The sequence below is a fragment of the Polyodon spathula genome, chromosome 12, assembly GCF_017654505.1.
Source record: "Polyodon spathula isolate WHYD16114869_AA chromosome 12, ASM1765450v1, whole genome shotgun sequence".
Lineage (NCBI taxonomy): Eukaryota > Metazoa > Chordata > Actinopteri > Acipenseriformes > Polyodontidae > Polyodon > Polyodon spathula.
This window is the reverse complement of record NC_054545.1, coordinates 5,491,453-5,613,348: the sequence shown is the minus strand read 5'-3', so window position 1 is coordinate 5,613,348 and position 121,896 is coordinate 5,491,453. Positions and strand designations below refer to the sequence as shown.

Below are 121,896 nucleotides of genomic sequence, written 5' to 3'. Positions count from 1 at the left end.
AGAAGCAAGGCAGAGAGAACACCAGACGAGCAGCAGGAGGGAGTTGCAGTAGTCTAGGCGGGAGAGTACCAGGGCCTGGACGAGGAGTTGTGTGGAGTAGTTGGTGAGGAAGGATCGGATTCTTCATGTGTTGTTCAGGAAGAATCGGCAGGTGTGTGCTAGAATGGAGATGTGCTGGAAGTAGGAGAGGCAGGGGTCCAGGGTTACTCTGAGGTTCTTGGCTGAGGAGGAGGGAGAGAGTGTGGTAGATTCCAGAAGAATGGAGATAGAGAGATCAGAGGAGGGGGAAGATGAGGAGGGGAAGAAAGGGAGGTCAGATTTAGAGAGGTTGAGTTTGAAGTGATGTGAGTGCATCCATGTATTAAGACTGCACATGGATTTAATACTCCTTGCGAAACAATTCTACTTCTTACCCGGCAAAGTTCCCTCTTAACCTCAAAGCTCAAGTGTTGGAGTTATAAAGATTCTGACTTTATCCATTCAGAAGATTGTGCCCTTATTGTATAGCCTAATTAATACTAGTCTATAATATTACTCAGTACCCCTATAACTTACTCATTGTTATTACAAATTTCTTAATTTTTGTAATTTAATACCCTGTGAATATAAAGCATCACTGAGTTATTTCATTTGAACTCCGAACACCATCATTGTACTTTTTGAACACAAACGGTAGATTGAAAATATGGATTATTTTTAGAAGGGAGAAACCCTACAACTCCCCCTCCCCACATCAATAATATAAATCTAAATCTTAATAGTGATATCAATAAGATTAATCAAGTGATATCAATAAGATTAATCAATTGATATCAATAAGATTAGTAAAGTGACATCAATAAGATTAATGCCAGAAAATATTCAATGGCTTTTCTTTTGTTCAAGTTCATTTTACTTCAGTCAAACCATACTACAATACAAACAGATTATATGTATATTCTAAACATTATTATTATTATTATTATTATTATTATTATTATTATTATTATTATTATTATTCAGAAATAGAAATCTTCTTTTTCTCCATGTGAACAGCCAAATAAAGGGTCATGAAGATTTTATAATGTTCCCCAAAGTGAGGTCTTTGGGCTTTCTATGGGGTTTTGATGTAGCTTTGTATTCCCATATGTATTGTTTTTGTTAAAAGTTTCCAAACCATGTGACTTCCAGTTGCAAGCCACTTACGAAGATCTTACCAGAAACCACATCAGACAGAGAAGAAAAGTGAGAAATTAAGTCACACTGCACTAGAACGAGAGAGAGAGAGAGAGAGGGAGAGAGGAGAGAGAGAGAGAGGGAGAGGGAGAGCACCGACACTCAAAACAAGTGAGCCAACGAGAAGTAGTAGAAGAGTTCGCACACACGCGCACACACTGAAGTAGTAGAAGAGTTCGCACACACGCACACACACTGAGACAATAAGCAGAAGCAGAGAGTCCTTGGGGTGAAAGAAAAGAGGTTGGCTATGGCACAGGGTTCTGACAGCAACGACACCAGCTTCACCAGATCTCCATCCCCTGGCAATAAGGAGGTAAAATACTTTTTTTTTTCTTCTCCTGTGTGTTTTGGAAATGCCTGCAGCTTTTACAAGATCTACTGACCTAATGGCAATAATAAATGGTAGTGCTGGTTGGACTGAATTCACTTTTAGGATGGTGAATCTAGTGCAATTATAATAGTTTGTATTCCCATTGTAAATATACTATATACTGCACTATTTACATCTTGATAAAAAGGAATTATATATATATATATATATATATATATATATATATATATATATATATATATATATATATATATATATATATAGTCATGGGCAGGAAACATTTTTTTTCTTGCAGAGCAGTTCAGTTGCATTGACGTGTTCAGCACAGTGGTTAATGTATGTTGGAGGGCAAGTTATTTACGCACACTACGAAAGGAAATCCTTTCAACAAGCATGGTGATTAGATGTGCAATTTTAGATTTTCTGATTAAAAGAATCTCCTAACATGAGAATGTATGCCTTTCTTTTGAAGTGCAGAATGAAATGCATTTTTTTAAAATACCGTCGTAGTGATAAATAATTTATGCTATCTTGATGATTGGGTTAATTGTACATTAACTCACCATCAGTCTACAGTCTGTTACAAACTGAGAAACAGCTTTCGTTTAACTGCACTCACACTGCAATGGAACTGCAGTTTGAGATCACAAACACCCCAACTCATGTTAAACCAGCCTGTCAGCTACATACTGTCAAGAAGATATTTTGTATAACAGAAATGCAGGAGCTGCAGCTAAGTCTAAAGTTTTTAACTATTCTATTATTTTTGGCTCATCCTGTTGTAAAGGAAATCGTTGAAGAGATGCTGCATTCGTATCATATTGATACCACTAAAACTTGCAGGGCTCAGAATAGGGTGTGGTGTGAGGAAATAAATACCTTAACTGGCAAGAGATTGTAACTGTTAATCATCCCAATGGAATGACATGTGCTGACAATGTGCATGTAGTTTGCACTGCAAAGACTCAAAGACCAGACCGGTACTCTCTTTCAGCCATTGCAATTTAATCAATGAAATGCTCTATCAATGCAAATACTTTATATATGTTGCATATTATTTGCAGTTGCTTTCAAGCTTTCTTATCTTTCACACTGACATGGAACTGCATGACTGGAGCTGCATCAATGTAATTTGTATTGCAGGGCTGGGTAAAGGGGTGCACAGCACAGTATCCACATCAATGCATTCAAAATTCTAAAAGGTATTGACAGTGTCGACCCAAGGGACTTTTTCAGCCTGAAAAAAGAAACAAGGACCAGGGGTCACAAATGGAGTTTAGAAAAAGGGGCATTCAGAACAGAAAATAGGAGACACTTTTTTACACAGAGAATTGTGAGGGTCTGGAATCAACTCCCCAGTAATGTTGTTGAAGCTGACACCCTGGGATCCTTCAAGAAGCTGCTTGATGAGATTTTGGGATCAATAAGCTACTAACAACCAAACGAGCAAGATGGGCCGAATGGCCTCCTCTCGTTTGTAAACTTTCTTATGTTCTTATGTTCTTAATGATTATTCCTTCTCCTCTAGTCTTCAAATAGATCTTATAGAAAGTCTTTCATACAGACCTTTGGCAGTAGCCTGTCTGGCTTTTTCATAGTAGCTAACGATACTCCATTAGTCATGAACTGCTTTTTAACAGTCATGCCAATCTGAAAAGACTTTTCCTTTGTTTTGATTCCTGCAATCCTACCCTAATTTACAATAGCAGATGTTTTGCTATTGCAAACTTGGATGTTGCACCGCTTTTTCTTTCGAAGAACTGCGGCTGTTTCATTGTCACTGCAGCTAGTTCGGTGTAACTGCAGCTAGCTCAGTGTAACTGCAGGCCACTGAACAGTAAGTGCTCGATGTAACAGCACAGCTTAATAGCACTGAAAAGTCAAGCTATGTGTAATGCGGTTCTTTATATGTATGCTAGTTTCATAGCTCATTTAAATGTAGTGCCCTTTCTGCCGTATTGTAAGGGTTTCCATGTGCATTTACAGAGGTGCTCAGAAGTATTGACACCCTTGATTTATTTAGCTAAATATTCAGCAATCAGTTTTAATATTCATGTCATGTTTTGACACTAGAATGGAAAAGAAAACAGGGTAATAGTACTGAAAGAGTTAAAAAAAGGTGGATGAACAGTAGCCAGGCTTCACTTATTGAAGAGTGGAAACTCGTGGCAAGCTATCCACCAGACACTTGTGCCAAAGCTTGCTCATGCTTTCCACCATTTAGAAGCTGTAACAAAGCCAATACTAACGAACGGTAATAAATACCGATGGGGGTGTCAGCACTAACTTCTGCTTTGTACTTGTGGTAAAAATATGCATTGTCATTGAAAGATCTTTCTTTCCTAATTGATTTGGTTACTTTTTAACACCATGATTGAGGGATAATCTGAACCCACAGGGTGTGAATACATCATAGTGTGTACAATGTATCATACTGCGTTCAATTCGATTGGCTTATCACTCCAAAAGTCTCATCTCCGGCCAAAAAACTGTTTATCGTAGAATACGTGTTTGTTTAACCCCACAGCTAAACCTCAGGCTGCTGGTTAGGTCTTGAAGTCCTTCCTGCCAGAGGCTGAAATACTAAGATAGAGTTAGTGCTAATGTTTCAGTTTGAGTCAGAATAAAGCATATTCCTACTGGAACAAGGAAGAACGTCGGCAGCCAGTTAGGATGCCTAATTATGCTGAAAGACCCTCCTCTTCAAATCAACAGGACTCCTCTGACGATGTGAAGAAGGTGTTAAGGAGAGAGAAGAACCGAATTGCAGCTCAGAAGAGCAGGATGAGGCAGACACAGAAAGCAGACACTTTGCACTTGGTAAGGAATGGGTGTACAGTGTGGCTAGCAGACGCCTTCACTTATCCGATGACCTCACTGTCTGACAGGTCACTGCAGGTCAATTCCATGATGCTTTGTACACAACAACCACCTAGTAAATTAGAAGAATTAGAAATGTGTTCTGTATGACAAAGCCAATTTTAATGTTCAGTTTAGCCCTTATAAAAGTTTACACTAGTAAAGTGTGATAAAGCATAGTAAAGTATAGCAGGGTATGGTAAACCATATTAAAAAACATGGCAAACCAGGGTAAACTGTGGCAAATGCATGGGAAAAGCATGGAAAAACTGCAAAAATACCATGCAAAAATACTGTGCAAAAATACAGTGCAAAAATACAGTGGTACACTTTTATAAGGGAGGGATTCGGGCAGCATGATACAACATGAAATAAAGTATTTTTTCCTACTGATACAAACTAATCATGAATTAGTCCTCCATTATTTAGAACGTAGAAACAAACGAGAGGAGGCAATTCAATGCTGGTCTGGTTGAATCAAGTCAGGTCTTAAAGGCTCCCAATGATTCCAAATCAACAACATGAACTGCCTTATTCTAATCTTTGTTTGTATGACTTACTGTAATGTGATGCCATTGGTTCAGTTTGCTCTTGTGAACTAGAAGCCAGGGTGTTGTTAATCTGAAGAAACATGAGACGGCCCCCTATTCTGAAGTCCACTGCTTCCACAATTAAGGAACCATGCAAATGCAAGAATCCAAGAGGATTAGGACTAGGAGTAGGGTGCTGACCCCTGGCTGGAAATAAGACTGGTTTATCAAGAGGGTTCAGCTCAACAGGGCTACATTTTGAAATACTAAAAATAAATGTTTCAACTGGAAGCCTATCTCAATAAAGATTTCTAGTTGAAATATTACACGCAGCTTCTCCTTTGGCTGGACAGCAGAGCTTTAAGAAGTAATTAATTTTAAGAGTAAGAGAATTTTTTCATATCTAACCTTGACAGACTTGAGTCATTGACTAATGGCAGAATGAGAAATCTCCAGAGGCTTATTTTTTTTAACACTTTGATAAAATAAAGCAGTAGGTGGCCTGAGACATTACGTGTATGGCTGTTCAGACAGCAACAGTGACGTTTTCCAAACTTGTTGAGTTTATTTGCTTCCTGACACACTTTGCACATAGGCAATCTCATACCTCACTAACCTGGGCTTCACCTTTCTGGGGAACTGAGATCAAGTGATAATGTCATCACCCGAAATGCTTGTTTAGATCGGTAAATGAAAGTGTCCATAACATTCAGTTTATTTGAAAATGTCAGGCCACCTTCAAGCCTGTTTGTTTTACAATCATGCTGCTCTGTGTGGAGGTGTTAATTGGAACAAGCCTACCTCCTGGGCTGTGTTGTAAATGGCTATTCCTGGGTAGGTAGCAGTGCTCATTACCTCAGTAGCTGGACCTATTTGCATTGCATCTATTTATACTTTATTCAAGGATTGTGTACTTCTACAATAACACGTTCTGTCTAGAATAGTGACCAAAATCATGCATGGTTTCAGTTCACTGTGGCTTTTCATTGTAACCTATTGTGGCTACTCATTGACTGGATGAACAGTCTAGCGTTACCGGTAGTGCTTTTAGTCATCTGTTTTCACAGGGAGGGAAATGAATTACACAGAAACAATCATGAAACCACTTTCTCTGAAGTGCGGGACAAATGCATTGACTGGTGTGCTGGGCAGGCTTCAGGCATTGCCGGTCAAAGAACACCGTCACCCAACGGGTACCAGTAAATGAAATCCTGAGACAGGGAGCAAAACATGAGATGCACACTGTTAATGCACAAAATGAATACAGTGTGTTCTTGATACTACTGCTGCAGACCCTGTAAGAAAAGTCCTGATAAAATTGTAATGCATTAATAAGAATTAATACCATTGCTTTTTGAGTTCATTATTGATTCTCAACACAAAAATTCATAGCACACTAAAAGCAATTATAGAAGCGTATATGTTCTCATAACTTTGATCACCGCTGAAGGTATAACATTGGAGTTAATAATAATTTCTTGAATAAGACATTTTAAAGGTTTTCCAACTATGTGTACAATAGTGCTGTGCCACAGAAGCAGGGGATAAGATATGACCTACAAAGTCTCTGCTAATTATTTTGTGCCCAGCCTTGTAAGCACTACTTTCCAGCATTTTGCATTAAAGGGATCCCTGAACCTAGAGCTGTAAAACACTTTGATACCCATTATCATATCTGCTGATAAGCTCTAATATGATCATATCTCTTTGCTCCCTGTTCAAATGCTCATGCTAAGGGGAAAACGCCCACTTCTGAAGAATTTTGTGTTTTATAAACCTTGAAGACCACAAAGCTTGGGGTCGTGGAATTGAAACTTGAAACAGGCCAATCGAATGAAATGCAGTGGGTGGAAAACATTCAACTTTTCTAAAATATATCACAGAATAGGTCACAATCTGTGATGTCCTTGATCCAAATCCCTTTAGCTGGTGATAGCATTGCAATAACAAAGAGAAAACGATCTAGGTGTGCTCTAGTACGGGTTGGTACAGCTGTTGGCACAGCAGAGCTGTTGGCTCCTAATTATTTTAGTAATGCTTCTCAACAAGGCAGTTCTAAAAGCCAGCACTAAGTGCAGGACAATTCACTCCTCCTGCTGGCTGGGTTTTCCCAAACCACCCAAATATGTAAATGTCTCAAAGACCATGATGCCATTTCCTTGTACCAAATGACTGAATGTGCTCTGGCTGTTAATCAGACCTTTTTTGACCAAAAGTACCGAACGTATCTTTAACCTTGAATTTAAAATACTGGTGTAAATGACTAATGATTCCCCCAAATATCTGTACCCCCAGGAGAACGAATATTGTTCCCACCAGCGAACAATTGTTCCCCTCTACATGCATGCTTGTTATTTACCCTAATTTTTTTTGTTAATTGCGCCTGTATAATGCTAGTGAATGTGAGCTGTGTTTGCAGGCTGTTCTCATGTATTATTGTAGGTGAGACTGGACCTGTCAGAGGGGACTGGATGGTACAAGTGTAGGGTTAGGGGTCGGGTTACTGTTCAGGTTAGGGTTAGGGGTAGGCTTATGCTTACGGTTAGGTTAGGTGATCTTAAAATTAAGGTTGTAGATGAAAATGCATGGCTACAGACTTGTATGCAAAGAAAGATTAGCTGGTTTCAAAAAAATAAGGGGGGTACAAATATTCGGACCAGCATTTGCATATTCTGAAATGAAAAAAACAAGTGAAGAATCAAACAAAATACACATCTCAGCAGAATGCCAGTACCTGTGTAAGCTGTGAGGTACGTTTCAGTTCAAGTTTAAGTTCAGACTTTCATTTCTTATATGTTGTCTTAACTTTGGAACATCCCTGAAAGAACAAAATAGTATCTGTACAAAGAGTTCAAATAGAATGAAAGCAAATAAATGACAGGGAAACTAAACTTCATCCATCTCTCATCACAACAGACTCCCCTTAATAGGCCTATATGCCTTTAACATCACTATAAACTAATGGAAACAACAGAAAAACAACAATGCAGTCTGAGCTTAGAAATGTCATTGATTATTAAATGTCATTGATTATTAAATGTGTTGTATGTCGTTTGTACATTGGTTTACTAAGCAATGCCCATTTGAAGTTACTCTACACCAGAGCTTTTAGATCTAAGAGCCAGCCACTGACCAGTAAAGCATATTTATTGTTCAGTATGTTCTGTGGTTTCAGTTTCAGCAGCAAGCTGGATAAACAGGAAGCAGCGAATCTGTTTTTTCCCGACCAGTGACACGTTTCCTGCCCCTTCTGTGGTTTTTCTGCTTATTTTTTCTTCAATGAAACGTTCTTAATTTGGAAGTGGGCAGATTATCATGTTCAGGTGTCATTTCTGGTAACAGGCAAGCGCAGTGAGCTCACATGTGTGACGTACAAGCTGCCTCGCGTGGGGCTTGCCCTGGGCCTTGTTTACAGTAAGTCAACGTGCGGTAAAACCTCCACATGGCATGTAAAAACCTTTTAGCTGTGTAAGCTTTCCCCCCGCACTTTAGAAAACCAATAACAGCATGCGCCCCATTGGTCTGGATTTGTAGTTTTGATAACAGTTCAGTCTACAGCTCTGGCATCACCCTATAGAATGAACTAATTTTGCTTTATAAAGTCCAATGAAACCTGCTGAATAATGTTACGTAAACATATTGAATTACATACAGTTTTCCATAACATCCACTGATCAGGTTTATTGTATTTGTTAGGTCTGCAAAGACCTGACTATGCATATAAACATATACATAACTTTTTATGTGTGCATATCTTACTTCTTTTACCTCTTATTTGAACCCTTTAAGGTACAATGATTCTATCTGATTCTACCTTTCTTATTTTTGCAATGAGGTGCATGAATCAAAGTTTAAGGTTCACTGCCAGGTAGGATCTGGTCATCCAAATGGTCAGTTTCTTTGTGATATTTGAGTCACTCTCAGATGTATTTTGAGAAGAAACTGCTTTAACAACCGTTAATATACAGGTACGGTAAAGAGTTGTGCATCACCTAGAATTTTAGGATTGAGACATAATTTAAAAAAATTAAAAAAAATATATGAACATAATTTAGATATTTTATTTAACATTGTGTAATCAAAGAAACTACAAAATGATATCGCAAAAGTCTACCAGAAGCCATAACAGTATTTCAGGTTACATTTTGAAATGTCACTTTTTTCAGTTTTTGTCAGTTTCTTGTAACTCATTCAGAATGACTCATTCTCGGTTCTCATTTGTATTCTTCAGGAGAGTGAGAATCTGGTGAAAGAAAACGCTGCTCTGCGAAAGGAGGTGAAGAGACTGACGGATGAGGCCAAGTACCTGACCAATGTGTTGAACAGCCATGAGCCTCTGTGTTCAGCACTGAGCTCCCAGGCATCTGAGATCGTCTACTCTCCACATGGCGCCTTCCACCAGCCCCACATCAACTCTCCACGCTTCCAGCACTGACCACGGGAGCACTCCACACTGCCACGCTGTCAAACTCAGGGAATAAGAGTCCAAGGGGTCATTTCCTGTGGAAAATAATATGGGACTTGCTAATTTAGAGTCACAATGACTCGCGTGTATTTGTTGTTTGTTTTGTAAAGCACACGAAGCAAAGATTAACTGAGCACTTCTAGAGCTTTTGACAAGATTGAGTAACTTGAACTGTGGAACAGAGGCATGGCTTCGAAGGAGAGGTCATTACGTTCTGTGTTCTTCTCAGTGGCACACAAAAAGATTGTAAGTGAGCTTTTGTTAAAGCTGATCACTGGTAGTTAAATTATAAAACGTGATGAGCAAGATTATGCTAAAATAACCCCCACCCCCCCCCATATATTTTCAATTATTGAATGGTATTTTTGCTTAGCTTGCACTGCCACCTCATGGCTGAATGCTGATATAGCAACTAGAGAAAATTAGTGTGTGGTAGAATTCTTATTGAATTCACAGTCTGGGTCATAAACACATTGTTATTGATTGTAAGATCCTTTTGTAAATACATTCATCGTACAAGAATGTTTTAAGAGAGAAAAAGATAGGGTGCCACTGCCTGCTGATATAACAGAAAGCGTATGCAATAACTTTGTAAGTAGGCATAAAGTTTCTTTTAAAAATTCCAGCTATATAGATGAACCTGAATGATGTTTAGTTGTGATACCTACCTCTCTTTCGGTGTTTGGTGTTGTGGATTTTGCCAATGCATGGTTACGAGGGGCACCCTAGCTTTTGGAATATATTGCATTTTTTCAATATTGCAGTTTTCTCAATTGCCCTCCCTACTTTTTAAACCTCATAAATCAAATGAATTGTGATTGATGGTTTCTTTAATTACTGTAGCAGCAAAATATGAAAACACATCTACTACAAGTTCAACTCAAATCTGAATGCACTGACAGAAACAGTGACATATCACTTGGATCACTGTAATACTGTGATTTGAACTGCGTTTGCATTTTGTATGTCGAAGGCTAATATGCTCTTGATGAAGGTTTAGATTTTGTTCTTATCACATGATATATATTGATGATTGTATCCAAGAGCTGTGTTAATGCTTTCTCCATATTACAGGATGTATTTTCAAAGCATTTAATTCTATTAAGTAACTCCTACTGGAAAAAAGAAAAGTAGGTTACTGTTACAAATTGAAAAACAAACTCCCACTTAGAACTTCAAATTTACCTTTGTTGTCTGGTTCCAGTTTTGTGAAATGAACCTCTTTTAAAAACAACAGGACTTAGTTAAAGAGTAAAAACTTTAAATATATGGCCTACCTTTCTTAACATTGTGAACTTCCGTTGGTAATCATAGAAATTATAAATGATACAAACAGTTTGGACTCAGTTTTAAACGGTGAAAGAAAATATTTATACTGTATAAACCTTTTTTTTCAGGTATCAGGCAGTGTTGTTCTTCTTTATAATGTGATTATATTTTGAATGTCAGACAAACATGAATGTATTTTTTATAGCATTTTTTAGACTGGTCAGGTCTACTTCTGTATCAACAGGGATTACAACTGTAAAGTAGCGTTTGAAAGTATTTTGGACATTGTAATTGCAGCTAAATCAAGTGTGTCAAAGTTTGTTGGTAATTGCAGCTTGTAGTTTTCAAAATAAAGCTTAAATGACAGAATGCAATGAGCGGATTCTTCTAAACACTGGGAAAGAGATGCAACATGTGTTACTGTTTTGTCACTGGTTACCCAGTACTCACTGAAGCAGAGCCATTTACCAGGGTTAGAAAGAGATGAACACTTCCGGTCCTGTGGAAATGTATCAGAAATGCTCTTTTAAGGGTTCATGTCATAGAAATAGTCATTTATTTCCCTTACTCAGTGATAGACTTGAAGCAAAATAACAAAACATGGGGATCGATGGTCACTTTGCCTTAAAAAAAAAAAGTATATATTTTTTTAATAGGTTATATTTGGTCTGTAAATGTGGTCACTAATGAAACAGATCAACCCAAACCTTAGTTAAACCTAATATTCTTTCAAGTTAAATTATATAAGTGTTACGTTTTCAAGTAACACATGCAAATTCCAGTGCATACAGTATGACCTAATCTTTCCTATGTTTGAAGTAATTTGATGTGACAGAACAAAGGAAAGAATTAGCTTTTGATGGGCCGCCCCCAAATAATGGTACAGCTACACCCACACACTAGGCCCCCCACCCCCATCCTGTTTGGTCCCAAAGTTCACATAAAGACATCTGATCAACTCTTATCAGTGTTCCCCACATCCCTCCCAATCTGCATGCAGTCCCTCACTGAAATGGGAGATATTCAGCTTAATGCAGTAGTAATAATATTTTATTGATCTTTTTATTATTATTATTATTATTGGAAGATTTCAAGAAAGTTTATTAATTAGGTTCACCACAGAACATATGTACAGAATATCTAAAGATAGATAAAAGGATGTAATGAAAATAAGAGGATTAGTAAATTTGTACAGAGCTTGCCGATATTATCATTATTCGATGAGCCAATATCATTGTTTGAATATTAAACAGTGCGCCAGTGTGAGAAAACAAGTATACGTAACGTGTCCGGTAATGGGCTGCACACAAACTCCTTCATTTCAACACCAAAAGGGATATTTGTGCCATGGACTTACACAAATGACACCTGGTTCTGGTCTGAAAAAAAAAAAAAAAAAAAAAAAAAAAACAATTACCCAGTGTAACAGTGCAATGTCCTACATTTACATTTACATACACAACAGTTTACCCACATAGCAACAGTGTCTCAATCACACAGAATGTGGAGGTCAAATAGCTTGAATTCAAAACAGCCAGTTTTAGAATGATTATCTGCAGCCCGCAGTGCAGGGCATAGAATACCAAAATCATATCCAGGGGTTACAGTTTTGTTCAATGGCTTTCATCGCCCCGATTTTAAAAATGGTTCCAGTGCCACTGTATGGAGGTCATTGTCAAACAGGTAGACTGTACAAGAATTGTGGAAAACCTTTGGCATTTGACCTCCAGGTTCAGGTCACAGAATACCAAGCCGATTATCTGTTATCAACGTTCACTCGATAGAAGTAGAACCAGGGATCCAATTTGGATAAAACATTGTAAAATTAAACAATTAGGCACAAACTTGGCTCCTATTGTATTTGATGTACACCTGTCCATTGCAAGTAGGTCAAAGTGGCCTCTGTCTTCGCTAGTGAACAAAAACCAAAACCACTGATCTGATAATGACCAGCTAATGACACATATTTGCCATATTTAACAAAATATAATCACTTTGTGAATACGGTTAATTACTGCAGATGTGTGAGATTTGCAACCACTAGAGGCCCTCATATAATAGGTAATAGCTTACCTGACAAGAATGAAACTAAAAATTGCAAGGAAAAGCAACGCCCATCATGAAGAGCTTTGGTGGTAAGTTCATTATTGTCAAATCTAACTTTTGTTTTTCCTTGATTCCTTTATATGTTCTACGTAAAATGCCAAATAATTATAGGATTATTATTATTATTATTATTATTATTATTATTATTATTATTATTATTATTATTGATATAACATTGATTCTATCTATGCAACACTTTCAGGCGTTATACTGTACTGTTAGGAAATGAGCAGTATAATTTTAATATAAGTGCGACAGAGACATGTAAATAAGTACTGTAGTTTTAAAGCCCGACTTTTTGAAATGTGTACTTTTATTAATTAAAAGGAACGTTTTGGATCCTGCCACTGCCTGTGATAGGGGTGTAAACTTCATTAGGATCATTGTCAGGCTGCAATATTTATGAATAATATTCTTTTGAAATGTTACTACATTATTTTTGTACACGTGTATTTTATAACGAGGTTAGCATCTTCGTGATTGTAATAAAATCTGTAGAACCGCAAAGGTCCGCTCTACCATGATTGTGGCAGGTAAGGTTATTTTTGTATTTGTCTGTGTGCGTTTTGTGTTTATTTAACATTATTAAACCGTTGTTTTTGATAAGCACGTGTACTTAGATGAATCTATGCCTAATATGCATTTGCTAAAAGCATCTAAATATTTTTACTTGTATTATTATATTTTGATTAAGACTTTTGCAACATGTGACTGCCACAGGGAATGACAGTAAAAATCTGCGCAGCTCAGAGAAAGTCAAATAAAAGCGCTCCTGCTTTGTTTAAAATTATGTTTTGTTTCTATAGATTCACTGGTATTTGCAGATGTCCGATGTGAAAAACTATGTCCTCGCTTTTCATATAAAATAATTCGCTATCGATCAATCGTGTGTAAAACAGGCTAAATTATTCCGCGGGTATTCAAGTAAATTGAGTTTGAAAAAATATTGAACTGACCATTAGCCTACTGTATTTTAGTTTTGTAATAAGTAGTATACGAATGCAATACTCTGCTACTATGCTGCGCCCAGCTGGATTCTTGGAAGGCGGAGTATAGTGTCGCACCACGTGGGTTAGATTGACTAAGTTTTGCCGGTGTTGCAATGCAATAGAAAACAGACGGGGAAGGGGTTGGAAGGGGAGACGAGAATATTTATGTTTTTGTACTTGAGAAAGCTTAAATACAGGACTAAAACTGAAACTTTTATTTATTTTTTTAATAAATCAAACTAGGTCGAGTTTAGGAGAAAGAGGGCCTTCCGAACGACGACTTTCACAAGTGGAAGTTCGTTTTGAAGAAGTTGACTAAAAAAAATAAATAAAAAAAAAAAATAAAAATAAAAATAATGATGTATTCGTTGATGGTTTATTAAAGTAAATTTGACGCAGGTAGCAAACAATTGAAAAAACATGCGAGCTAAGGGAGGGCATTCAAAGTTTTCTGTATAATCTTTAAAAAAAAAAAAAACTTACTGAGGACAAACCGAGTACTAGAAGCACGCGCTACGTGGTACCATATCATAATAACACAGACAGTATCCCGTGCCCTGGTAAGTACTTCAGCAAAGTGAAATAAAAGGAGTTTAACATTTTCAAGGGACACACGGTGCTGTGCTGGTACAGTGTAAACGCTTTGTCAAACCTAGTGTAGTAATGTGAATGTGTATGTATATAATGCAGTTCAAATAAAGACACCGTGGTTAAAGTTATACTCTTGCATCTTGGATCTCGGGTTATTACACCTAGCCTAAGCAATGCCCGAGAAGGTAACATATTTGGAAGGGCAGCTGACAGAAAATGAGGATGGTGACAGTCTGGAAGATGTGAAAATATCGAAGCCACTAAACGCAGAAACCGCACCAGAGACGCAGGAATTAGCAAATGGGAATGCTGAGGAGGAACCCACCACTCGGCTTTACAAGAGACGTTGGGCCATAGTCTTTCTCTTCAGCGCCTATTCAATGTGCAACTCATTTCAATGGATTCAATACGGGATCATTAATAACATATTCATGAAGTTTTACAGCGTAACCTCGTTTACCATAGATTGGATGTCCATGATCTATATGTGCACCTATATCCCCTTGATATTCCCAGTAACTTGGCTGTTGGATAAAAAGGGGCTGCGAGTCATAGCGCTGGTCGGGTCAGCTTTGAACTGTATAGGGGCATGGATCAAGACAGCCAGCGTCAGACCGGACCTCTTCGGGGTCACGTTCTTCGGGCAGTTTATGTGTTCGGTGGCCCAGGTATTCATCCTTGGAATGCCGTCTCGGATCGCATCAGTGTGGTTTGGGTCTGAAGAGGTGTCCACTGCGTGCTCCATCGCTGTCTTTGGGAACCAGGTATAGTATGCTATGCGTTTTCTTTTACCAAATGGTTAAATTTCCACGTTTAGATTGCGTGAATGTTTAAGGAGATTTTTTTTCACCCATTGTGTTAATTAATTTTTCTGTTGAAAACTCCTGCAAAAGTTGGTGCCATTGAAAAAAAAATGGGTACTTGATACTTTACAGAATATCAAACCGCAGCACATCATAAAATCAATTGAAGAGTTTTTATACAGCACTGGTAAATGGACTTCAGATTGTTGTAAAACACTAGCCCTGTAAAGAAGTCTGTTCCCGCCTTATCCAAAGTGGAGGGAGATTCAACTTTGTATTACAGAAGCATGTTTGGGATGCCACATTAATTAACATGGAAGAAAATAAGCCTCCCATTGCATAGCAGTTTGATCCAATCCTGATTTTGCAATGAGTTTATCAGACACACCTGATGTTTATTTATTTATTTATTTATTTATTTAACCTGCACACTTTGGCTAATCAAACACAAATTCAAACCCTGGTAAAAGCCTGTTTACAGACAATTGTGTGCTGTTGCAGGTGTGTGTCATTCTGAGCCTTGTGGAAATAGAAAAAAAAAAAAAAAAAAAGCATAATAATCCGGATGTCTTCTCCATTAAACCTTTTCTGTGGTTTCCAATGTGTTGTATGAGCTGAGCAAATATGACTCGCAGCTCCTCTTTTAATTAATTTAGTGCAACACCTTGGGACTGGATGACATAGTGCGCTTGCCACTTGATAACAGCTGCTTGCCCTTTGTCTGATCTAGACTGGCACCTGATTAGGTGGGAAACACAAATAAACACATGGAAGGATTTGGTGTCTTGATTAGGTATATTGTTAAATGTTTAACTGGTTCTATTTTATATGAATAGCTTATCTCTGGAGATATACACAAGGTTGGTAACACTGTAGAAGTGGACAATGTGATTTTTTTAATTTTCTTTCTGGAAGGAAATTTAGGTTAATTTACAAAGGTTTCGTAATTTGTGTTTGATATGGGGTTCGCATGTAAAAAGAGACCAGCTGGAAAAAGTGTCCAGGCTTAAAGAAGGCAAGTAATCGGTAGATTTAAATTTAAAACAGTTGACGGGCAATCTGATGAAAAGTCCTTTTCTAACCGATCAGACTGGACAGACCAATTTGTCAAAACTTTTACATCGTCTTGTCCTGCTTGAGTGTGTCCCCTGAACAGTCTGGTCTGCTTAATAAGCAAACCCACAAACCTGTAAACTGTACTGGGGTCACGCAGGGAGCACTGGACTGGCCTTCACACTCCAGTACAATCGGCTGGGGAACGTTCAGCTCGTTTGTGTTTCATCCCAACTGGACAGGCGCCCTGTGAGTGCAGGTGAGAGTCCTTACCTCCAGGATGAGGTGTTTAGGGTTTAGCGGGTATAGATTGGATGTATGATTTTCTAGCCTGAAGGTGATTTTGCCAGATGCCTTCATTTGAAACTTTTAAATTTTAGTATAAAATGATTTAATCTCTATAAAGATAATCTGACAGCTATCTGAAACACAACAACTCATTTAAGTTAGCATATCAAAAAGCAGCGGTTATCCACAGATAAAGTGAGCTGCAATTGTTTTCGTTAACCCCAGACATGCATGATCTGTAAGACAAGCAAACCCATGGTTGTGGAGAAGAAAACACAGAGAAGACTCTGTCAAGAACACAGAATTGATTTTTTCACTGTGATCTTAGTTTTGTCTTCAGCCTAATTTGCATGTGAAAATCCAGTTTCTCAAAAAGTTTTGGGACGAAGGGGTCCTAGTAAAGTGACTAATGAGTTTAGAACAGGACTGCCTGTCAGTGTTGAGCTGGTCGCTCTGTAGACTTGGTCATATGGGTGTCATTTTCTGTGTTTTATAATATCCCAGCCACTGTGTACTATACTGCTGGAGTTTAGACATAGTAGATGCATAGTGTTATTGCCTAGGTTAACAACACAGTAAAAAAAAAAAAAAAAATGGATGTAAAGAGCTTTTGAATTGTATTTCTAAAAGCTAAAACCATGCCTTTCATTTTCCTAGACTAAAACAAACTAAGAAATGACTTTGAATCCAGATACAGTATGATAAAACTCAAGGCCACAGCTGTTTGTGAAATGCATTCAGACGTGACTATTGGCAAAGCCTTGAGTACAGTCTAGTGGCAGTAGCAGCAGTCGCCCTGGCAGCGTGGTCTCTGGACCCCTTGTACCAATCCAGGCAGTGCCAGAGTTTGAGGGAACATACCAAACAGCTGTCTGTAACCTGAGGAAATGGAGTCATGTATATTTTTACAAAATCCCTCAACTGGTTTCTACAGCAAGACAATTTAAATGACTTAATTGACTCTGTGCTTCATGTAATAAAAGACAGCAAAGATCAGAACAGACGGGTTGGTTGGATTTAAGATATACCAATACATGGGATCTAAGATATGCTTGTTATATTTATAAGCAGGCTGCTGTTACCAAAATAATCCTGCAGTATGAACGACGATCTCAACTGGTGGCAGAGTCACCACTTCCTATGTTGGTGTGTTGCATTTGGCAAGTTGTGCTGGTGTGAAGAGCTGTGCATCACAGTTATGTTCACACAGAGGACGGGTATGGATCCTGCAGTTGTTTCCACTCATGGCTGGGTGCATGAATATACTGCACTGCTCAGAGGGTTGCAAGTTATTGCGATATTAGTTTTATCCACTCTGGAACATTTACTGTATAAACCTCCACCTATCAATGCCAGCAAGTGATTAACACACTTGGTAAAGTATAAATGACAGTTGTAGGTTTATGCTGAGTGTGAGGTATTGGCTTGCCTTTTCCTGTCTGTTCTTGAACTATTACGGACTTGTGGAAAATATGTATATTTGACAGTAGGGTTAAAGCAAGTTTTTGTTAAGTCTTGTAGGCGTGTGAAGAAAGTATAAAGCTGTTTTTCCCATCCGTAAGGCAATTGCGAAAAGTGTATTGTGTCAACTGCTATATTAAAAAAAAAAAAAAAAACAGGTTGTTATTCTGCATCATTTAAGAACAAGCCTATGTTTTGTATCTCCTTTTGAATACGGGAATGGCCTAACATGCAAAACAGGTTCATTTGCTAATATAAGTGTTCCTCTTGTTCCTCTCTGTGTTTCACCACAGCTGGGGATTGCTGTCGGGTTCCTCATTCCTCCTCTCCTTGTTCCCAATGTGGATGACTTTGATGAGCTTGCACGCCATGTCAGCATCATGTTCTACGGGACTGCCTCCATGGCAACTCTGCTTTTCATCCTTGTCATTTTTGGTAAGAGATTCATTTTATTTTTTTATAACTCAATGGGTTTTGGACATCACATGATGTAGGTTTCAGGGTAGACTCTTTGGTTGCCATATAGGGAGGGAGAAAGTGTTATTGGTAGACAAATACCCCTTTACCACTGACATATCTGAGCTGTGAGGGCCCCAGGTGGTTTTCCCCTGGCGTGATCCAAACCGCGGTTTAGTTTAAGAACATTTCTGCCAGAATTTCTGTTGATTTCACCCGTCATTGCATTCCATTTGTACTCGGTAATAAATTAAAAATACAACAATAACCTCTGGATCTGCCATTTTCAACTCAAATATACTCTTCATCTCTTCTTACTGCATAGGGTGACCAGATGTCCCAATATTGGGGGCTTTGCCCTGTGTCCTGATTGAGGTACTGCCGGGATGCCATTTGTCCTGATTTTTAGAGTAAACATTGAAAACCCAGGCGTGAAATGAATAAGCAAACCCACAAACCTGTAAACTGTACTGGGGGCATGCAGGGAGTACTGGGCTGGCCTTCACACTCCAGTACAATCGGCTGGGGAGCGTTCAGCTCGTTTGTGTTTCATCCCAACTGGTTGCACAGCTCGGACTCTGCAGTGTAAAGACAAGCAGGCTAAACAAACTCACTGTATTTGGTGCAACAAAGTTTTACTTGGTATCCATGATAACACAACACAAGGTACCCCACAGTCCCGTTCACCACAACACAAAAAAATGTTCACTCCTGGTGGGAGGGAAATGTCGCCTCCTGCTGGTGTTTTACCCAGGTGCTAGTGCCCCATTCTCTGGTAGGCTGGTCATGGCATTGTTCTCTGCTCTGTCCAATAGAGCTCCACTCCCAGTGTCCATACTCGCTCGCTCCCTGGAACCCTGGGTTAAAAAAAAAAAAAAAAAAAAGTTTGGTGTAAAGAACACAGCGCAGAGTTCCCCCCAGAGTTTGCTGTCTTCTATGAAGATCTGTGCTCACAAGATCCTGCAGTGATTATCAAAAATAAATCGCTAAATGTAAAGATGTGATTTATTTATTTCTCTTATGAATGAAATACAATATTACAATATAGTGTGGCAATGCTATCTCCTATAGGTGAATGCAAAGCGAAGCTGGAACGCATTGTTTTTTAATGTGTGTGTGTTTTTTTTTTTTTTTTTTTTTTTTTTTTTTAAGTAATAGTGTTTTTTGATGTGTGAGTTGCAGGGTTTTCATAATTTAATTTTTTTATACCCCTCCTATAGAGCAGGTACCTTAAGGCTGCTAATGCGTCATTTTTATTATCAATTTTAAATAGATATAAAGAAGTTTGAAGAAGCTGTCCAGCTTGACTCCTGTAGTTTGCCTCAGTCAGCATATGTGTTGCCTAGTTACTGATTCTCATTTTAAACATCTGCCAGTGGGGGTGTGTGTCTGGCATTCGCCCTTGCTGTTTTCTGGTTGTGAGAGAACAGAGGGTGGCATGTGCTCTGCTAGCTTTGACTTTGACAGAGCTAACGCAGGGCCATTGATCCCTACCACCGACACAACCCACGGTTACACGTACTGAAAATACACCAGTCTGTTTAGAGAGATCTCATTAACAGCCATAAAAACACAAAAACTCTGTGTTACCCTTTGTGTGAAAGGGATTTCTGAAGTGACATTGCCCCCCCTTAGAAATAAAAAAAAAAAAAAAACAGGGCTGTGTTGCGCGTGCTGCATAGAATAAAGCTTTTATCAATGAACCAGGGGAAAGGTCTTCATTTTTGGATAAAAGAAAATGTACGAAATGTGTTGCTTGTCAGGTTTGTCTTTGCACTGTCAAATCACCAAAGCAATTCAACATTATATTTGTTTGTTCTTAAATACATTTAAGTTCCAAGAGTAGGAGCTGCTTAAGCACCAATCACTCCAAGCTACGTAGCAATCATGAACTAATAAATTAAGATGTGTTTAGTAAGGTCAGCATAACCCTGTTGCAATATGATTTGGGGAACTTTTTTTTTTTTTTTTTTTTTCTCAACTTATTACAACACTTTTCTAATGCAAGACAAATTACTCAAGCCAAAGAGATAAGACGACGACCTGGTTTCCTTATATACATTGTAACTTATGATTAAGTGCTTTGAAAATCATGGATGAATCAGTACTGTACATAATGACTTGTTTTACCACATAATAATAAATCTGCAATCTTCTGACAGCTCACAACCCATTTCAATGTAGAATAGCAATGTTTTTCTGGGACAAAGGGCAATCAAGCTCTGTGTGTAGCTGTTGGAGACTGGACTGCTACAGTGCACAATAATGCCTTGTGAATGCACTGAAAAAGTTGTAATCTACACAACCTGTTCTCCCAACACACACTAAACAATTTCCAGCTGACTGTTGCAGCCAGAGACTGATTGTTTTGACAAATCAGTGTTTGACTGCGTGAAGCTCATTGGGAACTTTGACCCTGTGAGGAAATGAAACCCAATTTGTACTTTGTATTTCAAATGTCCAACTTTTATGTGCTAGGAGCTTGGGATTAGAGTGCCAACTTCATTACTGCTTCCAGCCCGTAAACAAAGGTTATCAGTGTGCTTCTGTGCTGTGATGCTGGACAGTATGACGACAGGGTGACTGTTTTATGATCGACTGAACTTTACTCTTGTGGTGCAAACTAAAAAAAAAAAGCCTTGCCCTAGTGTCAGCTAATGGTCTGTGTTCACAAAGCTTTCACTTGCTTGTTTTAAAGTATTTTTTTTTTAATATGCAGTACTCTCCCAGCTCATGCCACCTGTTTCTTATGCTGTGTGGGATTTGCATTTTACGGTCTGTGCGTTTGATGTGTTCACGCTGTGCAAACTGGTCTACAAAAGTTTGTTCTAACAGAGAGGAAAGGCTGGTAGGCCCAGCTTTGTGTTCAACTTTGTCTTAATCTATAATTTTTCCACATAGCTATTTTTTGTATATATGCTGTGGGCAATTGGTGCCCACCCACATTCAGTTTTAGTGGATTACTTTAGATTGCCCTGTTTGAAGTGCAGAAACTGGCAGTCGCAATTATGTTGTGCGGGATTGCCGTTCTCCGTGCAGAATGTGTATTATTATTACTGAATGTGTCTTATATAACATATAATGGTTACCACTGTGCCTATAAAGTTGTTATTTCACCTCTTCTAATGTAGCTTTCTCTTGGCGCTTCAAAGAAACGCATCTGCTGCTGTTGCTTGAAAGAAAACCCCAGTGTTTTTTTTGGAGGTATTTGTGTTATTGTTGTTATGGGTACAGATGGCCTGCACTTCCTGTCCAGGATGTCGTTCTTGCTGAAGTTTCTTTTGTAATTTTCTTCCCTGTCATTTCCTCAGTGTTCCAGGAGCAGCCCAGGCTCCCACCCAGCAAGGCAAAGGCAGCTATCCAGGCCATCTCCAGTGAGCAGTACTCCTACCTACAGTCCATCCTGAAGCTCGTCAGGAACCCCCCCTTCATCCTGCTCATCGTCACATACGGTATGCCAGCACAGCACCAGCACCCCTTTACCACCGGGGACACTGTTCATCTTCCAGGGACTGTGAACCATGTGACAGATAAATACAGGGATGGCAATACGACTCCTGTTGCATAGCAGTTTCACTCGTTCTAGGTTTTAATACATGCTCGATTGGCAACAGTGTAAGAAGCTCAGGTGAGGGTTGGATCAAACTGCTATTTGAATCCCTGAATTAGCTTGACACAGCATAACAATACTGGGATATTAATGGCTTACTGCATTTCTTAATGTTAAGGTAATATTTGTAAGTGCTACACAGTCCACGTGAATACATTTCGTACAATTCAGTCCTAGGTCAGTTATTCCAGTGTGGGTGTCCGGATTAGCACAAACATAATCCAAGCACTTAACCACTAACACTGATCCCTTTGTACAGAACATTCCACCAGTAAGATGCCATCTGAAGGTCACTAGTTTCCCCGAGGAATGTTTTGTATTTCATATGATTAATATTCCTTTAGGTCAAATCCTTTGGACTCTGGGGTCTGTCTGTCTGTCTACAGCAGGACTGGCATGTAATCAGTAAATATCCAGAATGTCCTGAATGTTTAATGATGTGGATTGGATAGATTCTCAGCCAGCTATACAAGGCTGGACTGGATCGCCATTCCGTTCAAGGAAGTTTGTCAAAAGAATAAATTGGCGTCTTTTAAGTGGAATGTTTAGCATCGTCAGGAAAGAAGTCACTGCAGAATGTTCTAGATTTAGACATTTAAAAAGCTTTGAATGAGCAGTCTGGTTAAATGGACAGCACTGATACTTGATATGTTCAATCACTATATGCTTGCTGCATTCCCCTGGTACCAGGGTGTGCTGTTGATCCGAGAAGTATGGCCCTCGACTTCCCCTCTATATACACACAGCACTTTCAAGTAACGAATTCTCTGTAACCAGACTTCTTTCTTTGCAGGTATCAATACGGGTTGCTTTTATGCTGTATCAACACTACTGAACAAGATGGTTATAGAGCACTACCCAGTACGTACAATGCCATAGATATTTTACACTTTCCAAAGGTTACATATAGCAACACAAACCACAGCTGCAGTGCTTTCTCTGCTCTGATTGGATAAATGGTTCCACACTTTAGAATCTTGGTTTGGACATTCTACTGCATAAGTTATTGAGAGTAAGATTAGTTAGGAGTATACTGTAGGTACACTGCAGCTGCCTGCAAGTCTGTCTTTACTGATGTACATATGTCACATGGGCATAAGGTGGCTGTACAGAAAGTCATGGTACATTTTTATGAGGCAGATGGCTTTAATTTTGTATTTAGGGCTGTGGCTGGACTTCCAATACATTTTAAGCCTGTATTGCTGAAGTTGTCTTGCAGGAAAACAAAAGATCGACCATAAAGAATGAAGATTAAATATGAGCATGAATAACATATACTTAATTTTCTTTTTGTATTACAGTTATTAAAAATAAGTTCACCAAAATGATAACAAACAATCTGGTCCCCTGAAGCCCTTCTTTATAACCCTAACAGTAGCAAAAGAGTTGCTGTTTATGTCATCACAAGTTGGGCTGAGAACATGGCCTGCTGTTGTAGTTGTCCTGTATGCAGCTCTTTTTGATTCTGCTCATTCTGTCTTAATGATCACCGCTGTGATTAGAGGTTTTAATAAACAGGAAGCTGGCGTCACTGCAGGAAATATCGCGTACAACTTTTATTGTATTGTATTTTAATTCAGGGCTTCCAGCTTTCAACTCGGGCGGGCTGGGGGGGGGTGTTGTATCTATTCTGTTTGTTAAATCATTAACGGAGGATAACAATCATTAAAATACAGCACTGCTAACAATATTTTTAGGTAGTATTTTCAGTGTAGCGTCTTGCTGCTATGAGTGTTTCTAAAGCTATTTGCTCGAAGGTGCTTCTTTCCTTGGGTAAAAAGAAGCTAGTGCACTAAAACCTGAATGTCGTAACCTGATTTTTGCATTATCAGGGTGAAGAGATCAATGCAGGGAGAATTGGTCTCACGATTGTCATTTCTGGAATGGTTGGCTCACTGATCTGTGGCATATGGCTTGATAAAACCAAAAGTTACAAGTAAGCCATTAATTTTTATTTTTAAATCTTATTTAGCAAATTTTGATCTTTTTTTCACGTTTTATTAAATATATAATTTTTCATAATAGTCTGTGACTGACAAACTACCAATAAATACTTTGGCAGGGATGGAAATAAGACTTGCATTGTATGCAGTTTGATCCATGCCTGGTTTTGGTTTGAGTTTAAGACACACCTGAGCTCCTTACCTGTACACTGTGGCTGATAGAGCCCCTAGTAAAACCTGGAATGGGTGAAACTGCTATGCAATAGGAGCTTTATTTCCAACCCTGAGCTTTGGGAATTTGATGGAGGGTTGTGCATCCTTGGACTAGGGTCGGAGTATGCCAGGAGAAGAAACTGGTTAATGCTGCTACCAAAAAGCAGTGGTATACTAAACACCTTTCATTACAGTTCACTACAGTGTGAGAACATTAACATTCAAGATACCCTAACGGCTAAATCTGCCTACATGTAATTATGATTCTCTACTTAGAAAACATTAGAATTTTTATTTCCAAGGGAAATGGATTAAAAGTTCTTGTGGAAGCCTCTGTTGGTTCCCAGAGAGCTGAGTGTCACAATGTATAGTCAAGTCTTCCAAATCGAGTCTGACAGGCTTTATCTAAATGTCCTTTCAGATAAATCCTGAGGATATGTAGCATGAAAACCTCATTCAGAAATGCAGTGTTCTCTGCACATAGGATTTAACTGCAGATTACAGAAAGTTTTATTTGGCCGTGTTTTGGAAATAAGTAGCGTGCAGTCAGCTTCAGGAGCAGAGGATTTTGTTTGTCATAATTAACTAGTTGTGAATTAGTTCCTTGTTATCAGATAATCTGGTTTCTCTTGAAACAACAAACAAGGATTACCACAGCAGTTATTATACAGAATGGTGGATTCATACAATGTTTGCATGATTTGCCCAGGATTGAAAACAATAAAGGATTTAGCTGTTAAATGGCATATAATATTGCAGCACTGTGTTATTGCTGTAGATTTTCTATACCAAGGTAGTGCTGTGACTCCAGGGACCGAGCCTGTAGTGTTTCATAATTCTCTTCAGGTGTTTCTATGTAAATGTTTACAGGTACTTGCATGCAGATTCTATTTACAGTCCCTAAAGGTAAATTCAGTTCCATGCTTTCTCTGTGTAATTTATTGATACTCCTGAACAGGGAAGCAGATTAGCTTTTTCAAATGACATTTTATAGGAGTCTGTCAAATACTTAACAGCCCTCAATATGTATAAATGTTTTTTAAACTGTTTGGAGCACTGCTAAAGCATTGGAAAAAAAAGAAAAACTTTAAAAATAGGTTTGACAGATTGTATACAAGCGACACATGATGTTTTGGAGCTGCCCTCCTCTAGAATTGGGTCAGACATTTACATTGAATAACAAAGGTATTTGTTTAAACCTGGCTGTCCCAGTTTCTGCACAAGAATCAACACCACAGAAATGTCAATACTCCGAGCCAAGCATTTCAATAATGATCCCGCATGCAAAAAAAGCTTTAGTGATTTTCACAGCTGGGGAATGACCACCTTGGTTTTATGATTTTAAGAGACCCAGTGAAGCTAGTTTTCCTCTATAACCCTTACTGTGTTGACAGTCCTGAAAAGGAAGCAAAGCTCCTTCATTGTTGCATTATCATCACTGTCTCACTGATGTTTGCATGAGATGATTTGGTGCCACTTTGAATTCATTCCACTGCTATCTTTCTGGGCCAATGCGTTTGCCCTACACAGATGCAAATATTATTTGCCAGTAATTGTGTTTTTCTTTTTAGCATCAGTTATTAAGATATGCCATGGCTTAGATTCTTAAAGTAGATGTCACAGACAGTGTTTAATGTATACTGTAGTTATGAGTAATGACCGACAGTTGGTTTTTGTTTTATTCCCATCAGAAAGACTACACTGGTCGTGTATATCATGTCCCTTGTTGGAATGGTAGTCTACGCGTTCACACTGAACCTGGGGTATCTATGGGTAGTGTTCATCACTGCTGGCTCGCTTGGGTAAGTTTGTACTGGGCTTCAGTAGATGAATTTGGATGCTTGGCTAGCCATTTTGATTGTCTTTAGGGCAATTTGCCTTTCCAATTTGATTACAAATGTAAGTCCTTCAGAAGGCAGACACAGGAGGAAGAGGTAAATAGTTGGAGTTGTAATAAGCGATAAGGCCTGCAGAGTCTTTTATTTTCTAATTTGGAATGTTTACCTCTGAGTTCACTGCACTTAAACAAACCATCACTGTTATACATCATTATTATAGAAAAAGACCTTCAAAGTGTTGCTTTTCACTTTTTCCCAGATACCTGAATAAATCTAGATATTTTTGCTTTTTACTTTGCTCTCTTCCAGCAAAAATGATTTCCAGCTTAAACTAGTTCCATTGGATACACTACAGAAATAAAAAAAAGCTGTAGTGAATCTTGACGTATCCCATGGCAACGTAGCAACCTGGTTGTCATGGTGTATAATTAGATTTTGTTACGCTGGCAGCTGTGGAAGGTTATTAAACTTAGCAGGTTAAAGCAGTCCGCAATAGCATAAGCTTTCCTGTTGAGCTCTAAACATTTAAAATGATGTTTTAACAAAAAACAAAAAACAGTAGGACCTATATAACAGTATACTGTCCAATTTAGGTTATAAGAAAACTTTCTGTGAATTTAGAGCTTCAAAAACTGGTTTAGTTAGTCATATATTGTGCCTGTGATATGTAATATATTTTATTTGAGGAGCCAGCTGGTTCTTTTGAATTGTAGCTGGTGCTCCCTCCCATGGAGATTATGAGTTGCTGCAGCATTGTGTCTGTAGGCATTCAAGCATGTGCCTTGTGTCTGGCTTGTGTTTTCCAGGTTCTTTATGACTGGGTACCTGCCCCTAGGCTTTGAGTTTGCTGTTGAGCTGACCTACCCTGAATCAGAAGGGACCTCCTCAGGGCTCCTCAATATGGCTGCCCAGGTAACGTACAGCTGAACAGCCCAAAACACCTACTCTGCTAGCAGAGCTTGGAGCACAAAAAACACAATGTCTAATACAAAATAACTCAATAATAAATTCTTATTGCGTAAAAACAGTCTGAATCCGTATCCCTCAGGCAGTGGACACTAAACCTGTACCTGCGCAGAACTCTAACATGAAGCATCTCCTTTTTTTATTATTTTGTTTTAAACAGGTGTTTGGGATCATTTTTACCATAAGTCAGGGGAAAATCATCGACAATTTTGGGACTTTACCTGGAAACATTTTCCTCAGTGTTTTTCTTTTACTGGGCACCATTATGACAGGTAATAATACCGTACATGCTGTTAAATTACAGGAAGTCCGAATACTGTACATCTCCATTGCTGAACAGATATTAACTTGCATTAGTGCCAGGTGTATGGAAATTGAAAAATTAATTGTTCTGAATTTGCTGGTATTCCCTATACTGTACTTCAAAATAATACTTTAGGACCTTTTCCCACCTAGTTCATTTGGGAGTGCAAATTTTAGAGTTTGTGCTCAAATCTATAAAAGCTCCGAAACATCTGCAGTCTGTACCAGTCCCTTCGACAGTCAAAACTGAGGGTGGTAGGTGGGACTGCAGTTTAATAGAAATGTGTTTGCTTTGGTAATAGCTCATTATATAATGCATTACAACAGCAACAGACAAACTGTGTTTCTTGCTGTGTCCCAAGGTAAATGTAGTGATCAGGTTGGAGACTGATCCTTTAAAACTCCTTTCAAATCCCAACCAAATAGTCTCTTAAACAGCTTTAAAATGTAGATTTCACTCCTGTTTTTTCACAGGCTTTATAAAAGCAGATCTTCGCAGACAAAAGGCCAACCAGTCAACTGAACCCACTGTAAGTAACTCCTAACCATTATGCTCTCCAGCTCATGCATGTTGCCTGCATTGGGGTATGCGATTGTATTTGGTTATATTGGCATGCAGTCTTTTCTGAAGGTTAAGTGCATGTTTAGTTACTGGGTCAAAGTTGCTGTAGTGAATCTGGAGTTTCTTCTGTAGCTGTTGGTTTTGATTCTCATGCTAAAGAAAACCCCTCTTGTTTGACCCCGGGACTGTGCTGAAGTGTTTGTTCTTGTCTGTCCACATGCTCTTGTCCTTCGCTTTTGTCTTTTCGAGTTCATCTTGTGAGCTTTAAGTTGGTTTGTCATGAACCTAATCCAGTACATGATGTTTGGGAAGGAAACTTGTCTAAAGTGGGTGTTTTTTTACAAGCCCTGTTTTGGTCAGGTGAGTTGTTGTGTTTTGTGTCCGTGTGATAAATGTAGAATCTCATGCAGATATTTGAGTTCAGAGCGGACAGAACACCACACTGCTTTGATTGTAACCCTGTCAATCGGCACTACCCCTGAAGACATTCTCACTAATGCTCTCGAATTAAAAAAATGACATTTCCAAGTCTAATAAGAATAATTTGAGCAAGTTACTGCAGAGCACAATCAATGCATTGCAGTGTACTAACATTCTGCTTTGGCAGATTGGCTACATGTAATTAAATTGTATATATTTTCTTGCACAACATTTGCTTTGCTTAAATTGCTCACCTTCCTAAGTTCACTTTCCATTAATTCCTGCGATCAATGCCTAAGTGACCCCTAGCTGTTGTTCCAGTCCCTAGGGAGTAACTGCTCCAGGGATTATGGGGGGCACTGCTGCAGCCACGCCAACCTTGAATAATTGATAAACAAACAATCGAAAAGCACATGAAGGTAGGATAACCCACCTGTAGCATGATCAGACACTATCCAACTTATAATTTCTTTCAACTATTTCTTCTTTGGCAGTCAGTTTTATTTAATCAGCAATCCTGATGGCTGGTCATTATAATCGAGTGGAGGAGGTGTCACTTTCTGGTATGCCCACTAATCAAATGCATGTCTAAAGTAGGATTTTTTTTCATTGGAAGCACCAAACTGTTGATCTGTCGTCTACCTTTTATCTTTAGTATTACTGAATTTCTTAAATGATTAACTATATAAAGGTGTGGATGATAAATTGTTCTGAATGATAGTTCTGTAATTTTTTTTTTGCAAATGAAAAATGACTGCACAAATACTTAGTTGGTGCCAAATTTATTTATTATTTATTTTTTGCATTGTTGTGTTAATTAAGATTTATGTTGTTAACTGTACCCACAGTCTTAGCCATGAATTAGAAAGTATTCCTGATTTCATCATCCAAAAGCATTATTGCTTGGTTATTGGGAGTGTGAAGATCCAGGGTAGTGACTTAAAAACCGACTTAAAAAGAACAACCCACTAAGTACCACCGATAACTTTTAGTAACCCACGTAGATATTTTGTGTTGGTGCGTGGTCATGTTTGGATGTGTGTTTCTCTGTGAGGATGATGTTGAAAGTTGCAACACGTGAAAAACATGGCATGCCAAAAAAAAAAAATTATTATTTTGAAAATGGCGGGGGGGGGGGGGGGGGGGGGGGGGGGAAAAACAACTTTGCTTGTCATAATATTTTAGGGGTTGGAAGAGTAAGTAAAACAAAAAAACAAAAACCCCGGCCGTTGTTTTTTACACTTCCCTTTCCGTCCGTTTTAGTCCCAACAGGCCACACCAAAGATATTCCAGATGCTCGATCCAAGCCTGAACACATTACTGGTGCTGACTGTGTAATATTATATTTATAATATATTTTAAAACATTGGTTCACACTCCTTAAGGGAAGTTTGAAGTGAAGTTATAGAGGAGATGCTCTGCCTTACCACTGGGGTTTGTAATAAACGCTACATGTATTTTGCTTGTAATACAGAGACCGGAAGGTGATTTGCAAGATTTGGCCTCTACTCCAGTGATCATAAAGGAAGAAAAGCTTTAGAGGGGGCATCTCATCCCGCACTACCCAGCCCTCCTCTAACTTACCTTACTGGTGTATTCACAGCTTAAGGAAACTGGGGATGAGCGTATGGGGTCACAAAGCCAGTATCTTTGTTAAATGTGTGTTGTCTTTGTTTACACGACCCTACGATTTCTATCAAGGAATTCAAAATAGTATTTGCAAACATGCTGTTATTCAGCATAAACAGTAGCTTTACTGTTATAAATGCTTCTGAAAAGGTGACTTAAAACATGTTTGATTCTTGTTAGTTGTTATTATTAATTTATTAGCAGCTGCCCTTATTCAGGCTGACTTACAATTGTTACAGTTTGAAATTATTTTTATATACAATCTAGGAGCAATCTAGGGAAAGTACCTTGCTCAAGGGTACAGCAGCAGTGTCCCCCACTTGGAATTTAACCAGCAGTCAAGAGTCCAGAGCCCTAACTGCAACTCCACACTGCAGCCCACTTACTGTAACATCTCCACCTGGTGGCTAAAACTTGTAATTTATGGGGGTGGGATGGTTCGTGTTTCATATGAAAATCTTGTCTGGATTTTTATTTTTTTACACTTTTGTACACAAAGAAAAAACGAATACTGTCCCTTTATACATTCCCAGATGTGCGTACTGTACATGAAGCCTTTCGGTAATGTTATTATTTTAATAATGTACAATTTATTTTTTATAATATTACTCTTTGGAAGTGGTTATAGTCACGAGTGCAGAAACCAAGGTATTGATGGCACTACAAAGCAACCTGCAAAGATGACTACTATTGCTTTTTGAAGGGGAAACGAGCTCCCCAATAACCCAGCTGTGACATTCATCTCCTTACAGTTAATATTGTGTTTAGAGTAATTCCTGTTTCATTTACTGTGCTCCATACCTCATACTGCTCTTTTAATAGCTACCTTCCTAACCATACATATATATAAAATTAAACTTTTTATGTTTAATTGGGAGTCTGTAAATGTACTAATATTTATGGATATGTACAGAACAGTACTAGAATAAACTGGCAGAGCCAACATTGAAAACAGTCTGTGTGTCCAGTTGTCTTATGTGTAATAAAATACAGTTCAGTGACTTTGGAAATGTCAAAGTTTCTTAAATTTAAACTGAACCTTGAATTTATAAAACCATCATTTGTTTAACTGTTAAGTTACATACAAAACAAATTTAAGTTTATTTTTATGGATTTATTTATTTTTTTTTTTTAAAAGGTTGTGATTCGTATACCAGTAAACAATAAATCAAACACACTGCTGGCTTCGTCACTGCAAATAATAGCGTACCGACTGTGTCCAACACGTTCATGTAGTAAGCCAGTAAACAATGTACATCACCAGATGGGAGTGGACATCTTCCAGTAATATGTAAGATTAAATAAAAGGTGCCATCTAGAAACTCTGCCGTGCCAGGAGGTGTCAGCAGTAAGATTTGCTTCGAGCATCAAAAGAAACATCACTATTGTAACACATTTATTTTCAAAATAAAACAAGGTATATAAAGGATGGACAGTGACGAAATGTTTTTGGTTTCTTTTTAATCACTTGGTCATTGACCCTTGACCATGACATGCTTGAGTGACTATGATCGGCACAAAAGTCCATGCTCTAAAACAAAGTTTGTCATTTTTTTGATCACATCTAGTGAATTTTATCCAAATATCAGTGACCCATTTCTTTTGATGCTCAAATATAAATGTTTCTTTTGATGCTCAGTGTATGTATGTATATATTATAGTAAGATGTGTGCAGTAATTACATTGTTTCCTGAACCTTCTCCTGTCCATCCCCCGCCGCCTCCCAGACATTCAGTTTCTTTTTTTCTGGTGGGCTCTCATCACTTCCTCTGGCACAGCCACACACTGAAAACCGATCATCATCGCAACAATAGAAACACCTGTCAACAGAAGAAAGTGGTAGCCAAATATACAGGAGGTGGAATTCCCATTCCTTCAAATGGGACATGCTGATATATCTTGAGAGTACACACAGGGCAGGTATGCTGTAACGTGGCCACTTAATAACTGCTGGGAAAGTATACTAAACAGGCAGAGGAGGCACCAGATAATGGGCAACTACATTCTGATACTAGCACCATATGAGATCAGGGGGTCTGTAAGTGCATTAACTGCTCAACAGTCCCATGCTGTTTGTCTAGAATACTTTTTGGGAGTACCAAGCAACTGAATAGGCACTCTGTATTACAACTTGCATGTTGTAGTGATTTTAAAGGTTATGGTGATTGTACAGAGTCCTGGTAAATTCCACCTATGTTCTACTTACTTGCTACAATTAGAGGGGCCATAACACCAATTGTCAGTGGAGCAGTTTTGTAAATAAATGCCTCGGACAGGAAATGACCAAGCGCCAGAACAAAGGTCCCCAGTGTGATATGATACAACCTGCAAGACATAAAGCAATGAATGGGGGTATTAGTTATGATTAATATTAATTCTGATTCCACTGGTTCAGCTTTAGCACTAAGCAATACCAATAATATTCTTGTTGAAACCAATTACCCCTGGACCTGAGGTAAAACGGTTAGCTGAAATAGTTGTGCTGATTTGAGTCTATAAATTATAAGCCAGTTTTTAGAAGTAAACACAAAGTAATCATACTGCTGGTTTTGCCCAAATACTGCATAAGTTTAATGAATAACATTGAAATACATAGAGTGCGTTCATACGTTTTGTTCTGTATGTCTATTGCACAGGCACATCGAATGACAGAGGAGAGCAGGGTCCAGATTCCAAAGGTTCGAGCTTGAAGACCATTTACTGTACACACACACACAAAAAAAGAAACAATGACAATAAGCATGTACACTCGGTGTAAAATCCACAACAGGCTTCCATTAGATTTTCTGGGGCTGAGAAAGTACTCACCAAAGTCTGGCCTTCCGGTGTATAGTTTCTCCGAGAGGAAGCTGTGATCCAGAAAACTCTGGACTGAATTTCCCACGGCAATCACGGACACAATTACGAGCCAGCTGCGGAGCACGTTAAGGAACCGACCCATTTCAACACACGTCTGCTACCTACAAACCACTACCATAGGGGGGGGGAATACACATACAAATCATTCGTTTATATATTTTTGAAAAAGATTCCTCGAATGGCAATGTAGTTTAGTTGTTTATACAATATGTATCATGTTTTGCATGACAAACTTACAACACAAAATATTTGGCTCCCATACACAGTGTATGTGTTCTCTGAAATGCTAGTATAGCATAACAAAGATACACTTGTAACCTCCTTTTGCTGCATGTGGTGGCAGGAGCGTTTGTATTCTGTGAGTTAGGTATTGCGTGTAGCTTTGCAGTGGTGATGAAGCTAGCTGTCACTACAAGTAAAACCTGTAAACAAACTCATATGGACTAGAAACAAACAGGGCTAATACTTTCTAATAGTAATTTGCAGGCAACGTTGTAGATTTGAATGCAGAAATTTCTGTGTGAAAATGTGCATGATTTTTTGGAGACATCCGCTATTTTTTAAGCAGCCCGCCGTTTTTGACAGTTCATTTGTCAATTGTTTCGTCCTTGTTAAATCAGCGCAGCCTACACAGATGTATTATCTCTGGATTTTGAAGAATAGTGGAATTCGCAATCGATACCCTCCGGTTCCACTTGCTAAAAAAAACATATTCTACTGAGAACCCCTGTGTTAGAGACGGGTCACATCACACGAAAAATGCTTATCTGAAATAAACCGCAAATGCATTAATGTGTTTAATTTAAAAAAAAAAAAAAAACAAATACAAAAAAAACACGAATATAGACACAACACCACAAATTACATGACTGAACTTGCAACACACCGTGGATCTTATAAAAACGCTGCTCAAAAATAAGTAAAATAATGCACGTCCTACCTCAACAACATACCATTATCAATAACACACAGCCTGGCCCAAGTAGATACTCACTGTCCCGCCCCTCCGGTATTAATTGGCTATTTGTAAAAACTTGTCAGAAATGCGATGAGTGCTTTGGCTGAAATTGTATTATAGAGCGAGTTTTGGTGTGATAGACACGTGTCATGGCTAATCATAGATGTCCAATGTAACACCACCTCATCGTTCGGTGTACAAACGTCATTGTGGTACCGCCTTACTTGAAGTATTCCACCAGTCATTGGGTTGCTGCTTTCTTTAAGAAGACGAATCATTTTGAAGATCGGGCAACACCCTCGTGTATGCGTTGCTATGCGACGCATTATGTACCATTCATAGCGGCTTACACTTGTATACCATTGTGCAATAGCCACGAGTTATAGTATTATTATTGTTATTTATTTATGTGACTGACGCTTTTATCCAAGTTAAAATAAAGCAGTTTATTTTGTGAAAGTTATTCTGGGTTCGTTTATTTGTTACAGATGTAAGTATTTCAATGTAAATATTTAATAACGTAAACATGAGGCTGTTGTACAACAATACACAAGTAGATTGTCAAACTACACGTATAACTAATGGAGGTTAACAGAATGTGGGTTTTACACAATTAAATCGCATATTCCCTACGCTTGACAAGTCAGATATGTAAATTAAACTCAAATGCATAGATTAAAAATACAAATAAAATAAACGTGTTTTTTTACTTTTTATTGTCATCATTAGGATAGATTTTTGAATTACAGGCAGAAGTTGTAAGCAGTAAAACTCGAAACGTCATGTTCGTAATAATAATAATAATAATACGGGTCTTCAGTAATCTGTAAAGCCTCTTATTCCACCCAAGTGATACAGGGAACCGATCTCCACATACGCAGCTACGCCAAATACTAGTAAGTACTGTATTTAAAGTTTGTTCCAGCGCGCAAGCGCAGGTCAAACAGAATGGCTTCTGTCTGTTATTTAACACACTTCAACGTCACGCATCCTTGCGTCACGCAGTCTTTTGCGGAAGCGCATGCTCTGTTTGTCTGTCGCCCGTTGGTTGTTGTAGTTACAGCTGACAGCAAAGCTGTCCCCGGGATTACGTTATTACATGATATAAATTCGGCGGAGACTCTTTTGTTTAAAGAATAAATAATGACGTGCGACAGGTAAGTAATAATCTCGGTTCTTCGTGTATCTTTTCTGTTATTGTTTGTTAAACTATTGTTTGTATACAACAGCAAAGTAAAAAAGGAACTAGAGTCTAAGGTGCATAGGGGCTAAACCCAGTACAGTGAATTTCTGAAATACTACGAACATGTGTAAGAACTCTCCTAAAACAAAGTTGACCTTAACTTTATCAGCGAAGCAAGTAAATCATTAAAAATAGCGAAACCAGTGTGTCACTTAAAAACTACATATTTCAAAGCACAGTTTGTTAAATGATAAGTACTGTATGTTTCAGTGACATGTCAAAGTCCTTCAAGTCGTTTATACTGTAATCCGTTTTGTGTTATAAAACTAGTCCGTGAAAGGGGTTAACAGTCCCAAATGTTGCTAAGTGATATAAAATACCAGATAAGATAAGCAGCTTGGCTTCACGATGTTGTTTGTTATGCTTGGGGGCCCTTACTACAGTAACACGGGTCTTTACCTGCAATACCAATGATATAAAATATACTGCATTGTGGTTTCAGTATAGGATCTCGAATGCACTGTATAATCTAAAAAGGTAGTAATGGTTTGTGTTTTGAATTCAACAATTGTAAATAAATACTTGTATAGGACTTATTTAGGTAGCAGAATATTTTATTAAATGTATAATGTAGAATAATTGTGTGAATAGTTTTGAGTGTAAAAACGTTCTTTGATGTTCAAACAAAACACTGACATCTAATAAAAGTAACTTGATGGGTTTAATTTTCATTTACTTTTGCAGTGTAAAACAATAACTTGTTAAAGTGACCTGCCCTGACCTGACCTGACCTGGTTAGATATGTCTACACTCAGAATGTGGAAAAGCTGACATAAAGCAGATTGCATCTCCAGACAGTGTGCTTGTTAACTGTAGAAAATGCCAGCAGTGAGACGTGATAAAGATAATTCAGGGTCTTCCTCTGAGGAAGAGGACCCAGAGTAAGTAAATCTGTGTATTGTGTGCACTGCCCATTACATGTGATTCCTGTTATGAATTACTGGCTTCACTCTTGTTGATTCAGTAAGAAAAGGGCTGCAGTTAAATAGCAGTTAAAATAATATTTTCTGGAAAGTTGATAATGTTGAAATTGTATACATTTCTTTTAGTATTACTGAAAATTCTACCATTGAGTGTGTTGTAGATATGTATATAAAATCATGCATTTCAAAATGAACATGGTCATTTTGGAAAGATTGAACCCTTTGTCAGATACAGTACTCCAGTAAAAAAAAAAAAAAGTAACTACACAGAATAATTCTCCTAAACATTTCTAGTGGAATAATTTCATAGGTTTCTCAGACCTCCATTAACACTAATCTTGGACTACCTTGCCTTAGGTAGCAGTGCAGAATGGGTTCTGTGAAACCAGTCATCTTGTGTCTCATACTTTACAGTACTGGGTCGTGCTAAAGGACGGCTTAATGGTCAGCTTTTTCTTAGACCCATATAAAAATAATGAGGGTTTAAAAAGTGAATCAATTTTCATGTTAGTACTTTGGAAGAATAGTTTTAAGATGGTGTATTTTGTGTTTTAAGGGATCACCCTTGTATAGCGTGGACTGGAATCAGCAAGAGAATCCCAGTGTTGCTTTTCCAAGCGGAAGCAATTGTAACTAAAGATGTCAGTGTCCGGTCCATCGGAGGTAAAAAAAAAATAAAATAAAAATGCTTTTAATAAACCGTGATGTTCTGTATGGAAACACACATAAGCTGGCTACATTTAATGTTTATGATTTATGTTATTTTCTTTTACAAATAAAAATGAAAAACAGATGTTAACATTCTGTCATAAAAAAAGGTAAACTCGCTTGTTGTAGTGGTAGGAATTTCTAATAAAAACTGTAATAAAGTAATAAATGTGAAAGGCAATTCTATTACATTAATTGACCTATTAATTTAAGGAGGGGTGAATTCTTATAAAAGCTGTGTTTTTATGAAACGTGCAATATTTGAAACACTGTCATTTTGTTTTCATTTTCTCAAGAGCGGTATCATTTGGCCTACAAGATTGTCCGAACTGAGAGCCGTTTGGTTCGCAGTATTTTAACAGTTCATGGGTTTCATGAGGTAATGTCTTTTTTTTTTTTTTTTTTTTTTCTCTTCCCAAAGATCATCAGTTGATGTGTGTTATTTCTGGTGGTATTTGTGGCTGTTGGTAATTTTGGTTAACTGTATTTAGGCATTCAGTATTGTTATTCTTAGATATGCATACATTCAAGAAAACACAACTGTCCTTTGACCCTTTGTTATTAATGATGTGTTTGTATATACAGGCATTTTGTTTTTATTTTGCCTGTATAATTCAGTAAAGAACTGTGGCTACAACCCCAAACACTGGTTTTTAAACTCTAACCTCTTTTTCTATAATGCACTTGCATGAGCAGTTATTAGTGGAAAAAGCCAGCTGGGAATAATCTATTCATCAGTTTTAGATAAAATCAAAGGAAAAAAAAAAAACGCACTCTCTATAGACTTGACTGTTTCTACAGGTGCATCCAAATAGTAATGATTTCAATCTGATGTGGACCGGATCTCATCTCAAGCCCTACCTTCTACGCAACCTTCAAGAGTTTCAGAAAGTCAACCATTTTCCCAGGTGATATGAAGTTTAATCAGGAACAACACTGTTGAAGAGAATAAACTCAATGTTGCCCCATCTGCTGTGCTCTTACACCATCTGTGCTAAATTTGACCAGCTATGGTATACCTATTTTAAGATCTATGGCTTATTAAATGCGATCCACAGGAATTAGTTAATGTGCTAAATTTAGGAATAATTAACTAAGACAATTCCGTGTGACCAATTGTGTACAACCATACATACAAATATGAAATGTAGTTCTTTATAAGAAATAATTACATTTTATTGTATTCCCTATAATAAAAACCTGGCACTCTGAGATGTACTTTAATACTATTAATTGTATTAGGATTTTTTTTTTGGCAGTGTGCATATTTTAGTTCATAACTGAAACCATCAGTGACATGTCAACTTGAATGATCAACACCTTGAAAGTAAGTGTCCTAAACTAAAGACACAGAACTAAAGTTTCTCTTGTAAAAATATGTTTTTATTTCTTTATTCCAGGTCGTATGAGCTGACAAGGAAGGACAGACTTTTTAAAAACATCCAGCGAATGCAGCAATTAAATGGATTTAAAAACTTCCACATTGTCCCACAAACCTTTGTGCTTCCCGTTGAGTATCAAGAGTTCTGCAGTAAGTACTTGCATTTTTTAATAGATTATTGTGTTCATTTGAGATGTGCACATGCAGTAAGTATGTTTTCACTGTTTTTTACATAATGAAAAACTAGATTAAATTTTCAGCAAGTTTTTCTCAACGACCCCTTGGTTTTAGAAGATAACATCCTATTAAAATAACCCCAGACCGCCGTTTATTGCATGTCCAATATAATAAATGCCGGTATTTATTTCTTTTAAAGGACTTTTTTTGCATTATCAATAACACTGGTAGTCAACTCTGGCCCTCGAGATGTAATCCAGTCCAGGTTTTTACTCCAAGCAGGTTCTAATGTAGTTAATTTAAGCTGTTAAGAGGCAAGTAACTAATTTAGGACCTGCTTGGAATAAAGACCAGGAGTGGAATAGATCTCGAGGTGCCACTGAGTACCACTGATCTATAGTGTTCTGTCCAGGGTTAAATACCTTTCCATAACTGAATGTTGATGTGCTGTGTTTTACTTTGTTTATTTTCAGGTGCATACTCAAAAGATAAGGGACCATGGATTATAAAGCCTGTAGCTTCTTCCAGAGGACGTGGGATTTACCTTGTCAGCAACGTAAGTTCTTTACGTGAGCAGAGCAATTTTTATGAAATTGTGCCTATAATGTGATATGCATTTAGATTAACTTTAACTTTAACCTTGGTGTTAACCCCCCACCCCACCTAAAGCGATTTTGGGCTGTATTACAGTTGTTACGTTAAGTAAATGAAAACGTGATTTATAATTGGAGTAAAGTTTCATGTCTTTTTACTCTAATCTAATATTTATTAGTTTTTTGTCATTTGGCCAGCAATATCTGTTGACAGAAAAAAAAAGCAATGTAAGTGTTTTATTTCCGACATATTCAAATAAAACTTAACATTGCTTATAGTTTACGTGAAGTAATAACAGTATAGCTCTAGCAAGCTCAACCAGTTAAGAATTACAATATATTATTAATTTATTATTATTATTATTATTTCTTTCTTTATTTATTAGCCAAACCAGATTCCCTTGGATGAGAATATTCTTGTATCGCGGTATATCAGCAACCCTTTATTAATTGATGGTAAGTTTTAAAAACAAAACAAGAACTATGGTATATCAAAATATTAATATATATAGGTATATTATATATATATGGTATATATTATATATATATGAGATATTAATATATATATATATATATATCTATATATATATATATAATAATTTGTTTGATACTACAAGATAGTTAAAAACAGGTTATTGATAATTAACAGTGACTAGAGAATAATTATAGATTAAATACTGTTGCTTGTTAAGTACCGTAATTTTACGACACAGTTGTTATATAGCTGATTGTTGTTCTCTTTGCTGTCTCTTGTTTAGATTTTAAGTTTGATGTGCGGTTGTATGTGCTGGTAACCTCTTATGACCCTCTCACCATTTACCTCTATGAAGAAGGACTGACACGGTGAGTTATTTCAGTTCTTTAATAGGTTTACTATATTTAGCAACAGGTTAAAATTTTAATGTAGTGTATTTGTAAAACACTAGATGGCAGCAAACCCATTTAAGTCTGGCTTGTTCAGTAAACTGGCTGGATTAACAAGCATCGATCCTTTCCCAGTAGACTGAGAAGCTTCTTTTTTTTTGTGTAGAAGGTAAGCAAAAGTAGGTTACTCATATAATTATATGAAGAAATAGAAAATAAAAAAACATCCCTTAAGTATGTCTATCAAATTTTTCATCTTTATATTTATATGAATATTAATCTGACATAGATGATTCTAAAATAAACAGTGGTGTAAATACTTAAATGTACATACTGTATGTAAAAAAACAAAAAAAAAAAAAAAGCAACTTAAATATAATACAATTATGTGCCATGTAACTTCTATTATCCAGGGTAAAAGTAATAAGTTAAATAGCACTTTCAAAACAAGACACTGAGGAAATATATTTATTATACAGCAGCACTAGTTATGATTTGTGTTTAGTGCAGTCATATAATTATGATGTGTAATGATTCAGTTTTAATTTGTTACATTTCCAAAACAATCATGAAAATCTGATCATGTTTCTAAGGAACAAAAAAGTCTTTATAATATTCATATTTATAATATTCATGGAGTATCAGCTGTGAGTGATAACTGCTGGCTGTGCTCTGTTTTCCTCCCTTTATCTTTAACATTCCTGTGGATTTGAAGGTATTCAGGTAATCCGTCCATGCCAAGGAGTTCTCATTACTTTGCACACTCTGTCCACTCCTGAGAAATACACAGCAAGTGAAAGATTAACCAGTGTTCAATCATGTTTCTTCTTCCAGTACATAGCTTTTGAATTGCTACAGAAATTCCCTTTGACCCAACAAGTTTGACCTATTTCCATAGCATCCTTCTTTTTAGTTTTTAATTTTAACTTTTAATTTTTTTTTTTTTATTTTTAAAAGAATGACACAGTTTGTTGTTCAGTTGTCTAGATAAAGTGTAATTTCGGTCAAGTTTGATTAAAGGGTGTGCAATAACAAATAAAAACATTTCTGGTAGACATTTTACAAAGCTGCTGCCGCAGCACTGTCAAAGAATTTGACATCATATTTGCTGGGTTGTATAAAAGGCTATATCTCTATCTTTTGTACTTCATGTTTACATTTTGATTAGAGGGAGAATTTCTATTTATACTAGGTAAATAGCATGAACAGATTGTATCTGGCTGATCAACACATTTCACTCCCTGTATTTTAATCTGTAACTGTGTTACATTTGCAATCACCTCACATATAGCTGAACATTCTGTTCATGGTGCTTTTCTTTTAATCTACAGGTTTGCCACAGTTAAATATGATCGAGCTACAAAGAACATTAAGAACCAGTTTATGCATCTGACTAACTACAGTGTCAACAAAAAGAGCAGTGACTATGTCAGGTACTGAGAATGCATTGCAAGGAACACTTTTTTCATCTGTGGTCACTAATCTAGTTGCTGCACACTTGATTTTCTTTTACTTGATAACCCCAGTAAAAAAAAGAAAAAAAAAAGAGAAATGAGTGTTTGTATTTCTGAAGCTAGAGACTAATCAGATGCCTCAAACAGTATCATTTTGGTTTACTATACTTTCTGTTGTATTTATTTCTGTTTTATTTTATTAGCTGCGATGATCCGGAAGTGGAGGACTATGGGAACAAATGGAGCATGAGTGCTATGCTGAGGTACCTGAAGCAAGAAGGGAAGGACACAACATGTGAGTTCTCGTGTATAACAAAGTCAAACTACTATGCACTGCACTAAGAGACATTTTAGGACTGTACACATGTGTAGTGAGGTACAGTGAAAACATGCTCGGCATTAGAGAAAAAACAGTATGCTGTCATTCAGTAGTTAATTAGGAATAAACAGCTGAGACCCTAAATTAGTAAAGAAAGTGAATTGTTCTGTCCTATATCCACTATATGCACATGTAGAAATTTAAGTTTGACATATACCCCACAGATTCCAAAACTCTCCATAGCTTGAGCTTCCCTCCAGAACCAGTTTCATTCCAATTAAATAAGTGCTTCTCTAGATAAATACAAAAATTGTAAGTGTGACATTCAGACAACCTCCAATACCCTCTAATTGTCTTGCACTTAAAAACTTGTGCTAATTAAACATTTCATCAGAATTGGACAAGGGATTATAGGACTGCATTGGTTATTACAACAGTATTGCCAACACATACTAGAAGAGCTGTCTTTTGAATGTGGTGCAATAAAAAAAAAGCATTTCAGTGATTATATTGTACATACCTTTTAAGGCTAATAGTGGTACTGTCATTTTTTGTTTCAGCTCTAATGGCCAAGGTGGAAGATCTCGTGATCAAGACAGTAATTGGTGCTGAACTTCAGATTGCTACGTCCTGTAAAATGTTCATGCCTCACAAGGGGAACTGCTTTGGTAAGGACCTAAATAATTTGAATAACATTTTTGCTTTTAATCTGTGATCTGTGAACCCTTGATGAATAAATCCTGAGTTTATTGCATGTAATGCACCATTGTATTTATTTTAGTTCCTGCCCAGGACTATCAGAAGCCAGTGCAGGAGGTCAGAGGTGTTGTTTAAAATAAGTGCTGCTGGTCTTTACTAATTTCCATTAGAAAACCACTATTGCTGGCACTATAGGGACTTGGCAAGGCATGAAGACTGAGCTGTCTTGAGGGTGGTCCTTAGAAAGAAGTACAGTTACAGCTTTCAAGTAAGATTCAAAGCTGTTCGTACTAGGCATCCAAATACATGATTAGGCTGAATTCACTCTTAACTCTACCAGCCTATTTTTATTATGGGTAAACTTATCTCTGGTTATTTGTGGTATCTTAAGAACTGCCAGCATGAAGATTTTAAGCAACTGTTAAGACATTGCTTTTGTAATGAAGTACTCGCCACGGCAAAATATCTTAACAGGTGTTCCAGTGGTTTTTGACTGTGCTACTAAATTAGCAACCCTCTGAGGTGTGGTCTATGCTCTATATTCACTGCAGCTGCTGCTATTTCAACTGCTAATGTCTCATAAGCCATGTGAAATGCTACTGCATTTTGTCAGTGTTGTGGAAACTGGCTTAATAGTTAGTACACAGTTTCTGTTATATCAAGGTCAATTTGGACCATGAGCATCGTACAAAAAAAGCCCTTTTCTGTGGCAGTATTTTTATAAAAAGGCTGTAATCTCACTGTCAAAATTTCAAAGGTCATATTTGCAGGGTTATATGAATGGGTTGTTGACCATGAGTTAGTGTCTAAACATTTGATACCAGCTGTGCTCTATGGATACGATTGCCAGTATTGTACAGTAAACATCTGCCTTATTACCATTCTTTTTTTTTTTTTTTCACCAATGATACCAAATTCACAATTTTGTTTTGCAAATACCCCATTTCTGTTTCACTTTGGTCGCTATAAAGCAAACCTATATTAGGCCTTTTCTGTTATGGGCTTGATTTGAGCTTTAATGTGCAAGTAATGTAAAAGTATAATTCCAATTAACTGTAAAATAACCAAAAAAAAAAAAAAAAAAAAAAAACAGGAGCTCATTTTGTATATTTGTCTTTGACAGCAGTCCTAATTTTATTTTGTACCTCAACATATAAGAATGTTTGTCAAAAGACTGATATCTTTGTGTCAATGTTAAAAGCATGGCTGAAAGGCTATGCTCATAGCCTAGGGCTAACTGTGAAACAGCTCTGTAGAGCAGGGTTTTGAGCTTATACACCAGTTTATGCTGCCTGTTTAAATAGCAGAGATTGATGACCCTTCAACACATATGCTGTTTGAATATAAATGCACACAGTAGTAACGGCAGTTGTTTACACTGGAACAATGAGTGCAAGCCAAAGGATTGAACACAAAATAAACTAAGAGTAATGGCTACAACCAGATGTAAGGATGCCCAGCAACACAGTAGATCATCCAAAGAATCACACATGTGATCAAACAAGCAAGAGTCAATCGACTAAAGTTCAGTCACGGTTGGTCTTTTTGTGTGATTGTTTCCAGTGCTGGTGTGTAGGCAGTAAATTACTGTCCTGAGCAGGAACTAAAGCTCTGTTTAAAAGCTCTAACAGAAGACTTTGAATAGCAGAATGCATGTGAAAGGCCCGAGTCAGCACTGCTTTCATTTTGTACAAGTAATCATGTACTGTGGGTAAATTAAGGAATTAACATTGAGCATAATGCAGTTCTTACAAACTGATGTTAAAGTTTCTACTACTGTATGCCTTGTTTTGTAAGACAATACAGCAAAGTCAATTTCTGTAGATAAATGGTTACCACAGAAATGTCACCGTGTATTGTCAAAATGATGACGTCAGATTTCACCATATACATTGTGCATAGAATGAAGTTAGAGAAAAATTGGTTGTTTTATATTGAAAGTTTGTCTGCCATCGGTTTCCTTTAGCTTGTTCATGTAGCTGTGCTGATTTGAAATACATTTTAAGAATGACAAGTTGGTGTTACAAGCTGTTATTATTCAGACTTCCACCCCCCAAGACCCTATCAAGACATCCTGCCCCCAAACCATATTCATTTCTAAATACCCCTGTGTGTCAGGAGGTATTTAGGAGCTAACTGTAAAAACTTGATTGTTGGGAGTTCTGGCTTTTCTCCAAGACTGTCTGGCTGGTACCAGTGCGTGCGTTATCCTCATTTTCAAATAAAATTACCATTCCAAGTGGATTCCTCTTTTCTGTTGTATCCTGCCAAATTCTGGTTCCTGTCTTTTTTTTTTTTTTAAGGCGTGTATATTTTGCTTTTATTTTCTATGCCTGAGTTAATGAAGAGTTCCAAAAGATTACCTAAAGTACTTTATAGTTTCTATATCTATTTTATGGGTAAATTACATTTTGAGTGTATTTTTTGTTTTGTTGTGAAGGTACAGTATGTCGCATTCATTCTCCTGGCGAACCAAGGATTTCACCAGATGACTGCAACATTTAGCTAGCTGATTTAAATGACCGTAACATTTGTAGTTTTTAGGCTTTGTTTAAATGGTTGGCCAGACAGACAATGAAAGTAACTTAAGTTTTGGAAGAGCCTAAGCATACACATTCTTTTTTCTTGCTGGCACTTCTACTATCCTTTAGTCGGGCAGTCTTTTAGCATTTTATTTTTGTCAGACATTTCAGTTTTCATTTACAATGTACATTCCATCAGTTATTTTTTTCTTTAGGTCCTTTTCCTTCTGATATTACCTTGATTGTAATCCTAAATTAATTTGGAAGTGTTCGGTTTTAAGAGGTGGGGGTTAAATTGAGCTTTACAAACACCCAGGCAGACGAAGATAGAAAGTAATTGTTTGTCATGTCTTAAAAATGTGGTGGAGTACTGGGAATGTAATATAATCCAAAAGTTGTGTCATCATGGGCAATATGATGGAAAATAAATTTGAAATAAACAAATTAAACTTGAAAATGAAAATTATGGATGATTGCAAAAAAAAAAAGCTTAAAGGCCAGACTTTTTGTCTCTGTCAACTAAGGAAATTGTATATTATTTTCCTCTGTTTCTGATTCATATGTTAAAGGGCGTTGTGAATATTTGTGGTTACATTAACAATGTTATTAATTAAGTTGTTTAGCCACAGAACTAATCTGACCATTAACGTAATGCCAGGGTTTGTGTAAATTGTGTATCAACCGTGTCTGTGGGTAATAAAGCATAAATATAGAGCTTTTGAAGTCCTGTCATCTATGTGGAGACTGTGATCATTAAAAAACAAAAAATGTTTTACTGTATACACATAAAAATGATGCCACACATTTGTGTTTTACTAGTATAATCTATTTTGGGGAATTAACTTAACTGCAGATGGAAAGTGTTTACTTTTTGCCTAGCAACTTCTGTTTTGACTTTTGTTTACTAACCCTAGAGATCCATAATCGCCCCCCAATGTAGTTCAGTATCCAAGAAGTGCATAAAGGTGTTACCTAATGTAGTTCAGTATCCAAGAAGTGCATACAGGTGTTACAGTTATTTAACAGGATGGGCAGATAAACCTCTTTGAAATGATCTGCCCTCAACTTTTGCTAAAACCGTGCTAGCCAATGGGTACCATACAGAATCTGTACAATGCACACCCCAACATCCCATAACAAATGTATCCTTTTAAGACATATTTAAAGATTTCTGTGTCTTTGTAAAGAAAGATGATCTCGGAGTAATTCCCTTCTGCCATGATTGAAATTTTCCAATGCCAGTTTTCCTGTAGAAAACTTGAAGATGGTGATGGTAATAACATTTTATAGTGCTTTTCAAACACAAAAGCATCTCTATTTGCTTACGTCGACTTCTTTGTATTATTGAGAGCACCTCAGCGTATTTTCTTTTCTCCACTAGATGGCACAGGTGCTTCAGTTTCAAGTTGTCTACTTTTGGAACCATTACAGTTCTGCATTACAGCATGATGGGATGGTTCTATGTTCTTCACTGATATAATGGTAGTACATTATGTGAATTTCTTCCATGTTCATGAGTATTTTGGGGGCTGTTTAAGAGGCAGTGAAGAAAATATTCAACGTAGTTTACTTTTTCAACAAGGAAATGAGGTTTTGGTTGTTTGAGTGGTTGTCCACCAGTTTACCTAGTTTGTTGGTCGTGATAGATTTGTGGTTTCAAAGGCATGTGTGAAGGTCATGACTAGTTTTGCCAACAAGTTGTTTTATAAGGGTGCTGAGTTTGTGTAATTTTAACTGGTCCACAGGAGGGATTATCATTCAGCTGTCGTGTAGAATATCTTGGGAACAGTAGCAATCTGTTTCACTTCTGGCTTGGTCCTCTCTTTTGAGGGTTATATCTTTCGCTTTTATGTTCTATATCTTCATGCCAATGAAGTGTTCAGAACGTTTATCTAAAGTTTTTATTTTGTTTTACAGTTTCTACATATATCCTAAGATTGCATTTTGCTGAATTAGCCTTTTGATTATTATTATTTTTTTTTTTTGAGTTGTTTAGTTTTCCACATCCCTCTAAGCTACAACTTGCACAGGGTTGATATTTATCAACATAGATTGAATCTAATAAAGCTGAGAAGAAAGCTGCTGTGAGCATGAGGCAAGCCCCCATGGCGACAGGCCTGTTTTAATGATAGGGAGGAGAACGAATGAGAGTCACTGTGTTTGTACACAGGGAACTTCAGGCTTTCAGTAAAAGAGGTTTATTGTTTAATCTCCTACCAAGCTTGGCTTTGGGGTGGAATATGCAGGGGCACTTAGGCGCCAAGCCTTTTCTTATTAGGAAAAAAAAAACTCCCCAAAACTTTTAAGCTGCAGTTCTTGTAGTGAAAGACTATGTGAACTGTTCTGTATGTAGGAAACATGCTTATTTATTTTTTTCAATAAGTGTATGCTTTGTAAGTTGTAGTGATTTATCCATGTAATGTGTAATTGGCTGTTGTGCAAGTACTGGTAGTTTTAAAACATAAATATATAAATCAATATATTGTCAGGTTTTGCCTTTCTGATTGGTTGGCTTGCAAAAAGCACATTTATTGCTCAATTGTAGGATATGTTTGGGTAAAATCCAATTCTATAGAGGATGCATCATGAACATTCAGAGTACTGTAGTTATTCCACGAATGAGGATCGCGGAATTCACTTGTGAGTGAAATAACCAGAGGATGCTGTGAGCGTTCATGGAGCATTCTGATTATAAGTACACCATTTGAAAATAAAGTATGTTTAAACCTATATTTTGATACTTTACCTACATCAAGCGCCGCATCTGCTTGGCAACACAGCATAAATTTGGAACCGAGCGATTCATCCGGCCATTTTGTCGTTGGATTTCAATGAATGCAGATTGATTCGAAAATGAGATTCGGCAAGAGAAATATTCCCTCAGGACCACAGAATATGTTGTGTACACAACGATTCTCGGTTGATTTACTGCATGTGGGTATCTAACCATAGATTAGATTAAAAAAATATTCCAGTGAAATGTAATTAGTAAAAGATAAACAGTTTATTCTTCTTTAGTTCTCTTAAACAATCGAAATGTGCTTTGAATAACTTGCATAGTAGAAGCCATAATAGAACTGGTTTAGTAAAAACGAATGCGTCATTGTAACAAGATCTTTCAACTCATAAAATACAACAATACATTTATCAGGAGGGCATTGCCCTGCCACCTATTTACATGCAGGGCTGCAACTGCCATGTATTACTTTTTCTTCATTTTAAATTCTAAATTGCAAACTGATTTTCTCAGCATAAATTTGCAGTACATGCTAGTCAACTCACTGGAATGTTACAACAGATTTGCAGGATCCGACCTTGAAAGTGAACAATGCAGGGAGTTCTGTTAAGGTATAATTGCTTATTTGTATTGTTTGTTTAACCTATAGAATTATATGGGTTTGATGTCCTTATTGACTCCAATCTCAAACCTTGGCTCTTGGAGGTGAACCTCTCCCCATCCTTGGCATGGTAAGTGCTCAATATGTGTACCATTTATAAAATAAATTGTTACCTAATCTTTGTATCTAAAAAGTAATAATAATAATATTGTGTGTGTGTGTGAATTTTTCACAGTGATGCTCCCCTAGATCTGAAGATAAAAGCCAGTGTGATTTCAGACATGTTTACTTTAGTGGGTGAGTTTTCAATTATTTAAAATCTATAACATGAACATTACTGATCTGTTAAACAAAGCAATGGTAGACTGCAGTGCTGAAACAAGATTCAGACCCATTACAGGAATTTTAGCAAGAGTTTCCAAGAGAGGAAGAAAATAATTTCTGAAATAAAGCCATGGATATAAGAAGTAGACCAAGATGTGTTTTTTTTTTTAATTTATTTTAATTCTGTTAGTACTAATATTATTAGTCTGCCACATGGTCGGAAATGGGGTCACACCTCATGAAAGTGAGCATTTGTGGAGCTCCTCATACACACCCTATCTACCCTGCCCCTTTCTCCATCACATGGGCTATGTATCAGCAGCTACACATTGAGGAAACGCCTACCCAGAATTTGGTCCATTTGAGCTGAAATGACCCAGATATAAGAACTGAATCTTTATCCCTCTGTTGTGTTTGTGTTCATCTCTCCTATTTACGTTTGTTTATTTCTGCTTGTATTTGTACTTGGTTCTGTACTTCGAGTGAAGTGACACAAACATTATATATATATATATATATATATATATATATATATATATATATATATATATATATATATATATATATATATATATATATATATATATATATATATATATATATCCTTCAATGGGGGGGATAGCCATAGGATTAAATGAACAATATTTATTGTTTGATATTATCACACATTACTGTAGGGTTCATTCGTTCTGTACTTGTTGCTGCTAAAATGTTTCTTTTTGGGGCAGATGTTGACATAAAAAAAAAATAAAAAAATCTCCTTATTGGAATCTGACAGGTTATTGTTAAAATAATATAATAATTAAAAGAAATATTTCACTAACTAAACAGACCCTGAAGCCTAGCATTTCATAAATTATTACTGCAATTAAGGAACCTAAGCGGCCATTTTTGCTTCAGTCAAATTGCTTTGAACATAACATCTATTTAATCTGTGTTATTAAATTTGCTTGACATCTGTATTTTGTCTTGTTGAATGAACACCATCAGCAAAAAAAAGGTATATGCTTCAAATGTGTCTTTATCATTTAGATTTTAGTATGTTTTTAATTGTTTGGTCAAACCTTTCTGCTTTAAGAAAGTGCTTAGATCCACAATGTTACATAACCCTAGTCTTGAGTCCCCTGGTGATGTCTTCATTCTGGATTTGTAAAAGGCTGAAAAACTGTTTTTTTGACACTGAGCATTGCAAATCCTATATTATTTCAAACCACTGCAGATAAACTACAAACAAAGTGAGTGAGGGCTAACTTCATAATCTTTTGGGAGGGATTTATTTTGGTTCTACTGATTTTTGGTTCTAGTGTTGTAATTTTCACATCAGGTGAGCAATAGCAAAGAACAGTTTGAGTTTCATGGTTTAAAGGAGGAATTTCTAGGGTTGGGACAATATTGAAAATCTCTGAAATAACTGCAAGAAAAACTGCTATAAAAAAAAAACTGCTATAATTGCAATTATCGTGGTGATTTCTCATTAAGTTTCCATTGGTTATACAAATATAAAATCCAGTAGTCCCTCGCTAGACCGAGGACATGCTACCTGGGAAATCAACCAAGTCTTGCAAAAGCCTCACAAACACTGGGTCATCGTTAGGGTGGAAGAGGCGGCTGTTCAAATACACTCCAAGACGTACAATTCAATATTACTAAAACAGAGGGAATACTTGGAATTACTTGTGGAATAATTAAACGAAAAATAGTATAATTGTACATTTCCGATAACTCCATAATTATTTTTATAATGCACATTTTTTATCGTGACTTCTATTCAATACGATATTACTGAGTTACCATAAATCGTCCCAACACTATTTATTTAAACTTCAAAAATAACACTAAGTAAAGTATTTGCTAGTAAGAAATGTACGTGGTACACTTAAGTGCCCTTAAGCCAACTATGGGGTTTTATTTTTGTCAGAACAGAAAATGTGGTTACATTTTTGAAGTAGAGCAAATAAAAAACGTAATCTGTCCCTCCTGGATTCTTATTTCACCACAGGAGTAGCACAAGGTACTTTCAGTTAAACAAAACAAAAACACAATAATAAGTGAGGACCAGTTCTAATTATATTAATATAGAAAGTTTCTTGAACTCCAAAGATGTGATGCAAAGTATTACACATGGTCTTGCCTCTGAAAAAAGTTGCTGTTGTACAGCTGTCGAAATAATTGCGTAAAACTGAAGGATATTGACATTTTATCATTAACACATTAGAGCCTTGGCCCTTTTATATGTACCTTCTTCAATCCAGAGGATTTCGCTTGTAGCAGGTTACACATTATTTATTTTTAAATAGGGCGTTTCCCTTTCATCAAACTTTGCTAGCAAAAAAAAAAAGAAACCTCTCTGAGCTGAAGCCACTAATTGACTATTCTGCTGCCTGGTGGTTTGCACTGTGGAGACAGTGGCAATTGTTTTGCTTTAAAACTCGTGCAGCACTTATTACAAATTGTCTCTTGAGGCTAGTATAAAAAAAGACTGCAATGGGGTAATAACATTAAAAAAACCAAAGGCATAAATAACTTTTTCAAGACAGCTCAAATAATAAAATTGTCAGCAGATGCTTTAAATTTTACTGAATCACTTTACCCAGCCCCAGACACAAGCATGATACCAAGTTCATAAGCAAATTGACTAGATGGCAGTAGATTATCTTGGTTTTGGTTTTCAACTGAAATCTAGATTATTGAGAATCCTACCCTAAAAGTAAAGAATCACCTGCCTGCTACTACAATATCAAATCTAATGGGTTGATCTCTTTTACTTTTGAGGATTCTATTTGCATGTGCTGCAGAAAGCACTGCTACTGATTTTGGTTTTTTCCATCTTTCTTGCTTTCAGCAGTTACATTAGAGGAACACTACAACGCTTTTCATACTGTGCATATGGGTTGAATTCACATCCAAGAGGTCACTAAAACTGAACCGTACATTTTTGGTTATCTTTAAGGATGCATTAGTGTCACTGGATAGAAAATGAGCAGTGACATGTAAAACATACTTAATCTATTATTCACAAACAAATGATAGCATTTGCTGCAAATCTCAGTTCTATAAATAGTGGCAGTATTGTGTTATTAATTTGTGTTTTTATGTGTAGCTGTCATTCAGATGTAATGCATATTTGTAGTAGGTTTTTTTTTTTTTGCACAAATAATGTGCACCAGAAAGCTGTCCAAGGTGAGGATTGATGTGGTAGAAGAACAGTAACTGGTTTAGGTTATTGCATTACTTGGATTTATATGTGTAGCTATTATATTTAGTAATTTCTAGGACTATAAAAAAAGAAGACTGTTTTTCAAGCCAGTTGGATGTAATGGTCTACTCAGATATAGGAGGTTTTTGGTTCACAAGACTTCAGATAACCACATACGAACAATTTCCACTTCCTCTACATTTGTTTTTGGTAAAAAAAAAAAAAAAATATAGCACTGTTTAAAATAATTAATTAATAAATAATAATAATTTTAACTACAATGTTGTATTTTTACCATCAGGCTTTGTTTGTCAAGACCCATTGCAAAGACAGAGCAGACAAGGAAAAATTCACTTTGATCCGAGTTCAAGATATCAAGCCTTGAAAGCCCAGGTAAGCAGAGCAACCAGGACGTGCTTCTAAGGCTCCATTTCCCACTGAGGGAAAGTTGCCCATGTAATACATTTACTATGGAGGGGGCAGTTTTGTCTGTGATTTGCCAATATAAAAAATATAGGACCTAGTCTTTAATAATATTTTTTTAAGGGTTATAATTTACATTTAGTATCTCTTTCTGTTGAGTTATCTTATTAATTACATGTAAATAAATGAATAGTTTTAATAAAATATTGAAAAACCAGACCCGAAAGGGTTAAAAAGCAAACCAGCACATTACATGATGCATCGTATTTTATGCTCATAATAACACATGGCGGTTTACGGTTACCAATACTCTGTATCAAAAGCACTCCTTTCTTATTGAATTAGAACTGGAAACTCTTCATGAGTTCACAGGCATTTCTTTGTAATTTTATATAGTTCATGGATCTGGTGTATTTACTTGGACTTTGTTTCATCAATGTCAATTCAGCAATAGATGTCAGCTGTTTCTTGGCCCTACATTAGATGTATCCTTGGCTTAGAGGATTATGTTCAACATGTACTGCTATTAGATCTATAATGCAAGCCATCTTTTTTTCAGCAAAAAAACACACCATTTCTTTGTCAAGATTTATTGGATGGACATTTTGCAGCAACAAGATGTGCTGATATTCTTAGACAGACAAAAATATGTATGCAAAATGACAGTAGCATTCCTTTCATGTCAAAAATGATTAATGAACTACAAAATAAGTTAATTTAAACCTGTTCAGGTTAAATATCCTTCAAAGTGCATGGTGCTGCTTAAAGGGTTTGTATAACATGAACTCTGAATTAGCAATATTAACAGATTTCCAATATGTACCAGCATTTACAGTTGATATGTCCAGATTTGTGTTTTTAAAGAAGAGTTTAATTCTTTATACATATTGAAAATTATATTGCTAATTCAGAGTATGGGACATTTTAAAATAAGTAATATAATCGTATAAAAATATTTTATTAAGCAACTACAATATTGTTTTACATTTTGATTGTTGATAGTGTCATTAATGCAGATTTATATATAGTTGGATGGTTTGAGTCTTTATAGCTGAGCCAGGCTTATGGAAAATGGTACTCACTGAAAACAGCTACTAATGCAGTTATATTCAGTGACATCATCTTGCCAGCAATGTTCTCTCTGAAATATTATTTAATTATTTTTGAATGACTAATGTTTTCACTGGGCACATTACTTGATGGGGCCACAGCAAAGGATTTTCTTTGGGTTTATTGCATTATTGCATAAACTCAACAGTCCTGATCCTTTTAAAAACTACACACACACACACACACACACATATTATATATATATATATATATATATATATATATATATATATATATATATATATATATATATATATATATATATATATATATATAAATAACCACTCGTTTGTTTCTTTAAGTTTAACGTCTTTTTGATGGCATTCACTATATAGCTAATAATGTAACTATCTACTGTTCCTTTCTATTTAAACCTTCAGGAATCATGGTATCTAGTCTATTTATCCATTTATTATCTTCTAGTCTTCTATGGTGTACATTAAATAATTTACATTTTTTCTAAAACCACAAACTTTAAGTGATCTATGGTGTGTGTTCTTTATAAAGTACTGAAGTGTTGATTCATTCATTTTTTTATTTCTTATATTTTATAGGTAGTTCTGTATTCTTTTATATAATGATGTACCTGTCTTTCCTACATATTTTATAACATTTTTTGCAAAATACACCATATACAAGGTTGCTATTCTTGCATGACGGATTTAAGACTGAATATTTATTTTCTTTATTTGTGATTTCACTGTTCTCTTTTCCAATATGTTTGCACACTTTGTGTGTTTTTACAGGTTTCAGTGTCTCTTAATATATCTATGATCCATTTATGTTTACTGTGGACTACCTATACAGTGTGTGTGTGTGTGTGTGTGTGTGTGTGTGTGTATAATATAATAGCTTATATATATAGTGGTATATATATATATATATATATATATATTATATATACATATATATATACCATCAATGTGTCATTCCACACACTGTAGTATGATGTTTAAATGTTCTGTGTAGTTTGAGATCTTGTCTTTATACAGTTTATTTGCATATCTTGTCTTTATACAGTTTATTTGCATATCTTGTCTTTATACAGTTTATTTGCATACTTTTTGTTGTAGCAACAGTTATCTGCACAGCCTAGTACTGCAAATACTAAACTGGTTAAAATTTATGATTTAAAAAAACATCATAACCACTTTTTTTTTTTCTTTCTTACTGCTGGTCAATGTTGATGTGTGTTGATTGCTACCAATCATTTAATCATGGGTAAGGAATTACTATAGATTTTTCAGTTCATTCGGAATGATTTGCAGAAATGAATCGGTGATTTGCAGCTCAGTTGGTTGATGCACATGCCATTCTGGTCTCTAGTCTATAATGTCACAAATGCCACCAAATGACTGGGCAATATTGGCACCTTTGCAGGTAGTCTCAGAAGTCAAGGATTGGATATGTAGAATGAAGTACTCCCATATTTATATAGTAGTTTGTATTCTGTGTTAAAGAATGAACTTCTGCCTTTATAGCTGCCAACGCAGCACATTTTTTTTGGGGGGGGGGAGGCACAATTTCTCAAAGAAAAACAAATAAGTGATAATTCATTCACTGATTTAATTATTGCTAAATTGGTGCATAGAAAGCCTGCTTTATTGGCCTGAATGCAAAGAGCAGTGAACGCCTATGTGGTGATATATTCTGTTTGTGCGATGTACCATTTAGAACTAAAGTGCTTTTGCTTAACTACTGTAAATGGGTGCAAGTCTGTGGGTCTCTATTTCCAGATAATGTATTTTGTACTACAAAACATTTCACTTCAGAAGGATAATAGTAACTTTCCATGTTAAAAGAACATGTGTGTTTTGCAGCGTCAGCGCCCTATGTCAGCCAATGATGCAGATAACAATGAGCCGAAGGAGAAACTGACTGGAAAACAAGGGGGAAGCACTCTTGGACTGACTACAGAGGAGGTAAACACACTTCATGGCAATGCTGTGCCTGTTTTAAATATATAACTAATGAAATCAAGAAACTTCTCTTTTTACTCTGTTCCCTTTCAAGTGTGGAATGTAACTATTAACGAATGGTTATTTACCTCCTAAAGACCCCAATCCTGAAAAATTTATACCAAAGCTGCTCCTTGAGTCTGTGACACAGTCCTGGCCTGTCCCCAGGGCACAAAATGACTGCGCTCGCAGATCTCAATGCCATTTTTACTTTTAAGACTGACCTGATCGGAGAGCCTTGTTCAGAGAAGTACATTGCTGCTTATATATATTTATTTCTCATTTATTGTTTTTTTACACAAATTATATTTAAACTAATCTCTGTAATAGCTAATTTCGCATATTGTGTGCACTACCGCCTGTTGCTTGATACGTCCCGCTGCAGCCTTTTATCTCGCATGAAGCCAGCAGCTCAAGTCGCTTCTTCCCAGGTATCCAGCGGCATAAGTCGGATGACTTTGTGTTCTCCCTCCATGCTGGAGCTTATTTTATTTCTTGTTTTTTGCTTTTTAGCACTATAAGAGATGTTTTATATAGATACTACTCGCAAGCCTATCTGCAACGTGGTGCTAAGATCAGCTGCTGGAGGTAGCAAAAACAAGCAATTTGCAGGTTACACCCCCTCCAGTTGGAGGGAGGGTTCTACTCCAGGTGCTTCCTAGTGCCCAGGCAGGACGGTGGCCTCAGACCTATCCTCGACCTCGAGACTCAAAGGCATCAGAGTACTCAATTTTCTGAATGACTGGCTAATTTGTGCCCAGTCTTCAGCACAGGCAGCGGCTCACAAAGAACGGGCCACCTTCAACGGTTGGGTCTTACAGTGAATCATTCGAAGAGCCAGTTCACACCTTCCCGGACAGTCTCCTAACTAGGAGTGTTCTTGGACTCTGGGTCCATGCTGGTCACTCTATAAGAAGGCAGTATCCTTTACAGGCCTGGTTCAACAGCAGGGTTTTTCAACCCATGTTGAACCGCGATCGCCTATCGACCGTGTCCCATCACTGTCTAATGGCTTTCTCTACAGTATTCCAGTTTTAATACTTCAAAGGGTTCTGTCGGCACATACAATCTTAATATCAATAACAAATTGATGTAAAAATATTTTTAATTATGCTAGATAAACTCTTATTTATTAAAAAAGTGACTTTTGAGGTTGCAGTGTCATACATGTACTGTTTTACTTTTGAGGTTGTAAATCTCATACATTATAGAAATCGTAGTACTTGCATGAAAGCACTGCCTGTTTTGTTACCTACATACACAATTACTTAAATAATGTACTTTTTTGACAGAAGATAAACTATACTTTTGTTTTCTTATATTTTGGTACTTGCTCAGCTCAAGGTTCTACAACGTGTAAAGGAGGAACATGAGAGGCGAGGGGGGTTTATCCGAATATTCCCAACAGCAGAAACCTGGGAGCTCTATGGGTAAGAGTAATTGTGTTTTTCATTAGGATACATGCAGAAATCTGGTGTGATAAGGTTAATTTACATTTGCACAATTTATTAAGTTTTTACACAGAGAAAAAAAAACTAAAAATATACATCTTAGGTGCCAGTAGAAGTAAGTTTAGTTTTATTTTGTTTCTTTCTAGTTTTATAACATTAATAGTCCTTTTACTTGTGCAAACAAACATCACGCCCTGTACAGTATGTGTCAAATGACTGTGAGTGAAAGTGATCTGAAGAACAGCACAATAAAAAAAAAAAAAAAAATAAACCAGTCACACGCAGTTAAAACTTCATTAGCTTTGTTACAAACAAGTTGCTGCTTCATAGCTTCCTTGTTTACAGTGCCTTTAACGTTGCTGCTCTCAGGATATATTTGAAAGTTTTGTTTGTGGTTATTATTTATTACTCAGTAGTGTGTGTTAAGAAACCGTTACTTGTAAACTATGCTGTGTGCTGCTGCTGCTGCCTTCACAAATGAGGTGGCGTAGCACAATTGGCATCGGACACACTGGAAATGTGCAGCAAATAATTTTTATTGGTAAAGCTGGGATGCCTGGAAAAGGAAAAAGTCAATGCAATATGATCACACAGCATAAGAAACATTATTAGCACACAGTGTAGGTTGAAATTTCCCAGGCTTAAAGACCCAACTATCTCTTTTACTGTTTTTGAGTTTTGAGTTTTTTATTTTTTAAAGTTGCATTGCATAGGTGCATTTCTGTTTTCTTTTTAAAGAGGTTATCTGGAGTATAAAACATCAATGAACTACATGTTGGCCACAAGACTGTTTCCAGAAAAGTGAGTATCCTAAATATCTGATGTGATTTTGTTCCTACCTTATTAACTTGCTTTGCAGAGCGAATGAATTAGTATACAACTATCGGCTTCCTATAACCACTTATTCTCAGTTTTCATTTTGATTTGCCCCAGATCTGCAAGACCAGCAGCTTCAACAAAGACACGGTAAGTTTACGTGTCTACAGTATTATAGGTAATGGTGATAGTGTTTATATTTTGCCTTGTGTCCAAAAGCATGTTTTGAAAACGTTTATACTGCCAGTTTGCTCTATCTGGTAGCACAGCTGGAATACAGTGTGTAGTAGTGCGTCCAAGATGGTTTTAAAACACTATTCACGTTCACTAGAGAAGCATGCTGCAAATAAGAAAAGCCACACTTCCCTGCAGGTAGTGACATGAATCCTATATTCTATTTTTTTACTCATCCACAGTTTTGTTTAGTGCTACAAAAAAATTAATAATGTGGCAGACCTACTGAAGATGCAGTGTATGCAAACTGTATCAAACAATTACACTTTAATTTAGGAATGCTTTGAATAGACAAGCTGCGCTGGGAATGAGTTTGTTTCATGTGGAAACTGAACAGCATGTGGTACAGTATGAACGGAAACTCATGTCACTGGAGGCACGTAAGAGGAGACGACATCGCATTGCATTCAGGTCAAGACTTGGAAAAAAATCAGGTAGGACTATAAAATGGATTTAACCTTTAGATAAAAGCATCAACATCCAAGTCTTGCATGACGTGGAACAAATCTAGATTAATTTCCAAACTCTTGCTGCTTTATTTTTCTTTCCTTTTGAAAGTGGTGTTTTTAGTTTTTTACAGTTCTGTTTTAAATAAATAAATAGAAAATAAAATGTGTAACCTTTAATTACACTTCAAATGTCTTAATTTACTGCAGCATATTATGTTGATGGCTGTTTTTACTGAACTTTATCAGCTCTTATCTTGGGATTGTAAAAGTCTGTGAAACTAGTCATTAAAGTATTCATTTTGTATACTTTCTGTTGCATATCATTACATTTCCTTACTAGACACCACGTTTGTCTGCTTTTGTTACCTTAATTCCTTTATAGGAAGTACTAAAGGGACCAGAGTCCCTAAACAGAAGAGTACTGAGAGCGAGGAAGAGAGGAGCTCTGACGAGGAGGAGGAGGATGAAGAGGAGGATGAAGAGGAGGAGGAGGAGGAGGAGGTGGTGGTGGAGGTGGAAACAGAGGGTACAAAGCAACAACTCAAAGACCATAAAGAAAAACGGGCAGAACCACCTGCATCTAATAACTTGGCTTCCAAGGAGATCACTCCAATAAATGCTGAGCAAAAAACTAAAGGCACGACATTGAAACATGAACATCCAAGCAAGACAAAAGTGAACCTCCTTCAGATTCTTCAGCAAGGGCAGAATCTCAGGTCATTATAAAACATTGTTATTTACAAAGAGTCTTTTATACTTGAGCAATAAGATTTAAAGAATGTTTTGCATTGCAACACTAATTTGAAGTTTGTGAACATGTCTGGGTTTGTAGAAATTCCATTCAACATACAAGTAATTGTGGCACCCGATCAATTACTGTACAGTATATCCTTGTCTGTCTTTTGACAGCATTTTTAGAGAGTTGTGTACTGGCAACAGCTATTAATGTTAAGCCAAGAAAACAATGCATTTTTATACACTATTGAACTTGACATTGTATAAAGCATCGTTTATTTTCATTTATTTATTTTTTTGTAGATAGATAAATGTTTTAATATTTTATACTCATAATGGTGTGGGTTGAAATCCTTTTTAATATGTTGTCTAGAGAACAGTTGCTAGGATGAATGTAATAGTGTTATTCACACATTTATTTCCTTCTGCAGTAAGGTGCAAGCTCGTATGGCATTTTCGTCATACCTCTACCGAGTTCAGAAACGACTTATTACAGAATGCAGTGCGCAGGGTGACAGTTCAGCCATGGCAGAAAGAGAAGATGAACAAATGGTAAATGTGTAACTTGCAGCATTTCAGATACACTAGCAGTAAAGAATTCACTGCAGTAAAACAAATCTACCTTTTAACTTTAGAATTTGATGCCTTTTGATTTTAATATAATTTCCTTATTTGTTGTAGCATATACTTTCCTACCATAGGTGATGATTGTTATTTTTTGCAATACTTTTTCTTTCCTAGGAGTTGGTAATTCGTTTTCTTAAGCGAGCAGCCAGTAATCTCCAGCAGGCTCTGCAAATGGTCTTGCCAAGCCGACTGCTCCCCCTCTCTGATAGACGACGCATCCTCTCTCACCAGCTTGGAGAATTTATCCACTGCTACAACAAGGTAAACCATATATGCTGCACTGCTCTCCACTGAACAAACCACACTTAATCTTGTAAATACAAATGAACTCTGATGAAACTACATCCGTGGGCTGCTGTCATGTTACTGTTTATCTCCAGCCATTTGCTAATTTTATTATACTTATTTGATAGATTATTTTCTTAAGGGTTAAACAGTTGATGTTTTTTATATTTAAAATAAGTAGGATTATAGTAAATAATGCAGAAATTCAACAATGGCAAAAAAAAAAAAAATGTTAGAAATAACTTTTATTTTATTAAATATATATATATATATATATATATATATATATATATATATATATATATGTTTTTTTTTTATGTTCAGGAAACTGAGCAGATGGTGAAGAAAATAGAAAAACTAAAGGAGAATGAACAATGTGTGAACCCTGACCTATTCCAGGACTTTGTCACTGAAGCCAGGTCAGGAATAAAATCCCATTTACTTTAATAATAAGACAATTACAAATATGATATACAGGAACTCTTTACATAGTAACAAGGCATTAACCCACCGCAAGAGTCTAAAAATGGGAAAACACAATTCTCATATTGCAAGCTGTTTTCATAACTTGTGCGACTGATTTGCACTATGCCAAATGAACATTGTTTTTCTATACTTTTTTTTTTTATTGTTTTATGAATAAAATGATTATTTTTTTTCCATTTTAGTGAGAGTGATCTAGAAGAAGTTTTAACTTACTACACACACAAAAACAAATCTGCTAGTGTTTTCTTGGGGTCGAGATGCAAAAGTGCCAAACCTGGCACCAGTGAAGGCTCTGGAGAGCAAGCTAATGAACAGAGCCAGAAGGGTGGGTACCTTCCAGTAAACGGTCTTTTATATGTCATTTAGTGTACCTTGATACTTAGAAGGAAACTTTTAACTATATATACTTCTAGTTTAGCAGCAACTAAAACGTTGGATGTTGAATAATAGCTATGAAGACTGTTTACAACGGCATTAGAAAGGCATTGTATTACTGACTGGCTGCTGAAGAAACTCTTAGGTCTATTCTGATGGAAATCGGCCAGGGCATTCAGGGTAGGTAACCCTGTTGGACTGCGTCTTTATTTGAAGTGCACCCCCACACTCTAGGATGTGGATAGATGGAATTGTTCCAGGATACTCCCAGTCAGCATTCAAACAAAGAGACCTCTTGGCTTAAAGACAAGTGCACTACCCCTGAGCCAACAACATCTGTTACTGTTACTGATACTATTAAACTGAGTAACCTTAAGTTGTTTTTACATTTCGTTTTGAATGGGAACTATAGCGTTCAAGTACAGAAAGGTCAAAACAGTTTTTAAGACTCTGTATTTTGGCTTGTTCGACAGCGACGTATGCTTGTGTACCTATTGACTTTTGAGGTTTTACATATTTGTTGTGTAATAAAAACAATAACTTTCTTTAACAGCTGTAACAGTGTCAAAGGAGGTGGAATCAAGTGCCTCAGAATCTTCTGCACCTATTCCTGCCTGTAATTCCTCACAGCAGAAGAGCTCTGCCTTGCATCATTGCATATCAGAGGCCTTAGACTGCAGCCAGATTCGTATCCAGCCTCCTCCTCCTTCTCCTCCTCCTCCTCCTCCATCAGTGCCTCTGTCTACCCAGGCTATACACGCGGCACCAGCAGCATTCCTCAGCTCCAACCCTTCTCAGCTGTCCTCCAGAACTTCGTCAGCCACTGTTATATCCCACCATGGCACAAGCAAGGAGGTTCTATCTCGCTGCAGGTCGAGCAGTTACTGTACTCAAGAGAAAGTTTCTTCTTTACCAAGCGCAATGCAGATTTACAGCCAAAAACTCTCCCGGTCAACTTCGGCTAGGCATGGTAGGCATGGTGTGCTGGTGAATATTTACAAATATGGTAATGTTTCAATATTAAACAACTCCCCTTTACTTCTATACGCTTAACATTTTAAAGGTAACAGGAGAACGCTTTAAACATAGTTCAACAATACTTCTCAACATCTTTTTGCCAGCAAAATTTGTGTTAAAAAAACAAAACGGCTATTAAGTTATTGTTAAAGGTGACATGTCTGTATCTTTCTTGCTGTCAGTTTCTTTACAGAGCAGCCCCGGAAAGTCTCAACCTGTCTCCACTGGGGTGTATAAGGATGGACATAACCTTTCCTCCCAGTGTGACACCAACCAAGAAGCCATTGCAACAGCGCTTCAGAGACTGGCAGAGAAACAGGCTGCCAGGCAGTACTCTGCATCCAGTCACATCAGTCTCCTGACACAGCATGTGAGTAGATTTAGAAACTATGTAGCATCTAGCACATTTTTCAATTCAATATATAATTTTTTGTAATTTTATAACTAAACTTCAAAACGGGCTTCTGTCATTGGTTAGCAAATGTTTGTTTATTTTTATTTTTTTCTTTGTGGTGGAAAACTCTTCACTTAGAAAGGAAATCGACAATATTTATTAATTTGATTGCTTGTTTATTTTAAAAAAGAATGCTGGTCTTTGGAAAGGGGGCGTTATTCAAACACAAGGCATCTACTTGGGCTTGTGTCCTTGACATAAACAGTATAGATTCACATCTCCATTTTTGATGAGTAATAAATCATTCTGTATCATTCAATGTAATTCTTATAGAACTAGGGCGCACTCATGTTGTTCCTAGTTGTTGTTTTTTTTTATATTTATTTGCTTTGCAGGTAGAGAATTACACTTGTACTTGTACCCATGTCTGAATGCGATTGGAAAATGGGTGGTGAGCCCCTCTTATCCAGTCATTGATTTATTAATGACAAGCTCTAAAGCCTTTTTTAGAAGGTGGATGGGGAAGCAGATGGCCTATGTTGGTAAATTCAGCATTTTAGCATTTCCATTGTGCTGCTGTGACTAGCTAATTTAAAGTACTTACCTGAATGTATTTGAACAGCTTTTTATATGGAGGGGGCGCTGCATCTTTAAAAGGTGAAGCACTGTGTGAGGTCTCATTATCAGATTCGCTGTAGAAGCGTTCTTTGTGTTGATATTTAACAGGCAGTAAGATGTTTGTGGTAATTGATGCATATAAATGGAAGAATGCAGTGAATTGGCACAGAATCCAAATGACTGTGGGAGATTCTATCTGTAAGAATCCCTCCAGTTATCCAAGTCCTGAGTTTAGTTAAGGAGATGTTACTCGACCACACAATATTAAATAACAAAATTATGAATTCTTCATAAAAATTAGTTTTGGTGGGTTGGTAGTTACAAATATGTGGAATTTTGTATTTAAATAGAGAGTTGTACAAGTATTTATTTGTTTATTTATTTATTGATTTATTTTTATAAGCCCATCTCTACTTGTATTTTAGATCCACACAAATGGGTACACTACTTGGAATGTGTTTATATTCCTTTAGTTTGGTCTTGAATTAGCAGTAGCACACTGGTCCTTAACTAGCACAATTATTGTTACTAGGTAAAAAAAAATCTCACTGAAGGAGTTTACAAAAAAGGTGAATTATTTATTCTTGATCAAGCAGCCGTAATAGTGTGTGTATGCATGTATGTGTTCAATTTTTTTCTCAATTTCTTAAAACAAGCACAGTTCATCCAGTCTAATCTTTTTATGATAGCTATTTCCCTGTACTTGCTCGAGGAATGTAGACGTGCTTGTCGTCAGAGTAAAAACAGAGTGATATTTGTACTGTTCAGCATTATTACTTGGATACGTGCATGGATACTTTTTATGTACAGATTTATTTTGCTACGCCATGAAATTGAATAACAGATGCCATTTCAAGGTTTTGGTCACCTTATTATGTAAAAAAAAAAAAAAAAAAAAAAAAAAAATGTAATCATTACAAAAATGTCATTCTGTTGTATTACCATGGTTTTAGATGGATGTGTGAAACATTGCTCTAGTTTCTAAGAGGACACTGACATGGGTCTACAGAAAATAACAACTTTAATTAAAAAAAAAGATATATATATTTTTTTTAATTAAAGTTGTTTTTTTCTCTAGATAGATATAATATATAAAATATTTTTATTTTAAATGAAGTTGTTGTTGTTAAGCATGACTCCCCTATACAGGCTGCTTTTTTTTTTTTTTTTTTAATTGTTCCTATTAAATTCCAGTCAAATGTCACCTGCTAGGGTACTTTTTAACGTAACCTTCTTAGCATAGTCATATTTGATTTATTTTCTTGTTACTGCATCTCTCATTAAAGTACCAAACAGATGATGCAATGCAACACTGCTAATTGCCCTCTTCTTTTTATAAGCAAATCAAGCAGAATAACGGTCTTGAATGGAAAGACCACCTGTGTACTGTACACAAATGCAGTCTAGTCCCCACGGTGTTCTTACACACGCTTGACTGAAAGTTGGTTTTGATTGCTACCACACAAGTTGCCATATAGAAGAGGAAAATCACTCTTAATTTGGTCTGGACAGCAAAAAAAAAATTAAAAGAAAATTAACTGAATCACATTTTTTCTTTGAAATAACTAATTCAACAATTACATCAAACACAGCAACATAAATCAGGATGTAAAACTAATAAACTAAGTGGAAAAACAATCGCCTTGATAAAGTCAACATTTGTCTAATTAGTCTTTTACCTCATATATGAAACAACCACCAGGGCATGAATTTGATTAGTTTTTTATATATTTTTTTCACAGTTGAGCAATCTAAACCTGGCAAATGGAGCTGTAAACCGAGGATTTAGTCCTGCATATCGGCCAATTGGTGTAGCAACTGGGCCTCTAAGAGCCGTACATTCAGATGCTGGATTGGCCAATGGTCTAAGGTAAGGAAAATCTTTTGTAAATGTGTAATGCTTTGGCTTGGTTTGTCATAAAACCTTGTTAGAAAAATATAGCTATAAATTGCTCAGCAGAAAGAATAACTCGCTTCCGAGAGAAGGACATCTTTTTGGCTACTGAATTCCAAAGAATGTACTTCTATTTTACTGTACACTTATGGTATAATGGTTATCGGTACACAGAGAATCCTTGTATCATTTGTGTACTTGGCTCTGACTGGTGCTGTATTATCAACACCGGAATGTTAAAAATGAATTCCTATTACCACTCCTTTTAGTGGAAATCCGTATATCTCAGGTTTATAAAGAGCAATACCATGATAAAAAGCCTTGGAGTATGGCCAATGTAGTCATTACTTAGTATAAATAAATCCAAACTGGCTCATACAGCTTAATCATGTTATCTAAATTAGCTTATTTTAATTATTTATTCATGTGTATTTCAGTTACACTCACCATTAGGTCAGCTTAATTCAATCATATGTTTATATTGTAGTAAAGGTCTTTGACATGCTTAAATGCCCTTGCTCCACCCAGAATAAACCTGATTTCACCCCATAACCACAGACAAAAACAACTTCTATAATTGAACATTTTGTCAAAAAAAAAAAAAAAAAAAAAGAGGAAGTTTAGTCTTGAGCTGTATTAAATTTTAAATTGTAAGCAAGTATTAGATGTTAACATATGTTCCATCTCCCTGAGAGTTGGTGAACGGTCAAAGTATATTAACCCTATATTGCCCCACTACAAATAGTTGGCAAAAAGCTCTTGAGGAGAACGGTGCAAGTATTAAAAGAGAACTACAAGTTTTCATTTAAGATTATGTAGTTCAGCAACCATAAAAATGAAGATTACCTGCTTCTGTAGTGTGCTTTTACATGGATTTAGTCCACTCCAAGTTGGGACCAGTATTTATTTGCTTCGATGATACATTTATGTCTGCTTCCAAATATTTGCTGATACATGGTATCCATGGTGGTTTGGTGCAACTTTGGAATAACTTTGTATAATGACACCAACACCAGTCAAAACTGGCAGTGCAGCGCCACAGTAAAGAAGCATTCAAAATCTTGAATTAATAATAGCCTAAAACATGAATTCCACAGTATTGTGACAGTAAACGATTTCCTTCTGTTCTCTGGGAACAGGATGACGAAGGCACTGTGCAAGCCTCCAAGGGCTGCCAATCGCACCTCCTAGTTCCTTGTTCAATTCCCTGCCCAGCTGCACCAGCATTCTCCAGTCTGCCTTCCACCACCTTCCACAGAGATGCTCAAAACCTGTCTTAAAGTTGCTCTGCCAGGAAATTGCTGTTTAAAAAACAAAATTATATAATAGAAGAAAAACACTTGTTATATATATATATATATTTGTTCTTTTTGTTTAAAACTTCCTTTCCTTTTTTCCCCCTTGCGTATAGGATGGTATTTTCCTTGCAAGTGCGCCGTTAAGTGGTGCAAATTCATTCTAAGCGATGTTAACTGCCAAAGCAAACAGCCATTCTTCACCAAAAAGAGACTGGAATCTGTAGAATGTTAGACTGTTATATTGAATTGAGAAGAGCAGTATAAGTGTAATACCTGAATGTGCAAAGGGTAACATAAAACAAATAGATGCTGTCCTTTTGGGTGTGGTGTGTCTGTTAAATTAATGGTATGAGCATGTATACCTAATGTACTGGCATTTTCCCTGTAGGACTTGGGAACTTGGCCATTATTACAGTGAACAAAAACACATTATACTCAACCTTTATAAAAAAAAGAGGTCTCTGTTAGTTGACTGTATCCGGCGTAAAACTATTATTTTACTTCCAGACCCATAATATCTAACAATTACAGTAACTGGATTGTTGTAGTGCCATTATGATGGTGTAATGTTCTGTAAAAAAAAAACAAAAAAAAAACAAACAAAAAAACACAAAATGTCACTTTTCCACATCCAGCCATGAAGCTTTTGTAAAACTCACCCTTGAATCACACCATTTTAATTTGGTTGGTTGTGTCTGTTGAGAGAAAAAATGCTCTCCTGATAACTATCCCACAGCAATCACACTTTCAATGAAGACTGGTTTTATTGGACATTTCCTTTTGGTTTCATACCCAAAGACCATAAACTAACAGTTTAGTGGAACACATGTGGAAACAGCTGCATTGCCAGATGGTGTCATAATGTCACACACACCAAAACCTATAGAAGTGTAGATAGATCTACTTTAAACAGGCCTAACTTGTAACTGGACATTTTTTCTAACAATAAGATTGGTAGTAAACTTACTGCTAAGCTACATTAAGGAGAGATGCTGTTTGTGATAATACATATAGTACTAGTCATAACAATTATGGCTATCTTGTGTGGATAAAGGATTTTAGATTTTCAAGTGTATAATTGTCTAAGCTTGGAACTGTATATGGAACCATATAAAGTGTAGCAATTGTTGTAAAATATACTTAGGATCCACATTGTAGGTTCTTTGCTTAGCAAACAGACACATGTATAAAATTCCTCAGCTTTCCTTTTATGACAATTGTTAACGGCTGATTGACATGCCTCAGTATCATCCGTCTAAAGAGAAATTATGATTAAATTCATTATATATTTATAAATCTGGTGATTTTTATTATGATAATTTCCCTCAGATGTATTGATAACCATAACGTTATGATTGCAAAACACTGGTGGAGTGTTAACTGTGTGTGGGAGCTCTCTATTTTTACAGAGACATATGAGTGACAATGTCTCAGACAGTTTGGCCCAGATCTTGGATTCTGTGTTTTTCCAGTCCAGCCCTTCCTTATGTATGGAACTGTCAGGGAATTCCTGGAATGTCTGGCTTTTTTCTCTTTTTAAAATGTTTTTATTTCCAGAAAAAGATTTTTACTAGAGAAGTTAATTTTTTAATAAATATTCCAGCATGAAAAATGGGGAAACTTTATAGACAATGAAGTTCATTATCATTAAAATGAAAGAAACAGATCTGTGTGACTCACTTGGACCTCATGGTTGCTTCCTGAAAGATGTGCCATGCTGTAAACTTTGTAACCTTCTTGCTCCACTCAGTTTAACATTGTTACAGAAAGCTGTATAATGGTAAAAGGAGAAAGCTAGCTAGTTACAAGTATGGGTTTGAGAGAAACAATGCTGAATGGCTTCCCGGTGAACCATAAAGGAAACAAGTTTTATTTCTTGTGGTATAAATAGGATGGTAGATTCCAGTCTATAATGCACAATATTGATCTTGCTTGTTCCATCATCACCAGAATACCACTACTGTCTGCTCTGCATGTCGTACATGATGCACCTTATTCGATTGTAAGTAATTGCCTGGGTAATGTACTTATGAACAAACAGTGGTAAGGATTCCACTACTAGAGGCTTTGTCTAATAGGGAAGGAACATGTTAAACAGGAGAAGATTTAATAAAATAAAAAAAAAATGAAGAAATACCAATATAGAATGCTGAGCAAAATACACACTTCTGCAACTCTCTAGGAATATTTCTGCAACTTTGCAACCAAGTGCTTGGTCTGCCATGTACTTGCCAAGAGAAGTGAAGCAAGCAATATTCATTGTATTGGTTATGCAGAATCTTTACCAATCTTGCACATCTTCATGTACGAAAGTAGGTTTAAAAAAAAAAAAAAAAAAAAAGCACGAAAAAGAAACATGGTATACTTTATTCAATGATGTAGAAGGTGCTACTACTTAAATTTTAAAATTTGATACTGTTTCTTTAATATACAATTCCCTGAGTCCCTGCACTGGGGCTGAGGTGTGCCTGCCAAACATACTGAAACTGTTAAGTGTACCGGCTCTTTAAGAAAACCACAGGGGTGTAGCATGATGGGTTTCAAAGAGAAATGATCCCTTTTGAAGTTCTGTTTTCAGTATCTGCCAGGTATGCTGCCTCAGCGGTTTGGAAACTGTTTCTACACTCAGCTTTTCATATAATCCGCAGAGAGCAGAGGGGAATTAATAAAAACAGACAATATTGAATAAAATCTTAGCACAGCAAGAGATTTGCAGAGACGCCCTTCAGAGTGACAAACACAGCTTGCAAAACAACGGATTTGATCCTCACATTTTAATAACCAAAACGCAAACTGGGGGTGGGGGGGTGGGATTGAATTCGAAGGCCATTCCACAGTGCCTTTAGATCTTTTCACATTACTAAGAAGGCGATAAATATCTGCCAGTGTTAACATGGGCCATCTACTTGGTGAACACAATCATGTGATGCGTGTGAAGGTCTCTTGCCATTGGTAAATTGGTAGCCAAATGTTAAATGAAGTCACTTGTTGTGGGCACTGAACAGGTTAAGACCTAAGTTTAATTATATAACATTGTGAATCTCCAATTACTAGTGTGTGTGTATAGTCCACTGTATTAAGAGTAGTGAGCTCCTCCAATAAGAATGAATTCTTGTTGAGAACTTTCCCATGTGCGGTCAAACTAGAATGGAAAAAAGCAAGGAAAGGAATTTTTTTTGTTTGATGTCCTCCTTTTAATAAAAAGGTTTTTATTCACCTTAATCTGAACCAGATGTGGTCCTTTGCACCAGGCGTTCCCTGAAGTTTAAACTGAAGCAATTCCAGTCCCATGATAATGCAGATGTGTTACTGCGTGGACAGAGACACTGCGGTGACAGCAGTTCCAGTTCCGATTTGGGTTAACCTCTTCCTTCCCAGGTCTGGTTAATCACGCATACTTGAAATGAGCAGCTAAAATTCTGCCTTTTCTCTATTCAGCAAATTTCCACTGGCTCACTACTGGCATGCAATAACAGCCAAGTACTTTAGATTTTTATTGACAATATAGTACATTCTACGTTTGATACACTTGTCTGTGTCGTCACTGGGAACAAAAATAAATAGGTGGTGGAAAAAATGTGAAGTCTTTCCATATTGAATTTGCTGTGAGCTGCAGAAAAAACACAGTAGCTGAGTGTTCATGCCATTTTATATTACTGCTTTTCAGCTGCCTCCTTCTTTAAAATACTATAATCTTTCTCCAACACAGGAAAGTGCAGGGGAACGCAATATACAAAGTGTCCCAGAAGTCAGACATCAAAGACAACATCATATAGTGTATTATGCAGTATGTTTACACCGTGTTCAATATGACAGCCCTCGTCATGCCTGCATACATTCACATCAGAATGATCTGAGTTCGTTGCTCTTTGCGTAGACATTTTAACTTACAGTAACAAAGCTTTAACTCGTGAGTTAGTAAAAAGTTTTTTTTTTTTTTTAATCAGTATCTGTTTTATGAATACAGTTTGATATTCATGATACTGTTCTAGACAGATGTTGGCTTCTTTTTAGGATTTTTAAAAAATATGCCACTTCATTTTATTTAGAAAAAAACTGATTTTGAAAACAACATTCTTTAAACGAGTAAAAGCTTTTTTTATTTGTATTCATTCATTTAATCATTTTAGTAACTTCTTGAGATATTTTATATATACATATTTGTATATTTTACCTAGACAAGTTTATAGCATTAAATAGAAGGATTAATCTACTTGTCTCACTCATATAAATCATATATTATACCTCATATTGCCTACCTGGGAGGTGGTTGGTATTTTAGTTTGGTATTTCAGTCATAATGCCCCCAGGGTGGTAAGGAAAGAAAATCCAACAAGAGCTTTATAAACAAATTCTAGAAAGAAAGCATAGTCTAAGCATTGAAACTACATCCATCATTAGACATAAAGGCTTTGGTAAATATTTTATTTCAGATATCTACCACGATAATGTCTTCTTTTTGTTTCATAATAATAGAAATTGATCAGCTTGCTCTGCTGGTAATTTGTTCCTTACTGGTGGCGCCCCTAACCACAGGTTTGAAGCGTGACAAAATACATTTATCAATAACCTGAACAGTGTTTGCTTTTCAAACAACATATCAAAGGTTTGGCAGGTATCATTTTGGCTGCAGATTCATATTGTCTATTTATAAATGTAAAATTCCCTATGCAGAATCTGAAGTCCAAACTTCTGGGCAGACCAAATTGTGATAACTGAAGTTTAAAAAAAGAAAAAAAATTGTTTCTGAAGACTTTAAATGTAAAAAAATAAAAAGGCAGGGTGCTGTTTGAAACTGGAAAACTGGACTGTTACTAGGGCTGCCTTAAGGACTAGAATCCCTACATTAAAGAAATCTGCATGAAAATGACTGCTAAACCTTCAAGGAAGACCTCTCTGGTCAAGTGGTCCCATATTTTGCGGTATCGGTTATCTCTCTCACATGCAGAGAATTTGAAGGCAGAAAGTGCTGGGTTCAGGATTTCTTAAAGAAGACTTGAAAATCCATCTGTCCATAATTTGTGCAAAGTGTGAAGTGTTGGGTCAGCCTGTGGGGTGCTGGCAACTGTCGCATTGATTATTAATTGAGGTGTTAACAACTCCTACCATATGGTGCCTAGCTATATGAGACTGTATACTAATTATACAGTGAGCTCCAAAAGTATTTGGACAGTGACACATTTTTTGTTGTTTTGGCTCTGTATTCCAGCACTTTGCATTTGAAATGATACAATGACTATTTTGTCATTGTACGTTTTGTACATAGTCCCCCCATTTTAGGGTACCAAAAGTATTTGGACAGATTAACATTATGTACAATAAAGTAGTCATGTTTAGTACTTGGTCGCATATGCTTTGCATGCAGTGATTTCCTGAAGTCTGCGACCCATAGACATCAGCAGATGCTGGGTATCTTCCCTGGTGATGCTCTGCCAGGCCTATACTGCTGACATCTTCAGTTCCTGCTTGTCAGGTGCTTTTTGCCTTGTTTTGTATTCAGCATGTGAAATGCATCCTCAATTGGATTCAGATAAGGTAATTGACTTGGCCAGTCAAGAATTTTCCACTTTTTGCCCTGAAAAGCTCCTTGGTTGCTATGGCAGTGTGTTTGGGGTCATTGTCCTGCTGTATGATGAAGCGCCATTCAAAGAGTTTGGAGGCATTTGGTTGTATCTGAGCAGATAAGATGTTTCTTTACACTTCAGAATTCATCCTGCTGCTGCCGTCAGCAGTGCCATCATCAATGAAGACGAATGTGCCTGTTCCAGTTCAGCCATACATGCCCAAGCCATAACACTACCTCTACCATGTTTCATAGATGAAGTGGTATACTTTGGATCATGGGCAGTTCCTTTTTTTTGCCACACTTTCCACTTTCCATCACTCTGCTACAGGTTAGTCTTTGTCTCATCTGTCCATAAGACTTTGTTCCAAAACTCTACAGGCTCTTTTAGGTACTTTTTATCAAACTGTAACCTGGCCATTCTGTTCTTGAGGCTTGCTAGTGGTTTGCATCTTGTGGTGTACCCTCTGAAGTTCTGCTGGTGTACTCTTCTGCGTATGGTAGTCTTTGACACATCTATGCCTACCTCCTGGAGAGTGTCCCTGATCTGTTGGACTGTTAGGGGTTTTTTCTTTACCATTGAAAGTATTCTTCGGTCATCCACTATAGTGGTCTTCCTTGGTCTATCAGGTTGTTTGCCATTGAGCTCACCAGTGCTTGCTTTCTTCTTTATCATGTACCAAGCAGTTGATTTTTGGCATGCCTAATATTTTGTCTATGGCTCTTATTGATTTATTCTGATTTTTCTGCCTCATGATGGCCAGCTTTACTTGCATTGACACTTCTTTGGTCCTCATGTTGTCAGACACCAGCAACAGACTCCAAAGGCAAATGCAAAGCTTAGAGTCAAGACTAGACATTGATAGGTCTGTTGTGCATGCATCAACGATGCAAACAAACACACCTGCCTAATAAGAAATAGCTGTGAAGCCAATTGTCCAAATACTTTTGGTACCCTAAAATGGGGGGACTGTGCAAAATGTGCTGTAATTTCTAAACGGCTAATTAGATATGTATGAAAATACCCTCAAATTAAAGCCGACAGTCTGCACTTTAACCCCAAACAACAAAATATGTGTCACTGTCCAAATACTTCTGGAGTTCAATGTATATACAAAAAAAAAACTTAACAGAAGATAATTGAGCAATGTGCAGTAGAACAAAATAAGTGTGCACTATAGGTACAAATTTTTATATTTCTCTTTCAACTTCCATATACATTCTCTAGATGAAACAAATAAATCTATTGTTTGAGAGCTTAGGGAAGTCAAACATTATTTGAGAGACTGGGGACAACAAAATTGTGTAATTTGAGGATACTGGTGACGTTGCAATAGAATTAAATGCAGTTTTTTGTTCCATTACATTTATGTACAATTCCAGAGCACCCAGGCAGGATTTACATAATTACAAAACAACACTTATGCCTCCAGATCTTTGTGTTATATACTGTAGTAGAGTCAGAAATCTGGCAGTGCAATCTAAACACATTCTCACCGTTATTGCAGCCGCGGTGTGTGTGTGCGATTCAAGGTGACATTGTCTACTTGTGCCTTTTTTCCTAATCTATCTATCTATCTATCTCTCTCTCTCTCTCTCTCTCTCTCTCTCTCTCTCTCTCTCTCTCTCTCTCTCTCCTGTAAATAGATTTGTGTATTTCCTTTCATCTTTAATGTGATGTATTTGGAGAATAGACTTTGTCATAACAGATGATATTTTAGTGTTTATTTTATTCGTTGTACTTGTGAAACTGCATACAAGAATGACTGAAATGTATTCTGTGGTGTAGTTAAGAAAGCAATGCGCTTAATTTTTTCTTAAGACTGATTCTAATATTAGCTTTTTTATATTTATTTTGACAGTTTAGATGGTGGGCTTATGCCAGAATAAACCAACTTCATAAGCTAGAATTTTGGGAGAATCAATATTATTGGGGTTTGGTGTATTGTTTTTTTTTACATCACTTGGCATAATCCAATATTTAGCCTATAAGACAAAAAACAGTCTCCTTTTTACATCAATAAGGCAAAAGCAATACTGCTGTAAAACATGTAGTCATTTTAAATGTTCTATTCATAAGAACCACAAACATTTTAAGAGATCCTTTTTTATTTTTTTTATTTTTCCATTCTGGTAAGTTTTAATATAATATATATAAATATATAATATATAATATATGTATCTAATATACTAATATAATATATATATATATATATATATATATATATATATATATATATATATATATATATATATATATATATTCCCCTCACTGACCCCCTCATTTATATTTTAAAAGGGCCCTAAAAGTAGATGCATGGGAAGGAGAAGCGGAAAACGCATATAACATGGTCACTGGAGTGACACCGCAGCACAGGTACCAACCCACTTCTGGGAGTTACCAGCTTCAGTTCGCCATACAGCAGCTTCAGCAACAGAAACTGCAGTCGAGGCAACTGCTGGACCAAAGCAAGACAAGGCACAGGGTAATGAAATCTCTACACACTGTCATTACTTTCAAGAATGTAAAAGCGCCCAGGTGAAAAATTGAATTTTCAAAGGCCAACGTTGCACAGATCATGAATAGTAAATTATTGTTTACTGCACAGGAAGTGTTTAATTCTGTTACTGCTTACTTATTAGATTTTCAGATGCAGTGTTGCGAAGTGTTGTACAGAGTTTTACTTGGATTTGTCAGTTAGATTTAAAATCCAATATAATGTTTATTTGGTTACAAGAACAGTATATTACTGTGCTACTTTTTGTGCTTACAGTGCTACTATTCTACTTGGTTTACACTAGGGTATATATCAGGTTTAAAATTAATAAAGACTGGATTGGTTATTTTTTTAAGTGCACTTGTTATGACATCAGTATTTCAGCTGAGCTTTGCTCTGATTTAATGTTAGTGAGGTGATGTTGTTTTTGGCTCAGGACTGAATGATTACGCAGTAGTTTCTGTGAAAGTGATCCCTTGTTAAACCCCCCCCACCCCAAACTCCAACAGAGTTCAGCGGTTCAGAAAGAACTTAAAATCAGTAGGGTATTCCAACTCATATATTCAGCCATTTGGAACCAGGGTAATGCTCAAGTAGCACAAATACATTCATTTCAAAGAAAGAAAAAACATTGCTAATACGCTGCTCTTAATATGGTTAAAAAGTGCATCCTTTGTATTGACAGCCACATATGCATCATTAAAGTAGAGCCATAACCTTGTATGCAGGTTGTCAAAAATGATTTAAGCAATTCAGAGAAGAATATTATTGAAATTAATTAATTCACTTTTCCTAGTCGAAAAGCAAATGTCAAACGCAAAGGCTTTCTTGCATGGCTTTGATGTCCATGGCTGGACATCAAATTTGTATAAACAACTGATGTGGAAAACTAAACTGTTAAACTCCAGAATTCTTATTCAGAGGCATACAGTGTTCTCTACATCAGGAGATAATGAACCCAGCTGCCTTCGTTGTCATGAATAAAAACCTGACAGCTTACCTCATAAGAGGCTATATTCATAAACTTGTGGATATACCCTTTGCAGTCATCTGTAAATATGGAGCTAATGTATAACTTGCAAGATTAATATTTCCATGCATTATCAATCAAATAATTAACTCTGATAGTTGCAATTAAGTGGTATATGAAAATATTTTAGATGCACAATAATTACAAGCTCACTCCATTTAATGTTTGACACTGGCCTCATGCATAGTTTTGTGAATTCAGTAATAATGAACCAGAGGGTCATTCTGTGCAGTGAAATTAGTGGTTTCCTCAGAGGATTTGAAAACAGGGATCTTATCCTGATGATTTTCTGCCAAATGCGCAGCTGGCTTCTCGATAGCAGAGTAAACTGGCTTGCACTAACCTCAATGGAGCATGTGTCATCTTCAGCCCCACCTCTTATAGTCAGGATTTGCCTTGTAAAAAACAAAGTTTGACTCCGTGGGGTCAATTAAGAGGCCGATTCCTGAATTTATTATTTATTAAGTCATTGAGAAAAATGGATGCAAACAAAATATGCTTCTGCTAGAACGAACAGCTGTTTACAGATGCTTAATAGAAAAGAACTAGCAGGAATTTTGGTTATTTGCTATGGAAGCCAAGCTAAGTGGTAGAAGTTTAATAGTTGCACAGAGATTTGGGTTGCTTGTTATCACGTGGTGTCTAAGGAAGGAGGGGGAGGGGTGGGCTAACAAATCTGATTATTTTGTAGAAAATTATATTAAGTTCAATTACATTGACACCAATGCTTTTATCCTAAGTAACTAGATTTTAATCCTGCAATGCTGTTTAATTACCTAATTTTACTGACATTTATGACAATTATTAACTAAACTTCTGCCTAGATCCTGTTAGCAAATGTGCTGTTAGGAACACTTTCCTCTTTCTTCAGTTTCCTCTCCTGGTGCTCTGGTCCGTGTTCCATTTAACAGGTTCAGACTGCGAGGCTCCTTCACAAGAGCTGGCGTCTGGCCACCTGGCAGGGAAAGAAAGGTGCCCTTCCTGGCCCTGTTAAACTACTATAGAACTACAACCTTCTGACTAAAAAATCTAGCATTTCATTTATCAGCACTGTAAATTGTTTCAAAATATTTCTTGCCACGCTGCTGTGCTTTTGAAAGTTGTTCTGGGAAATAATAAATTGAGTAAAAAAAATTGTTCCAAAATAAAATCTTTCATCAAGGCAAGTGGGTGCTTCCATTAGATTTATCTTTTCTTCTCTCTTGCTTATTTCAAGAGCCTTTGCCTTTTCGAGGACTTTTCTACAGCAGCTTTGCGCTACATTTAAAGAGGTTATCCAGAGTTTACATGACTGTATAAAATCTCTGAAGTCAAGACGAGTCAGCCAATCCACTCAGTAACAGATTAGATTTTTGAAAGACCGAGGATATATTTTGAATGTACAATAACAGGCAAATTGCAAAACTATTTTAACTTCCTGACCTTATAAACCAATACAGAAATCTAATCAAGTAGAGCATAAAACCAACTTGTTTGTAAAGAAACCAAGAACAAAATGAATGTACAATAATTTAAATACTGGTGCATTAGGTCACATTTTTTCATTAATTACTCTAATGGGGTAAACCACTAACACTTATGAATTCTGTATTGAATTCACTTGTTTTAGTTAACTAGGACATACAATATTTGGGATTGTTTGACTTGACCAGTACACATTAACACCAGTTTGTTAAAACCTTCGGATGATTGTGATGTGCTGCCCCCAGTACAAGTAACCTGTCTAAATGTATAACAGATGTGGCCCACAGAATACATTACCTGCCCAAAGAATAACACCTGGAGCAATCATACAATGACTGAAAATGGTGTATTTTTTCATAACTGTTTTTTTTTTTTTTACACAGGCCATCCTTGCAGAGCAGCCTCCATCGACTATCCCTCCTGTCCCATGGTCAGGACCAGTCAGCTCTTCCAGCCAGCGACCTGTGACCAACAGGACTAGTCCCCAGCTTTCAACTAATCCTCTGAGACCCAAGGCATTCCAGAACACCAGCCTCCTCACACCAAAACCACCCCCAACCAGCAACAGACAAGGTGTAACGAGAAAAGTAGCAACGCAGCGTATAAACAAGTACGTATTAATACTTTTGGTCCTAATCTCAGCATCTTACTGGAGGTCTCCCTGAACTGACAGTCAGCTGTGGGTCCAGTGACATTTTTTTGGTGTATATTAACATGTATAAGGAAATGAAGTGGGCCCGTCTATATTTGAGACCTTTTACAAGCAGAATGAAAACAACTTCAGCATGAGTAGGTGAATACACACATACACACACACACACACACATAGCATGAAAGATACAGATATACAGAAGGCCATACTCGCAATGCTCCTGCAATAATGAGTTTGTAAGGCAAGTGAAGAGTTAAGTAGGTAGTTAGGTGAAGTGTATGCTGTTCTCTGTGTTATTCTGGCAGAGTGCATGTTTGCCCTCCCCATGTGGAATTCCAGGCCCACTCACAGACTCAACTGTCCTGCATTTTTGTGGTTAGTGCTGTGTGACAGGGGAGAGTGTGGGAAAAACGGAAACCTTAAGACAAAAAATGCACTGACAGAAATAAGAAGGCCAAGATTTCTTCAGAAATAAAGAAATACTGTCCAAGGGACACAATAGAGCCACATTGTGAAAGTAGTTTCTGTGAAACGTTTTAAACATCCTTCTGGGAATAATTTCCTTCAGACTTTACATCAAACCTGGGTGGCATTCTTTATTTCTTCTCTACACTTTAATTTGTTCCTATTATGCAGTGCTTCTCTGGAGTATTAATTTAAGACTATAATAAAAGCTGTTTACAATAACAATTGCATTCTTCAAACAGCACTACTTAAGAAGCTTCCCCTTTTGAAACAAAAAATACAATTTAAATTTGAGTGCTGTAAAACATAAGCGGTATGGGGTATTTCTTTAATAGTTGGCTTTGACTGAATCTAAGACTTATAAAAGGATTTCCAAATCCAGGTAAAGCACGTAAAAATAAAGAAAAACTCAATCGTTTGGAGCTATTGGCAAAGTGAAAGGCTCTGAATTAGACGTTGGGCTCAATGATCTCATTCCTCTCTTAATCAAGCCAGAGATGTGGTAGTCTTTATAGGGCCAGCTTGACTGGACCTGCCAATGCATCATAAAACATTGTTGCCTGTTGTAAGAGATTGCACTCTGCTGCCAGCAATGGCAGTATCTAAAACCTTTTGTATTTTATTTAGTCGTTATGAGCTAAGAGATTGACCAGTGAAAATACTTTAGGTTGGATGTCTGTTTTGCTTTCCAGTTCTGAAGCATACATAGAAAATTAAAAACTGATTTGTTCTTGTAGCAGCTGGAGTTTGTCCGAATTAGAACAGAGAAATGGTTTAGATAGTCTTGTCTCGCTTAATATTTTATGAATGAAGTTATGTCTGTAGGAATCTGGCATTGTTATTTGAATAATGATTAAAGACCTCTGATGAAGACAGTTTGACAATGAAGACACTGTTTTTCAGCTTTTTCTCTTTAATTACTTTTATGTACGGGAACCAAATAAAATATAAAAAAGATATATAAACTTCAGCCATTGTTTGTAGTCGATAAATGGAAAGTGCTGTGTTTTCTCTGCTATAAGTAATGATTAGGGTAAAATGCTTTCTCATATCATTTTCAGATAATGTATGTCGATGGAGTCTTAATCACTTCTGGTAAATGGTGCACACAGTGGTTTGAAAAAAAAAAAAAAAAATTTCCAAGAATGTAATTTTAAACCAAACCTCAGAGATGAGTTCAGTGCTGATCTATGAGCTGTTTGAATAGTGATCCCTTTTAATGTGAGGTTAGAGTGAAAGAACCTATGTTGTGTTTTTTTTTTTTTTTTTGCTTCTATAAAGCATGCCAAGCTGAATTGCTGAACCACAGAAGTCTTGGCAGGGGTTGAATTTTTGTTGAGGGCTGAGGTGACCCATTTTAAAGTTTTCTTAGCTGACTGATTCTTTTTATAAATGTGTAACATTAAATAAGATCTTGCAAGCTTCAGGCTTGACTTTCTTGATAATGAGGAGTGTGAACCCTTCATGGAACCCTCCAATAGATATAAATAACAGTCTTCATAAATCGGAGAGAGGTGTAATAAATTAACTGGGCTGCAAGTACATCAGTAGGTAGTTAGCTCTAATTATTTTATGCAGCAGTATTTAAAATATAATACTTGTGGAATTGTTTATTGTGGAATTGTTTATTCTTATTTAAAACGTAGTGTAGTGGTGGAATGTTATAGAGACATAGCTGAAAGGAACTAGAAGAGATCTTGATGTAATAATGAACTATACAGTAGCTCAGTGGGAGGAATGCCTGCGAGAGAAAATGCACAGTGCCACAATGACCCACACACTCGCTCTGTCCTGCTGCCTGCTCAGAGCATTGAAAGCGCTGAGTAAACATTTACTGGGAGAACTCTGCTTTCCACATCCTGAAAATAGCACCACGAGACCCCCAGGACCCTCCCTGACTGCAGGCCCTCAGAGGTGGTTCGAACATGGCTCTGCCACACACGCCGTTTCAAAGGCTTTCAGAGCTGGTATGTTGGCGAGCACAATCACAACTTTATTTGAAAAGCTACAAAAAAAAAAAAAAAAAAAAAAAATCCTCCTTTTGGCAAATGTACTGTCTGCCAATTTAAAATCCTACTTAAAAGTTGTGTCCGACATTAAAGTGGCTATACCCACAGCCTTTGTGTATAGGGTTATAAAAACATAGTGATAATTAATTAATTTATCTTAAGATTTTTAATGTGTTTTGACTTTCAGAGTGATTTCTTCAGAGGGCCTAACAAACAGCAATGCAAGCAATGCACACAACATGCTCTATGAGCAGGTCTCAGGAAACTCGGGTAAGTTTGTTATAATGAAATTACGAGCCCTATTCACAAAGCTTGATTCTTTGGGTGGAGTACATGCAGGGATCTTTCTACATACACAGGTAACTGTTCTTGATTGCCCTACTGTATAAAACAGTAAAATATGATCCAGACACATTTCCTCCACTGACTGTGCACATTACACACTTTTGTTGTAGGTTTTATCTTGCTAAATAGTCCTGTCTAAAAGCAGATTGTGTCAATGTGTCCAGTGAGGTTCAGTGAGTGAATGGTATTTTGTTGTGGAGTTGTTTTGCTATTTAAGCTCTACTACCAAATGCTGATTATATATATATATATATATATATATATATATATATATATATATATATATATATATATATATATATATATATATATACACACACACACACACACACACACACACACACACACACACACACACACACACACACACACAGTATATTTAAAATTTGAAGATGAATGTTCTGGCTCTTGTAGAATATTGTTCCCAAAACTATTTCCATTTTGGTTTTGAAATAAAACAAGGCTAGAAGAACTTTTGATGGTACTGCTTTAACGTTGATATTAAGCAGTTTATCTGCTAGTCTGATCAGGGAATCAGTACAGCAGTTTGCCTTTCCAGCGTTCTGTACATTTAGAAGTCATAGCATCTATCATCTTGGTATCTCAGAAAGAGTTATTTCTTTTAATTGTTAAACACATTTTTAAAAAAGTGAAAAATCCTTTGTCAAAAATACAAAAAAAGCGAAAAGATTTTTTTTAGAATGGGTTGTACACTTGTTTTGATTTTATTTGTGCTTTACAAAACATGAAAGTGCCTTTTTTTATAGGTGAAAATAATAAGCATATAACCGACTTAAAAAAAAAAAATAAAAATACATTCTAGCACCTTATAAAGAAAGAATGTATCCAATGAAAACTTCTCACCAAAATGTTCCCTATGGTTTTGCTTAATTGAACTGCTTCAAAGTTAAATCGATTTCTGATTAAATACTGACAATAGCTGTCAAAGTGATTACATTTTCCAAAGACAATCCCAGTTACTTACTGATTTTTGTGTCTGTATTCTTTTTGTTTTAAGTAGTTCCATAATAATTCTTCTTTGGCTAGTTTGTATTTAGCAGTGTAAGCCTCAGAAGTAGGGAAAGTAGCAGTGCTGCCTACAATTTGTAGAAGTGTTTTGGCTGGTTTAAGCTTAGTGATGCAGTTGAAGGGTTCTGCAGCTGCAGCACCGCTGTGGTTGGTGTTTATTGGTTCTGTTTTTAAAGACTGCACAGCTTCTGAACAGATTAAATCGCACATTTTGTGCTTCCCTTTTGTACCCATATCAGTGTATTCAGGCTCTTTTGATTGCTTTTGACAGGGAGTCGTAGCAGATCCATACAGACAGCATTCTTTCTGATCAATTGTCAGGAGGCATTCTCTTCCACACAGTAGCTGGCTCTCAGCTGTCATTAAAATCTGTGAGGTGTGAGGGGCTGTCAGCTTTTATAAAAATAGTTTTAACACTTTGTGCACAAAACCTAGCGCAAAAGCATTTCTGGAAAATCTCACTAAATTCCAAAGAACATAGCACTGAGTAGCTATATTGCAAGCTGTTAAAACAAAACTATATTGTACTTGAATAGTTTTCTTCAAACATAACATGCAAGGCAACAGCTTTGTGCTTATCCCCTGGATAAACTGTATAAAGTAGTAGTATTTTTGTTGTTATTATTATTATTATTATTATTATTATTATTATTATATTATTATTATTAGCTACATGCAGTGCTACAATGCACTAGCTATGATACCTGCTTTAAATTTAAGCTGTGGTGCCCATCTCCGCTTTATTTCATTTTGTATGTTAAATAAGGAGCAGTGTTAACTTATCGACAAATCGATAAGAAAGATTTATGTGCTGTGTGCCACAATACAACACCAGCAGGTCGAATTTGCGACATATAAAATTATTTATTCATTTATAAAAAAAATAAATAAAATGAAACCATATTTTATGTTTTATTGTAAAGGTTATGTATTTTAATCACACGCAGATCAATGTCATGTAAAGCATCTAGAGATGAACGATCAACATAAGAATTAAATACTAATAATAAACACACAAATATATTTTATTTCTTACTCTGTTTGACACGATATGATAGTCTCATCTGATTTGTCATTAAAAAATAATCACAAGTATGTTAGTACTTTTAAACAGCTAATAAAATTGTAGAATACATAATAGCTTTTCAGAATACTTATGTCAGTAAAGGTAAACAAATCAGACACACCAGCTATATCTAGTTTCCTGGAAATTGACTCCGAGATGTTCTGCCTCATTGCCGTGTCATTTTTCTGTCCTTTATTGTAGAGCTTCGGGTATTTTGATACTACAAGAATTATTTTTTCTTCAGCCGTTGTTTACTAAAGGCATGCAAGGAAAGCTGTTCCTCATTGGTCAGTGCTTTAGCTGGCGTGCGACAAAATTGCAAAGTTAGACACCAATCCTACTTTTCCCACATCGCTTCTGTGTCAGTTCAGTGTCACCCGTCACATCTCAGGCAGTGTGAACGTATTTTTTAAATTTTTTTTTATCGTGGTGCGGTGTGTGGTACGACACATTCGTGGGTCTTATTGTGTCTGGTGTGTGGAAACCTTTAGTCGCTGGACTTTCACTTATGCAGACACTTCCTCATAGACAGACATTCAGCATCCTAGAATATGAAGGCACTGTTTTATGTAATTGATCTAAATGATGGGGTATCTTTATGTTGTTGCTGATTTAAATCTTCACAAGGAATGTGTGCGAGTCTTTTAAACTGTGGTGGTATTTATGTCCACCTCTGTTCAGATCAATTGAATAGACCCTATGGTCTTACAAAACGACAGTGTGTTTTTGTTTGAAATTTAGAATCATGGTAGGTGGACTTGCACTTTCTATACTTTAACCCACCTATTTGACCCAACTCTAGTTTCCAATTAGCTTAAATGCTATTTTTCTTTTCATTTTCTGTATAATATTTTGACTTTTCCTAAGTTGGGGTCGTGAACTTATACACAGAAAACAGAACCTTTGAGATGTTTATTTTTTTTTTAGAACAGGTCATGTGTACAAATAAGATGTTTCAGGTCACTGTGACCCGTGGCATTTATCTATGTAGATCTGTGTGCAGAAATAAAACAAATTTCTTTGATTTCTTCTTCTTCTTCTTCTTGTATTTGTTTTATTATTTCTGGAAATGGCTGCACTTGTCTGGAGATATTTATAAACAAAAAAACAAACAATATATATCTACAAGGCAGAGCCTACTTTTCTCTGTCAGTATTGCAACAGCATCTCACTGATAAAGACATTCCAAAATGAGGGGCTCCCAGGTTGGCAGTCAAATAAGTTTTATCACAGCTCCTGGACTAAAAGAGCATAAAAGTGTAAAACCTTTGCAAATAAAAACATTGAATCAATCTAAGGCTGTTTTAAATTAGTTTCAAATTGCATCGGGTCAATATGACACAAAACATAACAGATGTACCTAAAATCTGAACATAATAGGAGGGTTAAAATGAAACAAAGCACAGCCAAATTTTTTCTTCCGTTAGTCTAATTTCCACATTGGCAATCCATGCTGCAATAGATCTATTCCCAAACCAAGACCCTCATTTTTCAAAGCACTCCCAAATTCTTTTCTAGCTTTCCTATCTCGTCACGTTTTCCTTTTATTGTTCTAAGACATGGAATTAAAGCAATTTAGTTGAGTGAAATGAAGGAAAGGACTATTGTTCTTTTTTTTTATTTTATTCTTTTGTTGAAGTAGCCAAAAGCTTCCAGAAGTCATGTCATCAGATTGGAAGTCAGGGAGATGTTTTCATTTTCCAGCTCTGTCAGCCCTCACACTGTAAAGAGCACCAAAATAAACAGTGTCTGCAGAGAGGGAATGAAAGAGAATACTGTTTCAGAGCGCAAACACTGCAGCCCAATCTGCACTCAGAATTCCTTCTCTATTGGATTCTTGGAACTGAGCCAAGGAGACATGCAGTTGGGGGGGGGGGCAGGACTGCTGACCAGCTGTTCATTTCTGCTAATACCTGCTTGATTTTATAAATACAAATTATTAGTTCATAAACCATGCACTAGCTCTTCTACAAAAGGCTGATTTTGTAGAATTGTGCTTTTAAAGAAAATAATTAAATAAGAGTTAATTAAAGAATGGAAGAAATGCTTTGAAAATGCTGCCAATATTCCTTCTCGACTTGTTCTTACGTCGTAGTGGTGGGGAGGGTTACTTTATATATATAACTTAACTAACATTCACAAATAACAAAACTGTAGATGGATAACGTGCATCTCTTTTTTTTCCCAGGTGAAATAGGAAACTGCTGATGTTTCAGAGCTTCACATAAACAACTTTTGAAAGTTAATTCAGGGGCTCCTACTCACACCTGCATTGTTATTTTAAAATTCTGAATCATTAGCGGTTTTATTTCACTGTGAAAAAAGTGGTGCAAGCCTTTGTGTTGAAGCAGCATCTTTGTAAATCTGTCCCAAAATGTGAAAATCAGTGTACCATTTGAAATAAATACAAAAGTCAAATATAAAGTTGTTTTAATAATACTAAGTCTACTTTTTCATTGAAACTGTGTGTGTGACAGTTTTAAATGTTAAATGACCATTAAAAAAAACATTTTTTTATGGTTGAAGACTATATGAGCAATCACTTCTTAACATAAGCATAACATAACAGTACAATTTACAGTATATGCCACCTGTTCATACTTTTTAAAACTGATACAATACATAATCTTAAGCTGTGTTTTATAAGTACATTTTTTTCCATAAGTTTTTTTAGTAGATCTGTCAGCACTAATACTGCAAGACTCCATATGCTTTAGTAAAAGGGTTCCAAGTAATGTTTAGTTTTAGTAATGTTTATAGTATTAGATTTGCAGGCAAGTCAAAAAGCCAACAAACTGAAATATTTAATTAATTTACAGTGTGAATTGATGTCTTGAGACTATCTGGCTTCAGCTTTGCTTTAGTGAAATCAGTTTTTGGCGTCAGTTCAGTGCGTTGCAAACTAGGAAAACATGAAATACTTTGATTTGGATGTTAACATCATGGTTCCTGTATCACTGTGCTTTTTTGGTTTGATCTCCTAGGGGAAAAAAAAAATGAAATCGAATGTTTATATTCAAATAATACATTTGTCATTTTTCAGTAAAATGAACACTCAAATATATGTGAAATCAATAAATGTTTGTCTGGAAGTAAAAGTTAAGTGAAGTATTAAGGTCATGGTTCCTGGTCATTTTGAACTCTTAAAGAGTTAGAAATCCTCCTAACTTCAGTGCATGCACCATACCTTTGGGAAAGTTCTTCACTTCATTTGCTGCTGTTTTTCCTGCAAGCATTTTATACATGTTATGTCTCTTTTTTTTTTTTTTTTTTTTTTTTTTTTTTAATAGGTCTGTCTGTTTATAACAGTATGATTCAGAATCCGTCACCGAAGAACAGGTGAAGGATCTATCCATGTGCTTGCCCTGTCCCAACACATCATATTTGTAGAAAGACTGAAGGACATAAATCCTGTGACATCCAACAAGGACTATACGTATCTCTAATCAGTTAGAAACCGTCAAACTCTGTAATGAGATGGATCAGAGCGATATCATATGTGGTGCTGGAACCATTGACTGGGCATGTTATGCAGTAATCAACAAAGGGAGGAAATTGATTTACTTTTACTAATGATGCATTATGAACCAGGCCAAGCTGAGATCATAAACTGTCACAAGGGAGTAAAATAATCAGCACAATAGTATCATTTATATATATATATATATATATATATATATATATATATATATATATATATATATATATATATATATATATATATATATATATACATATATTATATATATCCAGTTCAGGATTTTTGTAATTAAACAATTTCAATTTCTTTGTGATCAAACAGTGACGTGAACCTTTGTTTTCCCCACAGTTGAAATGTACTGTGCCTGTCCAAAACTATCCAGGCACTCCTGCTGTTAATGGTTCCTTGGCAGCCACCATTCCAGAAATGCATTTTAGGGTAAAAGAAATAACTAACATCCAACCCATTCATTTAGGGTAACATTTTTTCAGTTTTCTGAGTTAGTCTCATATATCATATCATATCATTACACCGTTTAACAAATATATATATATATTTTTGTTCCTGGGTAGTAAGTGTTATTTCCTAATTGCTTATGCCTCAAAAGTATAGAAAATAGCTATTATTCCCCACAAACTTTGCTTTTGTGACCAGGACAGTGATATTTCAAAATATCACTATTTCCAATGGGAAAATGGGCAAATGTGTGTCTTTTCGTTGACATAAAGTCAGAAAAAAACAACATATGAATCAAAATTAACATGTATTTATACTAAAGTAATACAAAAATGACTACAAAAGATTTAGAAGTGAGTAGTTTTTCGAGATTTACGATTATACTGTAAATGCAGTACAGTATACTTTTGTATAAATACATGTTAATTTGGATTCATATGTTGTTTTTTTCTGACTTTATGTGAACGAAAAGACACACATTTGCCCGTTTTCCCATTGGAAATAGTGATATTTTGAAATATCACTGTCCTGGTCACAAAAGCAAAGTTTGTGGGGAATAATAGCCATTTTCTATACTTTTGAGGCATAAGCAATTAGGAAATAACACTTACTACCCAGGAACAAAAATTGTGTTACATAGTGTTATCATATATTGAAGTTGACCAAACCTTTAATTTTGAAAAACCTTCAAATATACAACTTGAGTATTTTGTTTTTGCTATGATCAAGATGCTTTTAGAAGATTTATTATTTTGTTTGTTAATCTAAAATAAAATACAAATTTGTATTTGTTTTTTGTTTTTGTAAAGAATGAACAGACATTTGTAAATGGACCTCTTCTGTAGTATTCACGTTAACCATGTAATGTTATGTAATGAATGTAAATGTGTGTATTTTTAGCAGACTTTTTTATTTTTCACAATAAAAAAAAAATCAAAAGTTATTAAAACTATTTTAAATGCATTACATCACAGCTCTTTTTATACTATATAAAGTAAACTTATAAAACACCCAAAATATAGACACAGAAGTCCTGAAATGGGTACTGTAAAACTAGAATTGACCTTTAACTTGAACCAGTTTTTCACCTCTGATCATATTGTAGCAGTACTAATGAAAAAATAGGTTTCATTTGTAAATTTTTGGTGAAAAAAAACAAAAAAAACATCAACTACTTCAAACTACATGCAAACAAATCCAAGTGTATCCAAGACCTTTTTTTTTAATATAACAAGTGTTTTAAAGAGTAGTATTTAAAAAAAAAAAAATAGACAGTTAGATTTAGTGATGATTTTAGTGAAATATTCACTAAGTGGCATACATTGTTTGTACAACTGCAAATATAGTTCTTCTGTTGATGAACAAAGGTAAAGGTAATCAGAATAACAGTCCTATTTTGCCATAGCTTTTTTTCCAGCAATTGAGTTTTTTTTTTTTTTTTTTTTTTAAATACTATTTTAAATCCATAAAGTTTAACAGCTAAGGGTTCACATATGTGCACAGCGCTAATTTCCAGCATGGAGATCCTTTGGTACCAATTTTGGTACTCATTAGGTTTTAAGTTGTAACCCCACCCCCCTCCCCTCACCAATAGGTAGCTTCACACACAAAACTTGCTGTCATTTTTTTCTTCGATTTTGGAATCTGCTTTCTAGAACTTCCAATCCAGTAAGCATTTTCATTGTCTTGCTTTTTATTGGTTGTTACTTTGTCAAGTCGGCATACCGGCAGCTCTCCACATAATGGATTCTACACAACTGATCTTAATTAGGAACATCACAGCCTTTGTTTTTGTTTTTTTGTTTTTTTTGGGACATAAGCTTAATTTGCTTGTGTATCAGTTGTAAGAGTCACTTTAGAATGCTGAAAAAACTTTAAATTGTCACTTTCAGGAGTCCACGAATTGTAAGTCTTTATCCTTTAACAAAGGTTAATATTAAACGTCCTTATTTGAGCTGTCAAGGCATGGTAAATCAGCTTCATGTCCTTGACAGTAGCCAGCCATTTTGTTCTTTCAGAAGTATTCTCTGCCATGTTAGGGGATCCTTCGGATGACAGAACTCTCAGTTCGACAGTCCTGCTGAATGGCACTTATTTGTGATCACTGATGGTCGGTTTCATCTGCATTTGCAGGATTTTACAATCATGTTGGAGAGTTGCTCCACTTTGGGAGTCCGTCCTACATAATAGAGGATAGTCAGGGGTTCGAGGTCCTGAGGAACACAGCAGGGGGAAGCTGATGCTTCAGGATTGAAAGTGTTGTAGAGGCCCAGCACCTGTGTGAACAGAAAGAACCATGAACACAGAAAACAGATGCATAGGTTTCATATAATTATTTATCAGTGACCACTTCCCTTGAAGACTTAAACTACTACTATTTTGGGGATACCTGAAACAATCTACAATCTCTAGTTATACAGTTTGGTTATTATTTGGCGCCTTCAACAAAAATCAATATGAATCAACACCTCGTCATGTCTTGGGATAACGTACCAACACAATGGGTATGACCGTGAACATTATTTAAAAAACACTGGAAATCCAAACAGGACTTTAATGTTGATTGCTAGCGTTCTATTATGTAGCTGTGTAGCTTCAGCCCCAGAAGTAACGGTTTATCTTCCAAGAAGGGGTCACCTGCTATATAAAAAACACTCTGCCTGGTTGAAAACACTCTGTTTTGAAGGAGGTCTCTCACCGTGCTGTGTGTGGTGTCAGCACTCCTGAGGTATGGGCAGGGACCGGAGCAGAAATTAGCATAGTAGCCTTTGGGTTCGTGGATCCATTTCCAGTCCAGGTCATGTCGGAAATCAATGTAGAGTGGACGCACACAGCAGTTTTCTTCGTAATTCCTGCAAAGTTTAAACAAACAAATTTAAAAAATGTTAATAAACCAATATGTGGGAAAACCTGAAGTGAAGTGAGGGAGGAATTGGCAATGTCTTTCCATTTACACAGAACAGTTCTACAAGATTGTTTTCCACCCGGCAGTATTTGATAACATCCTGTTCAGAGCGCTGGCTGAGTCCTCTCTATCCGGGTCTCATACTCTGAGAAACGACAGCTAGAGAATGGAGAGGCCTGCACTTACGTGAAGCAGTAGTTGGTGTCGAGAGCCCGTTTGCGGCGGTGACTGCTAGATTGGGTGTCCAGGCGGTGAGGGGGCAGCATCATGAGGATGAGGTGAGGGTACAGCTGGTCCTTCTGTTTCTTCAGCTTCCCCAAATCCAAGCGGGTCTGCTCCTCGTATTCACCCTCCATGCCTGGGGATAGAAAACATCAGATCAAATTAATTCAGCTTCCCAGACAAGCACACAAACTTTTGGGAAGTTATAGAAAAAAGAAAAATAAACTGGCACGGGTTCAGAAGGTCTAAATGGAGCTTTTTTTTTTTTTTTTTTTGGTCACATAATCTGCAGTTAAACTCATGATACAAAAAGCAGCCGTGGTCACCTGAGAGAATAGAGGGCGCCTCCCTTTTACTCTCTTCCAAGTGTCTACAAGACCAGAGCCACTTTAGCACATTCCTTCTGGGTAACTTGCCAACCATTCACAAATGTTCCCTTTGGTAACCGCAGAGACCACCTTTAAGTAAGACACCATTCGAATACCCCTTTCTGATATAGTATGTATACTATAGTAATATGGTGTCTCATTGTCAACTAGTAATCCAGTGACCTGCATTTACAAACTTACAGTAGCAGTTCAGTCATTACCTAAGGAGTCTTGGATGGTAGTGTATTCAAATGACCTAAGATTTTGCCAACCAATCACAAGCCAGAACCTGAAGACATTTGTGCAAGCGCCTCCCCTGTATCATATAGTGGATAGTACAGCTGTTCAAATATTGATTAGGTATTTTAATGGAACCCGCCAGGCTCCTAATATGATGCAAACAATTATAGTAACGCCTCACCTTTGAATTTGACCTCAAGCACCTCGTTGATGTTTTCAATGATGTCCCCGTTGGGGTTGAATGTGTGACAGGGGCAGTGCACGCTGATCTCCAGGCCCAGATTGGTCTCTGATGAAACATGAAGTGAAATCAACAGCAAAGCCCACTGAAGCTGCCCCCCTTTCAGAGCTCCCAGTGAGGAGTATGCTTTACATTCATCCAACAACACCCCGCATTTCATCCAGATATTGTGCTGTCACACCAGCCTGGAGCGCTGGGGCCCTGGGTACACTCTGCCCTTGTTATCAGTTTCAGAATCACTTGTAATCAGGAGGTGCAGACAGTACCCAAAGCATTCAGGTTGTTTTGTGAACTTTAGCATTGGCTTATACTCATAATTATACACATAATGTTCTACTCAGTTCATTCTCTTTAAACCAACCAATGAAACCAGTACAGAACTAGTGAAGGGACTAACCTCTATACATTAGCCATTCCCTTACAGTGTCAGTTACATCAAATGATATCCACTCATGCAAGCCCTTTGTCAGGATGTTTTTCCCCCCAATGTAGCGCTGCTTTGCGATGTGGTCATCCGGCCTTAGAATCTGTGAAATGGAAAAGAAGCAGTTAGACAAAACATTTCAAATACATTCCACTAGTTTACCTGTGACTACCACAGGCCTTATTGACCCCTAAATAAGCAATACATTGACCATGCATTTTAGCAATGTTGTACTTCATTTTTAAAGATATAACCCTCTTAGCCAAGCTACTAGAAATAGTACCCTGCTTTTTGTAAAGAATTAAGTGGCTCCCACCTGTTTGTTTTCAAAAGCTTCTTAAATACTGAAAACCTACTATAGACTGTACTCACTATACTTGTGCTGTGGTCTAATAATGTTTTTTAATACAGCATATGAAATATGAATTACGCTGTTACCCATACCTCTAGCTCGGGCTTGCTGTGTTCATTCTATTGCCACAGCCACTCTTAAAGCTGATGTTATTCTCATTTGCCAATGAGACATGGTAAACTGGAGGGAGTTCTTTACATATCCCCTCAATGGTAACACAAAGCATTGCAACACACAATACTACACAACTTGCTGTCAGTCATACTGCAGATAATGTATCTGCTGTGACCTCAACTCACTACAAGATTCTGAACCCCTGACACTTATTTTATTAAATCACAATTTGAGCATTTTAGCTTCCTGCAGTGTTATATTTTGGCCTGGCAGCTCTCACTGAAAATGGTATGCAGTTGAGAAGCTGTCGTCTCTAAAGCAGGAAATGATGGAACTTGATCACGCTCACTCCTCCCTCGGGGGCATCTGGTGGAAAGTAAGGGAAAATATCCCCAGAAGACAGGTGCAGATGCTTCCTAGCTAATATTTCCTTCGCTAATACTTTTTCTTGTACCCCATTCCCATTATATAACTATGCATGGATATGATGTAGTATTAAAATAATGCACTTTATCCTTTCTAAATGCCCTTCATAGAAAATGCTTGTCTGGTCCACAGCTCTTTCCTGTTGCATTGTATTTGAAACTTGGCTAGGCAACCTGGCTTTAAAATTGCTTCTATGGGAAAAACTTAATAACTCCAAACTGAGATTTCAAGATCCACCATGAATAATACATGTATAAGTATTTGTTAGAACCACAGGAAGCAAAGACCCAGAGGAGCTGCATCTCAACACAAGGGGGGCCGGTAGCACTGCTGCTCATGCTAATAATTGTAAAGTCTTGCTTAGCACTTCTTTAAATGTCTTTTGTGAAAAAGACACTGAAACTGTACCTTTACACACCTGGTAGAGTTCAATCCGTTGCTCACTGCGCTTGGCGCTAGAGTTCGGCACCCTGAGCGCCCGGAATTCTGCCCGGAACAGGTTAGTGGAGTTCTTCTCCATGGAGGAGACGTTAAAGCGAAACACCTTTGAGGTAATCCCTTTGGGACAGTAAGGGAGGTCATCTGGAAAACAAGGAATATTTTCCGTGAGTTCTCAAACAGAAACACGGAAATCATCTGCCATGCCTAAGTCACAAACCTCTTTGCCAGAATGCTGTTGTGTCAATCCGACGGGAAATTGCATTTTAAACTTGGTTCTAATTACTTATTGGAAATGCTGACTCTGGATTGCCTGAATGCACAGCATCTGTAAACTGCACTCTAACTGGAATCTGAAATATATATCTACAGCACACAGTAACAAGGTTTGAGGGTAAGTGTGGTTATAGTGGGTATGCAAGATTCTGCTGTTATCTGTGAAATAAACAGCAAGAAAACAGTAAACTGGTTTTTGAATCTCAACTACTGCTGCTAAAGAAAAGCTGCTTGAATTTCCAGCAGCGTTTGGTGCTGAACAAAAGCACGGAAGCTGTTTTGATCAACATGGGTCTGCCAATCAGAGCCTCTCCTGGACAATGTGATGCAATACAATGTAATCCAATTACAAAAATGTGCAAACTATTGCTGCTAATATCCCCATAGTTTTTTAAATTTTTTTATTGCCGAACATTAACATATAATGTGCCTGTGCAGAGGCGGGGGGATTGCATCCAAATCCCACAGCACCCTCCCAACCAGACATTAGCTGATTGTTCCAATGTTTCTTCTTATTTTTAAGTGACCTTTTCTGGTTGTGTTCTTGGCTCAGATATATAAGCCATGCACTTTCCAGTGGTCTGAAAAAGAGGAAGATAGCCCCTGCTTGGAGAGCTGATTTGAAATTCTAATCAAGGTTTTCATTTCCTTTTGGATGACCTCATTTTTCCTATTGCGGTGGTTTTAGGTGGATTTCACATTATAGTTTATTTTTGCCAAAGGGTCTGAAGGTAATTTGTTCCATGGAAGTGAGTGCTATAGATCACTGGAATAATTGCAGTGAAATGGGGGTGGGGGATTTATTGTCCTCTTTAGAAAAACTAGAAAAAGACAGGTTGAAAACAAACAAACATGTCAACATTTTAATGTAGGCTGTAATAAATCATTGGGAGAGCAGCTTCCTGGCTGTAATCACACATCGGGGTTATGATGACCCCACAAATCATTCTTATAATGCTTAAGCTCTTAGGGTTTATTTATGGAACAAATCAGCAAGGGCCAAATACTTTTCTAGCAGTAGCTAATTTATTAACACTGCCAGGCATCACGACTCACTATGCTCGTGCTACAGAACAGAACTGTTCCCTGCTTTTATTAGTCTATGTTTTCTAAAACCCCCTAAAAAAGTCCAGCAAAACTCTCACTTTGACTCCATGAAACTTGGAAGCAAGCAGGGCAGGATGGCAATGATTACATTGTCTGTTTGCTTCCAACTGAAGTGATTGAAAGAACATGTATTTTGGGCACTAATAACAAACATCAGAGTGACAATAAGGGATTGGGTATGCAGGGTAGCAGAGCTCCACTGTCCCCACCCAGGGTAAGCTTTGCAGAAAACTGGCAGAATAAACTGGTCCAAGCTCATCAAAGACCAGCACCAGGAAGACTAAATTGCCCTATTGCACAGCTAATTAGGTATAAAGTTAACATCCGTTTTATGAATGTTGAGAGCCATACTATTTTTGTATTTTATGTGTTACCTTTGAATAGCCAGTCTTGCATGCAAGATGCCAATTTTCAAATTTGAAAGCAATTAAGCTGGTGATGACATAAGTCCAGCAGGCATTTAAAAAGACTTGAAAAAACAAAGCCCTTCTCCTTTGCTTTTCCCTAAGCACACTGCATGCGTCTCGGAGCCAAGAGGCCTGGGCTCCAACACCAATGGAGTTCATCATTCACAAGTAAATGCCTGGCTCCCTCTGAACCAGACGCTGTAAGGCTTGTTCTCCTCAGCTTACAGTTCTGCAATAGCCAGCAGAGAAGAGATGAAGGCTTTTCAAAATACGTTACGTAACACCAGGGCAAAAAAAACAAAGAGTGAAACACATAAAGAGTACTTCAATCAAGAGTACCAGCTTCACATGTGAAGTGCTCGTACTTCACTGGGTTTACACTTCTTTTCTATGATCTGTTAGTTTTATTTTCTGTCCCTGCGACAATACAGTGACAGAGGTTAGGCGATGCAGTGGTTAATGCACTAGCCTGCGCTCCAGTGCACCTCTAGAGGCCTGAGTTTGCATCTGGCTTTAGCTCATGTGAAAGGAGTAGTGGTTTCAATTTTGTCCTCACATAAAACCACCACGCAATTTGGTAAAACTGTCAGTCTGTTCTTGGGAGATAACCAAGACTGGATAGCAGGGGTGGTCCCTCGGGTCAAAAGCACTGCTGTGATAGACTTTGTGAGAAAACACCCATACGGTCCAACTCATACCGTGACAAAAGCTAACTGTAGTAACAGACTTCTATTCCACAGGAAGCTTTCTGCTTGATGCATGGCACACATTGCTCTGTGCATTCCAGGTCAATTGCATTTTGACAGTAGACTATGTTCAGGGCCAAAAAGGCAATTTGAAAGTCTTCAGCATTTTGAGAATACATCATCTAGTCTTATTTGTGGTAGTGTGTGTATGGAAAACACATTAGTTAAGTGGAAGTTAGTGTTAAGTGGAATGAACTTCAATCAGAAGTTGATCGTCAGAAGTTAATGAGCCACACCCAACTGCAATACACTATGACCTTTAATGTGAAAATGTGTTTACATTTTTAAATGCCATGATGATACAGCAACAGTAGATGCTATAGCTTGTTTCATCCATCAGCTTTAATGGCTTCGTTTGAGAGGTACTGCACCTTGCTACAAATGAAATATTCATTAAAAAACAAGTTAAATCTTTTAGACAAGATTCAGGATTTAAGATTTTCTTTAATATTAGAAGATACCGTATCAAGTATGCTTGTAAAATGTGAAATGTTTTTCCCACTGCTAGAAAATAATTTAAAACACCTGATATCAGGATGTCAGGTTCCCAAACCAAACCCAGCACACACTCACCAGTCAAGTCCGCAGTATGACTCCTGCAGTCTGATGGCTGCTGTGCGGCACACTTTATGCAAGGTCAAGAAAACTTGACAATTCTCTAAACCATTAATGCTTCAGGGCACATGCAATGTTTTAATGCTTCCCAAAAATGAAGAGTTTTAAGTCCCATGACCGGGGTGGCTACTCAGTTGGTCTATAATGGCCACACCATCACTGTACCAGTTCTGTGAGACCACCCACTTACACACTGGCAAGGCGACAGTTGGTTTGAAAGAATGTATTTGTGACAGGGCACAAGCCCTGCTGCTGGAAATAGTATGTGTGTGTGGAAATGTAAGGTTGGCAGGGATGGGGTTAAAGCTATCCCTGCCAGCAGTCACAGGTGTGGCCATTCCCCACTTAGGTAATTGGTGCTAATTGGGGAGTGGCCACATGTATAAAAGGAACCATAAAGCCCTTGTTTGTTGGAGGAGTTTGTGATTGTTTTGCAAGTTTTATAGTGAAGGAGAATGCAGAGCTGGTGTAGTTCAGTTTAGTTTGACTTTTTGTTCACAGGACAGGAATTAGAGACTCAGAGACAGAAGCTGCAGTTTAAAATGGAAAGCGCACATTTATTTAAAGAAACAAATATACACAAAACACATGAACAAAATAAACTGGCACTAGGGCCAAAACAAAGATTCAAACAAAACAAAACTATACAGGCTGGACTTTGGCCTTCACTACAGCAAACTCCTCCAACAAAGGATTTATGTATCCTTTTCGTACTTGTTGCCCCTCCCCAATTAACACCAATTACATAGTGATTGCTGGCAGAGACCGATTTAACCCCATCCCTGCCAACCCCCACAAATAAAGCCATTACATAAAGCCAGCTCTGTTCTGAAAGTGTACGGCCTCGACAGTACTCCCTACAGCAGGGCGTTTCCCTCGGAGGTCGTCCATCTGGCACTGATCTCACCCAACTGATAACATCAGAGTCCAGGGGGTACAACTCCCCTTTATTGAAGTTTACCTTGGTAATGTTTGGACAGTAAATTAGCAGCTTACCAAATTACCATTGTTTTGCCATGCTTATACCATGCATTTACTGTGCTTTACCAATTCGTTTTGAATGTTAAAACCCCTAAGATGTAAAAACTTTACCCACTTTGACAGTTAGGCACTGGGCGTTACCATTTATTTTCATCACCTAGATGCAATGATCCTGTAATATTATAACACACATAAGCAACAAGCAATAGTAATGGCACACCTTTTTTTTCTTTTCGGGATAGAAATTGTGCCACATGCCACAGTGCACTGCCAGGAACATCAGAAATCTGCACATCAGGAATCTTTCCCACAAACATGTTAGCACACTGCTGCTTATACCTGTCAAACTATAGTTTTTTCTTCATAATATCTGATGATACATTTAGCGCTGGCTGACTGACGGACAGCAATGATATATGAAGTGTACTACCTGAACAGCTGAGCCGCAGCAGCCTGAGTTCCCCCTCCCCAGTGTACTGTCAATGAACCCCCCCCCCCCAACACAGCCTGCAGGGCCACCCTCTTCCCCAAGACTAACCCAGAAGCTTCCGTTTAGGTTCTTTCAATTCTGTGAGGATTTCACACTGACTGAAGAGCCCTGTAAGAAAGACAATTGACATGCACTAAAAGTGTAGTGTGCCATCAAGACCAGAGGTCAGCTGCATCTACACTGGCTTGCTGATACAGTTTGCAGCTCTTGAAATGCAGAGTCAGAATTTATGGAAAACCGTCTTCATTTGGTTGGATGGTCGTCCACCCCATTGACTAGTGACAGTGTGGCACTTAATAATGAAATGTTTACTTCAAGCCAGGCCTATAATGTATGCTAAAATAGGTACATTATACTTAAAACTATGTTTGAGTAAATTTTATTTTTCAATAGCTTTCTCAGAAGTATTTCAAGTTTGTGTGTTTCGGTGCAGCTGATAAAGTCTCGTCTGATAGGGTGCAAGCGGTATTCTGATATAGCACGCATTCCTTACAATGCAGAAACACAGTCAGTGAAGTGTTCACAAGTCCCGATACAAGCATTACAATGAAACCACTACTTCAAAGAAACGAACACGATGTGACTTTTTAAAATGATGTTTAGAACACGTATTACATAGTAGAATCCATTTTAAACTGCACTTTTAATATAAGTGCAAAATTCCACTTGAATATAAAGAATTGTAATACTAATAATGCAATTTTACCAAGACTTCCTAATATGGGGAATTGTATTACTGCACTGTACTGTAATTATATTGCCACTGTACAGCAGTATAATACTTTAGCAGCTTGTTGACATTGACAGTATTCACCTAATGAGAATATACAATATAAATAAATTACTTAAAAATAAATAAATAAAACTCAATTAATAAATAAGCCTTACTGTTTTCCGGGAGCCCCTGAATCATGTTGAACTTGTAGATCTCTTTCGCATAGTACTCCGTTTCTGTGTTGTCCTGAGCACAGCTCTGCTGCCTGTCCCTGGACAGCTCTTCTAGCAGTTCCTTTGTGCTGTTATAGAGAGCCAAGACCTGGAACGGGACCTGAGACGGACCCCCAGTATGCGGAGTGCTGGTGAGCCTCAGTTTACTCAATATTTGACCCCGGATGGCCTCGACCCGTTTCTTCTTAATGTTGTCTATGTCCACCGTGGTGCAAGTGGAGACTGACAAACTAACGGTCACAAAATCCAAAAACAGAAAAAACAAAAGTGCCTTGCCCAAATACATTTTTTCTTTATGATTGACGATAATAATAATAATAATAATAATAATAATAATAATAATAATAATAATAATAATAATAAACGAGAAGAGCTGGATCCTGTAGATGCCGAAGAGAGTCGAGATTCTAAACTGCCTCTGAAAAAGTGTATAAAGTAGTTATTAAAAAACAAAACAAAAAAAAAAAAAAACAGCAACCAAAACTCTTCGAAAGTTTGGAGTTTGTTTTTCTTTTCTTATTTGCAATCAGGTGTGCTAATAAGCTATATGTCTTGTCGACCTCATTTTTACAAAGGGCGATTTATATATACAATAATTCAGATCTTTATTCCAGCAATACTTAAATCACAATTCATTAGGCAGTCTTTCGGAGATTGTGATCCATTACCTCTCAAACTTCCCTTTCGTATATGTTTCCTTCACTTCTTTTAATATAAAGAAAGGCATCTTTATTTTCCTGTTATTTTTCTTTTGTTTGCGCAATATTTTTCCAGCTTTTCCAGCTTCCCTACGTGTCTGGCTCCAGCTCTGAAAAGTTCGCATCTATGCCTGCCTGATTTCTTTCACCCTGCCTCTCAGTCTTCTGTTTCTGTGTACGCTCCGAGTCCCCTGACTTCAAGCCTCTGCTGAAATTTTATACTCACTTTTTTCATGACGTTGCTGGAGGAGGGACTGTAAATTCTGACCCTTTATAAAACATAATTTCATCTTTTAAACAGGCAACAACTTACTGGTACTACCGTACAAGTGGAAACTGTGCAAACTTTAAATTACCAGTCTGACACATTACAGCCTAAACAAATGAAGTACACACAAGTTGTGTTGCTGTGACGTTATTGAAATATAACAACATATATCCATATATGTAACTTGTATAACACAAATGTGGATTATTATTGCAATATTCTTAATATATGGATAGAAATCAATGTATATTTTAAGTCAATTGTTTTAGATCTATCGCTAAAAACAGTTTATTTCATCAGACACTAATTCACAAACACTTGCTTATTTTTCATCAGTATGAGAAGTTACTGGTTTCATATGCATCGCAAAATCGGAATAAACGAGACGCACATGTTTTGACATTACTAGCAAATCACTAGAAATGCCATAAATAGTCGTTTTCGATTCGAAATGCAAGTGAAACGCGCCCTCTGGTGGCCGAACATAATAAGCCTTATTTTCTAAGACATAAACCAGAACTGACAGAGCCGATTTAATGTTGTTTTCTTTAATTACTGCCATGTTCTTCGGTTTGCAAACCGCGTCAACGTGGAATTGACCTACATTGAAAAAAACTTTCAGGTAGATCTATTCACGCACACACATATTAAACAAACTATTAACACTTTACTGCTATATAGCATTTAACTAGATTAAAGAACTCTTAAACAATAACACTACTCGTTTCTTTTTGGCCTGAACATAGTCTACTGCAAGGTTGTTTTTTTTGTTTTGTTTTGTTTTTTTTTTTTTTTTACTAGTCTATACTATTAAAGGGCGTGATGTACAGTCAGCATGGCTGATGTTGTATATAAGAGAACATCTAGTATGTCAGAATTGACTGACCTGGATTCTACAACGGACTCACCAGCATAAACTGTATTGAATTTTAAGGTTGTGTCAGAATACTACACTGAATTGAACTGAACATCGCTATATAAGGCAAGGGTCCAAGTCGCCTAAATGCTCGTTTGCTGTCTCTGTCCTGGAAAACAATACTAGGATCTGGAATGGCTGGCACATCACCAACTATCATTGACTAACAAAAATAAACCACACGTTCTTACTGCACATGCCAGAGAGCTGACTTCAGCACAGTATGGTGCTTGAAGTTCCATGATGCAACACAGCATTGACATCAATTCTGCACGTTGGCGCTCATCTATTATCATCAGTAACCTGATTCTTTATTTTCATATGGATAGGAGTTTGTGAATGCAGGACTGGTACACTAGGACTTTTCATGCACCAAAGTTATTATTATTATTATTATTATTATTATTATTATTATTATTATTATTATTGGATCCTATAATTATTGTCCGGATTACTATTAATATTATTATATGTAATTAATAAATACATTATATTAATAAAGCTGTTATTACTGTATTATTATTATTATTATTATTATTATTATTATTATTATTATTATTATTATTATTAGTAGTAGTAGTGTAGTCAGCAGATAGTATTATTACTGCTACAAATACAGCTTTTACTGTTGCTGCTGATAATAATATTATAATTATTACTCCTCTCTCCTGTTATATCTCGCAGCGGTGAACGTCGCCTTGGAAACTGTTGCTGGGGACGCTGCTTCCGGTTACCAGGAAGTTGTTGTTAGCGACTGAAGTGCAAAGATTAAAGATGGCGGATAGTCTGGAGCTGGGAGACAGCGTCAGGAAGAAATCTGTGAGTGATGTGTACCCTAAATATTAGAACAGTGATACTGTATTTGTACCACCTGTGTTATACATGGAGCGGTTACTTATTGTGTGTGTGTGTTCGCTTTTCTTTGTTACACACGCAGTTGTGTTGGCCCGCTATCTGTGTTTTGTTTTAAGCTGCAGCACAACTAGCATGACGTTCCTTACACTCCTGCATGTTTACATTCAAAACAAGAACCTTTGAAAATCTGTATTACGAGCCTTACAATGTATAGCTATATGAACTCCGCGGAGCACGTCAGTCACAGGAGCTTCAGAAAGAAGAAACTGGAAACAGGAAAGAATCCACTTCAGCATCCGGTGGAGAGGTACATACTGTAGCTACAGTTTATACCCCCTTTCGTGCTAGCGCTGCTGCTGCTCGTTCCTTTAATTCAGTTAACAACGTTATTAAATGAGACATTTGAAAAACTGGAGTTCAATAAAGGAAAACCACACTTTGCTGAAAAATGCTGTCTGGTTATTTTAAGTCCTCATCAGTATTTCAGTTGTTCAGAAAGAGGCTCATTTAATGCGTCCTCAAAGGTTAACCCTGAACGAAAGTAATTTAGATTTAGCAGCTTCATACCTGTCAACCGTTTCTGAGTTCAACCTGCTGTGTTTGTTATTATTAACATATTTAACATTTCACATTCTTCTTACATGGAATACAAAGCGCGTAATCCCCGGCCTCAGGAGAAGCCCTTATCAATCCACAAAATTCGGGTTAGTCCTCCCGTTCCTTAAGGTAGCGTCCACTGTACAACTTTCCAGTTTTTTGTTTTTTTTTGTTGGCGGTGGCATTTTTGCGAACTGCTTCAGCATTTTTTTTGAAGTAATCATTCAGTGACACACCTGCCTTGTGTTTTTTCCTGACCGTGAGGTTTTGATTTGCAATAAGGCTTGTAAGAAATATGGGAACCCCGTAAGAGTTGACAGGTATGCAACCTGATTTTGGTAGCTGTAAACTAATCCAGGTGGACAGTATAACTGACTTCACAGACCCCTAATTTGGGGTCATAAAATAGTTATAAGTTTTATCATTCTTCTTTTTTTCATTATATCTATAGCTAGCTGTCCCAGGTACTCTCTCCCCTGGTCTTATTTTCAGTATTTTTGTTTCTAATCTTGCTGAACTTTGAAACTTCACGAAGAAGAGGATGAAGATGACGTACTGTAATATGGTATATAGAGTAGTAGTTTTTATGAATCTAATTTAGTACTGTAGCTTTTCAATACAAAAAAACCCAACACAGCTGTAGTATTGTATTGTTATTGTAGTGTTTACTTGGTATTTGTATAACAGCTTTCAGTATGGGGAGTGCAGTGTCTGTGTACACTGCAAGAGGCACTGTACATGTTGCTGCTACATAGTGAGTTTGATTCACAGTTTGACCATGCTGGCTTTAATCTTGCATGCACAATACTTTACATTGGAGAGTTGTTCTCACTAGTTCCAGTATTTGGATGTTTTAATATGCAAAATGCTGCCTTTCTGTGTGTGATTATGTAGCTTGAACTACTTTTAATCTGTTTCATAATACCCGTTCCAATTCCATTACAGTTTTGAAACTCCTAGAATTATAACCGATAACAGGACTGTACTAAAGATTATTCTTTGTTTATGAATAGCAGGATTCTGATAAGGTACATTTTTGTTTTCCCGATGGAGAAATTAGAGATATGGATAAATTGAATCTAGTATTAGTAGCATTTCTTTTTCACTTCCCTGTTCTGCTGCATGTGTTTGGTTTTTGTTTGCAGTACAATATATTTTTTGCAGTAGTTATGATCCAGTAGTTAGAACAGGCCTCAGTGGCAGAACAACAGCATCTTTTCTTTGTTTCAGATGTATCCTACTGTAAGGAGTGCATTCGTATTCAGGTTTGAACTAAATTAGAATAAGTTGTCAGTGCAGTAAGAATAGTCAGCACAAACACTTCACATATACCAACTTAATAATACATGCCAGAAAAGTGCATTCAGTTTTGCATTAAAGTTCACATAACTGACCATGCACATTTGCTTCCAAATAAGCTTTGCTTCCAAAATCCGAGCTAATTTTCCTCCAAAGTGAAATTAGAAAGGACGTATGACAGAGCTGTTTGTGTTTTTTGTAAGTGCTGCCATTTGGAGTGTTGAGGTCCAGTTTTGTCCCCAAGAGTAGTAAGCTGAGCCAAATTCCCCAACAAGGAATTTCAGCAATGCTTTTGCATTAATCTTTCCAAATTAGGCCAACTTCCTCAATGTAAAAATGGGATTCTCGCGCCCTCTGCGACCCAGTTTCTACATAAAAAATACATTTTTGTGAGGTGTCGTGTGACCAGTTGGTTTATTTTGAGATGTTTTATCGGCCGGTATTTTGTTTTCTCCATTTCTTCCGCTATAAAATAATTTCACTGATTGGTCACATTTTTCAGCCTTTTTTGTAGTTTTTAGATCAGTTTCAACTGTGGTTGAACTCAGATAACAGACTCTTTGTATTTAGACATTACATATTTTATTTAATTAGAAACATATTTAGGTACATGTTCATGTATGGCTTGACACTAAATCAGCAGGATTTTAATTAATGGTGCATTCGTTTAGTTGATAATACCAATCCCTGAGACAGCGTATTTTATCCATAGTTAACTTTGAAATGAGCGTACAATTTATTATTTTGTATGGAAAAAAAGGTAATTTCAAGTACTAATTTAAGTGATTCTAAATTTCCACATTTGCCATCTATTGATTGTGAATGGTGCCATGCAGGAGAATAATGAGGACATCTGGCAATGTGCAAATCAAAACGCAATTATTACATCTGACCCTATGCAAAACAGCCCCATGAGCTGACATGTGACAGTCAAACTTATTTGTGAGAGGTGCCTTTTTTTGAAAACTTTTCTAAGGGGGAATGTTTTAAGGCTGATAAGTTCTGCAAAAAGTTACATACATTTTAATGGATTTGCAAAAAAAGATTGTAATACAATGCATGCCTTGTTTGTCCTTGTGGAGACCCCCCCACCCCTTAAATGTATTATATTTTTAAATTTTTTTTTTTTTTTTTTGCTAAATTCACTTGCATCCATTAACTTTCAAAAGTAGCCAAAAAAAAAAAAAAAAAGCTTTTGCCCGTCTTGAATATTTCAGCTTTGCTCACTGCCCTAAATTAAATAACTTAGCTGTGGTGACTTCCAGTTCAGTTTAGTTTTAGTTCCAATTGAAAGGGATAAGGAAAATTGATATTTCCTCTCAAGTACTAAATACTTTGAAATTCTGCATCATTTGAAGCCCCAATTTGGTTATGAGAATTGTGATTTTTTTTTTTCATTCACACGTAAGTGCTTTCTTGAATTCTTTCATTCAGATGTTTGTCCTATGGCTTGTTCACAATGCCGTGATCTCTGCTCATTTGTGCCACTATGCTATTTTTAGACCCAAAGGAGAGAGAGAGTCATTTTTCCATCAGTAGTTATTTCAGGTCGTGCTCTGATATCCTAGAGAAACCGGCTTCTGGCAAACGCTCATTATGGTTCCCACAGTCTTTATTTTATACTCTCATATTAGGAAACATAGATGTTTTACATTTAAGGGAAATAACGTGACCAGCAGTGACATTTTAACCAATACAAGTTACTGTGATGAAACTCGCTAAGGACATTTCCTTAGCACAACTTTTGATCAGAATCAGGGGTATACATATATCAAACTATATATATATATATATATATATATATATATATATATATAAAATAAATCTAGAGAAGCAGATTCAAAATTTGTTATTGACTAAGTTATTGACAGTTTCAGATGGAAGCAGAGATTCTAGAAATAGAAATGCCTTTCTCTTGCTATAAGGGTATTTATGATAATATAAAGTAGCTCATATTTTGTTTTCCCATGGCTTTCTGCCATTGCTCTCAAGATGTAAAACAGATGGGTGTAATTCATGTATTTCTGTTGTTCTTTCTTGTTTCTACATTTAATCTTTGTGTTTTTGATCAGTATTCCAATATCCACCTATCCATGCAGACTTATTCTGGTTTTGTGCCTCGTTTGACATATCACTAATTCAGTCAAAGAAAGTAGTATACTCAATTCATCTGATGGTAAAGGGTCAACGTGTCAGTCTTCTTTGCCATTTTAACACGTGGCTTCTTGGATGCAAAAGGTGGGGTTAAAGGTGTTTGGACCTGTTCAGCCATTGATCCTTACTGAAGGGAAAGTAATGGTTCCAGTGGGACACCAAGGACTTTTCCACTCAATGTCACACATCACTCTCAATCATCCCTGCCCTCCTCCTGTTAATTTCGGTGAAGAAACGCCAGGATTTGCCAATCTATCACTCCTAATTGACACTAAATGATCTGTCGGTTTATTGATGAACATTCAGAGCCAGGTTGTCACAATATATTTTATGCTTTTTCCAGACAGTTTTACTATGTCCATCTTTTCTTGTTACATAAGTCTTAATCAAGCACTCATAATGCGTGTTGAAACATCCTCATCTTGGAGACTTGAGTCAAGGTCAGAAAGATGGTGGACAGTGTGCTTCTGCTTTTCTAACTTAACTTAAAACTAAGTGACTAGTTACAGTGGCCAAGAAATTAAGCAGGCTTGTCTTTGTTATCTTTCTGAAGTAGAAAGCAGCAGTATGACAGTGCTGGTAAGACTGTGGTCTCTCTGTAAAAGTATATAATCAACAGACAGCATCTGCTTTCCAAAAAATATCTAGTTTGTTTGAATAAATCTTTTTTTTTTTTTTTTTTTCCTGCTTAGCTATGTAAAAGAAAATCAGTTTGTTCTTAATGTTTAAAACTACCACCTGGCAGAGGCTAAGAGTTGAATTGCGGGTAGATTTCTCACAGCCAGTGCTTGACAGTTTCTCCTGCTCTGGGTCAGTAATGAAGCTCCTTGCATGATGAGGCGACGACAAGATCTGTTTGTTCTCTCCCTTGGGAAGCAGCCGCCTGCTCCATCACTAAGGATAGCAGCCCACTGCTGCCTGTGTCTAGGCAGACTTCAGAACCCCCAGTAGAAGTGGTACAGGAATCCATGACCTTCTGGAGCGTGTGGTCACCTCACACAACAGTGCATCTGGCTGGAAAGCTGGGGTTTATGTCAGCCTGTTCATTTTAAAAGCCTCAAGCTGGAAACACAATCTGCCTTCAAGTTCCTTTTAAAATAATAAGAACCGTGCAAATGTGCATCTGACACCAGTTTTTTTGTTGTTGTTTTAAAGAGCAGGAATCAAGTAGGATTTAACTTTCCCTAAAATATCTTTTGTACAATTACAAAGTTTCATCACCTGATGGCACTGAGTGCTATTCAAAAATACATATTAGGGTAATGGATTAGAGCACATTCTTTTTCACAACTCAGACTTGCAGGAGACATACATTTCTAGTAGGAAAAAAGTAAAATATGTGCATTTCAGTGGCTTGCAATAGGCACTGACCTACATTGAGATTAAGTTTCTTTGGGAGTACTATACAGTGGAAAGAAAATGAATGGCAGAGAGAGGAACTGAAGAAATTAATTAACCAACTGAAAAATGACATCCCATTAGACTATTACATTCTGGGCTGTTGAGATCGGGAAAAAATTAGAAATGGTCTGAAAAATACGAGGGAATGGAACAATTTAAAGAAGGGGAAGATATATTAATAGGGATTTTCTTAGGAGGTGGTTTATCTTGGGTTCAGAAAATAATTTTGTTCAGTATTTGTAAAATGTTTTAGAAATACAGAAGCTATTGGCATGGTACAATACTAGTATCTGATTTTTGGCAATCTGACTTTTCTCTGAATTACAATTTTTTTTTTGTTTAAAACATGTGTTACATTTCTTATCCTATAATATGAATTTGTTTGTGTATGAATTAAACCTCCTATCTCCTACGGTTTTGCAGGAGTCTGCTGGGTTCCCAGCTGTACTGTAACACAGTTGTTTTAAGTTGCATGTTTCACCAGCAGGTGGCACCCCTCAGTAAGCCTCTGCATCAGCACAAATGAACAGTATCGAGCAGAGAAAGACACCTCTGCTTCTTTGTAAAACCATGGCATAAAATGGCAGTAAAAAAATCAACCAAGCCTTTGACAAACTTATTTGTAGTTTATCAAACCTTCGATAAGCCGATGTAAAGCTTATGATGTGTTTTACTTGATTGTCAATAGTATTAAAGTTTACGCGCTTTTTTCAATGCATCCCTTGGAGATAACCTTAATGTTTCAGCGCCTGTTTGCATTCAATTCTGGATGTTTTTTGGTACTAGGATGGTGCTAATGATCAACTAAGATACAGATGTGCCATTGCAATAGATATATGAGAAGACAATATTGAGAAGGGAACAGGATAGGTGTCTAAAAAGAGGACATTTGCAATAAATAAAGAACTTGAACTTATTCATTATTATTATATAAAGGGGATATTTACCAAGCAAATATATGTTGTTAAACTACAATTGTTAATCTGGTTTTATAAGCAATGGTAGTTACACAAGTGATGAGTGCACTTGTTTTAATTTTGACTCACACTGGCACTATAAACTAGTTTTTTAGTTGGCCAGTATGCCCTTTCTTTTATCACATTCCCCTTTTACATCTTGGGGGATTTTTTTTTTTTTTTTTTTTTTTTTTTTTTTAATGAAAACTGTACGTATATTTGCGTTTTTAGCTTTACAGTCAGTAGATGTGGTCACTTAGTGAATGATAGACTGTCTTAAAAGAATGTAACTGTCCTTTCATTAGCTTTACAAAGTGCTGCTTCAGCACCCTTCTGCTGTACTGCATCTCAGGTTAAAGGAGAATTAGCTCAGCATGCTGTTATTCTTGAGTTTAAAAGGCTTAATCAAGTCAATTCTAATAAGATTTTTATTTTCTTCTGTCCCAGGTCTGGAATAAGACCAGCGGCTGATAAGGTTGAGGAGTATGTTTTTACCCATCCCCCCTATATACTTCCTTTAAAGCTTGTCACTATCGATTTGCCTTGCAATACAATAGTTTTTAATAAAAGAAGAACATCTGGTGGAGCTTTTTTGTCCTTTTTAATGTAGTAAATATTCATTCTCACTTAACTACTGAAATGGCAGGACAGCAAAATGCCACCCTCATCTGTTTATAAAAGGCTGCTTAGCAGAACTTGGTTTCATTTTTATTTGAAGCATGAAAGGTTTGTTCCAAAAAAAAAAAAAAAAAAAGCTTAAATCACTGTGCCTTGAAGAACTTAATGCTACAAAAGCATGCCAAGTCATGTCTGTTACATAGCAATCCACTCACCTGTTTATTGCTTGTCCATTTCATGGTATTGCACATAGGTATTACACATAGCATGTTTACTACTGCAATAATTTATTTTAACAGAGGGGCAGGGCTTAAAATATAATTGCATGATTGCACTGTAAATAGAGAAACTGCCCTCTGTATAGTTAGGCTTGCAACCTAGAGCCAATGATCATATCAAACACCAAGGAATTTGGCAAGAGCATTCCAGTCAGCCTGAAAAAAAAAAAAAATAATGTGCCAACACTTATGAAGTGATCTTAATATCAAACCATGTGTAGATTCACTTAGTTGAAAATTCATCATCAAAGTTAAATCCCCATCTTGAAACAACCAATGATGATGACCTCATCATTAGAGCAGATTGAAAGCATTAAATAATTCATTTTCTGTACTTCCTGTTTTTGCAGTAGACGTTTGAGACCGCAAACCCCAGAGGGCTCTGACGAGGAAGGAGGTGAGCGGGTTCTCGATATACTAATGTGTGCCTCCAATGAGGTAGCAGAGAAACCTGAAAACCTGCCATCGTAGCAATCTGAATGACATTGCTTAAAAATGTTAATAATTCATTATCTACAGTTTTGGTTAAGTAAAGACTTCGGTAGGCTGCCAGATTGCATGGTTGTGATTTAAAGGCACCTGTCTAGTTGGGGGGTGGGGGGGGGGGGGGGGGGGGGGGGGTGTATATATATAATCTGCTTTCAGTTATTTTTGAGTGACCCAGTTTCAATCAAACCTATATTCGATCAGGAATTCAGTTAAATAAACAAGATTGTATGCACAGTTGTATATTACATTTTACAAAATATTGAAAACTGTAAATACACGCTAGATCTCTGCTTAGTAACTTGTAGATATTTTGAATCCAAAGGGACAAAAGCTGCCATGACTTATGCACCTCAGGGCTTGGTGGTCCTCAGCACAAACATTGTAGGAATTGGAGAAATTTAAACAGATCAGAGTCAGAGATAACTGTTCAATTTTTCTACCCACATCAGCAGGGGAAATAACAGTGAAATTGCCTGAGCATTTCCCCTAAATTGCACCTGAGTGCAGCCATTCTGTTTACACTCCCTATTCCTTGTGTTTATTAAGATGTTACGTACATTTCAGTGCCTTCAGAGTTCAGTAGAAGGTTTGTTGGTTTATATATATATATATATTCAAAAGTCCTGCCACAACACCCGTCATCTTCCAAGGTCCCCTTGGTTGGTGTGTTTATATATATATATATATATATGGTGTTTATATATATATATATATATATGGTATTTGTATTTAATTTAAAAATAAGTAATTTTTCAGGAGTGGTGACTGTAAAGTTATTTTAGAGTAAAACCAGTAAAACTGTATTTCTTTATCAGTGTCCATTGTCACCAAAACAAGAATGAGACAAGAGGCAATATTAACAAAGCATTGACTTTGTTTAAAGTCTATTCAGAGTTTTAAGAATAAAATAGTCAGGTATCTTGAAACTGCAAATGAACTGGACTTTATCATCAGACAAACTATGACATTTCTTTCAGGAGTGAAAGTAAAAGGTTGTCTCTTTCTGTCTACATTGGGGGGGAGGGTGAGACTCTTGATGCAGGGTTGGCAAATAACAAGATGTAGGTTATTAGACAAAGCATTCATCTGGAATTCTTTACATCTCTCACCTACCAACAGTGGTATTTGAAGACTTGGAGTTGGTAATGGTTTGTTTTGTAACTGGTCTGTTGGTGGTGCAGCTTTTATGTAAGTGAAACTTAAAAAGATGATTACAGCGCAAAGGAGCTCTCTTTATGCAGCACCAGAGGCGTGGGCTTTGGAAATTGCAGCAGCTGAGGGTTAGTGAGATAGCTATACAGCTCCTGATTATTTTATCGTCCCCCAGGACCACAGGCTGACACGAGAGAAAGTGGCAGCCGGGCACCCTCATCCATCATGTGCCAATCGCATTTCAAAAGAACAGACTGCTGTCACAAATGTTTGTGTTGCTAAGCTTCTGGTTTCTTTTTTTAAATGTAGTGCTTTGTTTTCAAATTCTTTTTACATACTGAGGTGCTACAGGTTTTGCCAATACCTTTTTATAAATGGTTTTCTAGAAGAAAAAAAAATAGCAATATATATTGCTTCAGCACTGCAAGTTCATTCCAGAGCACCAATAGTTTGTGAGGACCAACTCTATCACTAAACATAATCTGGAGGTACAGTACGAAACGTAATTAAGCCGTATGCACACCATGTGTGCAGCATTGAAGCCTTAATGCAATGGAACAAATACAACCTACACAGTTGAAGCTAGCTCATGATTAATAAAAGGATCTGAATGGATCATGAGCTGCTTGGTTGGTACCAAAACAATATCTAGCATACATCTTGTTTAGATTGCAGTTCATTTATAGTGTTTTGATATAAATAGAATATTATTATTATTATTATTATTATTATTATTATTATTATTATTGTTTAAAACAATATTATACCTGAATGTGGATGTGAGACTAGTATGTTTTGAAGAGGTTTTGTTTGGAAATCTTAACGCCAGAATAAAGGCCAAAAATGTTTAATTAAAAACCCAGCCCACTCTGACTTTTATATTAGTATATCCACTTACCTGTCTTGTAGGTAATGTTAAAGTTATACTTTAGTTGTAGTATAACATTTTCTTTTTACTAGCACAGACACTGCCAAAAGCACAAGGTTGATTTCAGCTTGTTCTTTAAAATCCCCTTTTCAAAAGTGGTGCTTTTACGCTTAGGTGTATTTCATCCAGGATACGAAGATGGTACTTTTCATTTCAGTTTATGCAAGCTATTTACAATAGAATACTAAGAAGGCACTTACCAATCAGTGTGAGATTCAGTTCCACAGTTTAAGATATTTCAAATAATCTGCAGTTAAATTACAAAAGTAAATAAAAAAACAATATTGTAAAAACAGTAGTTTGTGCATGTTAGTAAACTTAAGTTAACCTTTTCTCTCTGTGATTATGCTTCCTAAAAATGGGAGCCTTGCCCCAGATCTTGAACCCATAGCAGAAAGGGAAACAGTTGATAAACTGTTATTGACAAAGATTCTGTATACAGCTCACACCTACTGAAGAAGCTTTATCTTGTATTCTAACATTGTTATGGAGATAGAAAAGGGGCCTTTTAAAGTATTTGCAAAGATCTGTATGCCCTGGACTTTTGATGTCATTGTGAAAAGACTTATCTTTGATTGGGGGTCGGGTTGGGCTTGGGGGAGTGCTGAAATTTGCTGAATAAAGTGCATTTTAAATGAGACAACAATGTCAGAGAAACTCATGAATATGAAATACCAGTGCCGTGATTTCAGAACACAGATGAATCCTGTCACATGCTAAATCAGACCAATTTCATTAATTAAAAAACATTTTATAATTTCCATATTGTTTTTGTTTGGTTATCTACCCTAAAACAATGACTTTACCTGAAAGTGAGAGAACAATATTAAACGGTAGATTCACATCTTGGACCTTTTTTTTAATTTAGACTGTAGGAGACTAGAATTTCCATTTAGTTGTTTTGGCTTACCTATGATACTGCAGATTATCACAAGTCTGTTTGACATTACTGGGCACTCCTTTCCAGAACCAGCCTTATGAATGCAGTTTTAGTGCATTCAGCCATGTCTCCCTAAAGCCAAGCTTTATAATATTTGTTACTTCAAAAGGACTTCATTTTTAAAAAAAATTTACCCAGGCAAGGCCAACTGAGATTATCAAAAGTTCTTAACGATTTGCATTGTTGTTACTTTTAAATGTTTCGGTAACTGGGCATTATAATCAAATACAAAGTTGTTTTAAACGTTCTTATTGTTGTATATCTAGTAGCTAATAATGTTTTGGTGGCCACAGACGTTACATTAATAAGTCCCTGTGTATACAATTTTTTCTTGGTTTATCCAACTAGTTTTCCTAAAGGGTGTGTCATTGTGGTAAGAAGCTAATGTTACAAATAGTCTTGCTTTACTTAATTTTCCTGAAACAGTTCATTGTTTTTTTAGAGATACTTGAGAAAACATGGCATCACACCTAATTGCACATAACTGTGCAAAATGCCATTGTGTTATGCTTTTGAATTTAGAAGAAAAATATACATTTGCAGACCAAGATCAGCCTGCTGTGTTGCTTCTACAATGGGCAGGCACATGTCTTCCCAAAGGTTGGGGATTCATTGCAACTTGCTGTGCCGTTAGCCCCCTCATCCAGAGTCTAGACAGGAAGCTGCATACAGCCAAGCCTGGGATTTCAGCCTTTTACACCCTTGAGATGTGTAATACAAGCCTCAAACCACTGAGCCAACCTTTTTTTAAAAAACAAGTGATGTTCCAGAAATCATATTAATTTAAACAGTTGTGCACTTGATGATGTATTCATTTGGTCTTGTTTTTAAGGATTCCTGAAATAGTCTGAGCTCGCTAAAAAACTTTTTTTTTTTTTTTTTTTAAAAGTCTGTTTTAAATTTCCTAAACTCAATGAGTTCGCTCTGCCCTTCTTGGGAGCCTAGCCATATTATGTCCTGTTGCTTTTTGCCAATTAAAGAGAATTCCTACTGTTTGACCAGTGTGTTTGCGACTCTTGGCACAGCCACCCTGCCAAGGCACATAGTGACTTCCGACCTTACACAGATGGGCTCGTATAAAAATACTCTTGCACATAGTTGGACGCTGCCCGGGCTGCGTGCAGAGTAGGGACATAGGGAGATGCAGAGTGGCAGAGTGGACATCAGGTTGAAGTGCTGCCCACTTGAGGTCCACCGGGTGGCTTGCAGTGACAGGGCACAAATGCTGGTGTAGCGGGGGGTTCTTTCAGGGGAGTCCCTGGCCTGAGCCCCACACTCAGCAGGAAAGACTGTGTCCTGCTTCTTGAATATTCATAGCAGCCTGGCTGTTGTGACAGGGCAGCTCCAAGGAGGATATGGTAAGACAAAATATCAAATCAGATGCAAATTGTAAAAAGAACTAGGACCTTTTTTTTTTTTCTCCCCCAAAGAGTAAGGTGTGTGTGTTGTTTTTTTTTTTTGTTTTGTTTGTATTTTTCTGTTGGCCAGTGAGATTTATTTAATGAAATTGTTAAGAATTTTAAAAATCTTCTTTATCTGCTGTAGTGTCTTGAAGCTTGTGCAAGGTCGTTTGGTTACACATTGAAGGTTTTGAGGCTTCACATCGGTTAGGTTGTACTTTGTGTTAAATTAGAAATGTATAAGTTGCTGGGCTGTGGTGCTAAAAGAAAAAAAAAAAACGTGTCCAGAGAGTACCGTCTCTCAACTTTGTCTTATAGAGTGGACAAGATACTAGAATTGGCCTTTTCCTCAAATTAAACAACTGTATATCGATTTGTTTTTGTAAAATAACTTTGAAACTACCCATGACCCATCTATGTGATGCATCCTGTCTTTCTGAAAAGTTTTTAACCATATGAGGAAGGGGTTTAATTGCATTCTGAGTTTACCATGAGTCTGCTGTAAAGTTGAACAATTTTTACACTTCTAGATGTCCCAGTAATCCCAGACCTTGAAGACATTCAAGAAGAGGACCTCACAATGCAGGTTGCGGCTCCACCCAGGTAACTAGAACTTTAGACAGTTTACCTGCCTCGCTATTTGAACACTATTTTACCAAAGCTTATATTAATAAATATGTTGAAATGACTGCATGAGGAATGAGTAAATAACAGCAGCATGTTCAGTTATACATGTGTTTGTTTATTCATTGTTTAAGATATTTATTACTGGTGATGAACAATTGTTTCTTTTATAAATTACGAGGTAACAAGGTGACAGACACAACATTGCAGATTTGTTTAAAAATAATTTAATTGTGTTATTTAAATTCAATCAGAAAAGTTTTTCGCAAACGAAAATAGTTCAGACTTGGAAATAATCAGTGCAGGTTTGCATGACTGGAGGAGGTAGAGGTATGATGTATAAGCACATCCATGGAGCTGCTCCACGATGGTTCAGAACACATGGTGATAAACATGAACGAAAAAGTACTAAGCACAAAAAATGCAAATTGCACATAAATTCAAGGTCCTGCTGTGCAAGCATGCCACGCTATCATAGAAAAAAAAAAAGGTTGTTGGGATACAGGGTGGTTATACAGAAGAAAAAAAAAACAGTAATAGTTTGCTATTGTTGAAGAAAAATGTAGTATAATTTGATTTACAAGACTGAGAGACAACCTGACATGTGTCTGCTTTGTGGCATAGCTGCGACAACGTTGTATGTTATTAAGCAATCCCTGTCTTTCCGTGTGTGATAATATCCACATTGAACTCATTGCTGGAGCAATGTAGCGTGTAATGTGCTGAAAGTAGGACTGGCATGCATTGCTAGGGCGACTGCTTCGCACGCTTCGAATTGAAAGTACAGATAAGCAGCTGGGCTTCATTTTATGTATTTATAATCCAGTTGACTTGGTTGCGATAACAAACAAGGATGTGTCGTCCTTAACGAAGCCAGTAACATTTTGATTGAATCATCAAGAAATGTAAAAATGCTGTCCGTAACAGATGCACCATAAGACTGGCTAAGGAAAGCTTGGCCTTGGGAAGTACAAAATAATTATTTTTGTCACACAACTGTACAAACAACAGTGCCTGAATTGTGTCACCAGTTGAAGTCATTACTCCCAAGAGGATGGAGATTAATTGTTCCCAATGATCAGCAAACATTTTCATGTTATCTACAAATTATCTGCAACTCATTTTAAAGATGTCTTTGTTATTGCAAATAAATGGCTTAAGTTAGCATGCAATATGATAGAAGATCCTTCTACTTGAGAGCAATCCAATCAGAGTTTAATTACAACTTTCAAATTCCAATGCAGTGTTCATAGTGGTTCATGAGAAACTTGGGTTTCATAGAGTAAAACTGGGGATCTAAATCTTAAATTTGTTGCCCAAAATGTCTCCTGCTGAACTATATTACATATATAAAGGGCTTTGCCTAGAAGCCTGAAAACTGTATTTTTGTTGTCAGGATACAGGTTAACAGGGTGATGACTTACCTCGACCTGGACGATGATCTCATGAAACATTCGGCTTTTCAGACATTGGTAAGTCGACAAAGCAACAAAATAAGCTTACCAAGCACAATAAAAAAAATAAAAATAAAATCACAATCAGTTTAGTCTCTAGTAACAACACTTAATCCCTGTGATCTGGCTTTTTCTATTTACTAATCTCAATATAGTGAATACTGTAAACCATTTGCTATTGAGAAAGAACCGTTCCAATGCAGGTAAAAAGATGATTTAATAAGGTTATTTATACGAGATACCCATGTTATCTGTTACCATCCGTTATATGAAAAAGTCAGTTGTCTTTTAGAATTATTAGTTAATTTTTTTTTTTTTCACCACTAGAGGGCTATTAAGTATTTATTGGTCAAATTCTGCCATCTGTGAAAATAGACATTTTAAAGTATTAATTTTACTGTTCAGGCTAATTATTTTGTAACTGTTTCACAGTGTAACCGCTAATTACAGTTTTTCAACTGCAAAGAGCCAGGGAAACCATTGTTTTTAATCCTTTGGGTGAAGACAACTGAACGCCAGATTAAACAAACCCATATGCTGCAGTATATAATAGCCATTTGTTTACTGTTTGGCTCTGTAGTCTATAAAACTGAATGAATGATTGTTATCATAAAAGTAAGAAGGAGCATCCGCTTATTGACATTTTCAGCGCATTTCCAAATCTTTTTTCACCTGCTTCTACAGGATGGAGAAATTGACCTAAAACCTCTCAATAAAGTATTGGCACCAGAGCAGGAAGTCAGAGAGGTAGGTTTTATACTTTGTATTTTCACCTCATTTGTTACTAAGTATACAGATGTAATGTCTGGTAGCCAGATAGGTTTTATGATGTCTCTTGGCATGAGGAGCATAAAGAGGTCTTCAAGCAATTAAGCATCCCTGTGAGGGGAGGTTGTAGGAATTAGAAAAGCACCCGCAATTGCTGATATAAAACATCTCCGCTTGCAAATTCATATTTTATTGGTTGTGGAAAGTAAACACCTCTGGCAGAATCTAACGACACCCTTCACTTTGATCTGAGACCGGAGGTGACTGCCATATTGGGGTCATGTGACTTTGGTTTTGGGATAATATTGGTTTCGTAGTTGCTAAAGAGATGTATTGTGAGAGTCTCTTGGTCAAGTTTGATCGTGGGTATCACACAAGAAGAAAAGAATCCTTTTGTGACAAAGCTGCCACGCCATAATTTTAATGGGCTTGTTTTTGCCATCTTTAGGAGGATGTTGGCTGGAACTGGGATCATTTGTTCACTGAGGTATCTTCAGAGCTGGTGACTGAATGGGATCAAGGGGACAAGGAGGACCACACACATTGCTTGCCTGATTTTAAGGGATATACAGTTTGGGTTACTTATATAAATATGCTGAAAATAGGACTCTGCATTTGCTTTCACACTTCTGTCCTAAGCAGAGACATGTGCCACTTGATACCAAAAAAGGATGATAACAAGTTGCTGTGAATAAATCTGCATTTTTGAAGGATGTCACTGCTTTGATTTGCAGTATGTGCAGAGCCTGGCTTTCAAGTACTGTAGTAAAGTTATGTCAGATATTCAAAAACAAAAGCGTACAAGAAAAAAGTTTTTGAGACAGCAGAAATACATTTTATTCATTTAGCTGCTTTGCTTTCTACAGGTCATGTAAATGTTCTTCGCTTACTGAAAGTTCAGTGTGGTCAGTCTTTACATATTAGTCATCATCAGCCCAGTGTGCATGTGGTTATGTAGGCACTTCAGCAGGCCATTGCAATTCTATAAGAAACAGTATTTTAATAGGATTGCATTGAATTGTCAACAGCCTCTAGATTTCTACTGAATGAGATTTTGATGGAAGAGGATTGTCTTCAAACATAACTCTAGAATAATATTCCTAGGAATTTGAACACTCTTGTTATACGTATGGGAGCAATGCTTAAACATTTACTGTGAGAAATTAAAATATATTTCTCTGATTATAGCAATCATTTTCTTTCTTTTTTTTTTTTTTTTTTTTTTTTTTTTTTGAAGTGTTGTAGGCTAAATTCCACATTTGTTTGTTTTTGGCCATTTAAAATAATATATCTTTGTTTATCATTAGCGCCCAGATACATTTATGAAGCTGCAAAGTGAGGTTTGTTTCTACCTGTACAACTCAAACGTCACATTTGGAATTGAAGATGAGCTCTTGCGTGTATGTTTTGCATTTGGAATGAGATGCAGTCCTGATAAACGCTGAAGTATTATCTTCCATTCTCCATAGTATATAACATTTAGGATTTCCTAAAGCTTGTGCATAAAGAGATCTGAAAAGTACAGTAACCTGATGTGTATAAACTTCAAGACACTCTTCCTGCATTGGGTTTGTTTATAAATGCTTAATTAATTCCTCCCATATGTTGCGAGCAGCTGCTGTGGTGCCCTCTTCTTGCCCCCTGCAGAGCAGTGCAGTCACCATCCATGTAGAGACAACCTCTAGCTGTCTCTCCGGAGGTAGCAGCATTAGCAACTTCAGTGCCGGCATTTTACTGAGATTTTGTTTTCTATGCAGAGGATGATAGAGCTGTAGCATTTTAGATGAGATTGGAAGCAAAACCTTCTGATCAGAGTGATGGCGTGCCTTTGCCGAACAACCCCCAAGCCAGCCCACAGATTAAACTGAGCCATGGTTTGGCAAGTACCTGGTTCAAATTCTTTTAACTGACCTTCCTTATTTAGACCTGCTTCTCCACCCCAGTGCTATAGAGCTTCTGTAGTTAAGAGATACAGTTGTAATGAACACTGTCAACTTTTAAATTGCCTTTGGCAACTAGCTAAACTAGGGTGAGTCAATGTCAGAAGCCAGTGCTTTGGATTATTCTCATTTTATTGCATATGACTTTGGAAGGATAATACATTACATAGAAGTCTTATTTTTAGATCCTCAAATATAACATTAATGCAAGTCTATACATTGTAGAGATTTGTGTCCTTGTAATTGAGGGTGTAAGGTGTAAATCATTTATGATTTTCGTTTTTAGCCTTTTAAAGATCCAGTCATGATGAAACTTGGGTAACTCTGAATCTGCTAATGCATGGATGAACCTTTCTGTCCGTTCTTGTTTGTCACACTTCAGTTTTTACATGTACTGTACAGCCACAGCAAGTTGGTCATCGATGATACTGATTTTGAGTTTATCGCAGTGGAGATGGATGCATGTTACCAACAGTATAGAACTAGCAATAAACGTCTTGTTTGTGGGAAAGAGAAGTTAAATCATTTGTTTGAGATGGATATGTAGATTTTTAAAATCAACATTCTTAACATTAAAGATGTGTGAATAAAGTCTACTGTTCATTTTTTTGTTCTGTGTAACTCCAGCAGGAGCAGTCCCACCGTTAGGGATGTCTATTGGTTTAAATCTTGGATTGTATGCTGTGAATAAAAATCTACCCATTGTGCTTAAGATCCTTCATCTAACGTTATTTTCTAAATGTGCATTGTGTTTGCTTTGAAGATCAGTAATGTTTTTAGAGGTTCCAAATGCCTCTGTGACTTCAATTATTTTCAGGCCATTTATATTACCAAATGTATTCCCCAGTTCAATACAGCAGTTTAAAAAAAAAAAAAAAGTTTTAATATTGCTCTTCATTCAATTGTTTATTGAAAAAAACCTTTTGCTAACATGCTTTTTCCCAGCTAAAAATGACCAGTAATTGAATAGGGCCCAAAGTTGTTTACAAACTTGGCTTCAAAATTGGAGGAAAATGATTATTTGAAAATAAAGTAATGTAGAAGCTTGATTCCAAACAAAAGAAATAGCCTTGGCTCCTGCCCCCCATTTTGTGATTTTTAATTTAAAAAAAAAAATGGTTTTAATACAATTGTTCAGTGGCCTTTCACTAAACAGTGTTACTCATCAGCTAGGTAGGCTTATTTTAATGCTTTTTGGTATAGGGCACTAATTAGGACTTTGAAATCGGATAATCTTCTAGCTTTTTTAATATGTTAAAGTGCTGACAGAACTTATATATCTTATCTGGACTTGATATCTAGCTTCCTTATAGCCCAAAAGCAATAATTTCTGTTTTATTAAAAAAAAAAAAAAAAAAAATCTTGAACTGTAGATATACTCTACTGATACAGTCTGTGCTCCCAGACAGAGTGAGGCGTGTGGAAAGATACACGATGAACTGATGTTATTGTGCTCGGAGTCGACTGCTGTGCACAGAAATGTCAGCGGCCTTGCTGTAAATTCTTGACTAGGAGTTTCATAACTTGAAAGGTGCCATGATCCGCAGCGAGGCCTCCAGCATAGCTCTGTTTGAACCACGGAGGCATTTACATTGGGGTGGGCTTTCATAAGATCAAATTAACCTTGTTAAATCTAGAATAGATTGTGTAAAAGTGCAATTAAGAGTCAGATATCGACTACAGTGCATTGTAACCAAGCACAGTGCCCCAGCCAGGAATCAAAGTTGGGTTTTCCATTGCACAGGAATATGTAACACTATATAGAACATTTCTGCAAGTTCATATAAAGTCTAGATATAGAGATAGAGAGATAGTAATATAGAGATATTATGCATTCGGCACTGATTTGCATTCTACCCTATTTACAAAGCTTTGAGTCATTTAAAGGACGTTATGAATGAGTTTGATATATTAATAAAACTTGCTGACTGAACATTGATCCTAATTCAGAAATTGCTGCAACTTGCCAGTACATTTTGCCAGTACATTTTATTCTGTTTTTCTTTACACGTAAATTTGAAGTATGAAAAAATTCCAGTTGCGATTTTGTTTCTTTTTAACTGTCAGAATGATTTTGCTAATATATTTATTCATTCAGAATGAGAAGTAGCCGCTATTGTTAAACTGTTATATATCCATAGCCCTCGATGAAAACACCACTGCTTCTTTCTAAACATTTTTATTAAAAAAACAAACAAACAATATATATATATTATATATATATATATATATATATATATATATATATATATATATATATATATATATATTATATCGGGCCCCTCGTAAGGAGATCAATATGACTTTTTGATAGAAAAAAATATGGTTTTGAAAATCGAAGATAAAACAGATGGTTTTGTTGTACAGTTAATTATAAATGCACCTTTTGTGAATTCCTGTCACAGCTGCAAAGCACTTTATAAAAATTCCACCCCTGAACTGCTTTGTAAATGGAGCATGTTGTTTTAAGATGATTTGAATGAGGAAAAGCGGAAGTCTCTTCAATTCTGTGTTGGTTTTATTTATTTATTTTTTTCAATCTTCAGTTTTCCCCCCAGGTGCGCTGCGACATAAAATGATTGTGAATCTGGCAGATTGGAATGCCCCAGGGCACCTTAGTTTTGTCAGGTTGTCAAAAGGGGGTTTATAGAGTACAAATGAACCGAGAACCTCATTATGTCCATAACGGCAGCAATGCATACTTTTTTTTTTGGTTTAACGTGAATTACTGGCGGTGGTGGGCGCTTGTCATGCATTTTATTTTTTCTTCTTCTCTTCTCTCCTCAATCCTGTACAGGCTCTTCATTTTTCACATGAGTGGTTTTCTTATCATTTCAGACCCTCTCTTGGCCTACTAGTGACTTTAAGGCAATAAAACACAAAACATTCTGTAAAACATGAACTGGCCCTCTGGCAGAAGGCCCTGCGATGTGTTCTCAGAAAATTATGATAATAACTCAGACAACTCCAGTCTTTGGCAGGGGTTAAAGCATTGCTTTCAAAAGGGACAGGTCAAGGTGATGTTGACCATCTTACCAGCTGCTGTTGATAAACACCATTAATAATAAAACTGATGGGAGTTCTCACTGGTGTATATAGATTCCCCTCTCGCTGACTATTTATTTTATATATACAATCCCCCTATAGTTGTATAAATGTAGACAAGGCATTTCGATGCTTGTATTACCCCTCTTAGATCCCTGGCTTAGTACATATTATGATCCATGAATTGATAGTCCGTTCTGCTAAAAAAAAAAAAAAAAAAAAAAAAAAAAAAAAAATTCTATTGTACATATTAGTTCAATTTGGTTGTAGTGAGGTCCACAAATGGAAATGATCGGCATCCTAAAGCGTTATCCGTGAGTGTGGAAAGTTTGTGGTTCATGTTAGTGCCTCTCCTCCATGGCAGGTGGATGCCAGCTGGTAGGATGTGGGGCTCTTGCACCAAACAAACCAGCACATGCTGAACCAGTATTGGGCACTGGCAGAGAGTGACTGTGGGTGAACTCACAGCTGCTGCAGTCTTGCCTTTCCCAGCAGGTGTTGCTAGTGGGCATTGGTTCTGTAGGCATCTGTGATAGACGTGGGTCAATGCCAGACGATTTTAGCTGTATAAAAATACAGTCATTGAAACAGTGTCCTGAAACTACAGACGGGGGCATGGTAATCTTTTTTTTTTTTTTTTTTTTTTTTTTTGTCAGCCTTCACCCCAGCAAGAAGTAATGGTCCATCATCCATCTGGTGTTTTTCGCTGGTCCCTTGTTCTGCAGTTTTGAAGAAGGGCCGTTAAGCTTTTAAAGGATGGTCAAGACCAAGGTTCAAAGTTGCCTAGGGGCCTCGCGTAGCAGCCTATGGAGCAGGCACCAGCTGTCTTGGGCCATTTGCATATATCTGTGTGAATTAATGAAATTAACTCTGGATTTCCCGAGCACCTCTCGGAAGAGTGGGAGGCAGTGACTGCAGTGGAGAATTGTGGGATTGAGGTCAGTTTTAAGTCATGCGAAACGTAATTTGAAATGGCACAGCTGGAAAAGGATATCCGAGTCTAGCAGTCCCCTGTCAGTAGAGTGGATCCCCCTGCATTTCATTGTTGTTCACATCAGGAGAGTGAGACCCAGGGAATGTGGATTTGGAAATCTGGAACCAGTAGAGAGCTACATATTGGTTTGTGGTTCATCCCCAAAGCCCAAATATCTGATTTATTCTACACCATAAAAATACTCAACTCCTTCAGAAACAAAAGAAAAAAAATTAGCAGAACATTTTCCATTTCACTCCACAATAAGTTATAGCAAAATAATACGTTGTGTTTGTGCCTATATGAACTTGCAATGGAATTTATTTTACTTTTTTTCCTCTTGATCTTGTGGTTCTAATGTACATGCAAATTCACAAAGCGCTTTCCACTGATGCTCTGTTGAAGAGTTGTGGGTTAGTCCTTTAGGTTTAGTGTTATTGACAGTATCAATCCACATTAGCTGTTTTGCTAACATGCTATTTCCAGACACAAGAGTTAATTATCTGAAGGGTAATGTCATTGTGAAGCAATGGCTGCAATGTTTCATTATCTGTGAAGAACACAGAACAGTTAGTGCTTCATTATAGACCAGTCTGCCCATTTGATAGTCTATTAGATAGAATCCTCTCGTATGTACATTTATTATAGCACAGATTCCCAGTTAAACACTGCAGCTTCACAGGGAATAAGAAATATAAACACCCTGAAGGGATTTGGGGTTTTAATACTAAACTGTTGTCAGTTTAATAGCCCCTGGATGGGCTTACCACCTCCCTCAGTGTAGTTATTAAAAGGTAAAATATTATTGAAAGGAAAATGGATTGATATAGATGGACACCCACTGAGACAGAGATAGGCGGGATCAAGGGTCAAATTGTTCCTTAGGGGCATGGAAGCCTGTTGAGATCACTGTGTGATTGTGAATGGTAACTTCTGCATAGAGAACCTGCAGAAGAATGCTGCCACCAACACAGCAATATTGGCCATCTTCAATAAAACTGAAACGGTTGTAAAGTGTGCACTGTATTATTTTGGCTTTTTTTTAATGTTTTTGTATAAGGTATATTTCTTTTTTTATTTGCTTAATGATGCTGTTTAGGGTTACAGTTTAGTCTCTTTCCATTCTTGCATGCTGCTTCCGAGCAGCAGTTCTC

The 121,896-nt window shown here is 36.7% G+C and overlaps 6 protein-coding genes across 12 annotated transcripts; 4 read left to right on the top strand and 2 right to left on the bottom strand.

The window, feature by feature from the left end:
- Window positions 1-1,225: 1,225 nt before the first annotated feature.
- Window positions 1,226-11,031, top strand: LOC121324627 (basic leucine zipper transcriptional factor ATF-like). The gene is made up of 3 exons (XM_041266716.1): window positions 1,226-1,531; window positions 4,265-4,369; window positions 9,170-11,031. Exons 1-3 carry the CDS (start codon window positions 1,466-1,468, stop codon window positions 9,371-9,373), a joined length of 375 nt encoding a protein of 124 aa, XP_041122650.1. The 5' UTR covers window positions 1,226-1,465; the 3' UTR covers window positions 9,374-11,031.
- A 2,750-nt stretch (window positions 11,032-13,781) lies between these two features.
- Window positions 13,782-30,857, top strand: LOC121324215 (feline leukemia virus subgroup C receptor-related protein 2-like). Of its 3 annotated transcripts, none has more exons than XM_041265849.1 (11): window positions 13,782-15,122; window positions 18,257-18,398; window positions 21,731-21,871; window positions 22,823-22,890; window positions 23,862-23,965; window positions 25,877-25,987; window positions 26,830-26,935; window positions 27,150-27,261; window positions 27,767-27,822; window positions 28,769-28,837; window positions 29,749-30,857. In XM_041265849.1, exons 1-10 carry the CDS (start codon window positions 14,532-14,534, stop codon window positions 28,793-28,795), a joined length of 1,458 nt encoding a protein of 485 aa, XP_041121783.1. In that variant the 5' UTR covers window positions 13,782-14,531; the 3' UTR covers window positions 28,796-28,837; window positions 29,749-30,857. The 3 variants fall into 3 exon arrangements, with proteins under 3 accessions (XP_041121783.1, XP_041121782.1, XP_041121781.1); XM_041265848.1 differs by lacking the exon at window positions 28,769-28,837 and adding an exon at window positions 28,596-28,693 and having other exon boundaries at window positions 13,784-15,122; XM_041265847.1 differs by lacking the exon at window positions 28,769-28,837 and having other exon boundaries at window positions 13,787-15,122.
- Window positions 30,858-31,338: 481 nt separating this feature from the next.
- LOC121324216 (ergosterol biosynthetic protein 28 homolog) lies at window positions 31,339-33,801 on the bottom strand. 2 transcript variants are annotated; one of them, XM_041265851.1, is made up of 5 exons: window positions 33,703-33,801; window positions 32,712-32,873; window positions 32,513-32,603; window positions 32,110-32,228; window positions 31,339-31,723 (listed from the first exon to the last, which is right to left on the bottom strand). In XM_041265851.1, exons 2-5 carry the CDS (start codon window positions 32,842-32,844, stop codon window positions 31,635-31,637), a joined length of 432 nt encoding a protein of 143 aa, XP_041121785.1. In that variant the 5' UTR covers window positions 32,845-32,873; window positions 33,703-33,801; the 3' UTR covers window positions 31,339-31,634. The 2 variants fall into 2 exon arrangements, with proteins under 2 accessions (XP_041121785.1, XP_041121786.1); XM_041265852.1 differs by having other exon boundaries at window positions 33,716-33,733.
- A 939-nt stretch (window positions 33,802-34,740) lies between these two features.
- On the top strand, window positions 34,741-85,789 carry LOC121324803 (tubulin polyglutamylase TTLL5-like). 4 transcript variants are annotated; one of them, XM_041266989.1, is made up of 32 exons: window positions 34,745-34,877; window positions 35,648-35,844; window positions 36,443-36,549; window positions 36,891-36,973; window positions 37,396-37,502; window positions 37,995-38,125; window positions 38,626-38,708; window positions 39,132-39,201; window positions 39,504-39,588; window positions 40,941-41,042; window positions 41,267-41,358; window positions 41,943-42,050; window positions 47,990-48,071; window positions 48,177-48,238; window positions 51,763-51,854; window positions 54,815-54,916; window positions 56,291-56,382; window positions 57,142-57,204; window positions 57,337-57,369; window positions 57,730-57,887; window positions 58,285-58,618; window positions 59,069-59,189; window positions 59,379-59,525; window positions 59,874-59,968; window positions 60,218-60,360; window positions 60,964-61,380; window positions 61,610-61,797; window positions 64,182-64,309; window positions 73,494-73,680; window positions 76,570-76,796; window positions 79,500-79,582; window positions 85,582-85,789. In XM_041266989.1, the coding sequence occupies exons 2-32, from the start codon at window positions 35,783-35,785 to the stop codon at window positions 85,629-85,631; spliced, it is 3,834 nt and encodes a 1,277-aa protein (XP_041122923.1). In that variant the 5' UTR covers window positions 34,745-34,877; window positions 35,648-35,782; the 3' UTR covers window positions 85,632-85,789. The 4 variants fall into 4 exon arrangements, with proteins under 4 accessions (XP_041122925.1, XP_041122924.1, XP_041122923.1 ...); XM_041266988.1 differs by lacking the exon at window positions 85,582-85,789 and adding an exon at window positions 85,043-85,414; XM_041266991.1 differs by lacking the exons at window positions 73,494-73,680; window positions 76,570-76,796; window positions 79,500-79,582; window positions 85,582-85,789 and adding an exon at window positions 65,473-68,416 and having other exon boundaries at window positions 34,741-34,877.
- Window positions 85,790-86,964: 1,175 nt separating this feature from the next.
- LOC121324804 (transforming growth factor beta-3 proprotein-like) lies at window positions 86,965-97,884 on the bottom strand. The gene is made up of 7 exons (XM_041266992.1): window positions 96,930-97,884; window positions 91,400-91,563; window positions 90,063-90,192; window positions 89,606-89,713; window positions 88,781-88,952; window positions 88,388-88,541; window positions 86,965-87,965 (listed from the first exon to the last, which is right to left on the bottom strand). The coding sequence occupies exons 1-7, from the start codon at window positions 97,273-97,275 to the stop codon at window positions 87,807-87,809; spliced, it is 1,233 nt and encodes a 410-aa protein (XP_041122926.1). The 5' UTR covers window positions 97,276-97,884; the 3' UTR covers window positions 86,965-87,806.
- Window positions 97,885-99,717: 1,833 nt separating this feature from the next.
- On the top strand, window positions 99,718-116,008 carry LOC121324806 (intraflagellar transport protein 43 homolog A-like). Its single transcript, XM_041266993.1, has 6 exons — window positions 99,718-100,033; window positions 107,380-107,426; window positions 112,469-112,541; window positions 113,959-114,034; window positions 114,701-114,763; window positions 115,233-116,008. Exons 1-6 carry the CDS (start codon window positions 99,933-99,935, stop codon window positions 115,473-115,475), a joined length of 603 nt encoding a protein of 200 aa, XP_041122927.1. The 5' UTR covers window positions 99,718-99,932; the 3' UTR covers window positions 115,476-116,008.
- Window positions 116,009-121,896: the final 5,888 nt, after the last annotated feature.

Bases quoted from the DNA above. Each gene is read 5' to 3' on its own strand.
- LOC121324627 (XM_041266716.1), top strand. From the start codon at position 1,466: ATGGCACAGGGTTCTGACAGCAACGACACCAGCTTCACCAGATCTCCA. The intron at 1,532-4,264 runs GTAAAATACTTT...TCAAATCAACAG, and splicing joins CATCCCCTGGCAATAAGGAG to GACTCCTCTGACGATGTGAA. The intron at 4,370-9,169 runs GTAAGGAATGGG...TGTATTCTTCAG, and splicing joins AAGCAGACACTTTGCACTTG to GAGAGTGAGAATCTGGTGAA.
- LOC121324215 (XM_041265848.1), top strand. From the start codon at position 14,532: ATGCCCGAGAAGGTAACATATTTGGAAGGGCAGCTGACAGAAAATGAG. The intron at 18,399-21,730 runs GTAAGAGATTCA...TCATTTCCTCAG, and splicing joins TTTCATCCTTGTCATTTTTG to TGTTCCAGGAGCAGCCCAGG. The intron at 27,823-28,595 runs GTAAGTAACTCC...CTGTTGTTCCAG, and splicing joins ACCAGTCAACTGAACCCACT to TCCCTAGGGAGTAACTGCTC.
- LOC121324216 (XM_041265851.1), bottom strand. From the start codon at position 32,844: ATGGGTCGGTTCCTTAACGTGCTCCGCAGCTGGCTCGTAATTGTGTCC. The intron at 32,604-32,711 runs GTGAGTACTTTC...GTGTGTGTACAG, and splicing joins CACCGGAAGGCCAGACTTTG to TAAATGGTCTTCAAGCTCGA. The intron at 32,229-32,512 runs GTATGAACGCAC...TATGTCTTGCAG, and splicing joins ATAGACATACAGAACAAAAC to GTTGTATCATATCACACTGG.
- LOC121324803 (XM_041266988.1), top strand. From the start codon at position 35,783: ATGCCAGCAGTGAGACGTGATAAAGATAATTCAGGGTCTTCCTCTGAG. The intron at 64,310-73,493 runs GTAAGGAAAATC...ATATTTTAAAAG, and splicing joins GGATTGGCCAATGGTCTAAG to GGCCCTAAAAGTAGATGCAT. The intron at 73,681-76,569 runs GTAATGAAATCT...TTTTTTACACAG, and splicing joins AAAGCAAGACAAGGCACAGG to GCCATCCTTGCAGAGCAGCC.
- LOC121324804 (XM_041266992.1), bottom strand. From the start codon at position 97,275: ATGTATTTGGGCAAGGCACTTTTGTTTTTTCTGTTTTTGGATTTTGTG. The intron at 90,193-91,399 runs GTGTGTAAAGGT...TCCATTTCACAG, and splicing joins AACGGATTGAACTCTACCAG to ATTCTAAGGCCGGATGACCA. The intron at 88,542-88,780 runs GTAAGTGCAGGC...TAAACTTTGCAG, and splicing joins GACACCAACTACTGCTTCAC to GAATTACGAAGAAAACTGCT.
- LOC121324806 (XM_041266993.1), top strand. From the start codon at position 99,933: ATGTATAGCTATATGAACTCCGCGGAGCACGTCAGTCACAGGAGCTTC. The intron at 100,034-107,379 runs GTACATACTGTA...CTGTTTTTGCAG, and splicing joins CTTCAGCATCCGGTGGAGAG to TAGACGTTTGAGACCGCAAA. The intron at 114,035-114,700 runs GTAAGTCGACAA...CTGCTTCTACAG, and splicing joins ATTCGGCTTTTCAGACATTG to GATGGAGAAATTGACCTAAA.